The sequence below is a fragment of the Blennius ocellaris genome, assembly GCF_963422515.1.
Source record: "Blennius ocellaris genome assembly, chromosome: 6".
In the NCBI taxonomy this organism is placed as follows: domain Eukaryota; kingdom Metazoa; phylum Chordata; class Actinopteri; order Blenniiformes; family Blenniidae; genus Blennius; species Blennius ocellaris.
In genome coordinates, this window is record NC_137655.1 from 2,628,030 (window position 1) to 2,734,981 (window position 106,952).

At 47.0% G+C, this 106,952-nt stretch overlaps 10 protein-coding genes across 18 annotated transcripts; 4 read left to right on the plus strand and 6 right to left on the minus strand.

Moving 5' to 3' along the window:
- Nucleotides 1-5,894: 5,894 nt before the first annotated feature.
- Nucleotides 5,895-12,158, minus strand: insig2 (insulin induced gene 2). Of its 2 annotated transcripts, none has more exons than XM_080498502.1 (7): nucleotides 12,018-12,158; nucleotides 10,076-10,283; nucleotides 9,452-9,624; nucleotides 8,832-8,956; nucleotides 8,286-8,452; nucleotides 7,621-7,720; nucleotides 5,895-7,112 (listed from the first exon to the last, which is right to left on the minus strand). In XM_080498502.1, exons 2-7 carry the CDS (start codon nucleotides 10,180-10,182, stop codon nucleotides 7,071-7,073), a joined length of 714 nt encoding a protein of 237 aa, XP_080354628.1. In that variant the 5' UTR covers nucleotides 10,183-10,283; nucleotides 12,018-12,158; the 3' UTR covers nucleotides 5,895-7,070. The 2 variants fall into 2 exon arrangements, with proteins under 2 accessions (XP_080354628.1, XP_080354629.1); XM_080498503.1 differs by having other exon boundaries at nucleotides 10,076-10,286; nucleotides 12,018-12,154.
- A 9,711-nt stretch (nucleotides 12,159-21,869) lies between these two features.
- Nucleotides 21,870-24,872, minus strand: LOC308131305 (U3 small nucleolar RNA-associated protein 14 homolog A). Its single transcript, XM_080498002.1, has one exon. It carries the CDS (start codon nucleotides 24,747-24,749, stop codon nucleotides 22,248-22,250), a length of 2,502 nt encoding a protein of 833 aa, XP_080354128.1. The 5' UTR covers nucleotides 24,750-24,872; the 3' UTR covers nucleotides 21,870-22,247.
- A 1,057-nt stretch (nucleotides 24,873-25,929) lies between these two features.
- Nucleotides 25,930-37,056, plus strand: ccdc93 (CCC complex scaffolding subunit CCDC93). 5 transcript variants are annotated; one of them, XM_080497963.1, is made up of 24 exons: nucleotides 25,930-26,025; nucleotides 26,654-26,767; nucleotides 26,840-26,934; nucleotides 27,156-27,267; nucleotides 28,217-28,315; nucleotides 28,542-28,598; nucleotides 28,681-28,781; nucleotides 29,801-29,818; nucleotides 30,053-30,089; nucleotides 30,169-30,267; nucleotides 30,403-30,453; nucleotides 30,948-31,034; nucleotides 31,478-31,594; nucleotides 31,856-31,918; nucleotides 32,476-32,549; nucleotides 33,386-33,467; nucleotides 34,199-34,273; nucleotides 34,383-34,454; nucleotides 35,284-35,392; nucleotides 35,509-35,591; nucleotides 35,701-35,738; nucleotides 35,949-36,033; nucleotides 36,193-36,306; nucleotides 36,804-37,056. In XM_080497963.1, the coding sequence occupies exons 1-24, from the start codon at nucleotides 25,939-25,941 to the stop codon at nucleotides 36,858-36,860; spliced, it is 1,926 nt and encodes a 641-aa protein (XP_080354089.1). In that variant the 5' UTR covers nucleotides 25,930-25,938; the 3' UTR covers nucleotides 36,861-37,056. The 5 variants fall into 5 exon arrangements, with proteins under 5 accessions (XP_080354089.1, XP_080354090.1, XP_080354091.1 ...); XM_080497964.1 differs by having other exon boundaries at nucleotides 31,481-31,594; XM_080497965.1 differs by lacking the exon at nucleotides 29,801-29,818.
- A 1,700-nt stretch (nucleotides 37,057-38,756) lies between these two features.
- On the plus strand, nucleotides 38,757-40,000 carry LOC308131381 (fibroblast growth factor 4A-like; the record flags this gene model as incomplete). The annotated part of the gene is made up of 4 exons (XM_080498109.1): nucleotides 38,757-38,898; nucleotides 39,320-39,442; nucleotides 39,628-39,731; nucleotides 39,818-40,000. The coding sequence occupies 4 exons, from the start codon at nucleotides 38,757-38,759 to the stop codon at nucleotides 39,998-40,000; spliced, it is 552 nt and encodes a 183-aa protein (XP_080354235.1).
- A 606-nt stretch (nucleotides 40,001-40,606) lies between these two features.
- Nucleotides 40,607-51,425, plus strand: tmprss3a (transmembrane serine protease 3a; the record flags this gene model as incomplete). The annotated part of the gene is made up of 13 exons (XM_080498110.1): nucleotides 40,607-40,702; nucleotides 42,844-43,069; nucleotides 44,935-45,045; nucleotides 45,765-45,881; nucleotides 45,970-46,093; nucleotides 46,682-46,801; nucleotides 47,533-47,579; nucleotides 48,866-49,031; nucleotides 49,135-49,304; nucleotides 50,418-50,513; nucleotides 50,809-50,951; nucleotides 51,043-51,195; nucleotides 51,384-51,425. 13 exons carry the CDS (start codon nucleotides 40,607-40,609, stop codon nucleotides 51,423-51,425), a joined length of 1,611 nt encoding a protein of 536 aa, XP_080354236.1.
- Nucleotides 51,426-51,701: 276 nt separating this feature from the next.
- On the minus strand, nucleotides 51,702-64,052 carry pknox1.1 (pbx/knotted 1 homeobox 1.1; the record flags this gene model as incomplete). Of its 3 annotated transcripts, none has more annotated exons than XM_080497971.1 (11): nucleotides 51,702-54,693; nucleotides 55,610-55,767; nucleotides 56,139-56,215; nucleotides 56,311-56,439; nucleotides 57,179-57,276; nucleotides 57,375-57,525; nucleotides 57,601-57,801; nucleotides 59,145-59,316; nucleotides 60,298-60,428; nucleotides 62,453-62,565; nucleotides 63,981-64,048. In XM_080497971.1, the coding sequence occupies 10 exons, from the start codon at nucleotides 62,501-62,503 to the stop codon at nucleotides 54,512-54,514; spliced, it is 1,350 nt and encodes a 449-aa protein (XP_080354097.1). In that variant the 3' UTR covers nucleotides 51,702-54,511. The 3 variants fall into 3 exon arrangements, with proteins under 3 accessions (XP_080354097.1, XP_080354098.1, XP_080354096.1); XM_080497972.1 differs by lacking the exon at nucleotides 63,981-64,048 and adding an exon at nucleotides 62,664-63,903; XM_080497970.1 differs by lacking the exon at nucleotides 62,453-62,565 and having other exon boundaries at nucleotides 63,981-64,052.
- A 1,059-nt stretch (nucleotides 64,053-65,111) lies between these two features.
- Nucleotides 65,112-72,548, minus strand: ndufv3 (NADH:ubiquinone oxidoreductase subunit V3). Of its 2 annotated transcripts, none has more exons than XM_080497707.1 (4): nucleotides 72,478-72,548; nucleotides 71,279-71,384; nucleotides 67,131-68,471; nucleotides 65,112-65,334 (listed from the first exon to the last, which is right to left on the minus strand). In XM_080497707.1, exons 1-4 carry the CDS (start codon nucleotides 72,520-72,522, stop codon nucleotides 65,180-65,182), a joined length of 1,647 nt encoding a protein of 548 aa, XP_080353833.1. In that variant the 5' UTR covers nucleotides 72,523-72,548; the 3' UTR covers nucleotides 65,112-65,179. The 2 variants fall into 2 exon arrangements, with proteins under 2 accessions (XP_080353833.1, XP_080353832.1); XM_080497706.1 differs by having other exon boundaries at nucleotides 67,131-68,474.
- Nucleotides 72,549-73,837: 1,289 nt separating this feature from the next.
- LOC308131273 (uncharacterized protein) lies at nucleotides 73,838-80,975 on the minus strand. The gene is made up of 7 exons (XM_080497940.1): nucleotides 80,834-80,975; nucleotides 80,543-80,598; nucleotides 79,393-79,495; nucleotides 76,628-77,737; nucleotides 75,547-75,610; nucleotides 74,203-74,327; nucleotides 73,838-74,100 (listed from the first exon to the last, which is right to left on the minus strand). The coding sequence occupies exons 2-7, from the start codon at nucleotides 80,585-80,587 to the stop codon at nucleotides 74,069-74,071; spliced, it is 1,479 nt and encodes a 492-aa protein (XP_080354066.1). The 5' UTR covers nucleotides 80,588-80,598; nucleotides 80,834-80,975; the 3' UTR covers nucleotides 73,838-74,068.
- A 783-nt stretch (nucleotides 80,976-81,758) lies between these two features.
- Nucleotides 81,759-87,648, plus strand: wdr4 (WD repeat domain 4). Its single transcript, XM_080498375.1, has 11 exons — nucleotides 81,759-81,883; nucleotides 82,339-82,406; nucleotides 82,482-82,632; nucleotides 82,726-82,882; nucleotides 82,968-83,080; nucleotides 83,175-83,235; nucleotides 84,242-84,355; nucleotides 84,437-84,501; nucleotides 85,772-85,958; nucleotides 86,072-86,141; nucleotides 87,479-87,648. Exons 1-11 carry the CDS (start codon nucleotides 81,801-81,803, stop codon nucleotides 87,643-87,645), a joined length of 1,236 nt encoding a protein of 411 aa, XP_080354501.1. The 5' UTR covers nucleotides 81,759-81,800; the 3' UTR covers nucleotides 87,646-87,648.
- Nucleotides 87,649-88,362: 714 nt separating this feature from the next.
- On the minus strand, nucleotides 88,363-105,053 carry pde9aa (phosphodiesterase 9aa; the record flags this gene model as incomplete). Its single annotated transcript, XM_080497979.1, has 17 exons — nucleotides 104,989-105,053; nucleotides 104,695-104,772; nucleotides 102,366-102,409; nucleotides 100,653-100,707; nucleotides 98,064-98,134; nucleotides 95,188-95,272; nucleotides 94,075-94,135; nucleotides 93,690-93,764; nucleotides 92,588-92,674; nucleotides 92,338-92,442; nucleotides 91,191-91,273; nucleotides 90,917-91,073; nucleotides 89,744-89,857; nucleotides 89,548-89,652; nucleotides 89,338-89,466; nucleotides 88,505-88,606; nucleotides 88,363-88,407 (listed from the first exon to the last, which is right to left on the minus strand). The coding sequence occupies exons 2-17, from the start codon at nucleotides 104,733-104,735 to the stop codon at nucleotides 88,363-88,365; spliced, it is 1,359 nt and encodes a 452-aa protein (XP_080354105.1). The 5' UTR covers nucleotides 104,736-104,772; nucleotides 104,989-105,053.
- Between the last annotated feature and the right edge of the window lie 1,899 nt (nucleotides 105,054-106,952).

Genomic DNA, 106,952 nt, shown 5'->3' on the forward strand with positions numbered 1-106,952 from the left:
TATGACGTTTCTTCTCAGGAGATTGAAGTCAGAATTCCCACCATAACCTCTGAATTCAGAGTTTTAGAGGGGGAAAAAAAATTGTTCTGCTTTTCTTTTTTCTCTCTTCCAAACCAGAGAAAAGACAGTGAATGTAAAAAGATATCTAGATTAGCTATAGTGTTATAAAGTCCATGGATAATAAGATAAGATAAGCCTTGATTGATCTCACAAAGGATAAATTTACTTGTTATATTCTGCTCTTAAGGACTCAGTAGTAGGAAAGACAAGAAATGTGCAAACAGTTAGGTAAGAATAGAGGTATCTTATATACAATGACCATCAAGAACCCTAAGGACCAAAATGTACAGTAAAGAGTAATAATAAGTAAAAAAAATAAAATAGGACTAAAAGGAAGATAAAATCACAGACTATAATAAAGTATAATAAGTTTTTAAGGGGAGCAAAATATACAGTAAGATGGGAATTAAACTATGATGGGGGGCAAATGTAGAATAAAGTACAATAAACACACTATAGTAAAAAAATATACCAGTGTTGGCAGTGCAGGTTCAATATATATATATTTTGTTTTTGTATTCTGTTTTTCAAAAATTAAATCTTTGCATTCAGGGACTTTTACTTCAGGAGTAAAACCTTCCACAGTTACAATGTCGAGCAAAGATAGTTTGTGAAACTGATTTTTTGTTGTTGTTGTTTTTAAAGAATGTCACTTTACTCACTTCACCTGGTTGAATGTTTACATCACTGGATACTATAAAGGTAGATCTTGTCAAATTAGTTTTCATTCATTCTTCATACCCAGTTTTTAAAATAAACTGATGTTTCCCTCTATGTTTAAAAAAAAACAACAAAAACCTTAATTTACACTGACCCACATATCCACCTTGTCTAGAGCTGCTATGAGCAGCCAAGCCTGTAGGGGGCAGTGTCGCAAGAAGCATGAAGCCATGATAGCCAATCAGAAACCTGGAAAAAAAAAAAAAACAGGATATTAAGAATTGAGATATAAATATCCGCCTCCCCGCCTTTAGACACTGATTTTATCCAGATCTCCACAGTGTTTTCAGGAATCCTCGTTGGTGGCGAGTCGTCGCTGCGTTTATGTGTAAATGAACCCAAACGCAGAGAAATATCACCGTGGTTTTTTGTTTTTTATTTTTTCAGATACTCAGGTACGTGTAAACGTGGCCTCAGGAAACTCAATGTATAAAACTGTAAAGATCCTCATGGTGATTTTAAGATTTTACTCTTGAAAAGGGTGTGTGAAGGTCCACAAATCAGTCATTACTGGACGTCCAGGCTCTAAACCTGTTTATTAACATTTATTTATGTATTTTTTAATTTTTTAATTTCTTAATTTTTTAATCTTTTAATTTTTTTTTATTTTTAAATGCCAATTTTTTTTTTATAATTTTTTTTTTTTTATGTGTGTTTATTTATTTATTCCATTGTTGATATAGTGTTTATTTTTTTCTCTTATTCTCTTTTAATTCTCATTTTACTGTCTGATTTAATTGGAAAACACTCTGGTCACTTAAGTGTTGTAGAGACCTGAATAGAAATATTTTGATTGATAGACTTATTGATTTCAAATGTCTAAAAAAAGGACTAGAAAGAAATATAAAGTAAACCACTGCTAAAATGGATAAAAATGCTATTGTGCTAAATTGGCTTGAAATGGCCAGGAAAAAGGTAAAAAAAAAATTTTGTTAAACGGGTAAAAACCTGCTGAAAGCAGCAGCGTCCTGCGCTGCAGCGTCCTGCGCTGCAGCGTCCTGCGCTGCAGCGTCCTGCGCTGCAGCGTCCTGCGCTGCAGCGGCGACACCCCGTCCTCCTTTTGCAGCTACGACTTTGTATCTCGTGACTTTAATCGGCCGCCGGCGGTCCGGAGGTCTTCGCGGGGAGCGACGGAGGGTCGCGAGACCTCCGACACGTCCCGCCGCCTTTTTGTTCGTTCGCGCTTTGTCGGCGGCGGCGGTGGAGGGGGGGGAGGGGGGGGGGGGGTGAAACAATGGACCCAACAGAAGTGTAATCAAAAACCAATTAGCTGCCTCTGGCATGAAGACGCCGGCACGTCGTCCCACCTGAGACCGGCCCCACTTCCACTTCCACTTCCACTTCCACTTCCACTTCCACGGCCCCGAGGCCCGAGGCCCGAGGCCTGCTCTTATTAAAAAACATGCTGACTCTGCAAAACATGCTGTAGATGGAAATATGACTGCTGCTGCTGCTGCCGGGCCACAAAGCGGCGTTATTATCTGGGAGTGCAGGTCTTCTCCCGGAGCCGAGACACTGGTGGAATAGGAGGCTGATTGTGATTGATGGCTTCCCATTAGCCAGTGTGTTATCGCTGCGGCTGGCGAAGTGAGGGGGGGGGGGGGGGGGGGTGGGGGGGAAAGGGGTGGTGGTGGGGGGACTACTGAGTTGTAACACAACACATTACCTGATCCTCAGCACACAGCCCCCCCTTTAAATAAAATATAGACCCTCTCGCCGAGATCCTCATTCCCCCGCCGAGGCGCCGCTTTGACGGCGAGGCCCCGTCGGCAGTGATTTGTCGAGCGTTCCCGCTCAATAAACACATCGTTAGTATTCATATTAGCCGCGGGACGGGACTCTCCGCGGCTCGGAGCCGTTCGCGCTAGTTCTGGGGCCCCATCTTCTTCTTCTTCCTCCGCTAGCCGCCGCCGCCGCCGCCGCTACGACGCTACTACGCTGTCAGGATGACTGATCGGGGGACGGGAGCGCGGACCGTCCTGCATTAGCCCAACAAATGATCGGGCCTCTCCGGCAGACCTTGGCCAGAGAGGAATCGATATTTCACCATTAAAATCCATCAAGAGCGGGAGTGCGGGGCGGCGGCTGTCAGAGGCGACGCCATCAAGCCGCCGCAACATTAGAGCTGACACCTGCAGCGCGCCACCGATCAATAGCCGCCGGTTCACACATCATTTGTGGTCACCTCTTAAAGCAGTGATGGATGGGGGGGGGGGGGGGGGGGGGGGGGCAGTGATTCATGTTGCCACAGCGTTTAATGGGGGGTTCCAGTCCGGCGTGGACTCTCATCCCTCAAGAGGGCGGCTGCGGATGGAGAGCCGCCGCGTCGTTCGCTAAGGGCCGCCCCCCCCCCCCCCCCCCCCCCCCCCGGTTTCATTACGCCACGCCGCCTGTCCTCCGCCATTACCGCCGGCCTTTTATTGGTCTGTGTCCCGCCGCCTGTGAAAACACGGCGGCGAGCGCAAGGTCGAAGGGGGGTTGACATAGCCCCCCGGTGGATTTTACAGGGAGACGCCGTGAAGGCAGGGTGTGAGTTTTTATTTTGAAGGTGCCCACGAGGGGACGTCAATTGACTGAATGTGTGTAATCCGAATTAAAACGGTTTTATTTTCAGCTGCGCAGGAGCTGGAAATAAAACAGAAGTTTTGCTCACTTTTAAACCTGGTCGGGCTTCAGCGACGTGGCTCTACAGCTCCTCTGTAGCGGCTCTACAGCTCCTCTGTAGTGACTCTACATCCCTTCTGTAATGGCTCCATAGCTTTTCTGTAGCGAATTTACAGCCACACAGTAGCAGCTCTACAGCTCCTGTGTAGAGCCACTACAACTCCTCTGTAGTGGCTCTACAGCTCTCCTGTAGTGGTTCTATAGCTCGAGCTGTGGAGCCACCACAGCACCTCTGTAGTGGCTCTATAGCTCCCATTGTAGGTGGGGGGGCCGGCGGAGGGCCTGGCGGGGGGCCTGGCGGAGGGCTGGTGGGGGGGCCGGCGGAGGGCCGGTGGAGGGCTGGTGTGGGGCCTGGCAGGGGGGCCGATGGAGGGCCGGTGGGGGGGCCTGGCGGGGGGACCAGTGGGGGCCGGCGGAGGGCCTGGCGGGGGGCCGGTGAAGGGCCAGTGGAGGAAGTGGCGGGGGGCCGGTGAAGGGCCAGTGGAGGAACTGGCGGGGGGCCGGTGGGGGCCCTGGCGGGGGGGGGCCGGCGGAGGGCTGGTGAAGGGCCAGTGGAGGAACATGGCGGGGGGCCGGTGGGGGCCCTGGCGGGGGGGGGCCGGCGGAGGGCCGCACTGCTTCCTCCTCGGCAGATACGGCGGAGCCTCCTGACCCTCCGTCTGCGAGAGGAGATAATTGCTTGTCAGGAATAAATGGAGAGATTAATGAATTCATTAGCGGCGGGGAGTTTAGCTCTTCGGAGCAGCACTTACCGCTATGACACATCACGCCTATTGTTTCACTAGCTAGTTAGCCTTGAACAATACATTCCCCCGGCAAATTGCCTCAAACACTCATGTAACGCGGCGAGAGCGTCGTCCTTATCCCGCCGACAAAGGTGCTTCAAATCCTCCTTATTCATCTTAATCACCTCGGTGTGTGTGTGTGTGTGTGTGTGTGTGTGTGTGTGTGTGTGTGTGTGTGTGTGTCCCCTGACAGACATGTACCTGGCTTCACACGTGTTGTAGGTCAGATTATAATCTGTGTTCCGTCTTTGTCGTTAACAAACTCATATTTAAAATAAATAAATAAATAAAAGACACAGTGGTGAGTTTGCTTCAATTAAAAAAATTTTTTTTAAATTACATAGTGAGTTAGAATTGATCAAATCCTAATTATATTACATTCCTTGGTGTTTTTTGTTTTTTTTTAAACATTAAAAGATCATAGTTAATAATTAAAAGCTCTTCTCATATTACACTTAAAGTGTCATTAATCTAACACCAACAATTTCTTCAAAAAGTAAATAAATTCAGTCCATTCTGCTCCAGCGGGGCTTCCAGCGCTTATTTAAACATTAATTCGAGTTTGTCAACAGGTCATTTTTATATTCACTATCATTGAAATAGGTAATAATTAGTAAAGTTGATTTTAGGAACTTTATGGGATTTGTGAAAATAACATGCTTTGAAAATCAGTCTAACAGGTGCAGACTTTATGTAAAGAACTTGGTGTTTAACTAAAAATAATTGACATAAAAAACAAATAATTATTTGTATGTGAAGTATATCCCCTCAAATAACGCCGGTCCTGAATTCTGTCCAGTCTAAAAGTTCCTCTACTGAGAACAGGCTGTTTCTCTGGAGAAGAGCTTTCCGGTGTTTCAGATCAAGTGGTTCCCCTGTTAACTGGTGACGCCTCAGTTTCCCGTGTTGCTGCGAATAGCAAGACGTCAGAAACCCGACAGGAATCTGTAGCCGTCCTGACGAACGCCGTTTTAAGTTGAGTCTCATTTTATGATATTCTGTTCCTGGCAGCGACGGTGGATGCTACAGGAAGTTGGTCACAATTTAACTAGGAAACCAGAGGGTCCGAAACACTGGTACAACGCGCTAACGTATACGGTGGATTGATCGCTATGACTTGTATAAACGCCGTCACTTCAATCAGTTTGAAGCAGAATCCGACTCAGGAGAGGCTCAGCTAAAAATATTGTGTCTCTTAATGTTACTCAGTTTGGTCGCTATGCGTTGCTAGTCACTCGCAGGTAGCTAACGCTAGCTCCTCCGGCTATGGTTTTTTTCCCATATCAAACTGAATGTATTCAGTATAGCAGCAATATCTGTAAGTTTCTCTCTCCCTGTGTGACGGTCAACGCGAGTATCCACTACATCCATACCCTTTATGACATCACCTATGTGATGTCATAAAGGGGAAATCTATGATTGGCCTGTATGAGAACACGTTCACTAAAAAGTGAAGAAAGTGAGGAAGACGACACTTTCTTCTCTTCCGTGGCCTCATACCGTCTGCTAGAGTTTCAACTTGAAACAAAACAGGTTTTATTTTGAAAGACCCTTTCAGTTCCACCGTCCAACACTATTCAACTTTTATGTATGTTTTTTCTCTTCATGTTTTACTATAACAATAAAGAAAGTGCACATTCTGCATTCAGTTATTTTAATCCTCCTTTAACCACCAGACGAAAAAAAAAAAAAAAAGGTTAGTCAGATTTTCAAAAAACATCCGTTACTACAGAGCCGATATAAAACGTTTCACTCTCAAAAATGCAATAAAGCGGTTGTTTACCCCCCCCCCCCCCACATCCTCTAAACTACAGAATAAAGTCTAAACTTTAAGCTCATTACACTCAGATCATTGGGTCACGGTTTCTCATCCGCGTCAAAAAAAAAAAGGTGAAATACAGAAACCAGCCTCCACGTCGTCCTCCACATTCTACACTTTTAAAAAAATCTCAAAATGCACGAGAACCGTGGAGCTGCTGTCACGTTTTGGTTTTTCCTGAGACTTTTTAAACACTTGAAATCTTCAAAACAAAAGAAAAGTCTCATAACTTCATTCCGTCTTCAAACTAATAATCAGTAATCTCACACTTCTTTCCAGCAGAGACTCAACTCGGAGAAAAGTTTTATTTGAAAAGACTTTTCTCCACGTTTTTTCCAAGTTAAAATCCTGACTTCTCCCAGAATTAAGACTTTTTTTTTTCCGAAACCCGGGCTTATAAAGATAAACGTATTCCAGTACTAATCCTAGTGTGTAAATACTGAGGTCCTCCTTGTTCCTCTCCCGTGATGAAGAGCTGATGAAGACGAACCCCGGTCGGCCTCCGCCGTCGTCAAGAAAAAAACAAAAAAACAAAAACCCTCCAAACTGGGGTTAAAGTAACACCTTTGAAAACAACGACGACTCAGTTTGTTCCCTTGTTTCGGTCCTGGAGGAGAACAAGAACAAGGACATTCTCAAAATGTTCACAAAATCCCGTCGCTCCTCAGGCTCCGCCCCCTCCGAGGCGAATCGGCGGATTATACTGGAACGTTTTTTTTTTTTTTTTTTATCCCCTTCGTGTTTTTTTCCCACTGTTTCCAAACAGGAGAAGCTGGTGTGTGAGTGTGTGTGTGTGTGTGTGTGTGTGTGTGTGTGTGTGTGTGTGTGTGTGTGTGTGTGTGTGTGTGTGTGTGTGTGTGTGTGTGTGTGTGTGTGTGTGTGTAACTGATCCAGGAGGCAGTCAAGGAGAAGACGATTGGCACATGGAGGTGGATGAGGAAGGAGGCCGCCCCTCCACCCTCGGCGTTCCTTCAGCCACGTGGCTGCAATACTGTCAGGTGTCCACCGGGGGCATCGGGTCCTCAGTCCTGGTGGCTCTTCTCCTGCAGGAACTTGTATTCGTACTGGAGATGAAAGAGAGAAAACCGTCAATCTGAGGCTGACGGTCGACGGTTCTACGGCGTAAAACACGACAACGTGACCAGAAAACACTGCAAAATCCAGAAAACGTGATAAAATGCTGATTGGACAGGAAGTCAATCCCACTTAAACACAAGCCACGACTCAGCTATCGAGTTTATCCGTCGTCACGTTATATATTGAATATTGAATGGCCACAATATTATAAATTCATATGCGTTTTAATTTTTTTTTAAATTCAGACGACAGCCTGTGATTCTGTCTAATCAGCAGCAGTGAATTTTGTCGAATTTTCTAGATTTTTGTCTAAATTTCCTGTTTTTTCCCCCCCAAATTTTTTTGTAGCATTTTCTGGGTTCCGTTGTGTTTTCTGGATTTCAAACGTCGCAGTGCTCTGCTCATCCATTTCCCCCTCCGACTGCCGTGATAAAAGCTGGATCCCAGTGTAAATCACACGATTTGGACGTCACTTCGCCGTGCGGTCCCCCTCACCATGGCGAGCTGCCGCCCGATGTTCCCCATGGTGATGACTCCGGCGAAGAAGATGCAGGGCAGCCAGGAGCGAATGTACAGGAAGTCGGGAGACGTGTACCTGAGCGGAGGGGGAGAAGCACAAGCTGCATTTCCATGGCGTCCGATAGCCCTTCGCACCGTCTTGCAGGCGCTCCTGCTGCTTTTTTATTTATTTATTCTTTTGCTTTTTTTCTTTCTTTCCCAAATATTTTCCAACTGCCATGAGATTAAACCAGCCTGAGCAACAACAGAGCCAAAAATCTAAATAATCACAACAATGATAAAAAAATTTTTTTTAAAAGCAAAAACAAAAGGACACAAAACAAAGAACAAAAAAAAAAAAAAAGAAAAGAAGAAAAAAAAACAACAGAACAAATAGCAGCAAATCTCATCAATGAGGAGTGGAAGCGTGTGTGTGTGTGTGTGTGTGTGTGTGTGTGTTCAAGGTTCAAGGTGTTTTATTTGTCATTTCAACAGTAAAAGCCAGGTTTCACAGTATAATGAAATTCTTACTTTGCCGTCTACCCTGGTGCCGACATACGCAAATAAATAAGTATATACACAAGAAAATAGAATAAAAACAAAAATGAAATATAAAATCAAATCAAATAACAGAGCCGTGCAAAATATTGGGCTTGACTCACTGGAAGACGCCGTTGTAGACGAGCAGCTGCGTGGCCAGGGTGGCCAGCAGGGCGATGCTCACTCCCAGGGCGAAGCCGTTGCGGGAGCGGTCGAAGGTCCACCACAGGCCGATGGAGAGCGCCGCCAGCGTCAGGGACAGCTGGATGTTGTTGGCAAAGTCCACTTTCTGACGGGAGAGGAGTCAAGGACCGGGCAGGCGGCAGATTACGGCTCCCTACCGTCTCCATACCGTCATACCGCCATGTTGCACCTTCATGCTGGAGCGGCGCCGTTACGTAACACAGTATTAACGCAGCTTTCTTTCGTGGCTTATAGGCAGGTAGTTTGCCAACTTTTAGCCAAAAACTACTCAACGGAATTTCTTGACAAACCGATCGATTACATTTTGAGAAGTTAAACTCATTTATCTCGTCACACCGAACCCCCTTTGAAATGTTCTAGTTGGAACAGTATGTATTAACATCTCCCCAGAAAGCCTTGCGGCCCCTCCGTGACCCACTCGCCGGGCCGTTTCCATGGTGACGAGTCCCGTCCTGAAAGGATACAGCACTGGCGTGGTTGATGCCCACGAACACGGCCACGCAGCGCATCACGCTGGACCACTCCCGCTTGAACTTGTGCGGCTCGCCCAGCCGGCTGTCGACGCAGGGGTACAGCAGGCCGATCACGGCTGCGGGAGGAAGGGGGAGGGGGGGGGAGGGAAACCAGACATTTCTGATGTGAGGTTCAGAACATTCCACATGGAGTTACAGCGGCTCGGCGTGGAGGCGGCGTTCAGGGGCCAGAGAGTTCTGGGGCGTTTGTGTGTCTTAAAAAAAAAAAGGTTCTTTTGAGTCTGGAAATATTTTGGATTTCATTTGGAAAAAAACAGCGTCAAAAGTGGCTAATTAGCTAGTGATTTGTGACCGCAGCGCCCCCATTAGACCACCTACCAAATTTCAGCTCAATCGGGCAATGTTTGCTAGCATGCTAACAGGCATGCTAGGCCGCAAGCGAGCCGATCCACCTGAAAATCTCAGATGGTACTCGGCAAGTGCCCCCGAGCAAATTCTGGTGTGAATGACACAGCGCTGATGGAACATGAAAGGTTTTTCGAAAACTGCCACCGACATGAATTTGAGGGCCGTTAGACCAGGCCTGGCTTTTTTCGTAAAGTGTTACGCACCTGAGGCGGTGCCGCAGCAGGGCGGCACCCACCAGGCCGAGGAGAAGATGCTGCTCAGCACGTCGGGGGGAAACAGGGTGACGTTCCTCTGCACCTGCAGGAGGTTGAGCACCAGGGCCAGGAAGACCCCCACGGAGAACAGCATGGCCCCCCGGATCAACAGGTTGGTGGTCCTACGGCGCAAAAATAAATAAATAAATAAATAAATCAAGACCAGGAGCTTTAAAGATCAAGAGATTTGCAGCCTGGAACAAAAAGTGCCGGGAGTTGCGTGATGCACTTGAACGCATCGCCCATGTTAGCCCATAAAAATCCACAACTGAGCCACGTTGTCGTTTCAAAGCGACTCGTAGTACAGAAAATACGGTAATTCCAGAGAAAGTCATGTTTCCACAGGAACATCAGGAAAATAATCCAAACTAACCGTTTGTATTCGACGTGGAAAAACTACAAACTGCCCCAACAGCTAAAAACGTCACAAGAAAATTCCCCTTTGTAAGGAAAACGAAAAAGTAAATATGACAGATCTTGTGGTTAAACAAGTTTTGTGGCTCCAGGAGAGAGACAAAGTGGCTCGAGGGCCTCGAAAAGCTGCAGATGGGGGGGGGGGGGGTTTGTCCTGACCTGTTGGTGATGACGGAGACGTAGGGCCCCTGAGGGTGACCCCGGGCCCCCCTGGACCCCGCGCTGGTCACCGCGCTGTCGCTCATGGCCGTCAGCGTCAAGGACATGAGAGGGAAGAGCTGGCGGAGACAACAGGAAACGGGGGGGTGGGGGCGATGACGATGTCTTTATCCGGCTTGTTCAGTTTGTCCCGGCGGACGTCCCAGACCTGCTGGACAACAGCGGCTCTGTCAGAGGCAAGGCGTGTCACACTAGTTCCACCACAAACACTAAAAAGCTCTTTAAATACTCTGTGTGGAAACACAAGAGGTGTCAGACTCACTTAATCCCATTTAATAATAACTTAGATAAAGCAGATTGACCCCTGGAATGTCGGCACAACAAAGTGAACAACTTCAAAACAAAAAGATCAAAGGGTCCACAGAACATCTTTATGGGGGGAAATCTAGGAATAAAAGTTTATGCTTTCAAGATCAGTTTTTTTAACTCGCCGTCCGGTCGGCACTGATTTATATTTTCGACACGGACAGTCTCTCTCCTGCAAAATACACAATGATTTGGCACAAACTCGTTTTCATTCGGGGTGTGTAGCCGCCGCATTATGCAATACATTTTCAACTCATTATGAGTGAATTCTTGAACGCATTTTCTAATAAACCTTTCCGCATTTTGTAATAACGTGTAACATATTGCAACAGTTATTACAAAATGTGGGCGTTCCACTGTTTTTTTTAAGAAAGGATAATAATTTAATACATGGTTCAATGTTCAATAATAAGAAAATATTAAGATTCAGTTGAACTACAATGAAAAGTCTATCAATGCAGTATCAATTATTACAATATAATGAGTTGAAAGTGTACTGCGTTGTTACACAGTGCACATTTATCACACAACGCGGTATTTAAAGGTGCAATTACATCCAGAGAGCAGCCTGGGCCTCGAAGTTAACAGTTATTTCTTTTCAATAACGGAGCGGTTTTGTCTTCTTTGCCATTCTTATCAAGCTGTTGTCCACACATGGCCTTGGTACTGTGACGTCTACAAAATGCAAGTTTAGTACTAATTTCAAACAAATAACCTCCCAGTTTTAAATCTGCTTCAGCTTCGTAATTTTATCGGAGCTCATTGTCGATATTTGGTATGAAATCCACATTTTGTCTTGCTTAAAGCTGTCATATCATTTTTTTCAAATCACTTTCTAATGGTTTTCCAATAGTGACATGTGTCCCCACATCTGGGAATGATTCCCCCGGGGGGAAGATCGAAATCTGTCGAATCAAAAATCAAACCCTATAAAGTGTCATGGGGGCTTCAGCCAATCCCAGTCTAAGTAGGCCCTCCCCACAATCAGGCAGCTCTGCTCTGGCACGTGGCACCACGAGAGGAAGTACCTCCTCCTTTTCCCATAGATGGGCGGAGCCAGTCCAGCTCACACAGACACAGCAGATTCTGAATGTAGCTCCTATGATCCAATATGGAGGAGAATCAAAGAAAAGCTTGTTTTGGGGGTGATACACTTTGATCACAATGTTTTTGGACCAACAACAACAACAACAAAGTCAACATGACTCCTTCCAGCTCAATCTGCTGACGTGTGTTTACATTAGAAACAGTAAAGTCCCATCGTGAGTCTGATGCTATTTGTTGGTTAGCCGCGGCTAATTAGCCTCGAGGCTAATTGTCCAGCGTTAATTCGCCTCGGTGCCTCAACTTGGCCGAGGAGCGACTCACAAACCAACAAGTGTCGCCCGGTTGGAGGAGCGGTGGATGTGGAGGAGCAGTGGTGGAGGTGGAGGAGCGGCGGTGGAGGTGGAGGTGGATCTCCAGCCTCCACAGTCACTCCTGACTCCAGTGATTATGTGGCGGCGCTCTACGGCGAGCCGCGCTTTATAACGTCTCTCCGTCGACGGGCGGAGTCGAGCCGAGGCGAGGCGCTCACCTGCCCGCTGACGGAGTCCGTCCACCGCCTCTACATGTCGGCCTCCACCCGCACGCACCATGCGAGGAATACTTCGCCGCTTCGCCCAGGAAAAACTTAGGAAAATTAGCCTTCTCGCTCTCTCTCCCTCTCTTTCCTCACAATACTTCCGGCTGAACGTCCGTGACGTCACCGCGTTACACAAAACACCACGTCATCGCGTATACGTAAGTCTGGGCGGGGATAACGGCACGGGGGGCGGGCATGAGCGGCGCGAAATGTGAACACGTGACCTGAGTCTAAGGTTTATAAAATCTAATAATAAAATACAAAAAAACACACAATATAAATAGATGCACACATTGTCATTAGTTTTTTACCTAAACAGCAATAATAACGATAATAATAATAATAATAATAATAATAATAATAATAATGTTTTAAAAAATAGTATTGTTATATTATTATTATTATTATTATTATTATTATTATTATTATTATTATTATTATTATTATTATTATTATTATTATCAATAATAATAAAAACTCATTTATGTCACAATATACTGAGTTTAAGAATGTTTTATTTATTAAAATGCAATATTTCGTAATAAATGCTTTTTTAAAAGTTTTTAGATGAAAGGACATGAGTGCGTTCATTGTGAGCATCCTGTCTGCAGTGTCACACACAAAGGGAAGGTTGCATAAAAATAAATGGAGTCAGTTTTGAATGCAGCAGCAGGTTTAAAATATTCTTTCATAGCCGATTAAGTCCATTATGTTATTATCAATAATAATAATAGTAGTTATTATTATTTTATTATTATTATTATTATTATTATTATTATTATTGTTGTTGTTGTTGTTGTTGTTATTATTATTATTACTATTATTATTAATTATTATTATTATTATTATTATTATTATTATTATTATATGAATAAAAAACACAAATAGGATAATAATAACTAAATAGGTCAATTGTTGAAATTAATTTCTGTCATCAAATGCCATCATAATGGGGAGCGATGGTCAATATGTGTTGCAGAGATCTATTCCCTCAATCCTCAATCCCTTATTTATTTATTTTTTACATGAAATGGAATATAAAAAGCCCAGAAGGAGGAAGTGAGGTTCACCTGGATATGAGAGCAGTGGATCACACGAGAAACTTGTGTCTGCACAGGGAGAACATGCAGACATGAATAATAATAATAATAATAATAACCTCCCCTGACACCTCCGGGCTCTCGGCGGCGGTGGGAATCACCCCGACGCTCGCAGGTAAACACTCCTCACACGTCGCGTTCGATTTGCTCTCGTGGTTTAATAAGCTTACGGGGAAACGCAGAGAAAGTGGCGGCGAATCCGCTCGTAATCCTCAAACCCATTTTACACTCTGTTTTGTGCTCCGCATATTGAGGCCTCTTGCGGGCGACGGGGTGTCAGGGATTATACGCGGCTCCTCCGACGGTGTGAACACGAGCAGACGATCCGCGCTCTGTCATTCCACAGTCGAAACTTAACTTTGCCATTGTTAACTTGATCACAGCGTCGTTAAGATTCCTCACGGAGGGCTTAGCGCAAGCTGCTGCCGGAGATACTGCCGGCGATGAGCGACAGACAGAGAAATGTGACTTCCTACAGAGTGAAACAGAGCTGACCTACTTTTAAATCCCCCGTTCGTATCAGATAAAATATAATAAAATAAATAAAAACTGGGCTGTGCGACATCAGGCCTCGTTTAAACACAACACAAAGAGCACGCTGCTTCAACTTTAAAATGCTAATAAAGAACACCGACGCATGTTTTTCTCCGCCCGAAGTGAGATAAGTCACAATTGTTCAAGAAAGATGACACAGAGGTCTGAACCTTGACGACCAAAAGAGCTGATTTTACCGCTTTTCTACCGTCTTTAACCTTGAAAAGAAAGATAACGCAGCGCCTGCAGACACACTCGCCGTGTTTCCCCCACATCTCCAGCTTATCTTGCATTTATGAAGTTTGACAAATTCAATTGAGATCCAAACGATGTTTTCGCTTCTTTTTCAGGCCGTTTCAGGAGTTTCAGCATTTTACTTTACTTTTCTTTTTTTTCAGTTGTAACTGATAGTTCCCAGGAGCTGCAGACTGTGTTGTTAAGTTAATACTGTCTAAATATTTAGAATAGAATAGAATAGAATAGAATAGAATAGAATAGAATAGAATCTGCAATTTATCAAATTCATATTCAAAAATGTTTAAATGTTATATTTTTGCTGGGCTGATGGGTGAGAAACAAACTGTACAACAGTCCCGTCACACTGCAGGGTCATGATTTAATTCAGGTTGAAGGTTTACAATTTAACCTATTTTGACAAGAAATCCCGTTTTACACATGGAGGTTTATTTTATGTGAACGATTCTATGTTCTGATTGTTGGTAAAGCTTGGTGGGAACTAAAGAAATTCTGTACAGAGTCACTATAGAGGAGCTGTAGAGTCACTATAGAGTCACTATAGAGGAGCTGTAGAGTCAATATAGAGTCACTATAGAGTCACTATAGAGGAGCTGTAGAGTCAATGTAGAGTCACTATAGAGTCACTAGTGGGGCTGTAGAGTCAATATAGAGTCACTATAGAGGAGCTGTAGAGTCAATATAGAGTCACTATAGAGTCACTATAGAGGAGCTGTAGAGTCAATGTAGAGTCACTATAGAGTCACTAGTGGGGCTGTAGAGTCAATATAGAGTCACTATAGAGGAGCTGTAGAGTCAATATAGAGTCACTATAGAGTCACTAGTGGAGCTGTAGAGTCAATAGTGGAGCTGTAGAGTCACTATAGAGTCACTATAGAGGAGCTGTAGAGTCACTATAGAGTCACTATAGAGGAGCTGTAGAGTCACTATAGAGTCACTAGAGGAGCTGTAGAGTCACTATAGAGGAGCTGTAGAGTCACTATAGAGTCACTAGAGGAGCTGTAGAGTCACTATAGAGTCACTATAGAGGAGCTGTAGAGTCACTATAGCGGAGCTGTAGAGTCACTATAGAGTCACTAGAGGAGCTGTAGAGTCACTATAGAGTCACTATAGAGGAGCTGTAGAGTCACTATAGAGTCACTATAGAGGAGCTGTAGAGTCACTATAGAGTCACTATAGAGTCACTATAGAGGAGCTGTAGAGTCACTATAGAGCCACTATAGAGGAGTTGTAGAGTCACTAGAGGAGCCGTAGAGCCACTATAGAGGAGCTGTAGAGCCACATGTGGCCACACAGCTGCAGAGCTCTGAGCCATCAGGAAGCAAACCGGCCCCTGGCAGCTTGTTCAGGATCAGAAAAATAAAAGTTCAATTTAAAGATGCTGAGTCAATTTCATCGTGTGTGTGTGTGTGTGTGTGTGTGTGTGTGTGTGTGTGTGTGTGTGTGTGTGTGTGTGCGTGTGTGTGTGTGTGAACCCCCCCTCCTCCCCCCACGGGACTCTCACTTAACCCCAATAATTAGAGTGATAAAGGCAGTCTGCTGGGTGAGGGGAGGACATGGAGGGGCTTTCAATTAGTGGTCCAGGGCTACTTGTCGGCCCCCCGACGCCGCCGGACAACAGCCAGGGAGACGATTCATCATCCTGCCGGTGCCAGGCACTACAGGCCTTTTCATTATCGGGGCCTGTCGGGCCGCCTCGGCATAAATGTGAGTGATGGCGTGCACAAGGTGGGCAGAGGGTGTGGACGGTGACGGAGGGGTGGGGCCGGGCCCCCCCCCTCCCCGTCGTAAATGTCAGCCCCGGTGGAGCGTTGCAGGTCCCGGCTCAAAAATAATAGGCCCCGCGACCTCTCTCTTGTCCATAATTAACCTCTCACCCCCCCTCCCCTCTGCCGGCAGGGCCGGGGAGGATGGTGGTCGATGGGAGAGAGTGGGGGGGGGGGGGGGGGGGGGGGGGGGGCACAAAAGGAACATGGCCGCCGCCGCTCCCTTGTGGCAGAAATCATCGAATGTTCTCGTGTGAACGTCGATAAACGTGTGAGGAAGAACTGATTCAGGATCAGTTTGAATGTAAAACGGACGAAGGTTTGAACAACGGCTGATCATTTATTAGTGTTGGAGGAGGAGGAGGAGGAGGAGGAGGAGGAGAGGAGGGGGAGGAGGAGGAGGCGGAGGAGGAGGATGAGGAGGAGGATGAGAGGATGAGAGGGGGGAGATAGAGGATGAGAGGGAGGAGAAGGAAGAGGAGGAGGAGGAGGAGGAGGAGAGGATGAGAGGGAGGAGAGAGAGGATGAGAGGGGGAGAAGGAAGAGGAGGAGGAGGAGAGGAGGAGGAGGACGAGAGGATGAGAGGGAAGAGGAGGAGGAGGAGGAGGAGGAGGAGAGGATGAGAGGGGGGAGATAGAGGATGAGAGGGAGGAGAAGGAAGAGGAGGAGGAGAGGATGAGAGGGAGGAGAGAGAGGATGAGAGGGGGAGAAGGAAGAGGAGGAGGAGGAGGAGGAGAGGATGAGAGGGAGGAGAGAGAGGATGAGAGGGAGGAGAAGGAAGAGGAGGAGCGGAGGAGATGGAGGAGGAGAAGGAAGAGGAGGAGGAGGAGAGGGAGAAGAGGGAGGAGAGACGCTCTGCAGCAGCAGGGAGAACAGAAAGGTTTCAAACAGAGGAGAACACAGGTACCACAACAAAGACACACACACACACACACACACACACACACACACACACACACACACACACACACACACACGGGCTTGTTTGTGGCTGCAGATGGCCTGTTGTTGGCAGCACCACGGCACCGTGGCAGCGTGTGTGTGTGTGTGTCTGTGTGTGTGTGTGTGTGTGTGTGTGTGTGTGTGTGTGTGTGTGTGTGTGTGTGTGTGTGTGTGTGTGTGTGTGTGTGTGTGTGTGTGTGTGTGTGTGTGTGTGTGTGGGTGTGTGTGTGCGTGTGTGTGTGTGTGTGTGTGTGCCATATTGAATGATAATGCCGGAGCTCCTCCCCGGTGAGCCAGCCTGCGGAACAATGATTACAGAGCGGCCAGTGTGTCCTCAGCATTCGCCAGGGACTCCAATTCTAATGCTAATCACAGCTGCTCGCCTTTGAAATATATCTGTCGCTGCAAGGCAGCGGGAAACAAGATGGAATATCCCAGTTCGGCTCTAATTGTACCGCGGAACCCTGCGTTATTGTCGATACTTCAGCACCGCGCAGGAATTTTATTTATTTTTTTATCGCACCGGCGGCTCTCGGCCACCGCTGACCTCCGGCGCCACCTGCTGGGCGACGCCGGCTTGCTCAAGGGCACTTTGAGGCAATTATCTGCTGCCGAGCAGGAAATGTTGATGTATGAGCTCGATTGTACCGCCTAATTCAATCTGGGTTTGTTTTGTTTTTTTGTTTGTTTGTTTTTTTAGTTTTTTTTTTTTAAAGGAATGTATCGTCTGTGTGAGACGTCTGCTCCGTCTCTGAGGTGACCTTCACGGTGACCCTCCGTCGCCCCGGCAACGGGGCCCCCCGACACCGTCACACCGACCTGGGCTTTCACCTCAGAGCAACACGAGGACAGTCGTCTACGTTTCATACACGAACAATAATACACATTTAAGCTCTTTAAAGTCATTTACATTTAACACATGATAAAGCAGCTCTGTGATTCAATTCAATTCAACTTTATTCGTGTCGCACCGCAAACAACGCAGTCATTTCTATTTGCTTCTAACAGAGAGGAACGCAACAAATACGACAGAACCTGTATAAACACATATGTTTTAATATAAGGATTTTAATATATGGTACATATAGAAAATTGGCCGTTTTCCTAAATTATATGTACGTATATTTGTACACATATACATGCATACAGGTACCTATATAGGTACATATATGCACGTATATATGTGTGCATATATACGTGCATATATGCACCTATATGTGCAGAATTGTTTTTTAGCTAGTTGCCTTGATAATGTATGACAGTTTCCAAAGTGATATATATGTGTGTGTGTGTGTATATTTGTATATATATATATATATATATATGTGTATATATATGTGTGTGTGTGTGTGTGTATATATATATATATATATATATATATATATATATATATATATATATATATATATAAGAAGCGGTACAGGAGACCTATATGGCCTGTATATTTACATATATGCGCCTCAATTTTGCCTATATGTGGCATATGTGTGCATATATCCTCATATAGGTTCTTTTCATGTGTGATTCTGGTCAGAATCACACATTTCTTTCTCCTTTTCTCCATCACGTCGCGTCTAAATCGAACATTTACGTCCACGTCTCTATAAAGACAGGTCACATGTCACTTTTATTGTTTGACGCACATGTGAGACTTTTCTTTCATTCGCTCTCGTAGATTTTTTCGGGGGGGGGGGGGGGTAGAACTCCTCGTTCAGGTGCGCGGAACCCGAGAAAGACGCCGCGCTTCGCCGAACACAAGCGTCTCCACCTCCGTCACGACTCATCCATCATGTTTTTTTCCCAACGACCGTTGTCGTGCATTTATAATTCGAATTAAAAAAAAGAAATGCAGAAGTCACCAAATGTGACACACACACACACACACACACACACACACACACACACACACACACACACACACACACACACACACACACACACACACACACACACACACACACACTGGATGCGCTTTATTTTCATTCTGAGGAGAGGAACAGGAAGGCGCTGCAGCAAGGGGCGATGCTCAGCTGCACACTGGATGTAGGTTAATGGGAGGTGGGGGGGAGTGGTGGGGTGTGGGGGGGGCGGAGCCTGAGCCGAGGGGGGGGGGGGGGGGGGGGGCCTCTGATTGGCTGGCCCCGGGACGCGCAGCTTCTCCGCAGCACAACCTGTCAGTGTTAATCAGCGGCCGTCTCCTAACAGCCAGCAGGGCCGAGCAGAGAGGTGAGCCCATTGCTATTCAGGACGAAACAGATGATAAATCATTTGTACATAATTAGTGCTCAGCAAGGTTACAACTGACACGTATTTTCATCTTAATTAGGGGGGAAATTTGTTCCATTAATTTAATTTGGTGTGCATGAGCGGCCCGGCACCTAACTAAGTTAATCTTACACCTGTCAGGGTGGGAATGGAGCCGGGCCTCGGCGTACGGCGGTAGGGGGGGGGGGGGGGGCTGCTTTCACGCTTCCAGGAGTGTCGGATGAAGAACAAGACGGAAAGACCGGAGCTCCAATTCTGCTGTCGTTCACTTTGTTATGTAACTTTTTTTTTTTAGACGAGAGTTGATGTCGTGGTTTATTGTTCTGTCAACAGAAGCTTCCAGAAACAGCTGCGTATCTTGTCTGTCCATCATCCATCCATCCATCCATCCATCCATCCATCCATCCATCCATCCATCCATCCATCCATCTATCCATCCATCTATCCATCCATCCATCCATCCATCCATCCATCCTTCCATCCATCATACATCCACCAATCCAACACTCCACCCATCCATCTTTCATCCATCCATCCATCCATCCATCCTTCCATCCATCCATCCATCCAGCATTTAATCCATCCATCATCCATCCACCAATCCAACACTCCATCCATCCATCCACCCATCTATCCATCCGTCCATCATCCATCCATCCATATTTCCATCCATCCATCCATCTGTGCATCCATCATTCACCCATCAATCCAACACTCCATCATCCATCCATCATCCATCCATCATCCATCATCCATCCACCAATCCAACACTCCATCCATCCATCCATCTGTGCATCCATCCATCATCCATCCATCCATATTTCCATCCATCCATCCATCCATCACCTCCACTCCACTTTCTTCCATGTGTGCAGTTTTAATGAAGAACAACAGTTTGTTTTCACTGGATAAACCTTGAATCATTAAGAGATGCTAAAAAAAAAAACCCAACAACAACAACAAGCAGCAAATGAATAAGAAGCAAAAGCAGAATAAATGTTGTGATTGTTGGACTCATTAGGGCCACCGCCGCCGCCGCCGCCACCGCCGCCGCCGCCCCGGCGTTGCAGCTGATCACTGCTGGAAGCATAACGCTTCTTCATCCTAGAGCAAATATTTAAGCAGATCCCGCAAATGGGCAGTAAGAAGAGAAGCATGTTCCGTCGGTGATTTACAGCCACGGCCGCCTCCATACATCTGAGAGCAAATCAGTGTCTGGTCTCAGTCCAGCAGCCCGGAGTCAGTCCAAGGACCGTCTCTCTCTCTCTCTCTCTCTCTCTTCATGGCTCACAGCTGTATGAAGCTGTAGTAATTGCCCCCACCCGAAAAAGAGCTGGTTCAATAGAGAGAAAGGTGAAGAATGAGTGATTTAGTAACTACCTATAAGGTTTCTAATGGAATCCTCCCGGGCACCCGGAGCCGACAGCCATTACCTGAACTGATGCATAGTCCATTACGGCGTCGCCCCCCTTTAATAGGGTGTCTATCATGTGAAGTACAGAGACGTCAGGTGCCAGCGCATGCACTCTCACCCATGTGTGAAGGTTTAACCCAACTGTAATGGCTTTTCTCTTTGACGCCGCCGCGTGCTCGTACAAATGTATTGAGCACGAGGAGGGGGGGTGGGGGGGTGGGGGGGGCTCTCAGCCGCAAAGTTCGGCTCTGAGAGCGAGAGTTTCCCCGCAAAAATGTATAATTAAAAACAAAAAAACAAGTTCTACTTCTTATTTCTGCTCTCTCGCTACGTTCTCCCGCTCAATCCGGAGCGAAAGATCAAAGGGCAAGCGCTTTGACAGATCAAAGATCAAGACCCGGGGATCTCGGTGGGATTATCGACCCAGACCTGAATTTTAACAACGACTTCAAGGCGACTGCGAAATCTGCCCGGTAACAGACATGTGATAAATGGTTTCCTGTCGAAACACGGAGATCCTCACGCGTTGGACGGTTACACGTTTTTTTGTTGTTGTTTTTTTTTTGGGGGGGGGGACGTATTACAACTCATATCTTTGTCTTTTACCATACCACCATTTTCAAACCTTTTTTTTGTATGAACTCCATTCTAAATTCTCCCATTTTTAATTTCACATACATTTTCTTAACATCTTGTATTATTTTTTATGATTTTAATGGAATTTTTTGTACTTTATTTGCCTTTGTGAAGCAATGTGGATTGTATGAATGGTGCTATATGAATAAACTTAAACTTAAAAAAAGGAATAATGACACGTCCTAACATGTCAGCAAACAATGTGGTCTGGTTGAAGTGTCCACACTGTTTATATAATAAGGGTTTTTAAAACATATAAATCCCACCTGAACTTTACTTTTGCTGAATAAAACACAACTTTATAGTATTATCCTTTTCCCCATATATTTACTAAATAAATACTATATATTGTTTTAGTTTGCCATAAAATGTGCATATTTTATACTTAAAAAAAAAAAATTCATCCTTTACCGTTTCTGGCCTGAGGACGTGAATAAATGTATAATGTGTTTTAGTATTTTGTATGAATTTTAGGAATTCAGGTGTTGAATTTTAATGGTTATTAATAACATTCCTGATTTTACTGTAATTTAAATATATAATGCATATTATCTGCTCCTGCTTGTTGTTTTCTTTACAATGTGTTGCATAAGATTTTTTAAATATCTGTAGGACTTTTTATGAAAGTAGCTGTTACATATTAATGGTTACTGTTAATGTTAAACTTTTTTTTAACGTATATTTGTAAATATGTATTATGTTGTGTAGATGAAAACTTTTCTTCCAAGATTATTTTTGTACACGATCCCTGATAAACCAAATGTAAACCTCTGATGTGTTTATAGAAATTAAAAATAGACCTAAATGAGTCACAAAGATAAGAAAACAATCTACAAAGACATTCACAGGGGTTGAAATATCACTTTTTACTCTACAAAACAATATTTTTTCCACCTTTGGTAAGACAGTTCCCACCACCGTCCTGTAGATGGCAGCAGAGTTCACAGCAGAGCAATGCACTTTTTCTTTTCACCATTTAAGTCAGAGATTGAAACATTTCAATACAGAATCAGCGGAAACATCCTGTAATATTTACATGTGAGCAAAAAGAGAGGAAATAAAGCAAAAAACAATAGATCGACTGATGATTTGAGCACAAACGTCTAATTATATGTTGAATTATTTGCACAAAATATGACCTTTTGTGCCAAAAAACACTTTTTTATTAATTTACCCTCGACATTTTTTTTTACATTTTTTAAATTTGAACAGCGTCTTGATGTTTTTAAAGTCACTCGTCCCTGAAGTTGTTATTAAAACCCGGCGGGTTCTAAACTCTCCTCCTGCGTTTCGACCCGCGGGGCGCCGCTTTCCCCCTCCCTCTCCCGGCGCCGCAGCCTCCGTCGCCCCCGGCGACCTGCGTCTCCACCCCCGCCTCCGTCGCCTCCCCCGGCCTCCGCTCCAGCTTCGCCAGCTGCTCCTCGTCCATGGGCTCGATGATGGCGCCCATGTGCGTCACCAGCCGCGGCCTGGTGAGCGCCTTGACGGCGCGCTCCGTGTTCCAGGTGCGGCCCAGCGGCGAGCGCAGCGTGCTCTCGAACTGCGCGCTGGTCTGGAAGGGGAAGGGCAGCGAATTCACCTGGTGGGGGGCGAGCGAGGCGCTCCTCTTCTCCGACACGATGACGCCCGGCAGGCCCCGGTCCCTCCTGGGCGCCGCCTCCGGCGCCCTCGCCCGGAAGCGCCGGCGCCTGCCGCGCGACGGCTTGATGCCCGTGCCGCCCCACTCGCCCCAGCCGGGCAGCGTCAGGTCCACGTCCTTGGGCCGGCCGGCGTCCTCCTGCCGCCGCTTGTCCTTCAGGAAGTCCGACACCACGTCGTCGCCGGCGAACGCCTCCTTGATGAGCCCCCGCTGGTCCAGCTTCGCCGCGGGCTCCTCGCCGTCGGCGACAGCAACGCCAACGGCGGGCGCCAGCGGCACGCTGATCACTTTGGTCTCTTTGGTGAGGACTTGCTTCAGCTCGATGCCTTTCTTCCTCTTCCTGCTCTTGCTAGGAGGCGCCGCGGTGGCGGCGTTGGCGTTGTTGTTAGCGTGGGGGTCCTCGGGGGGCCGCTGAGGCTCGGCGGGCGCCGGATCGGGCTCGGCGGCGGTGAAGACCTCGGCGAGCAGCTCCACGTCCTGCAGACTCCTGATCCTCTGAAGGCTTCCCTCCAGCTGAGGCGAGACGTCGGCGGGGGGGGCGGCGGCCTCCGACGGCGGCGGCGGCGCCTCTCTGACGGGAACATCTTCATCATTGTCATCATCGCCGTCGTCGTCATCATCAAGCAAAGAAATGACCACGGGGGCGTCGTCTTCTTGAGTCGGAGGGCGTTTTCCTTCGCCCTGCTCTTCCTCGTCACCCTGCTTATTATCATCATCATCATCATCATCTTCATCATCGACCAAAGAAATGACGGCGGGGGCGTCGGCTTCCTCAGACTGACGCCGTTTTCTCCTCCGGTCAAACTCCCTCAGGAGTGTTTCCTCTTCGCCCTGCTCTTCCTCCTCCTCCTCCTCCTCCTCTTCTTCCTCCTGCACCGTCTGACCTCTGACCTCCTCCTCCTCTTCGTCCTCCTTCATCTCTACAGGTTCTTCCGACAGCTTCCCCCTCATCCACGGATTTGCCGGATCCCCTCCTCGCTCCGCGTCGTTCACACAGTCCGGCAGCAGCGCCGCCGCCGCCTCTTCCTCCTCCTCCTCCTCCTCTTCCTCCTGGTTCAGCGAGGTCACCAGCTTCTCCGTCAGGTCCTTGTTCACCTCCAGCTGCTGCTGCATGGCCCTGCGCGCCCCCTCGTCGTACTTGGCCATGAGGGCCTTGGACTTGGCCCACTTGCCGCTGTTCTGGTGCTTCAGCGACATGCGCTCGCGCATGCGCACCAGCTCCATCTTGCCCAGCTCCTCCAGCGCGGCGGCCGGGTCGGCCCTCGCCATGTCGTCGAAGCGCTTCAGGAAGTCCTTGCGCTTGGCCTTGTTCTGCACGCGGTGGTACTTCTTGCTCTTGATGCGCCGCTCCCGCCGCGCCCGGGCCTCGTGGTACGACTGCAGGGCGCGCGCCTTCTGCAGCTCGGCGCGCCGCGCCTTGGCCTCGCCCAGGCTCATGGCCCGCAGCGACGTCTCCTCCGCCGGGGTCAGGACGGGGCGGTCGGGGTCGTGGACGGGGCGGTGGTTGGCCGTCAGCAGGGCGAAGACCTCCCTCTCCAGCGGGGTCTGCACCTTCCAGCCGGTGACCACCTTCTCCAGGGGCCGGGGCCCCGAGGGCTCCCGCTCCAGGGGGAAGTGCAGCTGCTCGGCCCGCTGGTTCTGGGTGATGACGTCACTCCAGCGGCTCACCTCGCCCGAGGCCTTCTGGAAGGCCAGGTCCCGCTGGATGCGCTCGCTCTCCTGCCGGCTGAGCGGGCTCTCCACGGTCCTCCTCTGGGCCCTCAGGCTCTTCAGCTGCTTGCGGGTGGCGGCGGGCACGGCGGGGGTCTTCTCCGCCGCGGAGATGAGCTCCGACAGGTCGAGCTTGCCGCCCTCGCCCTTCGAGTTGACGGTGAACTCGGACATGAGCGTGGCCGCCTCGGACCTCTCACCCAGGGTTCTCTTCCGCCGGCCCCCGAGGGCGCTGATGGCCTCCAGCAGCTTCTGGCGTCGGCGTTCATCCTGGCCTTCCTCCTCCTCCACCTCCTCCTCTTCCTCACCACTGGGAACATCGTCATCCGCTCCCTGCAGATCCTCCTCGGTCAACTCCAGCTTCGGCTTCGGCTTCTTCGCCGCGCTGCGCCTCCTCCTCCTCCTCCCGCAAACTTTCGCCATGACGAGAAAAGAAAAAGAAAAACTTCTCCGAAACGAGTCTGGATCCGAACCGGGGCGTCACGCCTTGAAACGAACCCCTGGTTCGCTGTGGAACGAGCCCGGGTCTGTCAGGAGCTTCTCTCTCGCCGGACTCGCTGCAACACGTGTGACGTAAACCGCGCCGCTGTCGCAAAACTGCAGTTAAACGTAAAGCCGCGAAAACTGTCGCAAAACTGGAAGTTTGTTTTCTTTCGTTCGTTCTTTCTTTCTTTCTTTCTTTCTTTCTTTCTTTCTTTCTTTCTTTCTTTCTTTCTTTCTTTCTTTCTTTCTTTCTTTCTTTCTTTCTTACAGCTTTATTTTATTTCGTTTTATTAAATTCTTTCTTTTCTTATTGAAAATATTTGGAATCAGTGTTTTTATTTACCAATAAAAAATATGAAAGCAGAAAAGAAAAACAAATCGTCTGGGATTTTAAATGTAAGTTTGTCTGTTAATGTCACAAAATAGGGTTGGTTTTTTTTACTTTGTTTTATCTGGTTTTATTGTATTTTAAATTCTTTCTTTTCTTTTTGAAAATATTTGGAAATAATGTTTTTATTTACCAATAAAACATATGAACGCAGAAAAGAAAAACAAATCGTCTGGGATTTTAAATGTAAGTTTGTCTGTTAATGTTTTTTCTAGATAGAAAATAATATTAACAAAAGAGGGTTTTTTCATGTTAAGATATAAAACCGATTTTTATGTAAAGGTGAAATAGTCTTTTTTGTTGCCATTCTTATTGTTTTACTGTTTTATTACTTAGCCTTTTATTATAATTATCACTATTCTATTATTTGAAGCACTTTGGCTTCAGCTGTAGATACTTTAAAGTACTATATAAATAAAGCGGACTTGACTTGAATAGTATTTTATTTATCGACTAAATGCATGCATGTAAATGTACACTGGCAAATGAATTTGCCTAGTGGGATAAATAAAGTAATTTTAACTGAACTAAACTACACTAAAGTGGACAAATCTGCTCTGTTTACCATATTAAAATAAATATAAATTTCCATTTAAAATTTTAAGTTTATTTCCAGTCAAATATTTTTACTTTTTGAACGAACGTCTCCACCTCCGTGAACAAAATAGAGAACACAAACCGGAAGAAGCCACGTGACCATGTGACGTAGTCATGTGACCCGTCGTCCACAGTCAGTCCAACATGGCGGCGGCTTCGTCTGTCTTCCACAGAGTCAGAGCCGGCTCCAAATTAGGAGCTCAGTACGACCAGGAGGGCAATCTCATCCAGGTACGGACTCCTGAACGTGTCGCCACGAGGCAGAAGTGTGTTTTTTTATTATCAAGATAAAACCAGGAGCTGCAGGAGAAGCTGTCCGGCTAGTTAGCTTCTGTGCTAACGACTCGTTTAGTTCTGACCAGTCTGCAGCTTTAAACGCAAGAAAACAAGTCACATTTCAGATACACTTTACATCAAACATACACAATAAAAAACATAAAGTAAACACAAAGTAGAGGCTCATCACAAAATATTGTGATTGTCTAACCGAAGACAAATGGTCCAGATACCTTAATACTATATGGAGGTTTACGAAATGTTACTGTTATATTATGCATTTCTGCAATCATATATATATATCCGTTAGGCTGTTTTTAGCAGTTTGGGTTTTTTTTATTAACCTTTATCTACTTGTTCTGAGCGATTTTATAGTTGTTATACAATTTATTAGTAGTTTTAGAGCTTAATCGTGACTCTTCAGTAGTCTCTGTGGTCACCTCAAAACTCCAGTGAAAGCTTTTTAGTCTTTTCTTGATGTGGATTTACTGTTGGCTACTTCACAACGTTGAAAACTCAGCTTGCGGGACACATGAGGGTCTCCTGACCCGTCATCCGTCAGTCATGAGGTTTGAATTTCCAGGTGGAAACCCGCGAGGATGAGGAGCAGAGCGTGAAGCTGCTGGAGATCCTGGAGCTGCTGCTGGCTGCTGGATACTTCAGAGCCCGAATTAAAGGCTTGTCCCCCTTTGATAAGGTAAAACATCTGGAAGCCCCCCCCCCGGGCTGCTTCCTGCAGGGTGAAGCTGAATCCCTCCTTCCTCCACAGGTGGTCGGCGGGATGACGTGGTGCATCACCACATGTAACTTTGACATCGACGTGGATCTACTTTTCCAAGAAAACGCCACCATTGGTCAGAAGATGTGAGTCAAAGTCTTTTCTCCAGAGTGAGCGACGGGTTTTTCCACAGGATTACAAATTAAATCGTTAAATCCACTCAGGGGGGTGAAAACAAGAGTCTCTAGAAGGTCCGGATTACAGTTTTTCGGCGTGAGAATTGAAATTAAAAGGGAACATTGTATTGTTCCGGAGTGTTTCTGCTTTATCCGGACTGATTGGCTGAGTGGCTCACGTTTCCCCGCAGAGCCCTGACGGAGAAGATCGTCTCCGTCCTGCCCAAGATGAAGTGTCCTCACCGCCTGGAGCCGCATCAGATCCAGGGCCTGGACTTCATCCACATCTTTCCCGTGATACAGGTGAAGGGTCATCTCAGTGTGTTGTTCCCTGACGGTGTGTGTTGTTCCCTCCTGACGGTGTGTGTTGTTCCCTGATGGTGTGTGTTGTTCCCTGATGGTGTGTGTTGTTCCCCGATGGTGTGTGTTGTTCCCTGATGGTGTGTGTTGTTCCCCGATAGTGTGTGTTGTTCCTCCCTGACTGTGTGTTGTTCCCTGACGGTGTGTGTTGTTCCCCAACAGTGTGTGTTGTTCCTCCCTGACTGTGTGTTGTTCCCTGACGGTGTGTGTTGTTCCTCCCTGACTGTGTGTTGTTCCCTGACGGTGTGTGTTGTTCCCTGACGGTGTGTGTTGTTCCTCCCTGACGGTGTGTGTTGTTCCTCCCTGACTGTGTGTTGTTCCCTGACTGTGTGTGTTGTTCCCTGAGTGTGTGTTGTTCCCTGAGTGTGTGTTGTTCCCTGACGGTGTGTGTTGTTCCCTGACGGTGTGTGTTGTTCCTCCCTGACGGTGTGTGTTGTTCCTCCCTGACTGTGTGTTGTTCCCTGACGGTGTGTGTTGTTCCCTGAGTGTGTGTTGTTCCCTGACGGTGTGTGTTGTTCCCCGATAGTGTGTGTTGTTCCTCCCTGACTGTGTGTTGTTCCCTGACGGTGTGTGTTGTTCCTCCCTGACTATGTGTGTTGTTCCCTGACTGTGTGTTCCTCCCTGACTGTGCGTGTTGTTCCCTGACAGTGATTTGTTCCTTGATGGTGTGTGTTGTTCCCTGACTGTGTTGTTCCCTGACTATGTGTGTTGTTCCCTGACTGTGTGTTCCTCCCTGACTGTGCGTGTTGTTCCCTGACAGTGATTTGTTCCTTGATGGTGTGTGTTGTTCCCTGACTGTGTTGTTCCCTGACGGTGTGTGTTGTTCCCTGACGGTGTGTGTTGTTCCCTGACTGTGTGTTGTTCCCTGACGGTGTGTGTTGTTCCCTGACAGTGGCTGGTGAAGCGAGCCATAGAGACCAGGGAGGAGATGGGTGATTACGTCAGAGCCTACTCCGTCTCCCAGTTCCAGAAGAGCCACGTCCTGCCAGAGGTGAGACCGAAAATCGCGAGGTCAGTTACCTCGATATAATTTTAGATTTCTGCGCAAAAACAACCTGATATTTTTAGGAGAAAAATAGAAAAACAAATATCAAATAAGATTAAAACATTTTTGACGGCTGAACGCAGCAGAACATGATTTCCTCTCGCTTTGACAAACCGATCGAGGTTCAGACGACGGCAGGAATGAAGCAGTGAATGTCTGTGTCTCTGAGCAGGATGAAGACTTCCTGCAGAGGAGAGACGGCGCGGTGAAGGCGGTGCTGGATGTGATGGTGAGCTGCTGCGGCGACGCCTCGGCCGGGCGGAGGGGGAGGCGGCTCTCTGAACCTGTGTCGGTGTGTGTGTTGTTCTCAGGAGGTGTACAAACCACAGAGGAAGTACAGGAGGCAGCGGGAGGCCGAGGTGCTGCTGGACGAGGAGTCCCGGGTTCACTCCACCCTGCTGGAGTACGGAAGGTGAGGCGTCGGGACGGGTGGAGCTGCACCGTCACCAGGACACGTCACAGGAGGCGCTCCGTCACGAGGGGGTCTGTCGAGGAAAACAAGCCACGTACAGTCAAAGGTCTCGTTCTACGGAAGAGGGTTAGGGCCACTGTGGGGAAAAACCCTGAGTTCTGACTTTTTTCTCAGAATTCTGACTTTTAAACTCAGAATTCTGACTTTTTTTCTCAGAATTCTGAGTTTAAAAGTCATTATTCTGAGTTTAAAAGTCATTATTCTGAGTTTTAAAGTCATTAGTCTGAGTTTAGTCATTAGTCTGAGTTTAGTCATTAGTCTGAGTTTAAAAGTCAGAATTTAGAGTTTAAAAGTCAGAATTCTGATTTTTCAACTCAGAATTCTGACATAAGTCATTAGTCTGAGTTTAAAAGTCATTATTCTAACTTTTAAAGTCAGTATTCTAAGTTTAACAGTCATTATTCTGAGTTTTAAAATCATTATTCTGAGTTTTAAAGTCTGAATTCTGAGTTTAAAAGTCATTAGTCTGAGTTTAAAAGTCCGAATTTGGAGTTTAAAAGTCAGAATTCTGATTTTTAAACTCAGACTTCTGACTTAAGTCATTAGTCTGAGTTTAAAAGTCAAACTTCTGAATTTAAAAGTCAAAATTCTAAGTTTAAAAGTCATAACTCAAGGTTTTTTTCCACGGTGGCCCTAACCCTCTTCCGCATCATTCACTGGCTTTTATTCGATATTTTACATTGTGGCTTCTCACTGAAAGACATCGCAGCGACAAATGGACAAACATGGAATTATGTCTCAAAACACGTGTCCTAGTTTATTTTCCCTACAAGACTCAAGAACAGGTAAAACCTCCAGACTGTGTCCGGAGCTGAAGCGGCTCCATTCACCACCGTGTTTTTATTTGACTGTCCAGTTGAACATTGTGGACGTTCCGTCATTCAGTCGCGCTGCTGTAGCTTCTCCTCTCGTTTCTCCTCCTTGTCTCCTCGTCTCCCATCGTCCATCTCCACCACTAGAGTGTCAGACTTTCTGCTGTAAGTACCGGGTGGAGCTCTTTGTGTGTCGCCGTGTGACGGTTGGTTGGTTTTTGTGGGCATGACGAATGCGAGCCTCGCCGCCGCCTCCACGCATCCACTGGTTGTTGTTTTCTCCCCGCACTGCCGGTTTGGACCCGCCTCCGTTCACCCGTTTGTCCCGGCATGACGGAATCCAGACGTCGCCTTGTTTCACGTCTGTCTCATTCAGTCTCCTTTGCTTGTGTCCTCCAGGCGGTATGGAGTCAACAAGCAGTCCAAACAAGACAAGGTAGGCCCTGAAATCCACACAACCGCTTCCCACAGTGGGTGGTCCCTGACCTCGTCTTTGTCCCCCCCCTCCCCCACAGGTGGATAAAGGAAGGGCCTCGCTCCCTACCGGATCTCACCCGGCGCCACCCGGAAGCGCCGACGCCTCGGAAGACGAGCAGCTGCAGGCGGCAGAGGAGGTCAGGAAACGCTTTGAGATGATAGTGATCAAAGGGTGGTGATCAAAGGGTAGTGGCGATTGTTGACTGAAATCGAGCGGGTCGTACCGGCGTTTCACGACTCTGACGTCGCTCCTCTGTTTTGTATCCGTCCAGATGCGGATCAAAACCCTGATGACCAACATGGCCGCCATGGAGAACGAAGAGGTAGGCGGTGGACAAACACTCCCTCTCACTGGGAACTCAGACGGTACAACAGGAAGTGACCCGCGGGCCGAACGTTCAGTCCAACCCAGTAGAGCTTTTTTTTTTTGGTCCCGGCACTTCTGACTTTAAAACTGACTAAAAAAAAACTGACTTCTGACTTTTAAATTCAGAATTCTGACTTTTCTGACTTTAAACTCAGAATTCTGACTTTTTTCCTCAGAATTCTGACTGTTTTTCTCAGAATTCTGACTTTTAAACTCAGAATTCTGACATAAAACTCAGAAAGTCAGAACTCGGGGTATTTTTCCACAGTGGCCCTCATCCTCTTCCGTATGAAATACATTGCCATGACATAAAATATCAAACGTGAAGACGACTCATTATGAACACGTACCTTTACTATATTAAAAGTAAAGGAAGCCCTTACAGAACGTTCATTGTGTGAATCCTGTCCTGGTAAAAGACCGTCACACGTTGTGGACTTGTGTGTGCAGTGGCGGCTGACGGCGAGCGCCGTGGGGCAGATCGTGGGTCTGCAGTCGGAGGAGATCAAGCAGATGGCCTCGGAGTACGCCGACAAGGTGAGGAATCGGCGGTTGGAGCCACACGGGAAATACACTTATTATAAATACACTTATTATAAATACACTTATTATAAATACACTTATTATAAATACACTTATTGGAGCCCATTTTAGGAATTTTGTAGTTTGTCCGGCGATCACCTTTCACTCACTCTTTTAGGAAGCCTCCTAACACCTTAGAGGAGATAGGAAAGGAGGCAGGAGGGATGGGGAAGCTCATGCACAGGCCCAGTCGTTATGAGAAGCGGCGCCCCCTGGTGGAAACTACATCTAACTTCACCCTCTTTTTTCTTTTTTCGATGTTTAGAAAGAGCAGACATGAGGCTGTTCCATCAGTTTGCTCAGAAAATGTCACATTCTTCCTGTACATGTCTGAACGTCCCCTCACTCCTTCCTCTCTGGTGACCTTTGACCCCCCCCCCCCCCTCCTCCCCCAACAGCAGTCGGAGCGTTCCTCGGAGGAGCGTCCGGAGCGCTACGGCCCGCTGCAGCAGCACCGCCGGGCCCTGGCCTCGCTCAACAAACACATCCAGCAGAAAACCAGGGAGCTGCAGGAGGTGAGCACACACACACACACACACACACACACACACACACACACACACACACACACACACTTGCACAGACCAACAAATACATCCACAAACACACAACACAAGCATGACAACATGGTGGGCAACAGAGATCATCTACCTGGAGCTGCAAACACACACACACACACACACACACACACACACACACACACACACACACACACACACACACACACACACACACACACACACACACAGAATGTGACACCAGTGTTTGTGGAACAGCTGCAGGTGAAGCACGCGGAGGTGAAGTCGAGCTGCGACGAGGCCAAGCGACAGCTGGCGGAGGTAGAGAACTGCACACACACACACACACACACACTGCTCTCTGGCATTTCTTCACCTCTGTTTTCTCATCAGTTCTTCCTCTCACGCCTGACGATAACACGTCTCAACAGAAACACACTTTTCACTTCTTTCGACTGAGTGTTAGATTATTATTTACAGTTTGTAAAAATTGAAACTAAAGAGTCACTATCTTCTCTCTCTCTTTTTCTCTCTCTTTTTCTCTGTCTGTCTCTCTCTCTCTCTCTCTCGCTCTCTCTTTTTCTTGCTCTCTCTCTCTTTTTCTTGTTCTCTCTCTCTCGCTCTCTGTCTCGCTGTCTCTCTGTCTCTCTCTCTCTCTCTCCCTCTCTCTCTCTCTCTCTCTCTTTTTTTCTTGCTCTCTCTCTCCCTCTCTCTCTCTCTCTTTTTCTTGCTCTCTCTCTCTGTCTCTCTCTCGCTCTCTGTCTCTCTGTCTCTCTGTCTCTCTCTCTCTCTCTCTCTCTCTTTTTCTTGCTCTCGCTCTCTGTCTCTCTCTCGCTCTCTGTCTCTCTCTCTCTCCCTCCCTCTCTCGCCCTCTCCAGGCCACTGAACAGTCCCAGAAGTTGGAGAAGGAGCATCAGTGTGTGGAGTCGATGGAGCAGGAGGCCGACAGCAGGTGAGGTTCCCCTCAGTAGAACGACGCTCCTTCTCTTACCTGTTCCACCCAAAACCTCCCAACTCCATAAACAACGATCCCCCCCCCCCCCCGACGGTCAAACTCACAAATAACTGGAACTTTTATATTCTCAAGCGCCAGTCCGCCACACAGAGGACGTTCCATTACAGAATATAACAACGATTTTTGTTATAAAGGACCTTAATTTTTTGGGTATAAATGTTATTTTCATGAAGAAACAGGCGTCTTTGTTTTTCTTGATCCCTCCAGAGGTTTCAAGTGTCAAGATTTATACACACTTTAAACATTTACCCACACAAAATCAATCCATATAACAAAAATTCTGAATATTGACAGTCAGATTGACATAAGCTATAGGGATTAAGAAGAAAAACACTGAGGGTGACTGGTTTTCTGATATATGTGGAAAAATAGAATTTAAAAAAAAAGTTTGATTTCATCGTTTGAACTTTTTCCAAAGCGTCATTAATATTTTTTTAAAAAAAACCTCCCACCACTCCTCACCAGCTGAAATCTGTCCTCTGGAGTTTCACGTGCATCAGAACAGTTCAAACCGCCGCCACGTGCTTCCCTGCTTTGTTTTTGTTTTCTGTTTTGTTTGTTTTTACGTCCTCATCATCTCATCAGTGCTTCGTGTTTCACAAAGTGTTTGATGAGCAGCGGTGAGAAGGAAGTTCCTGTACGTCCTGTATCTCTGCCGCCTTATCTGTATAAACAGTGATTCCTCGAGGACTCACTCTTCCTGACGGAGCTGTGTGTGTGTGTGTGTGTTTCCGTGTGCGTGTGTGTGTGTGTGTGTGTGTGTGTTTCCACAGTGTGCTGGAGAAGCTGAGAGCTCTGGTGACCATGAATGAGAACCTGAAGCAGCAGGAGCAGGAGTTCCGTTCTCACTGCAGAGTGAGTTCCTCCTCCTTTTGTTTGTGCGCCGCTGCTTCTTCCTTTTATTTCTATTTCATTTATTTATTTAAACAGGGACAGTACATATTCATGAACATATAACATATGAAATATGTCGGATTATAACCGTAGGCTCATTTTCCATCTGTTGTCCCTGGAACATGCTGGTGTAGAGAAACTTCACACGTAACAGTAAGACAAGGAGACGATAGGATGACGTACAAGACAAGGAATAGAGGGATCGTTAAACAAAACAAAAGTAACTTCGCATTTAAATAGAACAGTGGGATCAACAACTACTCTATCAAGGAAAAAGACAGGATGGACGGCAGGGTAAGGGAAAGGACAGGGGGAAGGAGGAAAAAGGACAAGGGAGGGAAAAGGACAGGGGAGGACAGGGACAGGAGGAAAAATACGGGACAGGAGGGAAAAGGACATGTAACAGGGGACAATAGGAAAAAGGACAGGGGAGGAGAGAAGACAGGAGGAAAAAGGACATGGAACAGGAGCACAAAGCACAGGGGACAAGAGGACAAAGGACAGGGGAGGACAGGGGACAGAAAAGCAGTTCACGTCCACATACTGAGTTAAAAGAGTGCGTACGGCTCCAGAAACCTCCAGTTTTGACATTAGTCGTCGTTACATCATCTGAATTCCCGGAACATAAACGTGAGTTTATATTATTATAAAGTTACATTTTGCTGACTTCAGTGTTTGTGTTCGGCCTGCAGGAGGAGATGTCGCGGCTGCAGCACAACATCGAGGAGCTGAAGTCGTCGTCGACGGCGGACACCGACGAGGAGAAGGTGACGGCCGTGTCGTTTGGCGGCAGTATAAATAAAGTTGAACTGAAGTGACGCGCCCCCCCCCCCCCCCCCCCCCCTGCTGACGCTTCCCCGGTACTGCGTGTTGCAGGACAGGAACCAGCTGATAGACCAGCAGTACAACACCGACAGAGACAAGCTGCAGAAGCTCCGCCTGCTCATGGTAACCTCCTCCTCCTCCTCCTCCTCCTCCTCCTCCTCCTCCTCTTCATCACTTCCCCTCACGATTAGACAGGCGCAGGCGGCTTGTGGGTAACCGGGTCAACGGCGCCGGTATCTCGGCACAGATAAGAGTCGTCTGGAGCTCAGAGCCGAGGGAGTCGTCGTCTGAATCCAAACCGCTCTCCTCTACGCTCGTTTAATCACGTTGAAACCGTCAAATGGGGACGTTTCCCCTGCAGCAGTGAATAAGATCCACTATTCCAGCGTTTTTCAACCTTTTTTGAGCCATGGCGCACTTTTTTGTTAGGAAAAATCTGGAGGCACACCACCTGAAAATGTTAAAATTTGAAATGTTGTAGCCTTTATTAACAATATAAAGTCTTTCTCATCAAAGTTTTATCAACAGGAATCCAGTAAATCCAGAAACCAAGGACTTTTTTTAATAGTGACTCCCTCAGTGTGAAACCTGGACCTGATGGATGAAGAGCTGAGATCCTGGTTCACATTCTTCCTTTTCAAAAACTTCTCCATCACTGTCACTGACACAGTACTTTGATACAAGATGGTAGCAGGAGGTGGAGATGAACCACACTGACGTCTGTCACTTTACATTTCACCGGCAAAGTTCTGTGCTGCCCTCTAGTGGTGAAGAGTATTTATACATGATGACTCGAGCAAATGTTTTTTAGAAAAAAATGTGAAATTGGATAATTTCCCACGGCTCACCTGACTATATCTCGCGGAAACACTCGTCCTCTCCTCTGATCTTCCCGTCCTCTCCTCCTCTCCTCCTCTCCTCCTCTCCTCCTCTCCTCCTCTCCTCCTCTCAGGCCCGGAGGAACCGTGAGATCGCCGTCCTGCAGAGGAAGATAGACGAGGTTCCGAGCCGGGCCGAGCTGACCCAGTACCAGAAGAGGTTCATCGAGCTGTACAGCCATGGTGGGTCATCATGGAGCCCCGGGACCTGACCTCCTCCTCCCTCTGCTCCTCCTCTCACCCCTCTCTCCTCCTCACACCCTCTGCTCCTCCTCCTCACACCCTCTGCTCCTCCTCAGTGTCGGCCACCCACAAGGAGACCAAGCAGTTCTTCACCCTCTACAACACTCTGGACGACAAGAAGGTTTATCTGGAGAAAGAGGCAGGTGCCATCTCTCCTTCTCCTCCTCCTCCTGCTCCTTCTCCTCCTCCTCCTGCTCCTTCTCCTCCTCCTCCTCGTCCTCCTCCTCTAACTCTGTGTTTCCCTGCAGGTGAACCTCCTGAACTCCATCCATGATAACTTCCAACAGTAAGTAAACCTGCTCCTTGTGCTGCAGTGACGTTTACTGTCTGCTGCAGACACTCAGTGTGTGTGTGTGTGTGTGTGTGTGTGTGTGTGTGTGTGTGTGTGTGTGTGTGTGTGTGTGTGTGTGTGTGTGTGTGTGTGTGTGTGTGTGTGTGTGTGTGTGTGTGTGTGTGTGTGTGTGTGTGTGTGTGTGTGTGTGTGTCCTCGGTGCAGAGCCATGTCGTCCTCGGCCGCCAAGGAGCAGTTCCTCCGTCAGATGGAGCAGATCGTGGAGGGAATCAAACACAGTCGCATCAAGGTCCTTCACACACACACACACACACACACACACACACACACACACACACACACACACACACACACACACACACACACACACGCACACACACACACCTCTATGGCATGAATGAATGAATGAAGCTCCTCACCACTTCATCTGGTCCCGTTTGTGTTCCAGATGGAGAAGAAGAAGCAGGAGAACAAGATGAGGAGAGACCAGCTGAACGACGAGTACCTGGAGCTGCTGGACAAGCAGAGGCTGTACTTCAAGACTGTCAAGGACTTCAAGGAGGTGTGTGTGTGTCTGTCTGTCTGTCTGTCTGTCTGTCTGTCTGTCTGTCTGTCTGTCTGTCTGTCTGTCTGTCTGTCTGTCTGTCTGTCTGTCTGTGTTTAAAAACATTGTCCTGTGAAAAAACTGCGTCGTCTCCTTCTCCTCCTCCTGCAGGCGCTCAGTTTGTGTGTTTAAAATCATTGTCCTGTAAAAAAACCAAGGATGTCCTACAAATGCTTATATGATCTTTTGTTGGGTTTTTTTTGTACATATTTGTACATATGGATGTATAATTAAACATTTTAATGATATAAATGAACAATTCAAACTGAATTTTTAAAGATTTCTGCAGAAATATTTGTGGTGAGGAATAAATTACTTTACTTACAGAGAAAAGCAACATGTTGCTTTGCAGACGCAGTTAAAATGAAGAATCTAGTTATTCTAACTAACGTTTGCCGTCACGGCGGCGCAGTGATGATAACTTGTAGTTTTTTTTTTTGTTCTTAATCCCGCAGGAATGCCGGAAGAACGAAATGCTTCTTTCCAAGCTGAGAGCGAAAGGAGCCTCGTAGTTCTTCACGCCACCGACGTCCTGACGTCTGTAGATAAATGTTTAACACGTCACTGATCATTAACTCCTTCCTCACCGCCGTGTGGAGAAACACGTTTTGTAGGAAACACTTTGAACCCTGGTTGTCGTGGCGTTTGGACGACTTCCTGCTCACATGTGCCAAAATAAAATACATTTAAAAAGAAAAGAAAAGAAAAGCGCTTTCATTGTTTTGACCTGTCCAAGTTTGTAACTCCCCCTGGGTGGAACACTGGTCCGTCACTGGTTAGTCTCCAGCTGGGACCCGGTTATACAGCTGAGTCCACTGGAGCTAAGTGCCTTGCTCAAAGGCAGAACACAGTGGGAAAGGCCAGGGATTGAACTCGTGACCTTTGGGTCACAAGTTAGACTAACTCACCAGATAGTGACTAACTCACCATGTAAAGTAATTGACTCACCATGTAATGACGAACTCACCATATAAAGTGACTAACTTACCATGTAAAGTAATTAACTCATGAAAACTAACCATGTAAAATTATTAACTCACCATTTAAAGTGACTACTTCACCATATACAGTGACTAACTTACCATGTAAAGTGATTAACTCATGTAAAATGATTAACTCCCCATGTAAACTGACTAACCATGTACAATTATTAACTCACCATTTAAAGTGACTATATTTCACCATGAAAAGTGATTAACTAACCATGAAAAGTGACTAACTCATCATGTAAATGGATTAACTCACCCTGTAAAGTGACTAACTAATCATATAATGACAAACTCACCATGTAAAGTGACTATATTTCACCATATAAAGTGATTAACTAACCATGTAAAGAGACTAACTCACCATGTAAAGTGAGTCCATCACTCGGTAGGAATCGGGTTTTACCGGCTAACATCCTACTTTCTTGTCGTGTTCAGAGAATCGTTCCAGTCGGGTTTATTCTGCCGACACTCAGTCCGTCACCATCAGAAGACTTTCACTGCAGAACCGCCACGACAAAGAACGCCTCCATTTCCAGGTTCCTCTTCACCTGCGGAGCTGCCGTCGTCATGGCGACACGCCGCCCTGCTAAAACGACTGTCCCAGCACTGCCTCCCTCAGGCCGTCACGGCTCGTCACAACAGGAACTCCCTGCAGCCCCCTGAGAAACCTTTCAGAAGGACGTCGGTCAGGCTCATATTTTCATTCCCCCGGATGGAAAATCACACTTTTCACAGCATTTCTGTATAAATAACATTTACACAACAGTGTCCAGGCTGTAGCTTTAATCAAAAGAGGCTTTAAATGTGTTCCTCAGCCGTTTCCTCTGAAACATTGATCCTTAAAGTTTTGAGTCGTCTCAAAAAGGACTGACGCTTTGAACCAAGTCTGTCTTAGTTGACGTTTTTGGGCTGTTTTAGCTTGTTTTTGGTTCTCAGCAACTTTTATGTTTTAGACTTTTGGCACTAAATCAGACCAGTGCGTTAATTTCCCACATTATTTGTTGAGATCTTCAGGGAAACACTCCAGAAGGGCCGTTAGAGATCGTTTGTCTCCGTTTTTCCAGGATCCTCCAGTTCAGCTGCCGTCAGTCCTGATCGCTCCTGTTCTGAATCTGTTGTTTTTGCTCCGGCCTCACTATCATCAACCCCCCCTCCCCCCTCCCCCTCCCCCCACACCTCGCACACTATCACACTGATTGTGATACTGAACAGACAGTTTGCATGTTTCAGCCGTCACGGCTCTGATTGGGTGACATAAAAACACGCCGGGCAGAATTCCTCATGAACCACACACACCAGGATCCTCCTCGCCGCGGCAGCTTCGGCCCCACGGTGACCAGGTGCGGTGGACTTTAAAAACCAGGACATGACACATTTCGGTGTGTGCGTGGCGCCGGCAGCAGTGGGACGTGGGTCGGTATGAGTGTGTGCTGGCGGCTGCCCGGCGTCCTGCTGGTCCTGGTCCTCACCGGGTCGGACGGTTCCGTGGCGCCAGAGAAGCCGGAGGACGGCCAGGGCGCTCGCTTCCGGGCCCTGTGGAGGCTGCACATGAAAGGCGAAGGTGAGTAGTGACCTTTTGGAACTCTTGACCTCGGATAGTTTCATCGCGCAGTGTTGATATTTGATGTTTAAATAACTGGCCACAAAGATGATGTCAAGGTCTGTCGCGCATGTCGGAATTCGGTAAATTCCTGGGGCCTTGTGTCGTACGTACATCAGTAAGTCGTCGTTCCTCGTCTGCAATTCACAAAATATGTCAACAGCATGTTCCTTTATCAATATTTCTTTCCTCGCCTTCCACCGTGACGGAAAAGAGGATAATATAGAGGAATTTGACATGCTGGAGTTCTGTCCAGGTGTCCCCAGGTGTCCAGGTGTCCCCTACCGTCAGTCAGAGTTGGTCGCGATCAGCTCCAGCACCCTGAACCCCGAACAAGTCCATGACCCTTTGGCTCAATGTGGCTGTTTGCTTCCTCACTTAGATGCTACTCCAGTCCCAGCGAGGTCCAAACAGCAGCTGCTCTACTGCCAGGTGGGGATTGGCTACCACCTCCAGATCCTGCCCGGCGGCTCGGTGCTGGGCGTCCACCAGCCCACCGAATACTGTGAGTCTCTCAGAAAGAGTCTCGGTATGCTCTAGGTGCGCCGCCGTGTTTGCGTGGACAGTTTCGGGGACTCATCCAGCAGCGCAGACGTGGACAATGAGACCGCCATGAGAGTCTGAGGGGAGAGGAAGGGGAGGGCATAAGAGACACGATGTGACTGTAATAACTTTTGTGTTTCCTTCAAGGCTGGCTCAAGGTGCGTGCGCTGAAGCGCGGCGTGGTGGCGGTCCAGGGGGTGAAGACTCGCTTGTACCTGTGCATGAGCGCAGACGGAAGGGCGTACGGAGCGGTACGTATGGCCCGCCGAGAAAGCCATCGCCCCACCGGCCTGCCGCGCCGGACCCCCTGCTCATTCTCAGCCTGTGTGTCTCCCAGGAGACGTTCTCTGAAGACTGCATGCTGAAGGAGACCCTGGAGGAGAACCACTACAACACCTACTCCTCGGCGTCCCACCCACACGTCTACCTGGCACTGTCTCACCGGGGGAGGCCCAGGAGGGGCAAGGGTCTGAGCCACCGCCATCCCTGCACTCACTTCCTGCCCCGGAGGACGCCCTGATCGGGTGTCAAAAACCACGGAGGGGAACTGGACCAAACATCAAGAGGGCAACCCTGAGGGATTTTACTGCTCCCATCTACATCCGACTCAGCTCCGAGATGCTGCACCTTCCACTGCACGCAGCTAACAGGTAGCTAACTGCTGGCGGCTAACAGGCAGCAGCTAACACCGGGCAGCTAACAGGTTGCCGATTCAGCAGCTGAAGAGACGCACATTTAATTTATTGTTAGAGACGTAACGAGAGTGAAACAGAAGGAACGCTGCAGTCACTCGTGGATCTGAGGACTGCAGCCTGGAGGCGCTGGCGTCCCAACATCACCAAGACCCCGGAGAGTACTCGTCCCGGAGCAGCTCCGGGTCCTCATCAAGCCCCACCTGGACCCCCTCCAGGTCACCGACTAACCGCGACTCATCGGACCGCGACAGTCACGCTCTCTGACTTCTCCACAACATCAGGCCGGCTCTGATGTTTGAGAAGCTGACGTCCACGTAGATATACACCCCCCCCCCCCCCCCCCCCCCCCATCACGCACCGGATTCTTGACTACCTGACTGGATGCAGGTGGACGTTCTCCGGTGGAGGAGTTGGACGTATCAGCGAGGACGATGAGGACGACTCTGGACGACTTTGTGATCCATCTGCAGTTCAGTGTGACAAAGACCAAGGAGCTGGTGGGGGATCTGAGGAGGATCCGGGTGCCTGTGCCCCCCCCCCCCCCCCCCCCCCCCCCATCCCCATCCAGAGGGACAGTGTGGACATGGGGAATACAGGGACCATAAGCTGGATTGAGTCAGGAACACTGAAGCTCTTTACAAGAAGGGACAAAGTCATTTCTGTTTCCTAGACGGATGAACAGAAGGACTCAGAGAGGAGGACCTTGAACCATATTTCTCACAACTCTACGATGTCCTTGAGCTCCACAATGGACTGAATGTCTCACGAATGTTGCGTTTTAACGGTCAATCCATTGCTCCACGCCTACATTTTTATTATGTCTTATTTAAAGTTTTAGCACTTTATTCTATTTATTATATTGTTATTCTGTGTGGCGCAATCCTGTAGATGTATTTTCCTACGAAAGTAATAAAGTATTGTCTATTCTGTTCTTGTGATTGTCCAGCTTTCTGATCGTGTGTGTGTGTGTGTGTGTGTGTGTGTGTGTGTGTGTGTGTGTGTGTGTGTGTGTGTGTGTGTGTGTGTGTGTTTAATTATATGTTTCACCTGAAACACGCCAGTCACTTTTAATGACACAGAAAACTCTTGTATTTCAGAAATAATGACGATACAAGAAACACCCTGACCAGGATAAGCAGTAGAACATGGATGGATGATTTCCACTGGGAATTGTTAGGGTTTTGTTTTTTTTCTGAGTTGTATTCGTGGACATCGGGTTTTCTTCTGATCCTTAAATGGGCGTCACTTACCTGTGTCGTTGTTTCCTGATATATTTCGGTTTTAATTATAGAATTAATTATGGCTTAAAAACATAACCCTCAAGTTTCAGTAGATACATAAACAATGTTTTCATCCTTAGTGAATTTGTAGACAGAACTTTGTAGAAGGTGAGCGCCTCTGGACAGGCCACCCCCCCCCCCCACCCACCCCTCCCCCCTCCGGGACACATGAGTGTGTAACGGTACCCTCGGTGGAGGCCGCGGTGTCACCTGAGCCTCGGCGTGTGGCCGACTCACCTGCTCAGGTGTCCGCGGCCCGGGAAGCGTTGGGGCCCTGCGCCGGAGGAGATGACGGTCGAAGACGAAGCTGCGTGAGGAACATGGAACAATGACCGAAAGCTTTGTGGACACGAGTACGTTGGATTTGACGAAGACTCGTCCACACCGTTGTCTTTGTGTCTCGTCTCACCCGCTTTGATCTCCTGTGTTTCAGATCCTGCTGACTCGGCACCTCCTCAACCAGTAAGTCACACTCCTGAGCACACTGACACAAAGAGACCAACTTGTTTATATATCGTAGACTTAGAAATGTATTATTTATTTCACCCGACAAATATTTACTGACAGCTTTGTCTCGGTGAACCAGCTGAACTATTACAGAACGGCCGTTATTTACTGGTACTTGGTGAAAGTTGTAAAGAAATGTTGGGCTTTAGCGGGACCTCAGTGGTCCAACATGCTGCTGCGTGTCTTCGAAATTGTAAAGCCAAACATGAGCACATCTCGCCTGTTTTAGCTTCTCTCAACTGCCCGACTGCTCATTTTACAACCCATTTTAAGGTTTTAATATTTGAATTCAAATGGGTCTGTGGTCTTGTCCCACCCTACCTCTTAGAATGTCTCAATCTGCTCTATTTGCGATGTCAGTGGAAGCTAGCAGCCAACTGATGCCAATGCTGGTGGCTATGCTAACGGCTAACGGATGTCGATGGTCATTTAACACATTATTTACATATTGATTTTCATTCTTACATTATTTATTTCTGTGTACAGCATTTAGTTTCAAGTCATTAAAGATGGATTCGATTGGAACAAAGCTTTGATACAGGAAACATTTCCCATCAAGCTCCACTCAAAAGCCTATATCAGTTGAAACATAGTAGAAAATGGTCCAGACTGTTCTGAACCAGTCCTAATATTAAGCTTTAATAAATAGAAAAGTCTTAAGCCTCACCAGTGATAATCTCACCAAAGGGAAAGTAGGGAATTACAATAGTTCAGTCTATTTGTTGAGAGGTGAGAAATACATGAATTAAATTATAGTTCTAGTCTTTCACAAAGGTGTGTCTAGTTGTGCCCAGAGCTGAAGTTCCTCCAGATGTTGGAGAAATGCCTCATTAGGTCAGAGAACGAGAACTGCCGCATCGTTTCCATTTCCTCCCATTCAGGAACTCAGGACCGAGGACCATGAACCTTCCCAGATAGAGGTGGTCTCGGTGACGGAGGAGGACCTGCCCAGAGTCGAGACCCCCAATACTTTTAATGTCAGCCCCCTGGGCAGCCTTGGTGCAGCCGAGGACCCGGAGAAAGATTCCCAGAAACCCACTGAGCTTCCCCCCCAGACCCCACCCAGCCCCGGCATGCCCATCACCAAGGTGCAGCCATTCATGCAGGGTGAGTCGGGGTCTTTTTTCAAAATCAATTCTCACTTTATTGTCGTTCAGCTGCGCTTAAAACTGAAGTACAAGCAAAATGAAACAGCTTGTTTTCCCCATGAGATTTCTGGGAACCAGAGAACGGTGTTCCTGCCAGCAGCAGGGCGTGGGGAATCCCTGACAATGGTCAGTGTCCCGTTCCTCCAGTGGAAGGGTTTCTTGAAAAAGGGAACGTCAGATGATCCTCCCAGCTCCCATGATTACCCACCGCAAGGCTTTCTTGCCTGAAGCGCTGCAGCTGGAATACCAGGTTGTAATGAAGTAACGTTCAGGATCTTCTCAACTTTTAGAGTCGGCCTCTTTGTGGTTCCAGATGAGTGACGACTGATATCGTCACTGGACTCAACGGCCAGAAACAACAGGCGGTGAGACTGAGACTGAGACTGGGGGTGATGGTTTTGGTAAAGGGCTGATGAACCAAGGATTCAGCTCGTTGGAACAGTACCTGGCAGGAGGTCACAGGGACAGTGCGGCAGAACGGAGGTTGGCCGGGTCTTGCTGAAGACCTTCTTGAGGCCCATGTCGTAGATCCGAGTAGTGAGGACCAGGGGTGTGATCCCAAGACAATAGGGTGCGAGATAGACTTTATAAAAAAGGGTGAATCTGAACGGTGGCGGTCAGAGAAACTAACCTGGGCTGAGAGAGATGAGTGACGTCCGTCAGTCGCCCATGTAGTAATTAATCGAGGAAGAGGAGGGGTTTCCAGATGGAGCCTGGAGTCCAAACGATGAGCATCTGCCCCCCCCGAATCCCCCGACACCACCTGCTGAGGACATAAGCTGTCAGTGTTATTACAGGTGGACCACAGGGGAAATAACAGGTTTAAGGGGTAGGGGCTAGCATCTGTCTGCGGCCGCCTCTCATTGGGCGAGCGGCCAGGCGGTGACCACGGCGGCCACGATACAGGTGGAGGCCCCTGGGGCCTTCGACACTCCCTCTGCTCAGGTGGCGGAGGGGCGGAGCAGCTGCATGGTGGTGGCGGGAGCGTGAGGTAAAGCTCGAACTGGAGTACGTGGGGGAGCATGGAGCATCTGTTGCCTTATATGCATCTGGCGTCCGGTATTTCCACATATCTGGCTTCAAATGGCTGCTGCAGATATAATCAGGTTGAAGTTTTTATATGTTGCGAAATTAAATAGTTAACCAGGTTACTCATGACCACCGATATCCCTGAAACCAGTGGACACTGGTCCACTGGTAAAACAGCAGCAGCTCATTAACCCTTGGATGCACAACCTACCAGTACCAACCCTCACCCTAACCCAAAAAATGACCCCAATTCAAATCAATGCGTTTTGGCAATATACTGGGTTGTTATTCTTCAAAATCTTTAAAACAATGAGTTGCAACATTTTCATATTCCGGGTATTTCTCATAAAACATGTTTGTGACATGAGGCCATGTGCATTTTCATTTATTTTTTTCATTAATTTTAAGAAATTGCAGTTTTTGTATCATGACCCGACTCGTCCACAAGTAGTAGATACAAAAACTGCCATTTCTTAAAATTACTGAAAAAATAAGTAAAAATGCAAATGGCCTCATGTCACAAACGTGTTTTATGAGGAATACCTGGAATATGAATATATTACAACTTTTCATTTTGAAGATGTTGAAGAATAGCAACGTGTGCCTCTAAGGGTTAAGAAAAATTAAATCATTTTATGTTTGTTTGTTTTTCCCATTTGAAATCAGGTCAGCTGTTGCTTTAATAAAGTCACAGTGGGGAAAATTTCAAGTTCAAATATTGCATTTGTTTGAAAAAGCCACAGACTTTGAACACAAACAAACAAACAAACAAACATATATGCCTCCCGTTGGTAGAGGAGGACCTGGGGAAGAGCTGGAGGACTCGTCTGCTGGCTCATCGGGTGGAGCTGATGGTGCTCTGCCTGGCGGCGCTCGTCATCCTCGTCATCTGCATCGGCCTCGGAGGTGAGACCCACGTTTTTGTCCTCTCAATATTTCATGCAGTCGTTATGCAACAGCCTCGGAGCCAATGGGGCCTGACGAAGTCTCATGTGTCCATACGGGACGTACGCCTGTCCGACCAGCACCAAAACAATCACCACTTCACGTCTCTCGTTTCTACAACAAACACGCACTCATGCAGGATCATCAAGCTGAGCTGTCGCTCTCATTTTACCGGGCATTTCTTTAACCGGGGAGCAAAAAGCCTTTAAATTTCCCTGTAATTCGGTGTAAACAGCTTTGAGTGCACGATGAGTGTTTGTTTTTAAAATACCTGAATTTTTCCACCTTCCCCAGTGTTTTATGATTGTAAGAAATAATCACGTGATTCTATTTGGTTTTGAAGTTCTGCAGGGGGTTTCCTCCACACTTGGTGCAGTGACGTCACTACTGGATGACCCCTGTGGAACTTTACTAAATATAGATTGAAGTGATTGTTTTCGGCTTTATTTGACACATTAAAAAAAATTATAAAGTCAAACAGTCGCGTGGTGTCGCCACACCAAGAACTCTCAATGCTTTTACTGAAAGTCCAGGAAGGAATCATTTTTGGACAATTCAATTTTACTGTCAATGTTGATCTCGCAACGTTTTTAATGGGAGAATTGTGTGTGTGTGTGTGTGTGTGTGTGTGTGTGTGTGTGTGTGTGTGTGTGTGTGTGTGTGTGTGTGTGTGTGTCCAGTGGGTCTGAGCTGTGTGGGCCGGTTCCGCTGTGGCTCGTCCTCCCAGTGCTTCAGCTTCTCGGTCCAGTGTGACGGAGCGACGCACTGCGACAACGGCGAGGACGAGCTGGGCTGCGGTGAGACGGCGGACGGCGGAACCGACGTGTCCCCGCGAGACACCGCCGGTCGTAAAGCCTGCCCCTTGTCTGTCCCTCCGTCCGCCAGTGCGTCTCAGCGGGAAGCGGTCCGTGCTGCAGGTCCAGAGGAGGGGACAGTGGAGCACCGTCTGCTCAGAGGACTGGAACAAGATCCTGAGTCTCTCGGCCTGCAAGCAGCTGGGTTATTCCAGGTCCTGCTCTTCGTCCGTCCTCGTCACCGTCATGATTTTCTAGATTAAACCAGCCTGAGCAGCTCTATCTCGACAGTAACATGATTTTCTAGATTAAACCAGCCTGAGCAGCTCTATCTAGACAGTGACATGATTTTCTAGATTAAACCAGCCTGAGCAGCTCTATCTAGACAGTGACATGATTTTCTAGATTAAACCAGCCTGAGCAGCTCTATCTAGACAGTAACATGATTTTCTAGATTAAACCAGCCTGAGCAGCTCTATCTAGACAGTGACATGATTTTCTAGATTAAACCAGCCTGAGCAGCTCTATCTAGACAGTAACATGATTTTCTAGATTAAACCAGCCTGAGCAGCTCTATCTAGACAGTAGCGTGATTTTCTAGATTAAACCAGCCTGAGCAGCTCTATCTAGACAGTAACATGATTTTCTAGATTAAACCAGCCTGAGCAGCTCTATCTAGACAGTAGCATGATTTTCTAGCCAAAGCATAAATTAACTTTCACTGTCTGCAGTTTGGACTCAACATTGGAGTGTCGGAGACGTTCATGTTTTCACAATGACGGTTCTCCTCGCGCTGTCCCCAGGTTCCAGAGCTCCCTCTTCGTCGCCGTGACGACCATCGAGGAAGACCTGCAGAGCAGCCTGGTGTCCTTCAACTTCAGCCAGTCGCAAACCGTCAAGCTGCAAAGTGCACAGACGTACAGGTACATACTGGTACATACAGGTACAAACTGCGCACATTCGCCCCAAGTGTTCAGAGGCGCTGAAATAAACGCGAATAATCGCGAAATGTGCTGAACTTTGAGATTTGAGATCAATCTCCATCCACCATTTATTCCTCAACTCAATGTGAGATGATTCGACCAGTAACAAAATGTAGGATTCAATTGATTTTACTTTGTATGGAAGTCATTTCAAGGCAGTTATACCAACGTGGACCAGTTTAAAAAAGCTTTTTAAATCATATATCATTGGTATACACATTAGTGTACTTTTTATTGTAGATGTACTTTTAATTTCTTAATTATTTTTTTAAATTAAATTAAATTAAATTAAATTAAATTATTCAATTTCAATTTCATTAAAAAAATAATAATTATTGTCTATGTATTTTATTGCTTTTTTTATTGACTACAGATGAAAACTAGCCTTCTGGCTAATTCTGGCTTCTTTTTTTTTTTAACCATGTGTTTTATGAAATTGTCCCCTTTCAAATAAAGAAATTTAATTTTAATTTTTTTGGCCTCTAAGCCACATGTATTGGCTGCTGGACCCATTCAGAGACTCGAGACACAATCCGGCTTCATTAGAGGGGAACAACGTCCCAACAAGTCTTTATTGAATCCTCACAGCTCTCAGAGGCTTGTTGATTTGTTTTGTTGATTGTTTGTTGTTCTGGACTTGACGCGTCCCCGTCCTCTCTCCTGTGAGACAGTAAAACTCAGTGCAGCTCAGGGATGGTGACCACCCTCAAATGTCTGGGTGAGGAAACACCTCGTCCTGCTTGAACCACGCGGAGACACGTGTGTGTGTGTGTGTGTGTGTGTGTGTGTGTGTGTGTGTGTGTGTGTGTGTGTGTGTGTGTGTGTGTGTGCATATCCTCCTGCATGTGCTTTTTCTATAAGGTTCACAATCCAACGACAACAAAGTGCATGAAACACTTGAAAGTCAACAAGCCTTCAAGTCCTGTGTGTGTGTGTGTGTGTGTGTGTGTGTGTGTGTGTGTGTGTGTGTGTGTGTGTGTGTGTGTGTGTGTGTGTGTGTGTGTGTCTACACTATTAACCGAAACCCTGGAACAGACAAAGCTAACCCAAGCAGAAGATTCAGTTTGCTTTAAATTTAGATTCGATTCGATTCGATTTCAAGGATTCAAGGATTTTTATTCACCATTTGTGTTTAAAAAAAAAAAAAGATTCCAGGCACCTTGGGAATCTTGTTGCAGGGTTCAACGAGTTCGGAAGCTTAAGTATAAAAAAATAGAAATTGTATAGTTAAATCTAAATAAATGTACACATATGAACGAATACAAGTGTAGATATAAATATTGAAATTGTATAGACATACAAGATCTGCAGAAACCTAGACATATATATATATATATATATATATATATATATATATATATATATATGAGAGAGAGAGAGAGAGAGAGAGAGAGAGAGAGAGAGAGAACAGCACTGCTGCTGTATTATACTGTTTATATATTCACATTTCTGGGGGGGAGATGAAAGTGAAATTGAAATTGCACATTTATCCCACATTATTTCACGGATACACGTGATTTTAGAATTTTCTTCGACGCAGAAAGAAAAAAGTTGGAAAATATCTGGCAGGCAGACGTGAAGAAGTGAGGAAGAAGTGAGGAAGACTCATTGATGATTCTGAAGGCTCTACGTCGCGGTTGTCTGTGGCTACCCCCGTTAGCCATGAGCTAACTAGCCTAGCCACCACCCAGTAAAAATGGTTCGATTCCCCTTTGGGTGCGGACCAATCGGTGAGCCGTGTGTCTTCTTCACTTCCCCTCTGCTCAGTGTTTGTTCCGGGCCACAGCGCCCCCCGGAGGAGCGACTGTTGTAATTGCGTGACGTTTTCCCGCGGCGCTTTGATCTGGTCTCGAAAGTGAACGTGAACGACAACCCACCCGAACGAAGGGGGTTGAAAATTCCCCGGCTCCCTTTCCTTCACCAAAAGTGAACCGAGTCCCCCCGGACAATCGGTCCTTGTATCGGAACGCCGCCGCGTACGACCGTGTGCTTCCTTGCCCGCAGAGTGCGGCTCCAGGCCGCGGCACAACGCTCGCATCGTCGGGGGCAACAGCTCCACGCCGGGTCAGTTCCCCTGGCAGGTCAGCCTCCACTTCAGGAGCGAGCACCTGTGCGGCGGCTCCGTCATCACGGCGCGCTGGATCCTCACGGCGGCGCACTGCGTGTTCGGGTGGGTGCCAGTCGTGGTGGGGGAGGGATGGTGGGGACTTAGGGGGGGGGGGGGGGGTGGAGTTCTCGGGTGGAGGTTCCTCACCTTGACACTCTGTCCTCAGCTTCAACAACACCGCCCTGTGGACGGTGCACGTGGGGCTGACGGAGCAGCCCCTCCACGGCGCCCAGTCCCTGGCCGTGCAGAGCATCGTGCACCACGCCCGCTACCGGGACACCGGCCTGGACTACGACATCGCGCTCATCAAACTGGCCCGGCCGCTGGTGTTCAACGGTATCCAACCTTTTTTTATATCGAGAAAGTCCTACCTCTTTTTTTATATTTCTTTTCTTTTTCACACTGTGTCCCAGGAAAGTATAAAAACTTTGCCGTGTGGAACGCTGTCTGAAGTTCACGCACTTCACACGGGTGTATTTTGTTCTCATTTACAAGTATTAAAGTGAATTAATTAATTTTACAAACTGAGGTTTCTTTTTACAGGCTCCTCGTAGGATCTAAGTGCACTATTATTCTGTGTGAATTGTTTTTTTTTTTTAATAATGTACCAAACATAAGGCACAATAGTGGGATTGTTATTGTTCAAAGTCACTGATGTTTCTGTTTCTGTAGTTAAAGCGCAGCAGAGAGGAGTGGCCAGCAGGGGGCAGCACTGCTTCTCGCTGTGATTCATTGAACTTTAATCATATTGCAGCTTTTCACACAATTAAATGTCACTGAAGGTGATGGTGGTTTTTCATCTGCGCTGTTTCAGCCTCTTGCTGAACGATTCACAGTCTTTACAGCATTTTATGTTACTTTCTTCTTCTTTTTGTCTGTTTGTTTTTCTTCCCTTTTGATTCCACCCACTTTTTTTCTATTTATCTCTTACAATCTTTTTTCCTTCTTTTTCTTTTTCCTAATTTTCTCAATGTTTCATTTTTCTTCTTTTCAAATTTATCCTTATTTTTTCCATTTTTAAAAATATTTTTCTTCATTTCTTCCTTTTTTTCCTTTCATGTTTTCTTTTTTTTTCTTTTTTTTCATAATTTTCTCAATGTTTCATTTTTCTTCTTTTCAAATTTATCCTTAGTTTTTCCATTTTTTAAAAATATTTTTCTTCATTTCTTCCTTTTTTTCCCTTTCATGCTTTTTTTTTTTTTTCCTTTCAATCTTTTTCCAGATTTTTTTCTTCTTTTGCTCTTGTCCTCAAAGCTATTGCCGACTCGGCTGTTTTACCTTATATAGCAATAGTGTGTAATACAGAAAAAACTCAAAATGACAACAAATGATTACCAACATGACACACCGATCGGAAACTCTTCACCTTCTTTCGTTCTACACCTCCTCGCGTTTGTGCGTCTTTCTGTGAAACGGCGTTTGCTGATGACTCACTGGTTGCTGTTCCAGGCTTCGTGGAGCCCATCTGCCTGCCCAACTCTGGAGAGGAGTTCAAAGAAGGCACCATGTGCTGGATCTCCGGCTGGGGGGCGACGGAGGACGAAGGTGAGCAACATTCAGAACCGTCACTCCTCAGCCAATTGTAGAAAGAGAACGACGTCACGAGAACTTTTTGACGCCGTCGTTGACCTGAAGGTCGTCAGTTCGACAGCTTTTAGGTTGAATCGTGATTTTTTTTTACATGAGGCTGTTTTTCTTGCAAAAGTCGTGGACGGAACGGAAAGAACGTTACCCGAGGGTTCCGATTCCTTTGCCACCTTTTCGCTTGAGAAAGAAAGAAGCCACTAGCAATCAGACGACTCTTCCGACGCTTTCTAAGTTCGTGGCGCTCGTGTTCCAGGAGAGAGCAGCGTGGTTCTGCGCTCCGCCCGGGTCCCGCTGATCTCCACCAAGACCTGCAACCGGCCCGAGGTTTACCGGGGCCTCATCTCCCCCTGGATGATCTGCGCCGGATACCTGGAGGGGGGCGTGGACTCCTGTCAGGTACCGGCGAATCCAAGAGGGTCGCCTCAGGGCGTGACGTGACTTTAAGCGAATGAGCTCCCCGTGTGTGTTTTTTTTTTTTTTTTTTCAGGGGGACAGCGGGGGTCCTCTGGCCCTGCAGGACGGCTCGGTGTGGAAGCTGGTGGGGGCGACCAGCTGGGGAAACGGCTGCGCTCTGAGGAACAACCCTGGAGTTTACACCCGCATCACGCAGTCGCTCAGGTGGATCCACCTACAGATGGAGGTCTGTACTGTATATGCGTGGTGTTTTTTTTTAACGTTTTCTCTATGTGGATTCATTCCTGGTTATCTGATTTTGAACGGCCCCCTGGAGGACAGACGGAATCGTTTGAATTTTTAATCTTTGATGTCACATGACTGCAGGAGAACAATGGAGATATTCCGGTTTTAAACCCTTCTGTTTTGTTTCAGAGAGAAGAGGCTCATACTTCTGCTGCTCTGACTGGACTCTAAGTGGATGACCCCCCCCACAACCCCCAAACCCCACCCTCCACCCTCCACCCAATCCCCCCACACACACACACACACACACGGGGCAGCAGAGTTAGGCATCATTTATTCCAAAATAGAAAGCTCTAAGGCAAAACAGATGAGAGAAAAGTGAACAACGCTTCATAAAAAGCAAACAGGCGCAAGTCAAGAACCGAGAGCCGAGGCAGGGCGCCAAAACCCCCCCACCCCCACCCCCCCCGGGTGTCGCCCCCCCCCCCCCCCCTCCCGAGACTCTGCTTTACAAGAGGGATACATCACTGCAAGTAGAGACGGACAACACATGAATACTACAGTTCTTCAAACAACAGGCAGTAATCTCAAGAGATCGATAAATCTGCCACTACATGTGTCTGTAGTGTTAGTGTGTGTGTGTGTGTGTGTGTTTGGGGGGTCTTTAACGAGTCCAGCTGTGCCGTTCGGAGCACAGCAGCATGTCCGTGTACATAAATAAAAGTTGGAGGTGATGTCCTGTCCGCTCCCAGTTGAGACTGATTGTAAGGTTAGCATAGTGTTTTGGATTGTGCTTCCTGTTGTCCGCCGACCAGGAGACCTGCGGTTAGACGCCGACACCGACTGGCAGACCTGTGATACGCGATCTCACAAACCAGGAGACCCGCGGTACGCCGACGTCAAGACTTGCGGTACGAGACGTGGTCCAGGAAGCCTGCGGAACACGAGGTCGATCAGCAGAACTGTGTCGATCAGCAGAACTGTGATATGCGAGAGACCTGCGGTACGCGATGTCGCCGATCAGGAGACCTGGGGTACGCCGACCTCAAGACTTGCAGTACGAGACGTGGACCAGGAAGCCTGTGGTATGCAGGGTCGGCCAGCAGACCTGCGGTTACACGACAACGCCGACCAACAGGCCTGTGATATGCAAGAGACCCGCGGTGCAAGATGTCGCCCACCAGGAGACTTGCGATACGCGAGAAACCTGCGGTACGAGACGTCGCCGACCAAGAGACCTGCGGTACGCAAGAGACCTACGTTATGCGATGTCGCCGACCAAGAAACCTGCGGTACGTGATGTCGCCGACCAAGTGACCTGCGATACGCAAGAGACCTACGGTATGCGATGTCACCGACCAGCAGACCTGCAATATGCAAGAGACCTGCGGTACACGAGGTCGCCGACCAAGAGACCTGCAGTACGTGATGTCGCCAACCAAGAGACCTGCGGTACGCAAGAGACCCGTGGTACGCGATGTCGCCGACCGGGAGGCTTGCGATACGTGATGTCGCCGACCAAGAGACCTGCGATACGCAAGAGACCTACGGTATGCGATGTCACCGACCAGCAGACCTGCAATATGCAAGAGACCCGCGGTCCACGACGTCGCCGACCGGGAGGCTTGCGGTTCCACGATACCACCGACCAGCACACCTGCGGTTTTAACGACGCCAATCAGGAGACACCTGACACGCAGGAGACCCGCTGTAGGCCATGTTGCCGACCAGGAGACCTGAGGTACACGCCAAATTTGAGCAGGAGACCCACAGTTGCATGAGGACCGCCGGCAAAAGACCTGCGATAGGCCACGCCTCTGACCGGGAGACCCGCGGTCACAGGGCGACGCAACTCGACGACCCCGCGACACACAGGAGACCCGCGGGAGGCGACGCCGTCGACCAGTAGATCTTCCGGGGGCGCGACATCGCCGTGTTTGGAGCTCGCGTCGGTCCAGACGACGGACGGCTTCTGCGCTTTAGTGTCTTTTGGAGCAATTTGACCAAAGGTCACGCTTTCTTTTTGTGCTTCTTGGCAACAATTCACACACATAAGGCCTTTTTAGTATTGGAAGTTTAAAACCAATTTAAACAGCTAATTTCATCACCATTCAATGACTAGTTATTTTTTTTTTTTCAACATTTGTAGAAAACTTCAAAGAGACCCTGGAAAACAGGGCGTCCAAGCTTCAATTACGAATCTGTACATAAATATCCCTTACAAAAACAGGAGAACACAAACCGAAAGAAAAACACTCATTTCGTAGTTTGTATATAAAAATAAGCATCTCTCCTCTTTCGTTCATTTTTTTTTTTCTTTCTTTTTCTTTCTTTTCTTCTGAACTTGTGCTCTGCTCGGCCCGCGGAGCCTCGGCGAGAGCCGCGGAGTCCGTCATATGAGTGCACACGTCTACTCAAAACACAGGCATGCAAAAAAGTGAAGACAAACCCTTACAGATACAACTTCAAAGTGTTGGCATCCAAAACGAGAATGAAAAGAGTGGACGGGGGGAAAAAGGAAGGGTGGAGATTTTACAAAAAAAAAAAAAACAACAAAAAAATCAGTCCACATTTAATAACGGAGCATACAAATTCTTGCTTCACGTGTTTTTAACACTTTTTTTTTTTCTTCTTCTTCTTGTTTGATTTCATCTTTTTAGCTTAAATATACAAAAAAAGTGCACTCGTCTACATCGACTACATAATTAAAAGAGCTTCTGAAATGAAACTCCTGATGTACACACACACACACTGCCCGTCAGCAGGGGGGGGAGGGGGCGGTGGAAGAGCGGAGGACGCGCCCCCCCCCCCCCCATCCCCCCCGTCCTCTGCTTCTTTGTGCTCTGTGTAAACCTGTATGTATGCTGGGGAGCAGGGGTGTCAAACATGGAGTTTTCCATAAAAGCAGCTTCCGTTTTTCGCCTTGCGATTTGGCTTTGCTTACTACCCAGAATGCATTGCGCTCTGTCATCTCTGGCTCGGTCCCGGGAGAAGTCGCAGGGGGACGGAGGTGTCCGGCTGCTTCGCTCTCCGGACGACCGATACGGAATAAGCCGGCGAAGAAGACCGATGGATGGACGTTATGATTATTATTATTTATTTAATTTTTTTTAATTAAATCCAACACAAAGTGAGAAAAAACGTGTGGAATTCTCAAACTGTTTTACTGCCGAGGTCGAGCTGCACGTGACCCCATGAACTGAAAAGTTTGACACCCCTGCAGTGGACTTTGTGCGTCCTGTGTGTGTGTGTGTGTGTGTGTGTGTGTGTGTGTGTGTGTGTGTGTGTGTGTGTGTGTGTGTGTGTCAGTGTGTCCTCTACTGCAACGAGTCGCTGTTGTCCAGGCCCAGCCCGGCCATGTCCGTGTCGTCGTCCTCGTCCCCGCTGTCCCCCGACTCGTCCTCGCTGTGGCCCCCCAGCATCACCTGCTGCACCGCCAGCGTGGCTCCGTCCGACGTCAGGCTCTGCAGACTCTCCATGTTCATCGTCACCATGGTACCTGGAGGCAGACGCCACGTTACCACACTGCCGCCATTCAGACAAAGGCTGCGTCTCAATTCTACCCCTTAGCCCTTCATCTTACCCCTCTGAAATGTGGAGGGGTGAGGCGAAGGGCTATTCACCCCTCTAAAAGGAGCGTTTCCAGATGCACACTTTAAACAGAGGGGTAGGAGGACACGGCGCTTAAGGACTCGCATTTCACATATATACGCTTCTAAAGTTATATAAACCTGTTGTGTTTTATACCAGTAAGAACGGCAGTAGCGCTGCCGTCTGCCGTATGGAGCTTCCGTGTGTCTTTGTTTGGTAGAGACCGTGTTTATAACATTTTATTATTACATTGTATAGTTCCAAAGTCTTCTAATACGGGTGTTTTGAAAACAGGGACCCCCGAGCAAACAAGGAAGCTCCTCCGCTTTCACATGGTGAATGAGGAAATATTTCTGAAGTCCAAATACGGCGCAAAAAACTGAAGTAACCCACGTCTCCGTCTATTTCTTCACCTCAATGTGGAAACGAAGCAGCCAAGCTGCTGTAACACGTTGAATTTGAGACGCTCCTGCTGGAAAATCAACAAACATCCGTGGCTCAGCTCTGCTGATGTAACGGCGCCGTATCATGATGTCACAACTATGAGACGGAGCGAGAGGGGGAGGGGTGAGCAGGAGGAGAGGGGCGGGGCTGAGCAGAGGGAGAGGCATGTCCCAAATCTAAGGGCTGAAACTTTGATCCCTTTTCCCTCGTTTTGGAGGCGGAGGGCTAAGGGGTAGGCGGAGGGGTACAAAAGAGAATTGGGATTGGGCCAAAACCACTGACCCTGTGGGAGCACCAGGACTCCTTCACAGCTGTTTCACTTCCTTAAACCTTCAGTTCCAGCTGTGTTCTAACTCAAGAGGACGGTTGCGTTTGCCTACCGTCTGGCATGGTGACTTGCTGGTTGCCTCCCGCGATGGAGTCGGGCCAGAAGCGCTGCAGAGGTCGGTTCTGGGGCGTCTTCTTCTTGGTTTTGGGCGTCTCGGAGGAGCTGGCGTCCAACATGGGCTGCAGGATCCGTCTCCGTGCGTTGATGAACCTGCAACACAGGACTCAGCACTCAGGTTTCTCTCACCGCTCGAGAGTGAACGAGAGGAGAACACAGTATGGACCAGGTCCCGTGAGGCTCCAGAAGAGTGTTAATCTCTTCCTTTATCTGACGGGATAACCATGAGAATCATGACCTCTGCGACGATCTGGCCTAGTTGAGCTCCCATTCAGGTCTGCAAGGTGTCTGTTACTCACTCCCACACCAAAAACAAAACAAATCCACCTGCAGTGGAGAAAAGCCTCGGTGTCTTCACACCGTCCCGTACGTCTGATAAGACGAACGAGGACCTTATCTTGACGCCACAACCGCCCCCCTTTGATGTCGCAACCTCCCCCCTTTGATGTTGGTGTGACACTGACCAGTTGTTGACCTGGAGGAGCGTCAGGTTTGTCTGAGTCGCGATCTGTTTCTTCTCATCTTCTGTGGGGTAGGGATGCTGTGGGAGGAAAGGCAAGGCGTCAGAGCTCCTCTGTATTTACTCTCTCTCTCTCTCTCTCTCTCTCCATCTCTCTCTCTCACACTCACACTCACCCCGATGTGCTGGAAGAGCCAGGAGCGCATGACGTTGGTGGCGTGTTTGGGGAGCACGCCCCGTTTGTTCTTGGTGGAGTTGTCGTCGTGGTTGAAGAGGTTGAGGTCCTGGTGGAACTGCAGCTGCAGCTGAGAGCAGAAGGAAGGTTGAACACGTTGCGACGGGACTAAAGAGTCGTCGTCGTCATACCGCACCGTGTTTTCCTGTTGGAGCCGTTATTCAGTCAGAACCAAAACGAACACGGGTCTACAGAGTCCTGCTCTGATCATACTGAACTCTCTCCTTGTTGCTGAGTCAGCAGACAAGTGTGTTTCTGTCACAACCGTCAATGTCCACACAGGGACTGGAACATCCTGTCCTCGAGACACGATTCCCAAACAAACCCCTCAGCAACTTGTCAACATACAACGTACGTACAAGTAACCAACAGGCAGGTAACGATACTCAACTTTCCCCCTGCATCGGCCAGAAAGAACAGATCTATATATAAAATTAAAAAAAAAAGGTTCATTCATTGTGGACACAATGTGTAATACGTAATGAGTTAAGCAAAATCTCTGAAATCTGATTCACTAAAAAGTGGAGAAGCGAGGGAGACGACAGACTTTCTTCACTTCCTCAGGCTATAGGGACACATTAACTGTTAGGAGACGGTACATTTTGTCTAATATGGGACCTTTAACGTTCGATTCAGTGGAAAGTGGGCGGAGGTTTGCGTTTCGCTCCGACAGGCCTGCTGTGACTCACACGGTCGTCTTCGCACGTCACAGCAGGGTGCCTGAGGAGACGGCGTTTCACAGGGAAGAGACACGGCCTTCCTCTGATAACCAACAACAGTGCAGATTGAAGGCGGGGGAGGGGTTGTACCTGATTGTTCTGGACACGTATCGTCCCCGGAGACAGGGCCTGTGTGACCACCTGGCCCTGAGGGGTGACGACGGTGACCGGCTGGTACACGGTGGCGCCTGAAAACACACACAGTTAATGGAACCTCCCGGCCTCACGGGGGTGGGGGGGGGGGGGGAACTACTGCAGCACAGTCTGAGCCTTCCGAGTACAGTACCTGAGGGGGGTGGTGTATGCCATGGTGACATACCTGCGACCACCTGGGCGGGGTTGACGGTGGTCACCGTGACGTTGCCCTGCTGCAGCGCCGAAGCCGGGACCACGATCTGGCCCTGGGGACTGATGGTCCCCGAGATGGAGCTGGGCGTCTGTGGAGAGAGGCATCGTCGTGACGCGTCGCCGTCGTCCGGCGCCGAGGCCCGCCGCTCGTCCGGACGCCTTACCTGAGACTTGACGGGGGAGAAGCTGGGGTTGGGGCCCGCCACGGGGGAGTACGGACTCCCCGGGTCGCCGCTCAGCAGCGTCTCGCTGTTCATCTTGGTCTTGAGGCAGGCGATGTAGCGGCTGCAGAAGTCCTTGCACAGGTCGCTGACCTTCTCCAGCTCCAGCAGGTGGATCCGCAGCACCTGGATGGCCTTCACCATCTGAGACACGGGCGATCAAAACCGTCGGTTGACCCGTCTCTCCTCGGCAGACCGATTCCCTGCTTCAGCCCAGCCGTCAAGACTCTACGAGTCATTGATCGGTGCTCGACTCTATTCGGTAAACTGGACCAGGTAACATGAGATGAAGGGAAATGACTTGTGACAGACACTGGAGTCTGTTATGTCCTTGTGTTTGAAGTGAAATCTGATCTGTGCAGTGGACCTCATCTGATCGGACTAATGCCGAGCACGACTGCACGGCGGCTGGAAACACGATTTATCACGGTTCAGCTGAAGTTCCCTGCGATAACGCCGCATCGAACGTGCTTCAGTCTTGCTGAATTCCTTCCTTCGCGTGTAAAGAGACGGCGGCGTCAGACTGACATCGTCCCCCAGTGTCCCGACAGGAGCTGGGAATTCGTTTTAAACCGTCGAGACCTGGAGGCAGCGACGCTCTCGCCACCGCGCTTCACCGCTGGGATGATTGTTTTTTTTTTTCTATTGGTACCTGCTGGCAGTTTCTCTCTATACAGAACACAGTACCTCTGGAGAACTGGATGTGTTCAGTACTGTGAGTGAAAACATGGTGGAACCCAAAACAACGATGAAACGACGAGTGACATTTGGTCACCAAAGACTATTAATCAGTCATTTATTTCCAAGCTGGGGACGTTTTAGCCAAAGTGCTTCACAGGTGACCAGAGAACTTCTTTCACTTTGCTGATTTAAAATACATTTGTCTTATGTGGACCATGCTATGTGGACTAACAAGCGAGCTACGAATGCTTTTGTGGGTTTTCTAGACTAAAATCTATACGTCGAGCGGGAGACCTCCCCAAGATGGCGGCGCTGTTGGCACGCCACAGGCGGCACAGTGAGGCATCTAGTGTTTTATATCTGGTGTTTTAACACTGTTGTTGACGCCTCTCACTGAGACAGAACATCTGTACTGGTGACCAAGGTGAGGAAGAACCGTAACCCCCCCCCCCCCTGCCACCATGTCCTTTGTCCCTCAGGACATCAAGCTGTACAAGTCCTCACTGGGGGGTCAGAGGACAGAAGGGAAGTAGCAGCTACCCACCTCATAACCCTCTGTAACCACAGTGCATTTTAACCTCACCTGTCACTTTACACTTCTATACTTTATTTGGAGTTTTTATTCCTTTTTGCTATTTCTATTTAGTAAAAGGCTAGAAAAGAGTCTATATAATATTGTACATAATTATAATTTTTTTTTAGACTTATCCTATTTAATTTATTCTTTATTCTTTGCTCCTGTCCTGTAAAAAGCTGCTGGAACTGTCATTCCAATTCCGATTCCGATTCAGATTCCGGTGCCTCACCAGGTTGTCGAGTTCGGGGTCCTCGCTGAAGAACGGCTTCCCTTCCTTTTCCTGGCAACGCACAAAGTTCTCGATGTCCACATCGAAGCTGGCCGAGGTGATGCAGTCGGAGCTCAGCGTGGACTGCTCGCACTTCTCGAACAGCAGCGCCAGCAGGGGGAACAGGGGATGCCTGCGGGAGGTGCAACAATGAGTGAATGAATGAACTTTATTTTTTGAACATGGACATGATTATTAGTAACAAAACATATTTTTGCAGAAAATAAGAGAATTTAAAGTCTCAGCATGTTCAAAAAAAGAAGGAAGAAGCTAATTTATGTTTGCCTTCCCCTTTTACACATCTAACTTTGAAACGGCGACTGTTTACTGTCAACGTGTCACCATTTGTCCTTATTGAGAAAAACTTAATCATTTGAGGTACATTAGTCTGAAATTTAAAAAAAACAACAACATATAACGTAAATAAAAAAAAATTTTTTTTTGATATACCGGGTATGCAAAGTGGCTTACTGCACGACTCGGAGGGAAAATACAGCAAAACTGTTTTTTTTCTCACAACTTTCATCTGGAGCTCCTACATGTTCTAACTCTACGTCAACTAACACATGAATATTTCTTTAAGTTTCAACAACCTGAACACTTACAGATAAATTACCTTTCGTTTTACTTTTATTTATTTGCTTATTTATTTAAAAGCTCTTTTAGCATCGTTGAACTAAACTACTCAGACTTTATTAATCCTATTTCTAGAACTTGTGTTGGAGCTACATGGGGAGCTGGTGGGGGGGGGGTCAAGGGTCACAGTGGTGTCCTGTCGGCTGTTGGGAATCAAACCCGAAACCTGTTGGTCGTTTCTCACTGGTGGACGTCAGGCTACTACTCAAATCACCATTTTCTTTACGATTTAAGGTTGGAAACAACCTGAGTCGGCGAAAAGGCAGCAGCGAGACGACAAAGTGGCACGTGAGAATTTTTGTTGTTGTTTTTTTTAGTAAAAACCATTAAAATACTTGATCTGAGAAGTCAAACTGTGAGAGAAGAGTTAAAACTCAAGTTCACACGCGGGCAGCCGAAGCTGTGCGAGGACGACGGAGGGCCGATTAGGGTCTGGTAGTGTAGGGGGGCCGTTTCCCCCCCCCGGGACGATCCGTACCGGTAGATGGAGGCTTTGTCTGCGTCCATGGGGGTCTGCGGCTCTGTGGGGGAGGGGCTGGGGACCTCCACCAACGTGGCCTCGATGAACTTCTGCTCCGGGTTCAAGTCGGCCTTCAACACGCCTTGCATCTGCAGAGAACCAGAGGCTCGGTGAGACACCTTACAGAACTCGTGAGACACTTAGTAAGTAAAAGACAGAAAACGCTGAAGGGGGGGGGGGGGGGGGGGGGCAGAGACGATCCCTGGTTTCCCCCCGGGGGGGGACGGGGTTTCTAATGTGTGAACTTTCAGAGGACTCGCCAGTGAACAGAGGTATTAGAACCGCATCATCTGATGCTTGGGAAGCCGGGGAGGACATGTGACTGTGGTCTCGGCGCTAGCTCCCGCTCACTGATCGGGGGGGGGTTGGGGGGGGGGGGTCTCTCTCCTCTTCACAGCTTCCAGGAGCGCAAGAATCCCGTCCTCAGCCCATGTGACTGGGCCCCCGACAATGACTTAGATTGAGCACAAAAACGGGCTAAAAATAATTGTTTGCTTGGGGCAGAAAATGTCTCATTAGTCATAGGCCATCCTCATCGCTCGACACCCCCCCCCCCAAAAAAAAATCTGGCACACGAATAAAGATGTTTTGTAAGCAATTTACATAAGCGCAGGCAAAGAATACGAGGCCTTTACAATGCTTCTATGAAAAGACTTTTCTTTTTTTCTTCCCGCTGTGGTTTTCTTGCTATGGAGAGAAACACTCGTCCCAAAAAACATTCTCAAACCGACGTCGGGAACGGAAGGATCGCTAAATGTCTGGAGAAGTTAGGGCAGCGTCTGTGGAGGCGACCGTCGTCCTGCACAAGTACAACTGCAGATCTTTGTTGAGATTCAGGCTCAATCAACACGGTAAAGAGGAGGGCGACATATATAGCTTTATCACTATCAAGGCGGTGTGGTGGAAATACCAAGAGCAGGGGTGTCAAACATGAGGCTCGGGGACCAGAAGCGGCCCGCCAGTGGATCTAGTCCGGCCACCATGGGATTTAAAAAAAAAAAAAAATTTAAGTATAAAAATGAAAACGGACAGAGGCTGATCTAAAAACACTAGATTGTCAAAAATGACATTGAAAACCGCCCTTGGTCAGAATTAATTAATGCATCTATGGAGGTCACATAGGACATAGGACACCTTTCACAATAAAGGTGTCCAATTTATGTGAAGTGATACTTTAGACACGTAAACTCAAAAAATATTTCCAGATAATGATAAATTGTTTTAATCCTGAATAAAAATACGATATCCAGATACAGATATTGTGTTCGTTTTGCAATATAATATAATATAATTGGACGGTTAAAAGATGTCTTGCAGCTCCAGTAAAAACATATTAGTTATTTATAGACAGTTCAAAAAAAACAACATACAACAGAAAAGTAGGATTAAATGAAAAGGACACTACAAGAGTGATGCATAAAAAAAAACAGGATGCTGCAGTAACCATTAAATGGTAATAAGGAGAGACTGCTGGAGATCAAACGTGTCCTTTATGCAGTTTTTTGTGCCCGTATAATATAATATCTGATTAACTTTAATTCTTGCAGTTACAAAAGGATCAAAAGACATTTGTCCATATCTGCAGTTTAATATGTTACGTTTAACTTGTCGGCCCTCCAGAGGTCAGATCAGGTTGGATGTGGCCCCTCAACTGAAATGACTTTGACCCCCCTGTTCTAGACGGGACATGGCCCACTTGGCATCCACCGCTCATTCTATAGAACACCAGCTTCTTGTGTTTATCTCATCAAGTCTTTGTCCTGAGAAAACAAGAGAACACTTAAAAGTCCACAGCCGAGGCATCTCTCACTCCGCCGTGTACTTTTCGTTTCGTCAACACAACAAGCAACCGACACTCATCCTGCTGCTCCAGACGGCGTCGGCAACAGAGAAGCCAGAAGTGGGAAAGGAAAAAAGGGTGAGAATATCGTCAATGCAGCCGCGTGGGATCGACATTTAAAAAAAAAAAAAAAAAAGGAAAACAGTCAAACTGGGTCCTTGGAGGTACAAAATCCCAAAAACAACAAGGTGACACGTTTAAGCGTTTCTTTATTATCATGTGATGGAAGACGTGTTCTACGTGGTCTCGGGGTTTTTTGCCCCTGCCACCCACCTGCTGCTCTCCCTTGGGGTACTTGTCTATGGAAAGCGACTGGGCTGCCATCACGTTCACTGCAGACGCTGCACACACTGGGGCATTCTAGAAAGCAGTGGCAGGTGGCCAACCTACACAGTAGACATAACTTCAGTTAGACTGCTTTAAAGTAGAGGAAACAAGATTTTACATAAAGAAATAAAAGAGTGGTTGAGTGAATGATTGGTACCGTTATAGGGGGATGGAATGAGTAGGGGTCGATACTTTTCGAGTGGCTTTGTTTTCCTGCTCCACATTCACAGGATTTTTTTTTAATTGAGCTGCATTAAGAAAAGTGTCATTTCTAAATGTGGATGAATGCTGATGAGGCGGAACCGGGGAGGGGGGGGGGGGGGGAGTGGGGGGATTGTGGGGTCCCGTTATAGCAACTTTATTTTTAATTCGGCTCCCGTGTTGCGCCTCCGGTATCAATCCTCCCGCGGTGCAACGTTTCAATAAGTCTCCAGGAGTATCCCAGCGTTACTTTACTACTCTCCTCTCCACACACCCACCACGACTTAGCCGTTAGCCTTGAGCTAGCTGCAGCCCTCATGGTTTCCAACATTTAATTCACGAGTGTGTGTGCGAGAGTGCGTATGCGTGTGTGTGAGGTGAAGTGAGGTTTTCTTGGACTTTAATAAACCAGCAGTATGCGTGCGTTTGTTTTTAATCTTTGTTAGCAGCATGTAGCCGCAGTTAGCATTAGCTCGAGCTAACGAGCTCGTTCCGCTGGACGAGCCGCTGTTAGCTCGAGGCTAACGGCAGTTAAAACGGGGTTGTTTTTTTTTGTGGTTTTTTTTAATGTGTCTACTGTGAGCTGCCTCGTTTCCAAAGCGCCATGTTTAGACACAAATCACTGCCGCTCGCCGCGCTAGTGGAGCTAGCCGGGGGTGAGGAAGAAGAGGAGGAGGAGGTGGAGGAAGAAAGGGGGGAGAAGCGGAGCGCGAGCCGCCGCCGACGCCGCCGCGATCTCGGTTCATGACGCCGATCTCGGACGCGTCGTGTTTTTCGGCCGAACCCCGGCAAAACGCCGCGGCTTCGTGTGCGCCGATGGAGGCGCTCCGGCTTGCGCCCGCCGCTCGCCGCCGCCGCCTCCCGGCCCCGGCAGTTCCCCAGATCCTTTCCCCCCACATCAGTCAATCAATCATGCGGGGACAGCTGCCTGCTCCCTCCCCTCCGCTGCGCTCCAGCTGTCGGGCCTGCTCCGAGCTCTCGCCCTTTGCTTTTTCCACAATCCTCCTCTGCCCCCAAAACGCCGACATATTTTTTTTTACACCCCCTCCCTGCCATGCAGGGTTTTTTTTTTTTTTTTGTTTTTTTTTTTGTAATTCCTTCCCGGAGCTCCGCCGCTTTTTTTTTTTTTTTTTTTTACTTCCCCCTCCTTGTTAAAACAGCCGCCGCCGGCCCGGCTCGGTCCGCGCCGCTCGCCCCGGGGCATTTTAGCGTGCGGCCCAGATTGTTTGATTGATAGGGAACGGAAAAAGAGGGATTTTGAGTGACAGCTTACCTGAGTGCCAATCTTCGTCACACTGACAAGCGGCTGCAGCAATCGGGACCCGCAGTTGTCGTGTTGCGTCATCGCGCAGGGGCACGCAGGGGCGCTGAGCTCATTAATATTCATGAGATGGGCGGAGTCGTGACGTCCTCCTAAGTGTGGGAGTTGTGCGTCGCCGTGCGTGCGTGCGCCCCGCCGCGTGTGTTTTTCTGCGGGACTTGACGCGTCTCCTCTCTCGCGGCGCGCGCGCGCCTCTATTTTTACCTCCGCCACCAAAAAAAACAAAACAAAACACAAATACAATCACTTGGCCAGACGTTTATTCCTGAAATAAACGAGCGCCGCTGTGGATGATCGAGGCGTCGTTTGTGCGCGCGCGGCTCCGCACTTTGGGAGCATTTTAAAATAGAAAACCCGGATGAAGCACGCGCGCACTTCAGCGCAGTTCGAATCACCGCCACGGGCACAAAAGACTGCATAAAGGACGCGTTTGATCTCCAGCAGTCTCTCCTTATTACCATTTAATGGTTACTGCAGCATCCTGGGTTGTTTTATGTTTTGTGTGTATCACTCTTATCGCGTCCTTTTCATTGAATCCGACTTTTCTGTTCTCTGTTGTTTTTTTTAACCGTGTGTATAAATAACTAATATGTTTTTACTGGAGCTGCAGGACATCTTTTAACCGTCCAAATATAACGTTTTACTATCTATATTAGTGACACAGGCAGGGCACTCTCACCGCACTGCTAAAATATTGTAGCTCAGTGGGTTTTATCATCCAGTGCACAGATTTTGTTTGCCCTGCGAGGGATGGACGGCTCACCTGTCCAGGTGAACCTGCCTGCAGCTTCAGCACACAAAGAGGACATCACTTAAACTATTAAGTCACCTGAACGTCTAATGGCTCTGCCACTGCACCTTACTATTTATTTATCTTGCTTTTATCTGGTGCTTATTTCTAAGTGCCCATGTTCCGTTCTGTGTTTTACTGTATGTCTTATACCCAGATAGTTTTATATTTTACTTTTCTTTTTATTCTATTGTATTTGATAATATTCGTATGTACCAGATTGCTGCAACAAAACTATTTCCCTTCGGGGATGAATAAAGTAATTATCTTATCTTACAGACGAGACAAACACGTAGACTTCATTCTTTATTATAGGAACTGTAATAACAGAGAGTTTTAAGAGACGTGGAGCAGGAATCCTCTAGTGGCGGGGCGACGGCCTCCCGGAGGACGGCTGCGGGAGCCGGAACTTGGCCATCTCCAGGTCCAGGTCCGCGAACGTGTAGGGGTTGTAGGTGTGATGCTGGCAGTTCTGGTAGGTGCTGTTGTCGAAGGGCTCCTCGGGCTCTGGAGCCTCTGTACAGTGGGGGGTTGGGGGGGGGGGGGGGGGGGGGACAAAACAAAAGAGGCCTGTTAGAAACACCAGTGACGGGAGGATTTCTTATTATTACGACCCACCGAAGGACTTTGAACACGAGTAAATAAGAAGTACGGAGTGAAGATATTGGGAGTGGACAGGATATTAACGTGTTAGCACCCTTCCCCCCCCCCCCCCCCCCTCAGTGTGGAGACACACTGGTGTGAAAAGCCTTCAGGGGACCATGACAGCATGTGAGGAACAGGCCTGCAGGCAGTGAGACAGCCGACGTAAACAGACCGTAACCGGGGGCAACCCGGGAGAGAAGGCGAAGGCAAAAAAAACCCAACAGAACTTTCTGATTAAACCAAATGCATCCAAGTCCACAAGGAAAAAAATACAACAACCCTTCAGCATGCGGCGACGGCAAGGCTCTAGAAACAAAACAACAAAACAACAACAAGTGTCAGAAAACATGTGGTTCCACACAGAAACAAGAGTTAGAAGGAAGAGAGACGGTAGGGTAGTGGCTCCAGGAAGCAGGATTATTCCGCCGTGGCTGGAGGAGGAGCTTAGAAAACATCTGTAATCCTGCTGTTGCTCGCCGGGGATTCAAACCTGCGCACTCCTTTAGCATTAGCAGTAACGGTACCCGGCACAGGCGAAGCCCACAGAGGCACCAATTACCTGGAACTTTAACATTATTGCAAACACACCCGTGGTTTTTATACACAGAAAACACACACACACACGTTACAATATCAGAAATTAATCATTATATGAAACATCGAAGGAGGAAAATGAACTGCAAATGAGGTTCCAGTGTCCAAGTGAAAGATTTTCCACAAAAAAAAAAAAAACAAGATTCAACACAAAGACGCCGTCCAACTCAAGTGCAATCGTCACAAATTGTCTCAGAATTCAACGTCACACACGAGTCGCAGAGCGCGAGACACCAGAGGAGTGAAGCATTGTGGGAGCGGCGGCAAAGCAAAAAGGGTGGAAAGACTGAAAAGGGAGGACGGTTTGTGAGGGGAGATGCAGAAACATGGGGTGGGGGGAGGGGGAGGCCTGGGAAACACCAACAGCAAACTCACTTTATGTGATTTGATTTGAAGTATTAAGTCAAGCAGATTTTATTTGCTTCACATTTCCTCTTTGTTTCTGTCGTCCCGTCGTCAACATTTACATTAAAAATACTGTTTTCCTCCAGGAAGTGGAGCTCTGCACTTTCTCTTTTCACCAAGAGTGTGAGATTAACGCCACTGCTGCTTCATGTGGAAACAAGAACTGTGCACAGAGAGTTTACTTTCAGACGCAGTTCGTCCTATTCGGTGTTTTTAAGTTCTTTGCAGGACGGCAGAGAGAAATGTTGTCCCTGCTGCTTTTGAAGGACAATCGTCCACGAGCCATGATGAGTTTAAAGTCCTGACGCAGGAGAATATATCTCAATAAAACACACTTTCATTGCGGCGGATGGTTAAAGGAGAGTTTCAGAACGTGAGCGTGTCTAACATGGTGTGTTCCAGGCTGAGGAGGCCAAACCTCCAGCTCAGGCGGGACAAAGTGCCGGGCGGTGGGACGGGGGGGGGGGGGGGGGAGGAGGAAGTAGCGGCGATGGAGACAGGAAGTTATTGAACTGCATGCAGTCAAAACGAGCGAGTGGATGAGTTTCGTACGACGACGGAGCACAAACTATCTGAGGGGCTTGAGAAATCCAGCCGAGAGGACAGGGAGTGGAGAGACGAGTGTGGGGGGGTGGGGGTGGGGGGTGGGGGGGTGGTGTGGTGTGTACCCTCAGACGCTTCGGCTGCAGCCTGCAGCTCCTCTCCTGGAGCTTCAGCTATGACGGGAGCAGAGTCCACCAGCTCCTCGGCACCGTCAGCTGGGACTGAAGCTTCAACGAGGACAGATGGAGCTTCAGAGGCCTCAGCAGCAGGAGTTTCAGCGGCAGGAGATGCAGCGGCAGCAGCTTCAGCAGCAGGAGCGTCAATAGCTTCAGCAGCAGGAGCTTCAGCTTCACCAGCAGGAGTTTCAGCGGCAGGAGATGCAGCGGCAGCAGCTTCAGCCTCAGCTTCAGCAGCAGGAGCGTCAATAGCTTCAGCAGGAGGAGCTTCAGCATTTGCAACCTCAGCAGCAGGAGCTTCAGCTTCAGCAGCAGGAGCTTCAGCAGGAGCAGCAGCAGCTTCAGGTGCAGCCTCAGCTTCAGCAGCAGGAGCTTCTACGGGGGCTTCAGCTATGACAGGAGCAGAATCCACCAGCTCCTCAGCACAGTCGGCAGGAGCTGAAGCTTCAGCTTCAGCAGCAGGAGCTTCGGAGGGTTCTGCAGGGGCGGCAGCAGCTTCAGGTGCAGCCTCAGCTTCGGCTGCAGGAGCTTCAGCAGCAGCAGCTTCTACGGGGGCTTCAGCAGCTTCAGCCACGACAGGAGCAGAGTCCACCAGCTCCTCGGCACAGTCGGCAGGAGCTTCAGCAGCAGGAGCTTCAGCAGCAGGAGCTTCAGCAGCAGGAGCTTCAGAGGGTTCTGCAGGCGCAGCAACAGTCTCTGCAGCAGCTTCAGAAGGCGTCTCTCGGGTGGAGCTCGTCGGGTCTTCTTCTGGAGCCGCAGCCTCCGGACCTTCTGAACGTTGTGCTTCAGCTTCCTGAACCACTTGAGCTGAAACTTCTGTTCCGGACACGTCCACCACTTCTTCCTCTGCAGCAGCAGCACAGACGTCCGGAGCCGAGTCCACCAGCTCCTCAGACACAACCACCGACGGCTCCGACGCCGCTGCTGCTGCTTCTGCCGCCTGGTGAACAGCTTCAGCTTCCTTCCCGGCCTCAGTCTTCACCTCCGACTTCTCGTCGTCCGAGTCGGAGTCGGAGTCAGAATCTGAACTGCTGGAGGACGAAGACGAGGAGGAGGAGGAATCATCATCCCCCGTGGAGGCTGCAGCCGGGGGAAGAGATTCACCTGGAGCATCTTCTACTGCTGCTGCTTCCAGAGGTTCAGCAGCTGGAGGAGCTGCTTCGGGCTCTGCAGATGAGGCGGGGGCAGCAGGGGGAGCAGCAGCAGGGGGAGCCCACTCTGAAAGTCTAGGAGGGAAGGACACTGTGGTCTTGTAGGCCAGCAGGGCGGCTCTCTCGTCTGGAGCCTCTGCTGCTGAGGGGGGGAAAAACGGTAAATGGAAAACAAGAGCGGTTAAAAACAACGACGAGTCATTCCAGCAAAGTGTTCTGATGTCGAGTCGAGACCCGGGGGGGGGGGCGACCTGAGGCGTCCGGGAGAAAGCAAAGATGTACCAGGAAGGAAAAGTCACAACACTTCAACTTTATAACCAATAAAACGTTGTAAAATCTTCCTTTTTGAAAATTAAATCAACCAAAAACACAACAGCTTTGACGCAGTGAGGTGAAATTAGACGTTTTTCCAAATTGTGGTTGTGTACATTAACACAATATATTTTACATCAGACGATTCAGATGCAGAGTTTCGGCTGTTAAACACAAAGATGCGAGGGACTGAAGGGCGACGCCTCGTTTTCAGGGGCTCCGACATAAGTGAACAATTACAGTGAATAAAATGTTCATTTCCTTCACTTGTATTTTTCCGTCTTCACAGCTTTATTTCACCTGCAGAGTTCCTTCGACCACAAGTTGTCTTCACAGCTCAAATCAACAGCGGGCCGCTTATGTGCTTCCTTGATAATCATACAACGACGATCCTGCTCACAGCTGCCCATGAAATCACCTTTTGACTGGACTGTCCAGTTACTTTTAAAAAGAGGGCGGGGCTTTTTTAAGGAACTGATCACAAACTCCCCAAACCCTTCATTTAATATGACTTTAGATCTCCTCAAAGGAGATTGAGATTCTGCACTTTATGTCCATTATATGACTATAATTTGAATAAGTTTCAGCATTCAGGTCGAAAAGAACATTGAAACGTGTGTCAGTGTCTCTGTGTCGTTCCTCCATCTCTCAGGGTGGAGAACAAATAATAACAGCAGAATAGAAAATTAACTGTGGGCGAAAATATGAATGAATGAATGAATGAATGGTTTATTTCGGTTACAGTTTCAGTATAAGTGCAGTTGATGTATTTGTGTGCAGTTCATGGTACAAGTTCACACACCTGTGAATTTTCACTGTTTCCACAATATACTTGTAACTGAAATGGGTATTAGGCTGAAGTCAAGGCTAATTTTAGCCTCTCCCTTAAAATCCCGTGCGGTTACCCCAGACACCAGTGATGCAAAAAATATAATAAAAATTTTTAAAAAAGCAACCGGAGAAAGAAAAAAAAAAATCATAATAATAATAAAAATCATAGCAGTCGTAATACAGGAGAAAAAATGAATATGGAACATAACAGAAGTAATACATGAGAAAAAAACAACCAAACAAAAAGAAGTAACAGAAATTATTGTTCTTTGTAACCACTAATTATTATAAATTAGTTTTTTTGAAGCAGAACAGTGATTTGCACAGTTTGAAGTCGTCACTGAGACATTCCATAAACCTCCCAGAATAGAAACACATCTGTATTTCACGTCGGTTCTCGCACCACCTTTTCCAAATATACACAGTCCTCTTAAGTTGTAGTTGTTTTCTCTTAATTAAAAAAGAAATTTGAAAATGAAATAAAATCGACATAAACGTTCAGAAAAGGCACTTTAAAGCAGTTTCCCTCAATAAATCATAAACAACTCCAAACCTCTTCAGGCTGAAGTGAAAAACTTCCGGAAACATGAAATCATTTGACGAGTAACTGGCCCTCAGCGTTGTGTTTGTTCTCGGTGCTGCCCCCCAGAGGAACACATGAGGAACTACAGTTTCATTTAACGTCTCCTTTGGTAGTTGTTTTTTGTAAACTTTGTTTATAACATGGCCGTGTTGAAGCATCTCGCTCTCACACGCCGAGAGAGGAAGTATATAGACCAGGGGTGTCAAACATGAGGCCCGGGGGCCAGAAGCGGCCCGCCACAGGATCTAATCCGGCCGCCATGGGATTTTTTTTTTTTTTTTTAAGTATAAATATGAAAACTGACAAGAGGCTGATCTAAAAACACTAGATTGTCAAAAATGACATTGAAAACCGTCCTTGGTCAGAATTAATTAATGCAATCTGTGGAGGGTAACATGACGCAACACCTTTCACAATAAAGGTGTCCAGTTTATGTGAAGTGATACTTTAGACATGTAAACTCAAAAATAATTTCCAGATAAATTGTTTTAATCCTGAATAAAAAAACAACATCCAGATACAGATATTGTGGGGTTTTTTTTTGCAAATATAATATCTGATTAACTTTAATATGTATATTTCAGAATAGTCTGGCAAATTCTTGCAGTTACAAAAGGATGAAAAGAAGGAAAGACTTTGACATTTGTCCATATCTGCAGTTTAACATGTAACGTTTGACTTGTTGGGCCTCCAGAGGTCAGATCAGGTTGATGTGGCCCCTCAACTGAAATCAGTTTGACCCCCCTGATATAGAGAAACCCAATAATTATGTGTCTTAAAGCAGATTAACAAAGAAGTCGTGTGTCACAACACAACATGAAACCAAAGAAACCTCAGACATTCACACAGACAAAATGCAGCACTGGAGGAGAAAAAGGTGAGTCGTTGTGGCACATTTTCTTCACAAATTGTTAATTTAGGTTGAAAACTGTCATATATATTCCACAGACACGAGAAGATCCTGTAACTTCCACTCATCTGCTGAGCAAACAAACACTTTGATCTGATTTTAATGCCTCTCTCATCTCTTCTTTCACACGTTTGAGGCGAGACAAAAGACTGAGAGAACCAAGCGAACATCCTGGGAAGGGTGGATGGACGTGGTTCGTTGTTCTGCTGGGAAAATTGGGTAACCAGGCTGTTTTTTGTAGGACAGGTATGGACGAGACAGAGAGAGAAGTGAGGGAGGAAAGCAGTGAAACGCGGTGCGACGGCCTTACTCGTGGCCGCGGCCTTCGTCGTCTTCTTGGCCGCCTTCGCTGGTTCTCCGGGCTCAGAGCAGAAAAGAGCAGCTGGACGGCTCCTCAGGACCCCCAGACGGAGACACTGCAGGGGGGGGGGGGGGGGGGCAGACCGTCAAGAGGACTGGAGGACAGAGGAACTCAGATAATAGAGGGACTTTGGCGAGGAACTGTACTGGAACTGTACTGTAATATTTATTGGTCTAGTACAGGGGAGAAGAATTGCGGCTGCAGGTCATGACAGCGGCTCAACTGGTGTCTGAAGCTGGGAGCTTCCTGTACCTTTCACAGTAAAACCCGACAGTTCCAGGAGGTTCATTACAGACTTGTTGAGAGTGACGGAACATTCTAGTGAATTCCACAACAACTACAGGACATTAAAGACACACCATCACACTCATGGTTCTAACAATCCACATCTCCCACATTTATCTTCCATTTTAATAATGTGTAGCAATAAAGGAGCTGAGAGCTGCAATGCATTGTGGGAGTTTCTGTTTGTGGTGTTTTAAATGTAATTATTGGGGGTTATGTTAGGTTTGTAGTGTTGGTAATAATTGTGTTTTTGTTGCTTAGTTCATGTAGTTAAGTTTATTAGTTGTAAGTTGTCAAACAGCAGTGAAGAAGGTTTTGTGTGTCGTGTCCTCCTGGCATGGTCTTCCTGTGGGACTGTCAAAATAAAATGTGTGCAGCTCTTTGACCCCTGATCCAGTAGGACCAGAAAAGAAGTTGGTGGTTTTGACTTTCTCTACAGAAGAGGCGTAGCTTTAACCAATACGTTCTTTGGAACCACAGATTAATAAATTAATAAAGTATGATGGGACGAAACATTTATGACTTTATCATCCAACTTAAAAAAATAAATAAAATTAATGTACAGGCTAGAAGAGACATACTGTGAATATATTGAATATTCAGGAGACAACGTAGAACGAACGTGTAATATTTAGGTGTGTCGACGTGTAGCAGTTTTAACTGCAGTGTTGTGGTTCGAGGGGCTCAGTGTGGAGGTGGTGTCCCCGCTGGAGGAGGCCCCCTTCCGGGGGTCAGTACAGCGCGGCTTACGCCGCTCCGCCCCGCGCTGCTCCCCGGTAACTGTTTCATTCCGCCCCGAAGTCTCACGGGAAATAAACACAAATGAGAAAAAACAACTTTAAAGAGCGCAGAACACGTTTTACCTTGAGAGGAGTCAGTCGCCCTAGCCGAAGCACGGAGGCCGCCATTGCGTGTTCCCGGTATTATGTTCCGGTCTGAAAACGGAGGCTGCGAGGACACTTTGGTTCCGCTTCCAGACTTTCACGACAAGTGTCGGTGGAATTTAACTAGAAATGAAAAAAACTTGACAAAACTGACTTTAAAAAAAACAAACTCACTGTTATATGTATTAAACACATATAGAGCCCAAGTTTTTCCTATCTGTGTACAGTTTATACACACAAAGGGTTCATTTATTTATCATACATTTATTGACAACACATTTTCAAGTCTAAAATCTTTGGGGTTTTACATGAAAATATGACAAGTAAAGGGTAAAATCATGTATATGAATGTGTTTCGGTTGTAAGATGATTTATGCTTAATGATATATACAATATTTAGATGTTTTTCTCCATCCAGCTTCTTCCCTGCTTATTTCACATGAGGAAACGGTGGCATTATTTTCTACTAAATCAATTATGAACGTTACACAAACAATACAGATCATCATGGTTTGGTGGTTATGAAGGACAACTCTGGATGCTGGAGAGTATAAATAAATGCACCTCTAAATTTTATATCAACCGAGACCATTTAAACTCCAACAATGTCTGGTTCTTTACCAAATATATAACAGTATAATAAGATAATATAAGACATACATATATTAATACTTGACCTATGTAGAATTTACATGATCTTCCAGAGTGTGTGTTGGTTATGCTTTTATCATATAAGAATGTAATTTATCCACTGCAGCTTTTATTGTGAGTAATATTGAGTACTAGAATACTGTCTATATATATTATAGACAATAGACAATATTTCACCTTCTGTATTGCAACTACAGCGAGTCATTTCCTGCTTCCCCCATAGTTCCCCTGAGATCCAGCGACTCTGAACTGGACGATATGCACACGTCTTCTATATTAGACGACATTCTTACCATCTTTAGTTACACATATAAAACTATATTTTTTATACATATGAATCAGGAAGGGATAATTACATGTGACTATTAAATATTGGAGTATAATTAGATTCCCACCATGTTTCAGGCATGTTAATCATAAATATAATATAAATGTGTGGGTATAGTCAAATATAGATTATTTGTGCAAAAAGATTTCCAGAAAATACCAATTTAAGTCGTTATATTATCATCAAGGGATTTATATAAGGAAATGTTTGAGTGTATATGAAGTTTATGGACATGTGTACAAAAGTAAACACGAATTAAAGATTTTAATGTCTCCATGTCATTACGATCATCTTCGTGGAGTTAAAAGAGATGAAGGTTTATTTTTGACTCCATTCACGATCAAATAAAAACTCAAACAATGAAAGAACAACGTGTGACCCGGACTTTTATTACTTTCTGAATTCACAGCTCTAAAAGGTTCTCACAGTTCGTCCAAAGCCTGAAGCTGGACGTCCCGGTCTAATCAGACGTTCACTGGTCAGAGTTAAAGGGGAGCTCAAACACCACGCAGACCACAAACTGTCCACCAGGGGGCAGACGCACATGAAAAAGAAAAGATGTAGAAAAGAGGAACAGGAGGTGGCGGCGCTTCACTTCTGGGCGACTTCGTCCAGCGTGGGCTCTGAAACACAGAAGAGCCGTCAGGTTCTCCGTCAAGTCACCGACGTCCTAACCACCAACACCTCCACCCCTCCCCCACCCACCCCCCCGGAACCCGACTGACCTGTGAACTTGAACACGGGGAACGACTCCAGGTCGCCTCCGCCGTAGAGCCTCTGCAGCTTCACCACCTCCTCGGCCAGAGATTTCTCATACTCTGTGCCCGCATCCACCAGGCCGCCGCTGACCCTGTCCAGTGAGGGGGGGGGAGGAGGGGGGGGAGGAGGGGGGAGAATGAGGCCCCGCTTCAGTCACACAGTCCTGCAAGAATTTGGCTTTCGGCCACCGACATTCCCACGTAGACACCAGAGGACCAAATGACTGACCGATGTAGGAAAGTTGGTCCAATTTGAGCAAATATTTACTGAAATTACTCTAAATTAACCGCAGCAAATCACAATGCACGTATTTGGAAACCATCACCTTGAAATGCATTCAGTTTCAAGAAGAATGACTTGATTTTGCGTCCTTATTTGTATAAATAAGGACACAGAAGACAGAATAGTATAAACTGTATTTACTGGATGTTTTTCCCCCCACAGTTAAGTCTTGTATATTAACATTGACTTATTTGATATTGTTCTGATAATATTCAATTCAGTGTGCAGACAGAAATACTGTAAAGAATTTCCCTCTGGGACTAATAAAGTATTTTCTACTCTTCTGTTCTCAGTCTATTTGTATAAACGCTCATGTGCTTCATGTCACTTGAACTTTAGCTTTGGTTGAACGTCGGCAATATTCAGGTGTGGTTGTGAATCTGGATTCTCCAACAGGCACAGAAGAGACACTCAGCATAAAGCTTCTCACACTCATTATATATATATATATATATATATATTTGTGTTTCCCCCTGGGGAGGAATAAAGCTCTCTACTCATATATATATATATATATATATATATATATGTGTTTAATGTTGATTCCACTTGCCAACATGTCGTATTTTTGCTCTACATCTGGTTTATTAATGTTATTTGCGACCCTGTTTAAGAAAAAGTTTTTCCCCGTTTTATTCTTTTTATTATAATTTCCAAGTTTTCAATTTTCGGTGGGCTCTTGAACGCATCTCATGCAGCCCCAAGCTAAGCTCCCATAAAATAAACCTATAAAAGTGGTAGAAAAACCGTCTTTTAATTGCCACACTTGCTCGGGTGTACAATGTTTAACTGTTGCTGACGTTTTGTATTGATTTTTCTTGTATTGTATTGTTCCATAGAATACTGTGTGGGCTTCCTACCTCGAAAGCTAATGGCTAATGCTAGCGGCATGGCCTTTGTCAGTGACTTCTGTTTTATTTCAGTTTATTCTGTCTGTGGACTTGGCTGTGTGACCGGTGTGTTTTATCACTGCCGACAGTACAAAAGAAAACCTATATATATATATATGCAGAACAAGGGTGACTCACGCGCTCTTCGACGAGTACTGGCGTATGGAGTCCAGGAAGAGCTTCTGAATCGGGTCCATTTGAGCTGAGGGTCACAGGAAGAGACGAGTTCATTTCTTTCACAAAACGAAAAATCCACCCACACTTCATGCATGTGGATACTGGTCGTCCTTTCCGTCAAAACAGATAAAACGCCACTTGTAATTGCAACCTCCATGCAAAACAACAAAAAAAAAAACCCAGCATCCTCGGGTATCAGGTGTTCACAGGTTAAAAAGTTTGCGGCGATAGGTTCAAGTCCCAACTGCCAAATCTGCCATTGTTACTCGACACAGCAGCTGGAGGCAGTGATTTTATCAGCAGGGAAACAAGGAGGAGGAAAGTTTTGCATTTGCACGTCATTCATTATCACGGCGGTCAGACATCATAGTCCTCATGCGGCTCCCGGAGAGTGTGAGACGTTTGACGGAAGAGAGTCTGGGGTTAAAACAAAAAAAAAACAGGGAAGATGACAGGCGGTGCTTGAAACTCTTATATTCTCCTACAACGGAAGGGAAAAACAATTATCGTTTAACATTAAACAACAACCACTACGAAGTCGCCGTCCCAGAAAACAAAAACACTGCAAATGAAGAGTGTCCGAGTGTTTCTGTCCTGTTTTTTTTTTTAAAGAAAAGGAAAGGTGGGAGTGTGAAAAGGAATCCAAAACCATGAAGGAAGGAACAGGAACAAGCAAAGGAGTGAAGTGTGACACACAAAGTGAACTCCTGAGGACAACGTGCATCACAAACACACATGGCGTTAGTGTAGTAATGCAGTGACGTGAACACACACACACACACACACACACACACACACGGAGGACATGGGTGTTAGTGCAGTATGCAGCAATGTGAAGACGTCCAGCACACACACGGGGAACACAGGGGCTGTTAGGAACGGGAGGTCATCTCCATTTTATCCGTACTCTTATCACAGACTAGCGTCAGGCTGCAGGACTAGTGCCGAGGAAGAACCGGAGGACGGAACCATCCACGGGGGGGTGGGGAGAGGAGAAGGAGGTGGGGGGGTTGAAGGGGAGAGTAAGGCTGTGGTGTTGTACCCTCAGGTGCTTCAACCGCTGCTCCTTCGGCTTCAACAATGGGCTCCGGCGCCGCGGCTTCAACAACGGGCTCCGGCGCCGCAGCTTCAACAACGGGCTCCGGCGCCGCTTCAGCAGCAGGAGCAGCTTCTACGGGGGCCTCTTCAGTGGCGGGAGGCACTTCGGGAGCCGGGGAGGCGGCTTCAACCACTGGCACGGCTTCTGCAACGGCTTCTACTATTGGGACTGCTTCTGCGATTACTTCTACTATTGGGACTGCTTCTGCGACGACTTCTGCAACGGCCTCGACCACTGGTGCAGCTTCTGCTACTGCTTCTGCAACGGCTTCTGTAACGGCCTCCACCACCGGTGCAGCTTCTGCAACAGCTTCTGCAACGGCTTCTGTAACGGCCTCCACCACCGGTGCAGCTTCTGCAACAGCTTCTGCAACGGCTTCTGTAATGGCCTCCACCACCGGTGCAGCTTCTGCAACGGCCTCCACTACTGGTGCAGCTTCTGCAACGGCCTCCGCTACTGGTGCAGCTTCTGCAACGGCTTCTGGAGCGGCCTCCACCACTGGTGCAGCTTCTGTAACGGCTTCTGGAGCGGCCTCCACCACTGGTGCAGCTTCTGCAATGGCCTCCACTACCGGTGCGGCTTCTGCAACGGCCTCCACTACCGGTGCGGCTTCTGCAACGGCCTCCACTACCGGTGCGGCTTCTGCAACGGCCTCCACTACCGGTGCAGCTTCTGCAACGGCCTCCACCACCGGTGCAGCTTCTGCAACGGCCTCCACTACTGGTGCAGCTTCTGCAACGGCCTCCACTACCGGTGCAGCTTCTGCAACGGCCTCCACCACCGGTGCAGCTTCTGCAACGGCCTCCACTACCGGTGCAGCTTCTGCAACAGCTTCTGCAACGGCCTCCACTACCGGTGCAGCTTCTGCAACGGCCTCCGCCACGGGGGAGGCCTGGACGACGGCGGGCTCTCCTGCAGGCGGAGGCGAGGCGGCCTGACCCGCAGCCTCGGCGGCGGCGGCCGCCGCCGTAGTAGCTCCTTTCTTGGGAAACTCGTACGACTTGTGCTGAACAAGTTTCTCTATATCGAAGAACGTTTTAGCCTCGTTCTTGTCTGGGGTGGAGGAGTGCAAGCAGACAGAACGCGTTATTGTTTCACACGTGTACATGGCCGAACGACACAATATCCCAAAGTCACACTTTAACAACACGCCGGTGGCGTCTGCTACACCTTCGGCTTTACTAGTCCAGTGTTTTTCAACCACGGCGCCGCGGCACACTGGTGTTTCCTCCAGATCGTCAGGTGAGTCGTGGGAAATGATCCAATGTCACATTTTTTTCTAAAAAAACATTTGCTCTCACAGCGACAGTGTGTTGCAGAGTAATCATGTATAAATACTCTTCACCACTAGAGGGCAGCACAGAACTTTGCCGGTGAAATGTAAAGTGACAGACGTCAGTGTGGTTCATCTCCACCTCCTGCTACCATCTTGTATCAAAGTACTGTGTCAGTGACAGTGATGGAGAAGTTTTTGAAAAGGAAGAATGTGAACCAGGATCTCAGCTCTTCATCCATCAGGTCCAGGTTTCACACTGAGGGAGTCAACATTTTAAAAAAAAAAAGACATTGGGAAATACTTTTTTTCTGTATTTATTTGATTCCTGTTGATAAAACCTTTTCGGGTGGTGTTGTGCCTCGAGATTCTTCCGAAGAAAAAAGTGTGCCTTGGCTCAAAAAAGGTTGAAAAACACTGAACTAGAGGGTCAAAAAGATCATTAACAAAAAGGAATATTACCAGTTAACTTAATGGACACTGCGATTGCGGAAAGCGAAAGCTTTGTTAACTTTTAGCAGGTAAGAACACAACTTTGCAATTAAACGCAGTACAATTGTGAAACCAGGAGTGAAAGGATGAACTGTGGTGCAAGTATTTCGGGAAATACTTTAACATTCAGGCAGGTTTGAAGAGGTATAGTGGGTCCAAAGATTTAAAGATTTTTTTTTTTTTTTTAAACCCACAAATGTTTTATTGTATCTCGACCGACTAAAAGAAAGTTTCTTAGTGGACCTGATGAAGCTCCTGTTGAGACGACAAGACTTCCATCCTGTTATTAAGTGAAATTAAATGTTGAATAAATTAAAAGGTCCACAGACTGTTCTGCACCACGACGGGAGGAATTAGTACCAACACAATGGTAAATTCCATAGTGAGCAGTTGGGGCTGGTTTCTATCTGGATCTGACGTGAGGCAGAGAAACCCAAAGTGTCTTCTTTGTCTCGACGTCCACAGATTCATATAGTTATGGTAGAAACTGAAATATTAACCCGTCTCACCTTCTTCACTTCGGCCTTGGATTAGAAGTAGAAATTACAAGAATTCGAAGTTTTTCGAAAGGAAAAATTGAGACAATTTTGTTGCATAAAGTCCATTGATGATTAATTCATGTAGAAATGTTAAATATTTCTCCTATTAAATACTATAAAGCCCGTAATTGTATTAATTCTCCATGTCGGTGCACCAAATAACCCTAGAAACTAAAGCGAGGTTAACAAAATAATGGTTTATTTGAAGCAATAGGTCAAATATCTATAAGTCGAACGTTGTAGATGAATTATAAAGAGCAAGTAAGACGTGATTTATGTGATTTAGGACAGCAGGAGGTGGATTTCGTCTCCTGAAAGGAGGTCAACGATGCTCGAACCACAGTTCAAACCTCGGCGTGAGGAAGAGGAGGAGGAGGAGGAGGAGCCGACGGCTCCGACTCTACCTGGATTCTTTTTCGACGGCTTCTTGGAACCTCCAGACTTTGAGCTGAAGGCGACTGCTGCCGGCGTCCGGCTCAGCGTGAGCCAGCTCTGCACCTGCACACACTACACACACACACACACACACACACACACGCACTTTAAAATTGTTGTGTGTGTTTACAAGGTGGATTTCTCCATCAGAAACCATTCAACATGAAAGGAGATCAGATCGTTTCCATGGAGACTGAATCAACCCCATGAACAGGTTCATCTACGTGTTAATTAGTTGTGTTTTATTTGTATTTTTTATCATTTTGAACATCCATGTTCCATGCACTATTTTCCTTCCTTTGTTTTTTATTTCTACATATTCTGCACTTTTTTTTTTTCTTAACACGTTTCTTACATATTGATTGATTGATCCAACTTATTGTCGTTATAATGCAGTTTAGCATCCAACCAGAATTGCAATCCCAAGCAACAGATATTATCTACACATACACACTCACATATATATAAATAATAAATAAATAGAGAACAGTGTGTAGTTGCCATCGCTAGATATTATATTTACATTATATTACATTTAATGGACTATTCTGTACACTGTTGCACTGCTACTGGAGTTTTTAATCTCATTGTACCTGGTATAGGGACAATAAAATTCTATTCTATCTGTCCTGCAGTTTAATAAAGCTCAACCGGCGGGATTATTCATCACCGTTTACATGACGTTTGATGGGTTTTAACGCCACATCATCTCATCCCAGATCGTAAACAGACGATACATTCAGAGCGTGACCTTATTATAAGAGTTTTGTCAGAATTATGACAGATTTTTTTGCAGTTTTCCTCTCAGAAAAGTCCCATTATGTTAGTTTTAGGAAGCTACTTTAGGTTGCATGGGAGTTTGTGGATGGCTGGAGGATTCAAAGAGGATCATGGTGGTGACGGAGGCCACCTCCACCCTGCAGACACGAAAGTCACATTCAGGATCAGTCCAGCTGACAGGCCTCCCTCTCTTCCCCTCTCTCTCTCTCTCTCTCTCTCCACCACTTCTCTCTTTCTCCTCGTGCAACAAGTCTGCACGGATCCCCACCGCCAGGCTGCTCGTTGCAACCAGGATCTGACGTGAACATGCAGGTTATTTACGAGTGGACATGTTGTTACCTTGATGCAGTTCAGCCGTCCTATCCTCAGCAGGGACGCCGCCATCTTTCTGTGCACTGTGTTCAACAACAACAACAACAACAACACATGCAGCTTTTTAGAACAACAAAGAGGAGGAGGCTCACTTAAACGCATATTATTTGAAAAGCAGACGAGGGAAGGCGGGGGTCGTTCACACGCGATGGACGCGGCAATTTAAACACAAAAACAAATCGCAGGTCGTGCGAAGCGTGTGACGTAATAATAATATTAATAATAATTAAGAATAAGGGTGTGTGAGTGTGTGTTTACCGGTGGTGGGAGGAGAGAGGTCGTGTCGGTTGCGTTCAGGGCTCCAGCAGCAGCAGCAGCAGCAGCAGCATGGCTCTCGAGCTCCTGTCGCTGCTTTTATGTAACGAGGACAGTGACACGCCCCCTTCCTCCTCTTCTTCAACCCCACTTTATACCAATAACGTTTAATGTTTATACCGTTTGAGTCATTGAAGTGTATTCTGAATTACGTGTGTTATTTATATATTTATGTCTGAATGGGAGCGTTACTTCTGACTCTGGCCTCATTCATTCATTCCTTCATTCCTTCATTCAGTGAGTGAGAAGTTAAAATAAAACACGTGTTTTCGTGGCGAAGAGCAGCTTCTCTCTCCTCGCGCGGACATTTTGTGCGCTGGAGTTTGTTCCTAAAGTCTCTCTTCCTTCACGTTAGCATCTGTACATTCTGTACTTTCTGCCGGGGAGGGGGGGGGGGTGAAGGGAGGGAGGGAGGGAGGGGGGGATGTGTGTTTATGTCCCTGCGTGTTTGGGGGCGCGGCCTGCGTTGGCACGCGTGTTTGTGTTGCTGCGTGATGACGTAATTTGCCCCGCGACCGCGCCTCCGTACACTTCCGTCGCATGTTAAAGACGCCATTACGTAGATTCACAGATGTACATACATAGGATCGTACATTGAGCTCTAATAGCGGAGTTCTCGAACTAGGACGCCATATTGGATGAGGACAAGTACTCGCATTGAGGAAGAAAGTTCTTATACAGTGAAATTAATGACGTCTCGGCACATCCTTGGTTTATCGTACGTTAAAATGTTGGTCGCAAATTGAGTGATTCGCATGGTTTGAATTTCGTCACGACCGCCTCCTCCCTCGTTGAACGCGCGTGTCCTCTTCCAAAATGGACGCCAGGTTCTTTTCCGGTATCTATTCCTCACGTCTAGAATCTGTTTAAATACGTCTACGTGACTCGTGGGGCACCGTTTGTATGAAACATGGTGGCGGTGGAGTCGTGTGGACAGTGGACGGTGTTCAGCTGCGACCAGAAGCTCGTAGCAGTTCCCAGAAGAGAGAAAGGGTCTGAAGTTCTCCTCCTCCTCTTCTTCTCCTCCTCCTCTTTCTCCTCTTCCTCCTGCTGGCTGCTGCCGGAAACAGCTGAGCTCCACGCTGAAGACATGTGATCAGTCAGATCAGTGATCTTAGCTGTGATCAATCACATCCATCAGACCATAAGACTACAACAATTTAACTTTAGTTTGAAAACGTTCAAAAGATTTAAAAGTGGATTACGTTATTATAATGCGTTATAAACATCTATTCCACAATCTGAATACAGTGACACAGCAACAGTTCAGCAAAATGATCCATAATATTCTTTAGGCTTAATGCTCGTATTTCTGCTTTCTTTCTTTCTTTCTTTCTTTCTTTCTTTCTTTCTTCTTCTTCTACTGACTGAACGAATCACGACGTGAATAATTCAAATCCGCATTCATTCCCGATGGCGATGGTTGACCGTTGTTCTCGCCGTTGCAGAGAAGCGTTTGTGTTCGACTGCAGCGCCGCCGAGAAGAGGCCGAAGAAACCGCAGGATGAGACGCCCGGGGTAAGACGCGTTCCCACGGCAACGGTCGCAGACCAGCAGGAGATGATGGACAGGTTCTCTTGCTCTGTTGACAGCGGCGGCGGAGGAACGCCGGAGGACCCGGGCAGCGACAGGATCCTCGCCGTGGCGGCGTCCGCCTCCGGGAAGCTGCTGGCGCTGACCGACGACTCCAAGCGGCTGGTCCTGTTCAGCAACGAGCCGTCGTGGCGCCGCGTCAGCACCAGGTGTCGCCATCGTCGTCGTTGTCGTCGTCGCCACGACGACTCTGCGGATCGCAACGGGGCGTGGAAGTGACAGGTGTGTGTGTGTGTTTGCAGGTGGGTGGCGAGGAAGTGCACGGCGCTGGCGTTCAGCTGGTCGGAGGAGGAGCTGCTGGTGGCCGACAAGTCGGGGGACGTGTACTCCTTCTCGGTGGCGGCGCCGCAGGCGGAGGGCGAGCTGAAGATGGGCCACCTGTCCATGCTGCTCGCGGTGGTGAGGGGGAGGGGGGGGCGTCTCGCCGGGTTCACGCACGCGTCACACGGGGCGCCCTGTAACCTCTTGTAACGGCGTTTTCCAGACGGTGTCGCCGGATGACCGCTACGTCGTCACGGGCGACCGCGACGAGAAGATCAGAGTGAGCCGCCTCGGGGCGCCGCACAACATCCAGGCCTTCTGCCTGGGCCACCGGCAGTGAGTGTGTCTCTGGGAGTGTGTGTGTGTGTGTGTGTGTGTGCGTGTGTGTGTTTCCTGACTCTCTCTCCTCCTCTCTCTCTCTCTCTCTCAGGTTTGTCAGCGCCCTCCACGTCTCCTCCCGTCACCCCCTCTGGCTGCTCTCGGGATCGGGGGTAGGTCTTCATAACGACCTACGATTGTCGCCTCCATTGTGACTCTGCATCAAATCAAATCAAACTTTATTTATACAGTGAAGTAACACAAAGGGCTTTAACAAGAATTAAAATCGGTGCAAAGATAAAATAGATGAACCACCACCACTGTAGCGCCCCCTAGAGCAGTGCTTTTCAACTACACTGGTGTTTCCGTCAGATCGTCAGGTGAGCTGTGGGAAATTATCCAATTTCATTTGCTCTCCCAGCGACAGTGTGTTGCAGAGTCATCATGTATAAATACTCTTCACCACTAGAGGGCGGCACAGAACTTTGCCGGTGAAATGTAAAGTGACAGACGTCAGTGTGGTTCATCTCCACCTCCTGCTACCATCTTGTATCAAAGTACTGTGTCAGTGACAGTGATGGAGAAGTTTTTGAAAACCAGGATCTCAGCTCTTCATCCATCAGGTCCAGGTTTCACACTGAGGGAGGCACTATTAAAAAAAGTCCTTGCTTTCTGGATTTACTGGATTCCTGTTGAGAAAACTTTGATGAGAAAGACTTTGATGTCTTTGATGAGAAAGACTTTATATTGTTAATAGAGGCTACAGAGTTTCACATTTTAACATTTTCGGGTGGTGGTGGTGGTGGTGGTGGTGGTGGTGGTGGTGGTGGTGGTGTGCCTCCAGATTTTGCCGAAGAAAAAAGTGTCTTCGCTCAAAAAGGTTGAAAAACACTGGAATAGAGGAACAACTGGAGATAAAAAATCCAGTTAATAACCTAATAAAAGTAGAAAATTAGATAATTATCTAAAATAAATAAAAGTAGATAAATACATTGATAAAATACATAAACATATTAAATATATTAAAAAATATGTAAATAAACACTTTTATTCTATTGGGTTTTTTCTAAAATCTCCTAAAAACATGTATTTTGGTGTGTATTTGACATAAAAGCCTTGAGGGGCTGAAGAACGTTTTGTACTTTTCATTTCACGTTAATTATTAAACCCTGTGGTCAGGACGGGACGGTGAAGCTGTGGGAGGTGGAGACGGGCCACCGGCTGCAGAGCCGAGGCCTCGGGAAGGAGGAGGAGGAGGAGGAGGTGGAGGGAGGAGGAAGAGGAGGCTCTGAGGTGAGCGTCTCCAATCCACACTGACGTCGTCTAGATTCCTCCCCGTTTGTGCTGCTCTTATAAAGCCCGTCTTTCCCACAGAGTCCGGCCGTGTCCAGAATCGTCAGCTCCCCTGACGGTCGTCACGTCGCCGTGCAGTGCGAGAGGTGTGTGTTTCCCCGTTTCCCTCCAAACCCTCACAGTCAGTTGTAATTTATAGTGATAAATAATATAAATACCCATGAGAACCATGAGTGTGAGGCAGGATCACGGCCCGGTGGCACCAACACCGACCTGGAGAGTTGAAATATCCCCCATCAGGCAGAAGGTGCAAAGAAAAAACTATATTCAAAAAAATCATTAATTCCTTCTGCAGTCAACAGGAGAGGAAATATAATTCCGACAACTGAATAACAGCTGGCCTGTTCCTTCTCTGTGATTTTAAGTAATAATGTATGTTGTATATTGTCCTTTAATACTAATTGTAGTATATTTTAGTATATAGCAGTGTTTTTCAACCTTTTTTGAGCCAAGACACACTTTTGTGTTTGGAAAACTCTGTAGCCTCTATTAACAATATAAAGTCTTTCTCATCAAAGTTTGATCAACAGGAATCCAGTAAATCCAGAAAGCAAGGACTTTTTTTAATAGTGACTCCCTCAGTGTGAAACCTGGACCTGATGGATGAAGAGCTGAGATCCTGGTTTTCAAAAACTTCTCCATCACTGTCACTGACACAGTACTTTGATACAAGATGGTAGCAGGAGGTGGAGATGAACCACACTGACGTCTGTCACTTTACATTTCACCGGCAAAGTTCTGTGCTGCCCTCTAGTGGTGAAGAGTATTTATACATCATTACTCTGCAACACACTGTCGCTGTGAGAGCAAATTATTTTTTTGAAAAAAATGTGAAATTGGATAATTTCTCACGGCTCAGCTGACGATCTGGAGGAAACACCAGTGTGGTTGAAAAACACTGTTTTAGTATATAGGGTGTTGCTGTTCTGTTCTTAATGACTTTTATGTGTGTGTGTATTAAGCATTTTCTTTTTTTTAGCACAGTCAAAAGTCAAATTTCTGACACCCTCAGGTTAAACAATAAAATGATCTATCATCTATGAAGACTGGCGAGAATTCAAGTGAACGTCCAGTCCTTTATTCGTCACACACACTAAGTCTACATGGTGTGACGGAGTGTTTAACCCCCCCCACACACACACACACACATTCATACAACATGTGTGTTGCACTGCGAACATGATCAGCCAGTTCACCTTCACTTGGCAGTGACTGTCGGCCATCTTTGTTCCACATTGCTGGGGGTATTTTGGGGTTTTACAGAGGGGCAGTTAACTGGAAGTAGGTCAGAGGTAACTGTGTGTGTGTGTGTGTGTGTGTGTGTGTGTGTGTGTGTGTGTGTGTGTGCGCACACAGAGTGTCCACGCTGCAGCTCTTCTCCCTGGAGCCGGAGGGCGAGGACAAGCTGGTCCCCCACAGCCGCCTCCCGCTGCCCCACTGCCCTCTGGACGTGACCTTTGACCCCGAGGGGAGGCTCTGGGTGCTGCTGGACTCCAGCGACGCGCCGCTGCGGCTTTACAGGAACACACAGAGCTCCTGGGAGGTACGGCGTGACCCCGACAACACACACACACACACACCAATACACTCCTACACACTCTTTCACACGATCAGACTAAACTGGCCGGCTCACATGTGCTCTGTGGCGCCCCCTAGTGTGTGGCTGACGATCCTGACCTGAGCAGAGTCACCGAGGCCTTCAGGCCCCACTGGCAGACCCTCGACGGTGAGTCTTCCTGTCAGGAGGAGGAGGAGGAGGAGTTGGAGGGGGAGGAGATGTTGGAAGAGGAGGAGTTGGAGGAGGAGTAGGGGGGGAAAGAGGGGGAGGAGGAGGAGGAGCAGGAGGAGTTGGAGGAGGAGGGGAAGGAGGAGGAGGAGCAGGAGGAGTTGGAGGAGGAGGGGAAGGAGGGCGAGGGGGAGCAGGAGGAGGGGGAGGAGGAGGATTAGGAGGAGTTGGAGGAGCAGGAAGAGGGGGAGGAGTTGGAGAAGGAGGAGGGCGAGGGGGAGCAGGAGGAGGGGGAGGAGGAGGAGTTGGAGGAGGAGGAACAGGAAGAGGAGGAGGAGATGTTGGAGGAGGAGCAGGAGGAGTTGGAGGAGCAGGAAGAGGGGGAGGAGGAGGAAGAGGGGGAGGAGTTGGAGCAGGAGGAGTTGGAGGAGGAGTAGGGGGGGAAAGAGGGGGAGGAGCAGGAGGAGTTGGAGGAGGAGGGGAAGGAGGAGTTGGAGGAGGAGGGGAAGGAGGGCGAGGGGGAGCAGGAGGAGGGGGAGGAGGAGGATTAGGAGGAGTTGGAGGAGCAGGAAGAGGGGGAGGAGTTGGAGAAGGAGGAGGGCGAGGGGGAGCAGGAGGAGGGGGAGGAGGAGGAGTTGGAGGAGGAGGAACAGGAAGAGGAGGAGGAGATGTTGGAGGAGGAGCAGGAGGAGTTGGAGGAGCAGGAAGAGGGGGAGGAGGAGGAAGAGGGGGAGGAGTTGGAGCAGGAGGAGTTGGAGGAGGAGTAGGGGGGGAAAGAGGGGGAGGAGCAGGAGGAGTTGGAGGAGGAGGGGAAGGAGGAGTTGGAGGAGGAGGGGAAGGAGGGCGAGGGGGAGCAGGAGGAGGGGGAGGAGGAGGATTAGGAGGAGTTGGAGGAGCAGGAAGAGGGGGAGGAGTTGGAGAAGGAGGAGGGCGAGGGGGAGCAGGAGGAGGGGGAGGAGGAGGAGCAGGAGGAGTTGGAGGAGGAGGAACAGGAAGAGGAGGAGGAGATGTTGGAGGAGGAGCAGGAGGAGTTGGAGGAGCAGGAAGAGGGGGAGGAGGAGGAAGAGGGGGAGGAGTTGGAGAAGGAGATGTTGGAGCAGGAGGAGTTGGAGGAGGGCGAGGGGGAGCGGGAGGAGGAGAAGCAGGAGGAGTTGGTGGAGGAGCAGGAGGAGTTGGAGGAGCAGGAAGAGGGGGAGGAGTTGGAGAAGGAGATGTTGGAGGAGCAGGAGGGGGAGGAGGAGGAGAAGCAGCAGGAGGAGGAGAAGCAGCTGGAGGAGGAGGAGGAGCAAGAGGAGGAGGAGGAGGTCCAGCATGCTCTGACACTCTGCTCCCTGCAGCCTCGGTGAGAAACAGCGACCGCTTCCAGCAGCTGCACAAGTCGAGTTACGACAACGTGTCGACGTACCTGCAGAAGAAGGAGCAGCGGCTGCAGGAGCAGCAGCTGAAGAGGAGCAGGGCGGCGACGCCCGGGCGCAACAAGAAGGCCAAGGGGGCGGCGCCCTGAAGCCTCGTCCAGGCACTTCCTGTTTTTTTTTTTTTTTTTTTTCACATTAAAACTTCTGCAAAGATCAGCGCTCTGCTTCCTTCACTGCTGCAAATATCATCACGTCACCGTTTAATTAAAATACATCTAGAAATGACGCAAGTATTTTAACACACGGAACAGTTGCGCGTAATAAAGATAAAACGAGGGAAAGAATTCAGTCCGAGTCTCGGTAATTAAAGTAATCTCTTTAATTTTATTTTGTAGGAAAGAACAAACGTGACTAAAAATCTGTACAAATATGTAAAAAAAAAAAAGCCAAAAAAGCAAACGAAACAAGCAAAAACCCACACGCTACAAATAAAAAAATACAGTTTCAAGGTACAAATCCCAAGTGTTGTGGACGGTGCGGTAGAAATGCTGAACTCCCTGATAAAAGACTGTCTGCGTCGTCCCGGGGGCCCCCGGGGGCCTCAGACCCCCCCCCCCCACGGTCCCGTGGCGCCCTGCGACTCCACACGACACGCCGGGCGGCGGCGGCTTCACCCGGCTGGGGGGTTGGGGGCGAGGGGGGGTCGGACGACACTCCAGCTTCCTCTGTGGTCACAGTGCTTCACTCTCATTCTCTACTTCCACTGGAACACACACACACACACACACACACACATTAGGAACGCTGCCGATTCCGCTTCACAAGCGCTGCTTCTGCTTCATTCTCACCTTTTTTCTCCCAAACTTTTACTTCTTCTTGCCTCCCATGGTCAAGTTTTCACTTTTCTTCTTCTGCACCTGAGAGGAGCGCAGCTCGTTACTGACCTCTGGATTCACACACACACGCACACATACGCACACACGTATGCAAACACACACACACACACACACCAACCTCATTCATGGCGTCGTCGATCTGCTTCAGCTCTTCATATCGGTCTCTTGAGTCTCGGAGCGGCTGCACCATCGCCTCCTCGATCTGAGGGAACAGCTGGTACACGCACGCACACACACGCACACACACACACACACACACACTTAACATTAACACTGAGCAGGACGCTAATGCTTCCATCGATCAACATGTAAACTGTTGTACTCGCAGCACGACTGGCATTGAAACAAAACAAATAAGTCGGAAACGTCTTTTTTTGCATTAAAGGGCTCATATCATGTGAAAATTCACTTTCTAAAAGTTTTCCAGCAGTAATAATCGTCTCCATACCAGGAACGACGCCCCAGGATTAAAGAAAGTGTGTCCTCTCTCCGGCTGGTTCCAGGTTTTAAAAAGTGTGTTTCTCCAAGCAGCCAATCAGAAATCAAACCCTATATAGTGTCATCAGGGGGTTTAGCCAATCACAATCAAGGTAGGCCCCTCCCCCTTTTGACTCCTCCCACAATCAGGCAGCTCTGCTCTGGCACATGGCACCACGAGAGGAAGTACTTCCTTCCTCTTCCCATAGATGGCCGTGTGTGTGGGCGGAGCCAGTCCAGCTCACACAAGACACAGCAGATTCTGAATGTAGCTTCTAGGATCTGATATTCTAATGGAGGGAAAATCAAGAGAAAACTGGATTTTTGGGGGCGATGAACTTAAAATAAAGCGGTTTTTTTTGGACAAATCTGGTCAAAGGGACACAATCGGTCCTCTGACTTGGTTTTGCACACAGGAAACGGCGGGACGCAAAAGGCCATGAAGCTCCTCCCACTTGGCCTCCTCACCTTCATCACAGTTTCAAACATGGGGATGAGGACGAACTTGATGAAGCCGATCTGGGCGGTGGGCTTGGTGACCTTTTCTCTGTCCATGAACGGAGCCACTGGCAGACCCTCGGTCTTTTCCCTGTCACTCTGACACACACACACACACACACTTCATTAAAAGCGGTTCCCTGCCGGTACTTCGGTATGGCGGCGGGCCGTGACGCCCACCTGCATGAAGTACTCCTCCAGCAGACAGTCCACCCAGGGCTCGGCCACCTCCATGGGACGCACCTCGTTGGAGATGTCGCAGCACTTGATGAGCACCATCTTCAGCTGGAGGTCAGGTCAGAGGTCATACAGCCGTGAGGTGTGTGTGTGTGTGTGTGTGTGTGTTGGGTGTGTGTGTTGGGCGAGGTGTGCTCACGCAGGTCACGTGCTCTTCGTCCGAGTAGTCGAAGACGTCCACTTTCTGCTTGAAGGAGTCGAGGATCTCGCCGTGTCGCGCCATGTCGGTGGCGAGGATCAGCGTGATGGTTCCCTGTGACGCCGGGACGGACGGACGAGGACGGGTCAAGGCTGGGGAGGTCCGGGTGTGTTCCTCTATCAGGGTGTGTGTTCCTCCTCTATCAGAGTTCCTCCTCTATCAGAGTGTGTGTTCCTCCTCTATCAGAGTTCCTCCTCTATCAGTGTTCCTCCTCTATCAGTGTTCCTCCTCTATCAGAGTTCCTCCTCTATCAGTGTTCCTCCTCTATCACAGTGTGTTCCTCCTCTATCAGTGTTCCTCCTCTATCAGACTGTTCCTCCTCTATCAGAGTGTTCCTCGTCTATCAGTGTGTGTTCCTCGTCTATCAGTGTTCCTCCTCTATCAGAGTTCCTCCTCTATCAGTGTTCCTAGTCTATCAGTGTTCCTCGTCTATCAGTGTGTGTTCCTCGTCTATCAGTGTTCCTCCTCTATCAGAGTTCCTCCTCTATCAGTGTTCCTAGTCTATCAGTGTTCCTCGTCTATCAGTGTTCCTCCTCTATCAGTGTTCCTCCTCTATCAGAGTTCCCCTCTATCAGAATGTACCTCCTCTGTCAGTGTTCCTCCTCTATCAGTGTTCCTCCTCTATCAGAATGTACCTCCTCTGTCAGTGTTCCTCCTCTATCAGAATGTACCTCCTCTATCAGAATGTACCTCCTCTGTCAGTGTTCCTCCTCTATCAGAATGTACCTCCTCTATCAGTGTTCCTCCTCTATCAGAGTTCCTCCTCTATCAGTGTTCCTCCTCTATCAGAATGTACCTCCTCTATCAGTGTTCCTCCTCTATCAGAGTTCCTCCTCTATCAGAATGTTCCTCCTCTATCAGAGTTCCTCCTCTATCAGAGTTCCTCCTCTATCAGTGTTCCTCCCTCTATCAGAGTTCCTCCTCTATCAGTGTTCCTCCTCTATCAGAGTTCCTCCTCTATCAGTGTTCCTCCTCTATCAGAGTTCCTCCTCTATCAGTGTTCCTCCTCTACCAGTGTTCCTCCTCTATCAGAGTTCCTCCTCTATCACCCGTTTCCCCACACTGATCACAGCTTTGCCCATGAAGCCTTTGAAGAACCAACCAGCCAATCACCTGTCTGATCTGCTTGAAGGCCTCGGGGTCGAAGTTGGAGAAGATGTTGCAGTCGGGCTGCGAGAAGATCTGGAAGGCCACGGCACAGTGATGGTTCTCCAGAGGGGAGATGTCGTTGTAGCGGACGGCCAGCTCTGTCCTGGCATTGACCTGATACCTGGACAGAGAGAGAGAGAGAAAGGGAGAGAGGGAGAGAGAGAGAGAGAGAGAGAGAGAGAGTGAAGGAACAGAGGACGCACGCCGGACGACAAGACGACGCGCCGACTCGTCTTACGTGTTGTTGTATCCCGGGTGGTCGAGGTCGTGACACACGGCGGCGGTCATGAGGATCAGGATGTCCACCTGAGTGAACTTCTCCTGCAGACACAACCACAACAACCGCAACCGTCAAGCGTGTGTGTGTGTGTGCGTGTGTGTGTGTGTGTGTCAGGTTGTCAGTCCACGGCTTCTCCAGATGTTTCATAATGAGCCATCAGGCCTGTGATAATTGAGTCTCTGGTGAATCGTCGCCCCTGACAACAGCACTTCAATCTGGAGGAAACAACCCCCATGATGATGATGATGATGATGATGATGATGAGTGTACAGTCATGTGTGTGTCCTGATGAGAGTGAAGCTGCCTCACGATGAGCCCGATAGCAAATTACAACCATCGGATGCTGTGTTGACTTGACTCTGGTTTGTGTAGCTCTACGTTTCCTCGTTGGAGGTTTCCTTAAGCGTTCCGCCATCGTGGCGTTCTGCCTCACCGTTTCCGAGGGGGGGGGGGGGAATTTACACACCAATTTACACACCAATCTAGACATATATTCACACATACATGTATATCTACTTCAACATGTCTGAAAGGAAGAAGATGTGATTAAAATGTGTTAAAATCCTGTTTAAGTTTTTTTCCCCAGGGTTTCTGAGTTTTCATGAAAAACAAATCTTTCTTTGGCAGTTTGCTTAATTTCTCCCACTTCTTCGTAATAATGATAGAATTTGAAAGCCAAACATCTTTTTTCCCCTCAATTAATAAGAGGATTTTTTTTTTTTTAAACAAGGTTTGTTTATTCAAGATTCAGTTAAAACAATGTTCCATTGTAAAATCACCTATGACTTTCCCCTCTTCTCTTCTTCCCCTCCCCCGAACCCCACAGTTGACAGTCAACATGAAAATGTAGTGTAATTAACTGAACTACAGGAGGCTTTCCTAACACATTATTGCTTTCAACTGCGTCCATCTTTTGAAAATAGGCAAGAAAAGGGTCCCAAACATCGTGACATTTTTTAACTGAGCCTTTTGTTGTGTATCTGATTTTTTTTCCAGCTGTGTTGTGATACATGACGTCACTGAGCCAGAGTGTAAATACAGGATATACTGGATCCTTCCCCCCGTCGGCAGTGGTCGCCGGGGGAAACGAGGAGGGTGGACTTACCTGGAGGCTGCAGAGGCAGATCATGCTGTACATCATCTGGGTGACGCAGAAACAGTGGCGGAAGTTGTGGAAGGGATTGATCCTGTAGTTGTCATGGATGCACAGCTGGAAGAGAGAGAGAGAGAGAGAGAGAGAGAGAGAGGGAGAGAGAGAGAGAGAGAGAGAGCACTCGTGGTTACAGAAGTAGAACCGTCATCAACGGTTGTCAAGTGGTTCCGTAGGCTCCGCCCCCCCCCCCCCCGGTTCTCACCAGCCATCTCTTGAGCGTGATGGGGTTGATGTTGAAGTCTTTGACCAGCCGCAGGTCGTGGTACATGTGTTCCAGACACGTCAGCATCTGGAGGAACAGACCAGCGTCTCCGCACTCAATACAACGTCACTTCTCTGTCTTTTTACCGGTTTTAAAGTCCTAGTGAAATGTAACACACTACTTTGCAAAAAACAATAGTTGGGGTGCTACTGATAAGGTTCCTCCGACTCTGCCCCACCACTGTTGTCACATAAAGTTATTTGAATGTTGAATCTCCAGCCGAGGAAGTCGGGGGAATCCTTCTTCGTGGGCGTGACGTCACGAGTTGTGCAGATCTCCATCTGTTGTGTTTATATCGGCTTGTTTCCTCTTAAATATCCAAGTTTAACAGTGTTTTGAAGTTATAGTCGGCGTTTTATGAGCCTTGATGAAAGATTGAGCCTGGAAGAGACCGAGAGAGGAGAAAAGGAGCACGGGCGGCGGGAGGCGCTAGCTCGGGCGGCTCGGAGACACTTTTTGTTTGGAAACATCTGGAGGCACACCACCACCCGAAAATGTTAAAATGTTAAACTCTGTAGCCTCTATTAACAATATAAAGTCTTTCTCATCAAAGTTTTATCAACAGGAATCCAGTAAATCCAGAAAGCAAGGACTTTTTTTAATAGTGCCTCCCTCAGTGTGAAACCTGGACCTGATGGATGAAGAGCTGAGATCCTGGTTTTCTAAAACTTCTCCATCACTGTCACTGACACAGTACTTTGATACAAGATGGTAGCAGGAGGTGGAGATGAACCACACTGACGTCTGTCACTTTACATTTCACCGGCAAAGTTCTGTGCTGCCCTCTAGTGGTGAAGAGTATTTATACATGATTACTCTGCAACACACTGTCGCTGTGAGAGCAAATGTTTTTTTTTTGAAAAAAATGTGAAATTGTATAATTTCCCACGGCTCGCCTGACGATCTGGAGGAAACACCAGTGTGCAGCGGCACAGTGGTTGAAAAACACTGTTTTAGACAAAATGCTCATCAAATTTTAAAGAAATGCTCTTTTAGGGATGGAACACAAGGTACCGACAGGAAATAAGCGAGTGAGTCTCACCTCATTGGGTTCCCACTGCCAGGCGTCGAACGCCGGAAGTCTGAGAGCTTCTACGGTCTCTTTAGAGAGGTGGTACTGCAGATAGAATACAATAGACTCTGTTAATTACAAATCAACAAATCGACTTGACGCTGACTAATCGAAGCACAGGAGATTAAAAACACGATTAAAATAATATTCTAAAGAAAGAGTTCTACAGTCCGACGTCCACAGAAAGCTCGGACCTCCGGGGACTCTGCAGGGAACCGTCAGTTCCTGAAGGTTCTCCTGCCGATGACCAGGACATCAGGACGGGGACAAGAGACTCATTTTGTAAACCCCCTCCCCCCCCCCCCCAGGTTCTTATCCTACCACCACAATGTCCACACTCCCAAGAAGGTCGTACCTTAGGGTAGGAGGGAACGTCTCTGTGAGGAGTCAGCTTCTTGTTGTCCTCCAGGAAATTGCTGAAAAGAAAGAAAAACATAATTTAGATCAGGGGGGTCAAAGTCATTTCAGTCGAGGGGCCACATCAACCTGATCTGACCTCTGACCTCTGGAGGCCCAACAAGTCAAACGGAACATGTTAAACTGCAGATCTGGACAAATGTCAAAGTCTTTCCTTCTTTTCATCCTTTTGTAACTGCAGGAAATCGCCAGTCTATTCTGAAATATACATATTAAAGTTAATCAGATATTATATTTGCAAAACAAAAAACCCTCAGTCGCCTGTATCTGGATCTCGTATTTTTATTCAGGATTAAAACAATTTGTCGTCATCTGGAAATATTTTTTGAGTTTACGTGTCTAAAGTATCACTTCACATAAATTGGACACCTTTATTGTGAAAGGTGTTGCGTCATGTGACCCTCCACAGATTGCATTAATTAATTCTGACCAAGGGAGGTTTTCAATGTCATTTTTGCCAATCCAGTGTTTTTAGATCAGCCTCTGTCAGTTTTCATATTTATACTTAAAAAAAAAATAAAAATCACATGGCGGCCGGATTAGATCCGCATGTTTGACACCCCTGGTCCAGATGAGCTGTAGAGCCACATGTGGCCACACAGTGCAGGTGACTGAGCCACAATAACGCCAATAAAGTCAGTTAACTCGGGATATGCGGGGGGAGAAGAGACGTCGGTTAGCCTGTCTCTCACAACACCAAACGTTTTCACCGCGCTGTTTTTTAAGCAATGGAGAGCGAGAGAGAGAGAGAGAGAGAGAGAGAGAGAGAGAGAGAGCGAGGCTTATCAAAGGTCAGATAATGAGGTTTATCTCCCACTGACACTGCGTTTATTGCACACCGTCTCTTCCACGTCGAGTTCAGGAGGAAGAATCCCGTCGTCCCTGGGTTCAGTCTCTGACACCGACTGAACGTTACAAACACAACGTCTAGTCGCGTTCGGTAAACCAGGAAGTCGCCCTAATAAAGCGGCGCCTCTACATTGTCGTTCTACATTATTATCTGCTGACGGTGCAGGGAAAAAAAGGCTACTTGTGTCTGTGACCCCGTCACCTGTTGCTCCTGGACACCATCTCCTCGCGGAGCTTCTTGATGTCGTTGCGACATTTCTCGATCTCCACCACCTTCATGCCCTCCACTGCGAACACACAAGTTTTTGTTTTTTTTTATAACAGTGAAAGAGAACGACAGCACGGCCAATCAGACGGCAGGAAGAACAAGGTATGGATCAGCGCAGAGGGACGCCCTCGTAGGGCGACGGGGGAAAATGGGTTAACGACACGTCGAATCATATTTCGGCTCATCAGATCATAAAAACAAACAGTTGAGTTTACAGGGATCATATGTGGATTTTAAACCAATTACTGTTTAACGGACAACAACAGTGGCCAGTAACAATCCCACACAAACTATATATATATATATATATATATATATACACACACACACACACACATATATATACACACACATACATACATATATACACACACACACACACACACACATACATACATACATATATATACACACACACGCATACATATACACACACACACACACACACATATATACATACATACATACATATATATATATACACACACATATATATACACACACATACATACATATATATACACACACACACACACATACATACATATATATATATACACACACATATATATACACACACACACATACATATACACACACACACACACACATATATACATACATACATACATATATATATATACACACACATATATATACACACACATACATACATATATACACACACACACACACACACATACATACATATATATATATATACACACACATATATATACACACACACACATACATATACACACACACACACATACATATATACATACATACACACATATATATATGAAATGTGATCAAAATGTGCTCGTGTAGGAAGTTATCAAATAAATCAGTTACAACAAAACAAATCTGGACAAAAAAAGTAAAAAAAAAAAGAGAGAGAGAGCGAGAACATCCATAAGAGAGGATGTGTCATAAAGTCAAACCTGTATAAAAACAACAACAACAACATTATTTTCACACTTTATCTCAGCATAAAGTCCAGAATATAATTAATGAGGATAAGCTGAGAAAATGCTGAACATCAGTGTCTCAGCCCTTTTCCAACTTGTTCTAAACAGAAAGACTCGAGTATTATAGGTGCGCTTCGGTGTGTGTGTGTGTGTGTGTGTGTGCGTGCGTGCGTGCATGTGTGTGTGTGCGTGTGTGTGCGCGCGTCCTGCTCTGCCTTTATAAATCCACCTCTGCCTCGTCAAACAGAACAGCTCTCCAGTCTCCATCAGAAAAGGTGACCATGGCGACCAAAGTGATGAGAGGATGGAGGTCTGTGTGGGCGCCACGCTGTCGCCGTGGCAACCAGGTATCCCAGCACTTCCGAAGCGCCTGTGCGAAGTCACTGAGCGTCGCGCGTTCGAGCCGCGACTCCGGCGGGGACGAGGCGACGCGACCTGACCTTCCCAGTCGGGAGGTTGCGGGTTCGAATCCAGTGTCCTTGAGCAAGACACCGAACCCCCCCCCCCCCCGGTGGGTGGACTAAACGCCTCTCATGGAAGCGATGTGGGGACTGCTCAAACATTTAGAAAGTGCCTTTTTGTTTTTTAAGTGAAATCCATTTCTTAGTTACTTATTTAATGGATATTATTGAAAAACACAACTTACATATATCTGACAGGAAACTCTGGTTCAGAGAGCAGCTTGACGCAACCGTCACAGCACATTAAGCTGTCAGGAAATCAATGGAAACTTCATGTCACAGTAAAAAAATTGGAAAAAAAAGACTGTATAATGTGTGAATTAAATATTTAAATGAGTGACATTCCATAGGGGGGAAACTAAAACCTGTGACAGCTCACCACAACCTCCACGGGAGTCTGTCCAGCAATTTTATGAACATTATTTGTGTGTTTTAAATTCAAATTATTCTGATTTTATGATCAAAAATGTTGTTTCGCTGCAGAAAAAGACATTTTCCAGCATATAATTGTTTAAATGGGACAAATAAAATGACTTAACTGGGCTCTGAGGAGCCCGACGGGCATAAATAATCCGATTTTAATCCAGTGGATCGACAGTCAAATACGCGCGGCGGCGTTGACGTCCGGCGACACGGTGAGTTAAAAAAAAAAAGAATCACAGTGGTGAATAATAGTGCAGCGATGGAGCCGGGGTTTTTAACAAAAGACCCGCCACGGGCTGCGCTTCTGTCACAGTTTCCATGGCAACGTGTGAGTTTATGTCAAGAGGAGGACAGAGAAATCCGCTCCATCTCAGAAAACATTCCTCCGCCGCCGGTGGAAGAGCGCCTGGCGCTGAACTTTCTCTTTAATTGGAGGCTGTAATGATTGCCGAACGATCGCTGATTAAATGTTCCCGTTTGCTATTAAGAGACGAGAAAAAAAAAACAAAAAAAAAAAACAAGCGCGGTGCAAGAGTCTTATTCTCACGACACATCTTGATAGCGTTTTATAGCTTTTTTTTTATCTGGTGAAAACAAAATGGGCCATCAGACAGCAGGTCGACGGCCTCGCCGGCGATTAATAAGGGCCTCCGGCGTCGGAACACTTGATAAAAGATTAAGGCGAGTAGCAAAGGACGGCGGTGATGTAAGTGTGAAAAAAAAAAAAAAAAAAAAGGATATTTTATGGTCGATGTTGAATAACTTCTAATATAAGGGCCTGCAGCTGTGCAGCTCCCACTTATCTAATCAGGCTCTCGTAAAGCGCTAGCGGGACACGGGTTCACTAAAACATGCACTGAGGGCATGTGAAAGAGTGAACACACACACACACACATGCATTAAGTTTTTTTGTTTAAATCCCCTCCAGGAGCCGGAGGTGACGGTTACTTACGCTCCACTCTCTTCTCCAACATGGCGAGACGGTTGGTGACCTCGGTCTTCAGCTCATTGATCTTGAAAGCTCTGCGGACAGAGGAAAGGGGGGGGAGGGGAGGGGGGTGAGAGGTCAGCGCCGCCACCGACCAGCAGCTCGCTGATATCCAACATAATTTCTCCGCTCGGATCCGACGGTCATCCGGAAAAACAACCGACCGTCGTTTTTTGACGCTATGTTGAAAGTGGGACTACTCGCTCTTTGGCTTTGATCTCTTTGATGTCGGAGAAACTTCTGTTCTAAAATAAATCCAAATCCCCTCCGAACAGACGATTAATCTAACAAACTGAGGTTTTTTTGGGATTTTTTCATGAGATGAGACGATGCTCTAACACACACACACACGCACGCACACACACACACACACACACACACACACACACACACACACACACACACACACACACGCACGCACATACACACACGCGCGCACACACACACACACACTGACTGGTGTACCTGCATGTCTCTCAGCAGGATGACATAATGGTTCTTGGTGATTGCAGCTCCTTCACCAGCAGACCTCAGCAGCCAAAACACATCAAATCAGGCTGCAGAGGATAATTTGTACTTTCGTCTTCCTCTCATCAAGACCAAACATCCCGCGGAGCAGCTGTCACTTCCAGCTGGGTTCATCCACCCTCACGACCGCAAACTTTTACCCGCCGTTTAAAGACAACAATCGTGAGGAGAGGAAAGAAATAAAAACCAAAGAATCCAGCGCCGCTGACGTTAGAAACCAAACTGGATTTGTCCTCAGTCAAACCTTTCAAATCTCCAAAAAGCTCAACAAACTAACAAGCAGGTGATTCAGACCAATAATTCAGCCCGACACCAGCGGAGGAAACCTAAACACCTTAACCCTCCGCTGGTCTGTGTTCTATCTTTTTAAATAATTAACTCTATTAAAAGAAAAAATAAATTAACATTATTCTCCTGAATCCCCATCCCTAACAGTTTCTATTGAATCAGCTCCATAACGACAAGGGATGTTGGTAAATAACAGACTTGGAGGCTCTCGTTAGACTAAAAAACAGAAAATATCTGGAAGCCTCACAAAGCTATGGAAGAGGATTAGGGCCACTGTGGGGAAAAAACCCTGAGTTCTGACTTTAAACTCAGAATTCTGACTTTTAAACTCCAAATTATGACTTTCTGAGTCATTTATGACCTTAAATTCTTTGTTTATAGTCATAATTCTGACTTAAAACTCAGAATTCTGACTTTAAACTCATAATTATGACTTTAAACTCAGAATTCTGACAAAAAAAGTCCGAACTCAGGGTTTTTCCACAGTGGCCCTAATCCTCTTCCGTACAAAGTAAAAACAAAGGTGTGTAATCTGACCCTATTGCAATTAAAAACGTAGTAAAATGAAAAGAAGTACAACAACAACAAAGCCGAAGCCCCAGATCAGCCACTAAAACCACCAATAAAACTACAACATTTTAATTTCACTTCCTGTATTTTCCCTGTTCAGATCTTTTAATAAGATATTTAATATAATCCGGACTGTTGTTGTGTGACAACAGAGCTTGGTGCTGAAGTGACCCTATAATGTTTAAATCCATAATGTGCGACTAGTAAAAGAACAACAGGTGTGAAGATTTTAGGACCGAAAGTTCTTAAGTGCTTTTAAACCAATAACATGTTTAACCTTCAACACGGCTCATAAAATTCTTCTACTGCTAGAAACACAAACACATTCCATTTAGGAAGTGTCACAACTGCAATGTAGAACGTCGATGGATTTTTCTTTGATCTTTTTAGATTTTTAAACAAAATGTATACACATTTTAAGGAATTTTTCACCATTTCATGGCAGAAATATTGATATTATTTTGACGTTTCAGGTCTTCCTTGTCATAACTGTGTGTTATGTCAAAGCAGCAGGCCCATAATGTGCGACTATTAAAAGAACAACAGGTCTGCAGATTTTAGGACCGAAAGTTCTTAAGCGCTTTTAAACCAATAACATGTTCAACCTTCAACACGGCTCATAAAATTCCTCTACTGCTAGAAACACAAACACATTCCATTTAGGAAGTGTCACAACTGCAATTTAGAACATTGATTAATTTTACTTTGATCTTTTTAGATTATTTTTTTTAAATGTATACACATTTTAAGCAATTTTTCACCATTTCATGGCAGAAATATTGATATTATTCTCATGTTTCAGGTATTCCTCGTCATAACTGTGTATTATCTCAAAGCGGCAGGTTGTCGTGTAAAATTAAACGAGTGAAACTCTCTTTTCCTGTAATTTCAATTAGAAATGAAACATTCACACCTTCATTCTGAGGAAACAACATCAAAACATTCATATATTATTCTTAATTAAAAAAAACATATATTCTTTGCACATGTTGTGCTAAACTATCTCCGATATTTCAAACCAGGCAAGGCGGCTTGTTTTTTTAACAGCAAGGATAGAAAAAAGCATCGATATAAAATGGAAAAAAAAGGTGTTTTTTTTTTTTAAAAGAGGTAAATGTGAGAATACGTGAGTCTGTCAAGAGTGAAGAGGTTCAGCCGGCGACTCACCTTGAAAACTGCTCTGCGACTTGTGTCAGTACATTCTGAAAGAGTTCCTCTTTATCTGAGGAGAGAACAGGCATGGGTCTGTTACACACACACACACACACACACACACACACACACACTCACACACACACACACACACACAGACACACACACACACACACGGACGTGGCTACAAACAGAGGTGACGTAAGCGAATCACCAAAGCGGTCGGATGGCGGAGGCGAGAAAAGCTCAGAAGGGGGGACAGTAGTGCTGTCTTTCTTTTCTCTCTCTCTCTCTCTCTCTCTCGCTCTCTCGCTCTCTATCTCTCGCCCTCCCACCATCAGAGACAGGGAAGCGGCTGCACGAGTAAATGATGTCCGGAGCGAAGTTCAAAAGCCGCAAGACAATAAACTCCCGAGCTCTGAGAAACTAATAAACCCAGGAGAAGACGGCGGGATGTCGGCCAATCGGTACACGGCGTTCCTCACACACACACACACACACAGGTTTTATTGCGCAATTACTAATTTGAGGGAAATATCAGGATGAGCATCGGCGGAAATGAAGCTAAAACGTTAGCGGCCGACGCAGGAAGGCTTTTAGTTTGAAGGCCGCGGGAACGAATGAGCGGCCGTGTGCAACATAGGAACAAGTTCAAGTGTTCGTTTCGCATCAACAAACGTAAGCAAAGAGCGACTTTGGTTGAAGGAGAGACGGAGAGACGGAGAGACGGAGAGACGGAGAGACAGAGAGAGAGAGAGAGAGAGAGACAGAGAGATGGAGAGACGGAGAGACAGAGAGAAGGAGAGACAGAGAGACGGAGAGACAGAGAGAGAGAGAGACAGGGAGAGAGAGAGACAGGGAGACGGAGAGACAGAGAGACGGAGAGACAGAGAGAGAGAGAGACAGGGAGAGAGAGAGACAGAGAGAAGGAGAGACAGAGAGACGGAGAGACAGAGAGAGAGAGAGACAGGGAGACGGAGAGACGTCTCAGCCAATCAGGTGGTTTGTGTCCAGTACTACAGTGATGAGGAGTTGCAGATCACTGAACCCTGACCTGCCTCTTCTCACTGTATACAAGACTGTGTATATCTATATATCTGAGTATATATCTGTATATCTGAGTATATATCTGTGTATCTGACTGTATATCTGTGTATCTGACTGTATATCTGTGTATCTGACTGTATCTGAGTGTATATCTGAGTGTATATAAGACTGTGTATATCTGACTGTATATAAGACTCTGTATATTTGACTGTATAGAAGAGTGTATATCTGACTGTATATAAGACTCTGTATATTTGACTGTATAGAAGAGTGTATATCTGACTGTATATAAGACTCTGTATATTTGACTGTATAGAAGAGTGTATATCTGACTGTATATAAGACTCTGTATATCTGACTGTATACAAGAGTGTATATCTGACTGTATAGAAGAGTGTATATGACTGTATACAAGAGTGTATACAAGAGTGTATATATCTGTATATCTGAGTATATATCTGTGTATCTGACTGTATATCTGTGTATCTGACTGTATATCTGTGTATCTGACTGTATATCTGAGTGTATACAAGAGTGTATATACAAGTGTATAGCTGACTGTACATGAGTGTATATCTGACTGTGTATCTGACTGTATATCTGGGTGTATACAAGAGTGTATATAAGAGCGTATATAAGAGCATATATAAGAGTGTAGGTCTGATGTGGTCTGGAACTCACCAGCAAGTTGTCCACCAGTCAATGGTACCACTCGATACGGTGACCTTCAATATAGAGAGAACACACACACACACACACACACACACACACACACACACACACACACACACACACACACACTAGACATCAACAGGTGTGAAGGAATTCCCTCCCGCTGTGTTTTTAAAGTACAAAGAACTGGCCGTGGTATTGATTAACGGGAGACGACACTCAGGGAGGACGGTCAGGTGGTGTTTGTCAAATAAAAGGTTCACATTTCACCCGAAGATAAGATAAACAAGCGCACACACGTGAGCACACACTCAAGTGGCGTTCCCCACCGCTGCAGAGGATTCAGAGGATTCAGTGGATCCAGAGGATTCAGAGGATTCAGTGGATCCAGAGGATTCAGAGGATCCAGAGGATTCAGAGGATTCAGTGGATCCAGAGGATTCAGAGGATTCAGTGGATCCAGAGGATTCAGAGGATCCAGAGGATTCAGAGGATTCAGAGGATTCAGAGACTCTCTGGTCCAGAAGTGAAAGGATGAACGTCATCGCCATCATTTCCACCCCGGCCTGACAGACCCTCATTAGCTCCTCTCCTTCGCCGCTAATGAGCAGCTGCTAGCCAAGTCCTCCTCCTCCAGCTGATGGAGGGGAAGCATCTCCTGTCGCCATGGAGACCAGCGTGTTTGAACCAGAGGCTATGATAGACGGGAGAAACACCAAGAGGCTGATGTTTTACTAGAGTGTTAAAATAAATCATCAGCAGGTCTCAGATCAGCTTTTTAAAACTTGTTACAAACAGAAAGACTCGTGTTATAGATACACTGATGAGTGTGTGTGTGTGTGTGTGTGTGTGTGTGTGTGTGTGTGTGTGTGTGTGTGTGTGTGTGTGTGTGTGTGTGTGTGTGTGTGTGACTGAGTGAATGTGTGTGACTGAATGATTGTGACTGAGTGAGTGTGAATGAGTGTGTGTGACTGTGTGTATGTGGGTGTGTGTGTGTGTGTGTGTGTGTGTGTGTGTGTGTGTGTGTGTGTGTGTGTGTGTGTGTGTGTGTGTGTGTGTGTGTGTGTGTGTGTGTGTCTGAGTTAATGTGACTGAGTGAGTGTGACTGAGTGAATGACTCCTTCACTCTACGCAATAGAAGCGCTGCGGCACGAGGAAGAGACAGATTCCATTAAATTGGGCCACAATGAATGTTCTCTTGAATAAAGATGTTCTGCAGTGAAGGTGAAATATTTCTGAATGTGCTTTGAAGGAAAAAGAAGGAAAAACAAAAATCAGACTTTAACCTCAGAAAAGAAAGAAAGAAGCTGATCTGAGGTCAGTTCAGACTTTCTGCATGGCAACACCCCGACTTCCTGGTTCTTATGTACTTCTGACCACAAGGTGTGTTGTTAGTTATTCTATACAATATAAACAATAATAATAATAAAGAGAGGAAAGAAAGAGCTACACTCGGTAGAGCGCGCACCTTCGCCATCACATTTGTTTACGAAACCAAATTAGTACGGCGACCATGATAGCCGTTAGCTCATATCGATGCTAACCAGCAACATCTGTGTGAAACGCTGATCAAGGAGCATCTCCATGGCAACAGACGCGGATCCCCCCCCTGTATTGGGGTTTGTTTGTTTTTTTCTATGCAGTTTTTTTTTTGGGGGGGGGGGTTTATTCGGGAACGGTTTCGCCGCTAGCGTCCAGGAATCTGATCACTTTTTCCTGGGATGGTGAAAAATCCTCCCTGAAGAGTTCACGCAATTCAGGGAATAGTTTTTGAGAAAGGTTGGTGAAATACATACATGCAAACAAACCATAAAGTAAAGAAATAAATCAGTAAATAAAATAAACACATAAACAAACAAACTAAATAATTAATTAAATAAATAAAATAAATTAAATATTTTCACGCTGCCAAAAACTGAAACAAACTAACTAAATAATAAAATAAATAAATAAATAAATAAAATAAATATTTTCACACTGCCGAAAAACTGAAATAAACAAACTAACTAACTAACTAAATAAATAAAATAAATAAATAAAAGAAATATTTGCACGCTGCCGAAAAACTAAAACAAACTAACTAATAAATAAATAAAATAAATAAAATAAATAAAATAAATAAAATAAATAAAATAAATAAAATAAATAAAATAAATAAAATAAATAAAATAAATAAAATAAATAAAAAAACTGAAAGTTCCCTTAACCGTTGTTGGCGAAGCTAACGGACACATCCTCCGTCAGGGAGAAACACAAGCTGCACTAAAGCCAGCCGGTTCTCAGGTTAACAGAAGTGGAAGACGTCAAGAGTGGAGAGAGTCGGAGGAAACAACCCTACCTCTCCGTGTTGTGTGGCATGGTGGGGTCGATGGACACCATGGCTCCGGACGAATCCAGCAGGGACAGACTGGTGTTCCTGTGAACCACAAGCAGGTCCATCGTGTGAGAGAAATAAATAAATAAATAAATAAATAAAAACAAAACACTGTTAACTTGTCCCGTCGCTTTTCATTACGTGGCAAATTGACGCTGTTCATTTTGAAGCTGCAGTAAAAATGTAAAAATATCGAACAGGAGTGTCAAACTCCGGTCGAATGTTTGTGTTGTGATGTTTGTGTACATGTGTACATACCTCGGTACGCCCAGAGCCGTGCAGAACAGCTCCTTGATGTCACAGGGGCTGCAGAATCTACTGAAGACCACCTGAGAGGGGGAGGACAGGAGGACAGGAGGACACACGTCACTGCGGTGGCGCCGTCACATCATTGGTCCACTACAAGGACGAGTTCTCAATAAACACAATCACCAAATGTCATTGATTGTGTGTCGATCAGCCGATGACCACAATGGCTTTTATTGTGAAAGTCACGCTTTGAACAGAAACTTGAGTGAGTCTGTGTGTGTGTGTGTGTGTGTGTGTGTTTAGAGCTGGTCACATCAGGAGTAGCTGCTCTGTTTCTCCGAAGACTTATTTAATAATAATATACTTATTTAGTGTTGGAGCTAATTTGCATTGTTTTAGTTTTATTGTTTTTATGTGCAGTCTCATGTGCAGCACTTTGGAAACGCTTTGTTGTTTAAATGTGCTATATAAATAAAGTGGATTGGAAGACATTAATTCCACGTGTTTAGTACAATATGGGTCCTTTAAATCTGAGCAAGTCCACGTTGTTAAAGTGCACTGAGGCTCTGTTTACACGAAAACGATTAAGATTATATCCGCACAACTTTTTTCACTTTTTTTGGGGGGGGGGGTTCGTTTACACAGCACCAGTGTGCGGATCCACTGTATCGGTGAAGTTTTTAATCCGGTTTCTTTCACGGCCGCTAATCCCCGGAGGCTATTTAGCCTGCTACCTGCGCATGCGCCGCTCTCTCCGCTCCCCTTCCCCTTCTCCATCCGTGGTAAACAAACATGGCGACCCGCGGTGGGTCTGCTCGCGGTCAATATTCCTCGTTTTATCGTCCACATGAGTAGTTTAATGGTTGAGGCTCACCCCTGATAGCATCCGAGGCGTCATCAGTCCGTACGGACGTCAGGTTCCCTCCTTTTTCTCCATGTTTACAGCGTTTTCTTTCTCTGCATACATGGCCGTGTGGTTTCATTACAGAATCGAGCAACAGCGCCCTCCAAAGGCCGGGCAGACGAACTACAACCGTTGTCCCAGTGTGTCCCAGTGTAAACACACTCCTTTTTTCTTTTCTTTTTTTTGATAATAGATAAGGTGTTGCTACGTGAAACGTTGTCATGTAAACAGGGCCTGAGCCCGACGTCCCCGAGTCCGGCTCCGTCCACTTCGCCCTCACGTCAACCGGTGAGCCCCGTTCTCGTTTCCACGTCAACGGCCGGAGCGATGGGCAGACGTGAAGCAGTGAAGTGTCTTATGTGACGCGAGCCCGGCGACAACACGGCACTCCACGCACACTGCAGTTATGAATTTTAATGTCCTTATCTCACCCTGCATTTAAAAAACACTCCCGGCTTCTCAGAGAGATTTGAATAACAAAACCCCCTTTACTATTATTAGTTTCCTGACACTAAGCGAGCAGCCGTCGCACACGCAATATCTGACCCCCGGTCACCCCGACCATGGAAACAGCCGACCCTTTGTTCTACCGCAAAGAACGAATGGACATTGTGGACATTTGTTCCTTCAACAAGAGACGACGAAGTTTGAATTTACTAAATATTAAGTACAAATTTGAACTCATTATGATGTAATCATTATTTTTCTCTCGCTCTCTCTCTCTCTCTCTGCTACCAGTGGTCACTTCCCCTCTGGACCTGCATAATTGCAAATAAAATAATAATACATAACAATTTTTTAAAAATTATCAAAAGAGTTTAAAAAAAGTAGTTCAGTGCATTTTGTCTCCTCAATGCACTTAAAATGACTGCAGACATCAGATATATGGGGGTTTAAAATAAAATAAATAGCCATTAAATAGAATTTTTTTTTTTTTGCCCAGTTCATCCAGTAAAATGTGTCTCCTGCAACAAACTGCCTTTAATCCAATTCAATTCAACTTTATTTAGACAGCACCAAATACGACACGGTCATTTCGAGGCGCTTTTAACGGAGAAAAGAGAGAAAA

Bases quoted from the DNA above. Each gene is read 5' to 3' on its own strand.
- insig2 (XM_080498502.1), bottom strand. From the start codon at position 10,182: ATGTCCTTGACGCTGACGGCCATGAGCGACAGCGCGGTGACCAGCGCG. The intron at 8,453-8,831 runs GTATCCTTTCAG...CTCTCCCGTCAG, and splicing joins GCATCAACCACGCCAGTGCT to AAAGTGGACTTTGCCAACAA. The intron at 7,721-8,285 runs GTGAGTCAAGCC...CCCTCCGCTCAG, and splicing joins GTCTACAACGGCGTCTTCCA to GTACACGTCTCCCGACTTCC.
- LOC308131305 (XM_080498002.1), bottom strand. From the start codon at position 24,749: ATGGCGAAAGTTTGCGGGAGGAGGAGGAGGAGGCGCAGCGCGGCGAAG.
- ccdc93 (XM_080497963.1), top strand. From the start codon at position 25,939: ATGGCGGCGGCTTCGTCTGTCTTCCACAGAGTCAGAGCCGGCTCCAAA. The intron at 26,768-26,839 runs GTAAAACATCTG...CTTCCTCCACAG, and splicing joins GCTTGTCCCCCTTTGATAAG to GTGGTCGGCGGGATGACGTG. The intron at 28,316-28,541 runs GTGAGACCGAAA...GTCTCTGAGCAG, and splicing joins AGAGCCACGTCCTGCCAGAG to GATGAAGACTTCCTGCAGAG.
- ndufv3 (XM_080497706.1), bottom strand. From the start codon at position 72,522: ATGGCGGCCTCCGTGCTTCGGCTAGGGCGACTGACTCCTCTCAAG. The intron at 71,385-72,477 runs GTAAAACGTGTT...CCCCCCCTGCAG, and splicing joins GGCGACTGACTCCTCTCAAG to TGTCTCCGTCTGGGGGTCCT. The intron at 65,335-67,130 runs GTACACACCACA...CCCACTGTACAG, and splicing joins TGCAGCCGAAGCGTCTGAGG to AGGCTCCAGAGCCCGAGGAG.
- LOC308131273 (XM_080497940.1), bottom strand. From the start codon at position 80,587: ATGGCGGCGTCCCTGCTGAGGATAGGACGGCTGAACTGCATCAAG. The intron at 75,611-76,627 runs GTACAACACCAC...TGTGACCCTCAG, and splicing joins AGCGGTTGAAGCACCTGAGG to CTCAAATGGACCCGATTCAG. The intron at 74,328-75,546 runs GTGAGTCACCCT...CTCACTGGACAG, and splicing joins CAGTACTCGTCGAAGAGCGC to GGTCAGCGGCGGCCTGGTGG.
- wdr4 (XM_080498375.1), top strand. From the start codon at position 81,801: ATGGTGGCGGTGGAGTCGTGTGGACAGTGGACGGTGTTCAGCTGCGAC. The intron at 81,884-82,338 runs GTCTGAAGTTCT...TCGCCGTTGCAG, and splicing joins GTTCCCAGAAGAGAGAAAGG to AGAAGCGTTTGTGTTCGACT. The intron at 86,142-87,478 runs GTGAGTCTTCCT...TGCTCCCTGCAG, and splicing joins CCACTGGCAGACCCTCGACG to CCTCGGTGAGAAACAGCGAC.